The 144179-nt window shown below is 38.0% G+C and overlaps 1 protein-coding gene across 1 annotated transcript; it reads left to right on the top strand.

Moving 5' to 3' along the window:
- Nucleotides 1-77071: 77071 nt before the first annotated feature.
- LOC131278118 (potassium channel, subfamily K, member 16-like) lies at nucleotides 77072-135549 on the top strand. The gene is made up of 6 exons (XM_058294935.1): nucleotides 77072-77148; nucleotides 78993-79189; nucleotides 82728-82842; nucleotides 86328-86494; nucleotides 108355-108523; nucleotides 134881-135549. The coding sequence occupies exons 1-6, from the start codon at nucleotides 77088-77090 to the stop codon at nucleotides 135024-135026; spliced, it is 855 nt and encodes a 284-aa protein (XP_058150918.1). The 5' UTR covers nucleotides 77072-77087; the 3' UTR covers nucleotides 135027-135549.
- The last annotated feature ends 8630 nt before the right edge of the window (nucleotides 135550-144179 follow it).

Here is a 144179-nt window from a genome sequence, read left to right as displayed (position 1 = left end):
AAGCTAGAACCATAAATTCCTAGAAGAAAATGTAGGGAAACATTCAAGACCTAGTGGTAGGTGGATTCTTACACCTTACACCAAAAGCACAAGCAATGAAAGAAAAAAATGGTAAATGGGATCTCCTCAAACTTAAACACTTTTGTAATTCAAAGGAATTTATCCAGAACATGAAAAGGCAGCTAACTCAAGGGAGAAAATATTTGGAAACCACATATCTGATAAGGGTTTGATTTCCATCTATATAAAAAGATCATACAACTCAATAATAAAAGACTAAGCAATCCAATTTAACAATGGACAAAAGACTTAAAAAGATATTTCTCCAAAGAGGAAATACAAATGGTGAAAAAGCACATGAAAAAATGTTTGATATCACTAGGTATTAGGGAAATGAAAATCAAAACTATAATGAGATATCATCTCACACCTCAAAGCATGGCCATTATTTAAAAAAAACAACTGAAAACAGTAAGTGTTGGAAAGGATATGGAGAAATAGGAACACTGTTGGTGGGAATGCAGAATGGTGCAGCCTCTGTAGAAGACAGTTTGGTGGTTCCTCAGGAGGCTGAATACAGAACTGCCATATGACCTGACAATCCTTCTACTAGGAATATATCCAGGGCTGAAAACTGTGATGCAAACAGACGTTTGCATACCATTGTTCCTACTGGTATTATTCACCATTGCCAAAAGATGGAAACAACCCAAGTGCCCATCAACTGATGAATGGATAAGTAAAATGTGGTATATACATTTGATGGAATACTATGCTGCTATAGGAATAAGTGAAATTGGGATGCATATGATAATATGGATAAACAATGAAGACATTATTCTGGGTGAAATAAGGCAGCCACAGAAGGACAAATATTGTTTGGTCTCACTAGTATGAACTAAATACGAAGAATAAACACAATGGAGTTAAAATCTAGGGTATAGTTACTAAGAGATAAGATGTACTGGGATAGGATGTGCTGAGAAGGGGTACTGATGCTTAATGTATGTGGAAGTTTAATTAGGTTGACTGTGGAAGTGTGGAAATGGGTAGATTTGATGGTAACATATTATACTGAGTATAACTAACACAACTGGTTTATAAATGGAATTGTGGCTCAAAGGGGTTGTCTAGGGATGTAAGTTTCAGTTGAAAGAAAGAGAATAATCTAGGAACTGAATAACAGTGAATCCAGAGGTAGATGAGAATTTTGGTAAATAGTATAAAATGCAAGAATGTTCTCCTATGAACTAGAATAAGTGTACATCACTATTAAAATGTGGTAAGACAATGGAGATGCATGGGAAAACTACAATTAATGTAATCTATCAACTATAGTTAACAGCAATATTGTAATGTTCTTGCATCAATGTCAAAGAAGTACTGTGTTAATAAAAGAGGTATATGGAAAAAAATACACCAAATATACCCTATAAACAATAATTAGTAGTGCTTTTCTGATGATGTTATCTCTTAACCTGTAACAAATGTTCCACAACAATGTAGAGTGTTGGTGGAGGGGTGTTGTATGGCAATTCTTCACATTTGCATGATTGTTATGTAAGTTCACAACTTCTCTAATTAAAAAAAATTATATATAAATATATAATGAAGGAGAAATCAATATTTTCACTGATAAGCGACAATTGATAAAATTTGTTGCTAGCAGTGGGTGAAGACCCACAAAATAACTGAAGGAATATTGAATTCCCATCCTGTGAAGTCCTGCTTCATTCTTTGTTAGAGCAACAAGAATCCCTAGAGTACATGGACGATGCCTAGTGAGGGAGGATAGACCAGTATGCCGGGCCCTTGATATTGATGCTTGTACTTATGAACCTTGTTCTTGGGAAATTGAAACCTAGCTTAGTATTACATATTGCCTAAGCATTATCTCCCAAAATCCTTCTTATTGCTCAAATGCGGCCTCTCTCTTTGCCAACCTCATCATATAAACTCACTACCTTCACCTTAGCATGGCACATAACGCCCAGTGATGAGCTTCCCTGGAGGCAAGGGATTATTACCAAGTGACAACTAGTGATGCATTTGGAAAAAGACCTTGACCGAAAGGGGGAAATATTAAATACAACCTAATTAGAAAACTCAGGTGGATATCCTTTGTCCCAGCAATTCTATCAAGTCATATGTGAATAGAAATGCAAGAATATGTGAATCAGGAGATATGTAAAGAAATCTCAAGGCAACTTTATTTCTAATAGCCTCAAACTGAAAACAACAAAATCCCTATAAACAATAGAATGGGTAAATAAATTGTGGTATAGTCATAGAACTGAATACCACACAGCAATGAAAATCGAAAGAAAGAAAACTATAGGGAAATAAAACAACCTGTAAACATTTCACAAAAATAATATCACACCCAAGAATAAATACATTATGATTACATTTATATAAAGTTCCCCAAACAAGTAAAAAAAAACACAAACAAACACAAAACCCCACAACTGTAGTGTATTTACTTATAGAGTAAAGGCATAAAGAAAAATACGGGAGGAGTAAGGTGGTTGTATTTGGGAAGGGGAATGTGGGGGCAATTTGGTATTGTTTATTCCAAAAATAGATAAAATAGATATTGGATTGTGTTTGTAAACTGGTTTGTTCCTCTGGGCATATTAGATTGTATTAGATTTGGAGGTTTCACTTTTACTTTATTAAACCAAGATTAGGACTTTTATTTGACCACATCATTAGGGTGTGGTGGGTTGATTCCCCACCCCCTTGGTGAAGATAAAACATACTCTCACACGGAAGTAAATACATGGAGAAGGAGAACACAGAAGCAGATATGCAGGCATAGAGAATGCTTGATAGACATGGCCCTGGGAAGAGAGATGAGCCTGATAGTCTATAGCTGACCTAGGGAACAGAACAGAACAGCTGAGCCCAGAAAGAAAAGACCCCTGGGGAGAGTGATGAGCCTTAAGCCAGCCTACAGCTGAGATCAGAAGAACCTGGGGCCATGGGCTTTAAGAGGAAGGAGGAAAACTGAACCCTCACAGACATCGCCCACCATCTTGCACCAACATGTGGCAACAGACTTTGGGTGAGAAAGTATCTCTTATGGTACCTTGAGTTGCACTCTTTAGGAACTGGTAACTGTAAGCTTCGACTCCAAATAAATAGCTTTTATAAAAGTCAACAGATTTCTGTTACTTTGCATCAGCACCTCCATGGCTAACTAATACACTGGGTAATAGTTATTATTATTTATTAGGTAATAGTTACATACGTATGTAAATTAGGTTGTTTTATTAAGCTATGTGCATTTTAGTACATGTATTTAAAATGTTTCACAGTAAATAATAATAATAATAATAATAATAATAATAATAATAATGGCAAGGGGGATCCTAGTTGGTTGGTTAGCCTATACGATTGATAGATGAGCCAGACCCTTTGCCTGATGATACTATCTGGATGTCAGATAGAGTGAGGAGACGGTATTGAGGAGTCTTATAAAGCCAAAGAGAGGGTAAATTTCAGGTTTTCAACCTGCTCTCCCTGAGCAGTTCTATGGAGAAATTACCTTGCCCAAGAAAGGAATGGATGGGATTTTCAGACACTATCCTTGTTTCAAAAGCAGCTCCACTTATGTATTTTATACATCCATATTTAGTATATAAATTCCTTTGAAGAAAGTTCTACTGTCAAAACCCACTGCTAGTGTCTATGAAAATTTTAAATATCCTTACGTTTGCATTGAGCAATTCTATTTTGTAGAATCTGTTATATAGGAATATTGTGAAATGTACAGAGATATAATATGAGGGTATTCACATGACATTTTTGGTAACAGTAAAGAAAAAGAGAAACACGAGAGTGTTGATTAAATTAGCCATACTATGCAAGACTTATGTCATTATAATAGAGTGCAACGTAACTAGATTAATGGTTTCCAATCCTCTAGTAACTAGGGCATTCTCCCTATAACAAAGCTTTTATAATACCTCCTTTCCTGTTCTAAAATGAAAATCATAGCCAACATAAAGTTTCAATTAAAATATGAAGCAGAAATAAAAGAAGATATTAATATCTATTTCAATATGTAAGTACTTGTGCACAATGAAAATAACAGAAATTATGATACGTAATCAAGTAAATGCAACAGCTACAAATGCAGACCATTACAGTGGCAGTGGTATAATTCTAAACCAAAGAAAATATGAATTTCTGTTATGTTGCATGGTAATTGCATTTCTGGAAAATTCAGGAAATGTATGTATATTAAAACAATGCAAAAATACTTTGCTTATCTGTATAGCAGCATTAGGTACTGCTTCAAATAATTATTAATGGGATTTCCACCTACATAAATGTCTGGTGAGGTATTAGAAAGTCATGCAGGGAGCTGGACAATTTCTCATTGTACGGGACTGGTATTAATATTACCCACCAAATGCCAGTAGCATCCTCCGAAGGTTTCTAAACCAAAATCATCTCCACACATTTTCATACGGGCAGTACAGCCTCCACTGAGAACTACTGATTCCTATGTTACCAAAAGGAAAATTTCCAAGATACAATGTTTGAAAAATAAATGAAAAGGAAGGAAAAAAAAAATTAGAAAGACTGTGAGTGTTTGATATATATGTAAAAAAAAAAAGTCCAAAACTATTCTGTACATATAGATGTAAGTGTATATGTAAATACATAAAAAATCAGGAAGAATATACAACAAATCATGTGGTTACTAAGGCGGAAAATTTTTGAGCACAGGAAGGCCAATGAAGGAGAAAACCTTTTTATTCTCTTCGCTTTGGAATTTAATTTAAGAATTTAAAATCATCTATTTGGGTATTAGTTCAGTCACTTTATTTAAGAAGTCTTACTCCTTTGCCATAGACAAAGAACAAGAGGGTTGTAGTTGGGTATATCATAGAGATAGTCTTTCTTCTTAGCCAACCCCTGTTCAAAGAACAACTGGGATTAAACTCAGGTGCAGATCTACAATTTTGTATTTTTATACCTAGTATGTGTTCAGGGGAAAAAGATTTCCACCTCACCAAGGAGAACAGGCTATCCCAATTGTGGAGATGAAAACAGAGCTCTGACTTTTAAAGGGCCATCCATGATTAAAACCAGGGTCAGCTGGCATTGCCAATTTAAGAGCCTCACATCCCAGTCTTCCCACTACATAATTAGAGTTGCCATTACCATTATTGGGCATTCCAACAAAGGACTTATGAAAATGATTATTTTTCTTAAGAAATTTCAAGTAAGAAAAAAATCCTTCCTATCACTAAACTAGTACAGGTTCAGAATAGGTTTTTTCAAACTTGGGACAATCATATGGCATCATTTTTGAATAAATCAGATTTTAAATTGGAAAAGGGACAAATGTACAGTGCTGAGGCCATTACTCTCTGAGTTTTGGTAGTAATAGATTTCTTTTCCACTGTTCATTTGCTGCTTATCTTTATATTGCAGCATATTCGTCCTCCTATCAAGTGACTTCAAAACAGATGCAAACAAGGATAATTTCAGAATCAAAGCTCAGGTATGAGGTCATACTGAAAGCAAATGTGCATTCTGGGGATGTTGATTTATTTTCAGTTTTCCATGTTTGGTACATAAATGAAGTCAGGTTATTTTAAAAGTATTTCCACAGAGTCTTTTAAAAATATTTAAGCTACTGAGTTCAAAATGCATATACCATTCTAATTCTGATAAAAGAAATAATATCCATGTGAACTTGAAAAGATCTAGACTTTTATTTTGATGTTGATTATTTACTAAGAAGTCAAATGGTGATCTATTTAATCAGAGGGCATTTGCTTCAAATTGCTTCCATCCATTGTCCTTACCATGAAAGACTGATTGTGCTTTGAACTAGGCTCTTACATTTGTTGTTGTTATTATGGCGGAGATAAAGAAAGTTCTTATAAAAGAACCTTCACATCAAAGAATCAGCTTCCTTAAAATATTTTTCTTTTATACATTTTGGCTGTATGCCTTCATCTGTTCATAAATTGATATACAGACTTTTTATGTACATATTTGCCACTAATGAATATTACTTTCCTTTAAAGTTGAAAATACCAGTAAATTAGAAAATAAACTTGAGGTTAGGAATTGCATAGAAAAAGCTTGTGGTTTATGGCTATTTTTTTCTTGTGCCTTTGGATTACATCTATCATAACTTTCTGTTTAATCTGAGATTGAGTTCTCAATAATTTGTTAACAAATAAAAATACAGTCAACAGTGGCCAAACCAAGATATGAGAAAAGACCAGAAATCCAGAGTTGACTGCAACACCTGAATTAACTCTTTTTTGGTTTGGTGAAATCCTAGGTAGCAGTTGAGATATAAAAGAATTGTCCTCAAATTAAACACAAGGATGCAAAATACAGGAATGTTGTTTTTTTTCCCTTCTTAACAACTCAGGAGAAAGGCAATTTTGAGAGTTGAGACTGAGGCAAGCAATGGGATAGGAGATAGCTCTTAGGAGAAAGCTCTTTACAATGGGGTTGTGGAAACCTAATTAAAGTTCAATGTGACATGAAGAGCAGGTGAACTTTACATACGGTGAAAACTAATAAGTTCTCCATTCTTCTCTTGTAATTACTCCAACTATCTCTACATCTTTAATATGTCTGATACATATCATAGCACTATATTAGTGATATTTTGGGGAATGAAGTCGAAGTCTTTCTTCAAATTTGGAATGGATGCCTGGAGAACACTGTGGCAGTCAGCAGAAATGGTGGTAAGATCACAAAAGGAAATAGGATATTCAGTAGGAGTTGAAATTCAAAACAAGAGGAAACATGGGAATATAGACACTTTTGTGTGGGCATAGATCCTCAGAAATGTTTGGAAAGACACATGAGGTGGAAGTGGAGTTGAGCTGCTCATTTTATCATTCAACAGAAACTGAGAAACTGCTATGGGGAGCATGGTTGACTGATAGCTCTTCAACTGGGATATCCACAGTGGTGCTCACACCAAGGCCATGTCTCCACAGGACTGCTCCCAGCCAATGACTGAGCATGCTGTGGGTACTCACGTCATTCCTGCTTAATGTGGGACTCTTCTAAGGCAATTGTTTGGGGCAAAGGGGTCCCCATCAGCCTGGTCAAGACTTTCTCAGAACGGCACTGAGGTTTGAAGCTCTTTCTACCAATTTTGTCTTTCCTTCTCCTTTCATAGGTGTCACATGTATTGCAGTCTGAAGGCTCGCTTCACATTTGTCCATTGAAGGCATTTCCTCCAATAAATCTCTTTTCTCAGAGAACCCCAAGAGTGGGGTCTGAGAAAGCAACAGTAAGAAGGAGTTTAAAATCGGACTACTCACTGTCTATCTTGCAAGAAATATCCCTTCATGAGTAGAGAATGGGGCATGGATAGTCCCCAGCACAAGGTAAGAGACCAATTGCTGAAGATCTCCCCAATGGTGACTATGGAAAATGTCCTAGTAAAGAGAAATTCCATCTGCAGTGCAGTGATTCTGGCATGTGAAAGACATTGAGGAGCAATGCCTACAGGAACACTGGAGTTACCTTATTAATAAACTGTTCTGACACCCAATAACAGGATAATGAGAAAGTGAGGGCAGGTAACAAACAGTTAGAGGTTATGTGTAATAGCCAGAGGGCTTCGATGATAGCTTAAGAAGAGGTCTTTATTTCCTGTAATGCAAAAATAAAACCAGCGAGCATCAGACTGAAGATGTAATAAAAGTAGCAGAACTGCAAAGAGTTTTAAATGCTCAGCCAAGACAGGTATTGTCAGGGCCCTGGTTGGGAAAACTAGGGATCCTGAAACATCCCAGAGGGTGGAAACCTCTGGGTGGATGCCCCTGAGAAAGTTGGCTCTGCAGAACCTCCTGAACCTTTAGGGCTTGAGAGATGACTCACCCTTCCCTAGTAGGGAGATATTATCCCCCCTCCATCTTGTCAGAAGTTGCTGTGGAGACCTTTCCCCTGCAAGGCAACACATATTTCCCCCCCCAGGAGTTGCTCCCACTTCCTCTTTTAGATGCAAAACTGATAGCTAGAGTCAAATCCCAGCATGATCTGACTGCAGATGTGCTGGGCCTGACAAGGGAGTGAAGAAATTATACACTGAAGGAGCTGTAAAAATTAGCTTGCATGTACCATCAGGAACAAGGGAACTAATGCTGGAATTAGATTTTGAGGGTGCTTGATCAAGAGGTTCCGGAACAAAAAAATGTTCAAGCAAGAATTTATTGACTTTGGAGATCTCTCTCAGGACACATAACTTAATATCATGACAAGGACTCCAGAAGATCAGGCAAATTCATTAGGGTGGCCCTTAACAGGCTAGAGAAAGTGACGGCTGATGCCAACTGAAGTGGAAAGACCTGCATTACCCTGACAAGCAGTAGAGGACGGAAAAATAGAATAAAAGATCTGATAGAAATGGACATACTGGAATGGCTAGATTATTTGAGGCCAGGAGATTATATACCATAGGAAGATCCAGAAGTCATACCACTCACCAAAGCAATTGGGTGCTAGTGAGAGAAGCACTAGTATCACTAAGAAGTCCAGGGGTGACTCTCTCCTTTGCAAGCCCGGAATCACAGAACTGTTAATATCCATGGGAATGAAGCATCCTTAGGGACCAGATGACCATGTTTAACTGGTAGAAACCAGGAAACCATTTACCCATACAACTGGCAAGTTCTGAGGAGTAGCTAAGGAGGCCTGACGTGCAGGTAGCTGTGAAGATGGGTTAATAGAACATGGTGTCCTTGGAGAAAAATAGACAAGCAGCCAGTGAGGATGCTTCTCAACATCTACAATGAGAAGAAGGTGAGAATGAATGAGCAAGAAGCTGAGGACAGTTGCTCCAATATAAAATCATGATAACTTGTTCAGTTCCTGGACCTGAACTAATTTTCAGGTCTGGAATCTATTGAAGAGGGGGCCAGATCCCTAGGAGGAAAAACTCTTCAATACCATGGTAAGTATACACTATAATGATCTTCCCCATCTTTCTTCAAATGGACCTATAGCCATTGACATGAGTGAATTTATACTGGGGAAAGGGAAATGCCCAGACATTTAGAGGATTATTTGATACAGAATTAGTGTTGACACTGATTCCTTGAGACCTAAAGCATCATCATGATCTCATGATCTCTTATTACCTTACAGGGAGTCAGGAAATAGAGTATTGGATAAAGGCCAGCTTTCAAGAGGTCCATTGATCTATGGCCCCAGCTGGTGCCATTCTTCTAGTCTCCAAATGTTATATTGAGATTGATACACTGGGTAGTTGTAGTTAACTCCACAGTGAAATCCCTGGCCTGTGGCAAAGACCAAGTAAAAGTCTCTGAAACTGTTCCTTGACTTGGTCAACATAGTAAATCAAAACCAACCTTGTATCCTGAGGAAGATGGCAGAGATTAATGCTACTATTAAAAAGCTAAAGGATGCAGGGTAGTAATCTCTATTATATCTCCATATAAACATAAGTCTGGCTGTTGCAGAAACCAGATGGATCCTGGAGAATGATCATAGCTACTGTGCTGGATATGGTATTGTTTCTAGAGCAGGTTAATAAGGCCCACATACACAGTATGTGGTCATTGATTTGATGAATGCATTCTTTTCTATACTGATAAGAAAAGAGGATCAGAAATTAAACCAGATGACTTTCAATCACATTGGACAGAAAACAATATTCATTACAGTTTTACTCCATAGCTACAACATCTCTTTTCCTCTGTCACAATATAGTCCAAAATGACTGCAAAGTTTTTGAGAGCACAAAGGTGGAGGCAAACAGAATTATCTCCTGGAGAGTGGATGTAGCTCCAGTGGTTGAGTGCCTGCTTCCACAAATGAGTTCCTAGGTTCAATCCCTAGCCCTGGTACCTCACAAACAAACAAACAAACAAAAACAAACAAACAAAAAAAAACCCTGTACAAAATACAAGACAAATTGCTTCATCTTTCATCCTCAACTACAAAAACAAAAAAGGAAGCACACCATCTGTTAAGTCACTTTCTCTTTTGGAGGCAACACATGCCATGCCTAGGAATATTGTTCTGGGCCAGAAGACTCTTCTGGCCAGGTGACATGGAAGGCTGCCAGCTTTGAAAGGAAAGGGCTCTGCAGCCCATACAAGTGCAATACGCATAACCCTGTGTCTTGAGCTACAACTCAGCATTCCTTGTGGTGTTTGAGATACCACATCTTTGGATCTATCTCATACTGAGGCCATGCAACCTTTGGGCTGTTCCTAGCCAATAATTAAATATGTGTGGGTACCAGTGCTGGGTTCCTCTAACAGGCAACCTTTTCTCAGAGACTTCTCATTGGCCTGGTTGAGACTTTCTTGGAATTACACTGTAGTACCCTATCCTTCCTTCGTTTTCTCCTTTCATCCATGTCAGACCTATATTGTGGTGATCTGATGACTTTCCCCATCTACTTCTGCTACCTTCTACCTTCATCCTTCACAGGTATTTCCCCAATAAATCTCTTGTACACCTAATCTTATCTTGATCTGTTTTTCTGAAAATGTGAATTGTCATAGCACACAAGTCAGTTACAAGTTATGGGGAGCAAGTCATTTTATCTGGGCGTTTAAAAACACTAGAAGGTTGGCCGTTTTAAGGATTCTCATATTATATTTACTATGATATCTTTCAGTCTCTATACCTTTTGTCACATAGTTGTAGGACTAGATTAAGAAGTTGGAGAGGTCAAAGTACCTACCCTGCTTCCATAGGTATTAGCTTTAAAACTCGCTGAATGAATAAAAAAATTATGAGGATGTCACCCACCAGTTATTATTAATATATTCTTTTCCTGAATTCCAAAGTTCTCTCATAGAGAGCACCTTATACATTGTAAATGTTTTTATATCACTCAGGGATGTCTAGGTGCTTTGTATCTAAGATCTAGGCTCTTTTGTTTATTATTCCATATAGTCTGCCTTGGTGATCTCATTCATTCCCATGGTTGGAACTACCAATCAATGAATATTGCATCCTGATCTCCAGCCCTGGACTACTCTCTCCTGAACTATATAAATATAGGTAAATGTGATCTGCATTAAATTAATTTGTTTGTTTTCTTATGGACCTCTTTTATGTGGATGTCCCATAGGCACCTAAAATTTATCATGTCCCAGAATTAAATCATTATCTTCCCAAGTTTGCATCTTCTTATTCCTTCTTATCTCAGTTAAGGGACTCGGTTGACCAGGCCAGGAGTCTAAGTGTTCCACTGGACTCTTCCCTCTTCCTTCATTTTAAATAGTTCTCAAATCTGTCTATGTCTCATCATACCCACTGTCACTGAGTAAGTTACCTAATCTCGTCTAGAGTTATTACATCAGTCAAGGGTTCTCCAGGGAAACAGCACTGACAGGAGATATGTATTATGAGATTTTTAATAGGAATTGGCTCATGAGACTGTAGGGGATGTGCAAGTCCAAATTCCATAAGGCATTGGGGCTGACCACAAGCTGGGAACTCTGATGAAGGTCTTCAATGAATTTCCTAGGAGAAACTGGCTGACTGAAGGAGAGGTGGAATTTCTTCATTCTGATTGCTAAAATCATTAGTTCTCCCTTTAAGGTTTTCAGCTGATTGGATGAGACTTCTCCCATTGTTGAAGGTAATCTCATCATTTGATTGTAGATGTAATCCGCCATGGATGCAATCAACTTACTGATTATTTAAATCCATGATATATCCTCCTAGTAACAATTAGGTATGTGCTTGTTTGACCAAACAACTGGACACCATAACCTAGACAATTTCACACATAAACTTAACCATTATAGTCTCTTTATTTAAACAGCTTTATTAGGATATAATTTACATTCCATAAATTCACTTATTTTAGTGTAAAGTTCAATGATTTTTAGTAAATTTATGAAGTAGTACATCCATCACCACAATTCAATTTTACAACATTTTTGTCACCCCAAAAAGATACCGTGAGCCTGTTTACTGTTAATTCTCACTTGCATTCTCAGCCCTTGTCAAACACTGATCCAATTTCATTCTCTGTACGTCTAGCCTTTTTTGGTATTTTGTATAAATAGAATCAGTCTTTTTTTGTCTGGCTTCTTTTACTTAGTATTAAGTTTATAAAGTTCATCTATTTTGAGTGAAAAAGGTATATTCCATTTATTTATGTATTACTGTAAGGAATTTCACTGAAAGGATAAACCATATGCTGTTTTTGCACAAAATGTTGGTGTGTTTGATGGACATTTCACTTTCTCTACATCTGGGTCAACTTATTAATGTTCTTTTTTAATTATGCTGTTACATGGATGTGTAGTGGTATCACACAGATTTTAACTTGCGTTTCCCTAATGACTAATGATGTTAACCATCTTATAATGAGCTTATTATTCGTTTCATATATCTTTGTTAGTGAAATGTCTCTTCAAATCTTTTGACCATTTTTAAAAAATTTGGTTGCCTTCTTATTACTAAGTTCTAAGAGAGCTATATATTCTGATTAGAAGTACTTTGTCAGGTATATTATTTGAATATTTTCTACAATTCTTTTTTTTTAAAATTTATTTCTCTCCCCTTCCCCTCCCCGCCCCCACTCCCCCAGTTGTCTGTCTGCTCTCTGTGTCTATTCGCTGTGTGCTCTTCTGTGACCGCTTCCATCCTTATCAACGGCACCGGGAATCTGTGTTTCTTTTTGTTACATCATCTTGTGTCAGCTCTCTGTGTGTGCAACACCATTCTTGGGCAGGCTGCACTTCCTTTCGTGCTGGGCGGCTCTCCTTACAGGGTGCGCTCCTTGTGCGTGGGGCTCCCCTACTCAGGGGACACCCCTGCATGACAGGGCACTCCTTGCATGCATCAGCACTGCACATGGGCCAGCTACGCATGGGTCAAGGAGGCCTGGGGTTTGAACTGCAGACTTCCCATGTGGTGTGGTAGGCGGACACCCTATCCATTGGGCCAAATCCGCTTCCCAATTTTCTACAATTCTTTGTCTTGTCTTGCCTTTTCTTTTTCTTAATGGTATCACTGAAGTGTAAAATTTTTTATGTTTTTGAAAACTAGTTTATTAAATTTTTTATGGATTTTTTGGGTACCTGGGCTGGAGAATAAGCCTGAGACCTCCCATTTGAGAAGCTGACACTCAACCGCTTGAGCGACATCTGCTCCCCTAGATTATGTTTTGAATTCTTCACCTAACCTAAAATCACTAGGAGTTTGTCCTATATTTTGTTTCCTAGGTGTTTTATAGTTTTAGCTCTTATATTTAGATCTACAATCCACATCAAGCTTATATTTGTATATGGTGTGAGGCAAGAGTATAAATTCTTTTTTTCCCTTTATCGATATGTCTATCCAATTTTGTAGCACCATTTCTTGTAAGGAATCTAATTTCACCTTTACGTTTCCTTGGCACCTTTGTCTAAATTCAGTGATGATGAATGCAAGACTTTATTTCAGACTGCTTAATTCTGATCCATCAATCTATATGCCTTTCTTTGTGTGGATACCACACTGTCTTGATTACTGTAGCTTTAGAGTAAGTTTTGAAATTTGGTAGTAAAAGTGTTTCAACTTTGTTTTTCTTTCTCTAAGTTGTTTTAGCTAATATAAGTCCTTTGTACTTCCATGTAATTTTATTGTTCATTAATTTCTCCAAAACAAACAAACAAAAAACCAAACAAATCTACTGGGAATCAAAATAAAACTTTAGAGATTGATGCAATTTTTTAAAAAAATCAGGTACTACCCCAGCTTTTAAAGTTTTATGTCAAGCATTTTAGTATATACAATGTAATTGGATATTATAGATTTTTTTATTGAAGTATATCAGTCATACATCAACACACATAAACAATGTGTATAATAAAGATTGCGAACTTACAAAATAAACATACATGACATCACACAGGGGTCTCATACATCACTCCTCCACCAACTCTTTGTATTGGTGTGAAACATTTGTTACAAAACAAGCAAGAGCATTGTCAAATATTACTACCAACTATATTCCTTATCTTACATTTGGTGTATTTTTCCCCCAACCCCTACTATTTTTTTAAATGTATTTTTGTTACAGATATTGTGAACTTACAAAACAACCATACAGATGTGTAGATTTCCCATACAACTCCACACCCTGGTGGAACACTTGTTACAAATTATGAGATACTATCATAAGACTATTACCACCAATCATGGTCCATAGCATACATTTGGCATACTTTTTCCATACACCTCCATTATCAACACTGTACAGCTTGGCATTGATGCAAGAATATTATAGTATTGCTCTTAAACATAGTCTATAGGTCAAACCAATTGTAGTTTTCCCATGTTTCTCCATATTCCCATCACCCTGCAATAGTGATGTACATCTGCTCAAGCTCACAGAAGGACTCTCTTGCATTTGTACCCTTAACCACAATTCCCAATTGCCTCTGGCTTCACTGCATTATTCAATCCCTAGATTAATATTTAGCTTTGTTTCAATTGACATTTACTTCCCCAGACTACCTTTTTCAGTCACAATCCCAATTATAAACCAGTTGTTACTCACTATAATGTGTTACTATCAACTCTATCCATCTCCACACTTTTACAGTCAAGTTAATTAAATGTCAACATACATTAAGCATCCATAGTTTTTCTCAACCCTCCTCCTATCTCCTTATAATCTATACTCTAGGTTTTAATTACATGTGTTTATTATTTGTATTTAGTTCATATTAATGAATATGCAATATTTGTCCTTTTACTTCACTTAGTATAATGTCCTCAAGACTCATCCATGTTATCATGCATACCCAATTTCATTTCTTCTTATTGCAGCATAGTATTCCAACATACATATATACCACGAATTGTTTATCCATTCATTGGTGGATGGACACTTGGGTTGTTTCCATCTTTTGGCAATTGTGAACAATGCCGCTATGAACATTGGTGTGCAGATGTCTGTTAGTGTCAATTTTTAGTTCTTCTGGATATATTCCTAGTAGAGGAATTGCTGGATCACATGGCAGTTCTATATTTAGCCACAGCGCCTGCACCATTTTACACTCCCACCAACAGTGAAGGAGTGTTCCTATTTCTCCACATCCTCTCCAGCACTTATTGTCTGTTTTTTAAATAATGGCCATTCTACGTGGTATTAGATGATACCTCATTGTTGTTTTAATTTGCATTTCCCTAATAGGTAGTGATATGGAACATTTTTTCATGTGCTTTTTGACCATTTATATTTCCTCTTTGAAGAAATGTTTATTTAAATCTTTTGCCCATTTTTAAATTGTATTGCTTACTTTTTTATTGTTGAGTTGTATGATTTCTTTATATAGAATGGAAATCAAACTCTTATCAGATAAGTGGTTTCCAAATATTTTCTCCCATTAACTGGGCTGCCTTTTCACCTTCTTGATGAAGTCCTTTGAATTACAGAAATGTTTAAGTTTGAGGAGGTCCCATTTATCCATGTTTTCTTTTGTTGCTCATGCTTTTGGTATAAGGTTTAAGAATCCACCACCTATCACCAGGTCTTGAAGATGTTTCCCTACATTTTCTTCTAGGAGCTTTATTGTATTTCCTTTTATATTTAGGTCTTTCATTCATTTTGAGTTAATTTTTGTATAAGGTGTGAGGTAGGGGTCTTCTTTCTTTCTTTAGGCTATGGATATCCAGTTCTCCCAACACCATTTGTTGAATAAACTGTTCTGCTGCAACTGGGAGGGCTTGACAGGATTGTCAAAAATCACTTGGTCATAGATGTGAGGGTCTGTTTCTGAACCATCAGTTTGGTTCCATTGGTCTATGTGTCAATCTTTCTGCCATTACCATGCTGTTTTTACCACTGTAGCTAGGTAATATGATTTAAAGTCTGGAAGTGAGAGTCCTCCAACTTCAGTTTTCCTTTTTAAGATGTTTCTGGCTATTTAGGGCCTCTTACCCTTCCAGATAAATTTGATCATTGTGTTTTTCATTTGCTTAAAAAACGCTGGTGGAATTTTTATTGGGATTGCATTGAATCTATATATCAATTTGGGTAGATTTGACACCTTAATGATAGTCTTCAATCCATGAGCATGAAATGTTCTTCCAGTTATTTAGGTCTTTTTAAAAATTTCTTTTAGCAATGCATTATAGTTTTCTGAACACAAGTGCTTTGCATCCTTGGTTAAGTTTATTCCTAAATATTTGATTCTTTTAGTTGCTATTGTAAATGGAATTTCCCCCCTGACTTCCTCCTCAGATTGTGCATTATTAGTGTATAGAAACACCACTGATTTTTGCATGTTGATCTTGTATCCTGACACTCTACTGAAATCGTTTATTAGCTCTTGCAGCTTTGTTGTAGATTTTTTGGAATTTTCTAGATATACAATCATATCATCTGCAAATAGTGAAAGTTTTAATTCTTCCTTTCCAATTTGGATGCCTTGTATTTTCTTTTTCTTGCCTGATTGCTCTAGCTAGAACTTCTAGCACTATATTAAACAACAGTGGTGACAGTGGGCATCCTTGTCTTGTCCCGGATCTCAATGGGAAAGCTTTTTGTGTTTCACCATTGGGTACAATGTTAGCTGTGGGTTTTTCATATGGCCTTTATCATGTTGAGAAAATTTCCTTCAATTCCTATTTTTTGTAGTATTTTATCAAGAAAGGATGCTGTATTTTATCAAATGCCTTTTCTGCAACAATTGATAAGATCATATAATTTTTCTTCTTTGATTTATTAATGTGGTGTATTATGCTGATTTTTCTTGTGTTGAACCAGCCTTGCATGCTTAGTATAAAACCCACTTGATCATGATGGATAATTCTTTTAATGTGTTGTTAGATTCGATTAGCAAGTATTTTATTGGGGATTTTTGCATCTGTATTCATTAGAGAAATGGGTCTGTAATTTTCTTTTTTTGTAATATCTTTATCTGGCTTTGGTATTAGGTATTTGGTATTAGAGTGATACGGGCTTCATAGAATGTGTTTGGTACCATTCCTTCTTGTTGAATTTTTTGGAAGAGTTTGAGTAAGACTGGTATTAAATTTTCTTTGAATGCTTGGTAGAACTCACCTGTGATACCAGCTGGTCCTGGACGTTCTTTTGGGGAGCTGTTTGGTGACTGTTTCAATCTCTTTATTTGTGATTGGTTTGTTGAGGTCTTCTATTTCTTCTAGTGTCAGTGTAGGTTGTTTGTACATTCCTAGGAATTTTTCCATTTCATCTACATTGTCTAGCTTTTTAGCATAAAGTTGTTCATAGTATCCTCTTAAGATCTCCCTTATCTCTGTGGGGTCAGTAGTAAGGTTCCCTTTTTCATTTTTCATTTCATTTATTTGAGTCTTCCCTCTTTTTTTCCTAGCCAGTCTAGCTAAGGGTTTGTCAATTTTGTTAATCTTCTCAAAGAACCAACTTTTGATTTTGTTAATTTTCTCTATTTTTTTGTTCTTAATTTCATTTATTTCTGCTCTGATCTTTGTTATTTTACTCCTTCTACTTGCTTTAGGGTTAGCTTGCTGTTCTTTTTCTCGTTCCTCCAGCTGTGTTGTTAGGTCATTGATATTAGCTCTTTCTTCTTTTTAATGTAAGCATTGAGGTCTATAAATTTTCCTCTCAACACTGCATAGCATCCCATAGGTTCTGAGATGTTGTATTCTCATTGTCATTCATCTCAAGATATTTATTGATTTCTCTTGAAATTTCTTCTTGACCCACTGATTATTTAAGAGTATGTTGTTTAATCTCCATATGTATGTGAATTTTCCCTTTATTTGCCAATGTTGATTTCCAGCTATACTCCATTAAGATCAGAAAAAGTGCTTCATATAATTTCAATTTTGTTGAATTTATTGAGATCTGCTTTGTGTCCCAACATATGGACTAACCTGGAGAAAGATCCCATGAGCACTTGAAAAGAATATATATCCTGCTGTTTTGGGGTGCAATGTTCTGTATATGTCTATTAGGTTTAGTCCATTTATCATATTATTCAAGCTTTCTGTTTCTTTATTGATCTTCTGCCCAGATGTTTTATCCAATGTTGAGAGCGGTATATTGAAGTCTCCAACTATTATTGCAGAGATGTCTATTTCTTCCTTCAGTTATGCCAGTGTTTGCCTCATGTATCTTGGGGCATCCTGGTTAGGTGCATATATATTTATGATTATTATTTCTTCCTGGGGAATCATCCCTTTTATTAACATGTAATATCCTTCCTTTTTCTAATAACAGTTTTGCTTTTAAAGTCTGTTTCATCTGATATAAGTATAGCTGCCCAGCTTTTTTTTTTTTTTTTTTTTTGTTACTGAATGCATGGAATATCTTTTTCCAACCTTTCACTTTCAATTTACTGGTATCCTTGGGTCTAAGGTGAGTCTCTTTCAGACAACATATAGATGGCTTATATTTTCTTATCCATTCTGCCAGTCTGTGTCTTTTGATTGGGGAGTTTAATCCATTAACATTCGATGTTATTATTATAAAGGCAATTCTTATTTCATCCATTTTGATCTTTGTGTTTTGTCAGTTTTGTATTTGACACTTTTAGTTACTGTTACTGACACAGTTGTCATTTCTAGACTCTCTTCCAGGCCTCTCTTTCCTGTCTTTTCTTTTCAGGCTGTAACACTCCCTTTAGTATTTCTTGCAAAGTTGGTCTTTTTGTTATAAACTCTCTCAGTTTCTGTTTATCTGTAAATATTTTAATCTCATCCTCATTTTTAGAAGATAATCTTGCTGGGTATAAAATCCTTGGCTGGTAGTTTTTCTCCTGCAGTACCTTAAATATACCATACCACTACTTTCTTGCCTCCATGGTTTCTGATGAGAAATTGTCACTTAATCTTATTGGGTATCCCTTATATGTTATGCATTGCTTTTCTCTTGCTGCTCTCAGAATTCTCTCTTTGTCTCTGCGGTTGACATTCTGATTAGTATGTGTCTTGGAGTGTCTATTCAGATTTATTTGGATGGGAGTATTTTGTGCTTCTTCAACATGGACATCTATGTCCTTTGCTTGGGTTGGGAAATTTTCCACCATTATTTCTTCAAATATTCTTTCTGTCCCTTTTCCCTTCTCTTCTCCTTCTGGGACACCCATGACATATATGTTTTCATGTCTCTTGCTGTCATTTAGTTCCCTGAGACCCTTTTCATTTTTTTCCTTTCTTTTCTTAATCTGTTCTTTTGTTTGTTCATTTTTGGAGGCCATGTCTTTGAGCTCGCTGATCCCTTCTTCTGCTTCCTCAAATCTGCTGTTATATGCCTCCAGTGTATTTTTAATTTCATTTATTGCACCTTTCATTCCCATAAGATCTGCTATTTTTCTATGTATGCTTCCAAATTCTTTTTTGTGCTCATCCAGTGTCTTCTTAATATCCTTACTCTCTTTAGCCATATCATTGAATTTATTCAGGAGATTTGTCTTGAACATCTAAGATTAGCTGTCTCAACTTCCTTATGTCATCTGCAGGCTTATCTTGTTCCTTTAATTGGGTGATCTCTTCCTATTTCTTGGTATGAATTGTAATTTTTTGTTGGTGTTTCCACATCTGGCTTGCTAGATGTATTTATTCTGGGTGCAGTTTCTCCCTTTAGTTTAGGGATTTCTTATCTTTTCTCCCTTACTGGTTGTGTAGTAGGAACCAAGGATGTAGTTGTTGCTGTAAGCTATGGAGGCTGAAGCTGACCATGTTGCCTCAGGAAGTAATGAAGTTTCTCCCACCTTTCTCCTCTGTCAGGCATAGGGACAGAGCTGTAGTCATGTATAATAATCCCACTTGGGCACAAGACTATCTGTAGTCACCCAGAGACACTGATGAAGCTTCACACTCCTTCCTTCTGTACCTTAGGCAGGGATGGAGCTATAGTTTTGGTCAGCAATCTATGCTGTATGGATCCAAAATGACTACAGTTGCTCAGGTAAACTGATGTATCACCAGACCCTCTCCCTGCCAGGAGTGGGAATGGACCCTCTGAAGTGCCCAACAATCTAATCTCTGTGGGCCAAATATGCCTGCAGTTGCCCTGAGAGGCTTAGGGAGTACTCTCCCTTCTGCCCTTTAGGGGGTGGGAACAGAACCACAAATGCTCAAAAGTTCAGTTCTGTAGGCTGAAAGTACCCACCGTTGCCTGGAGAGGCTGAGGAAGCACCAGTTCCCTCCTATCCTATTGGGTGGTAGGGGTGGTTGTATTAGTGCTAAACCATACAGTCCCTTTAGGCCAAAAATACCTGCTGTTACCTGGAGATGCTGAGGAAATATCAGCCCACTTCTATCTACTTAAGGCATGGGGTTGGATCCACAGGCACCTGACAGTTCAGTCTCTGTTGGCTGAAAGTACCCACCATTGTCCAGAGAGGCTGTGGAGACACCAAACCCCTCCTATCCTATCAGGGGTGAGGGTGGATTCATAGGCATCCAATAGTCCAGTCCATGCAGGCTGAAGCTCTGCTGTTGCCCCAAAAAAGCTGTGGGAAGACCAGCCCCCTTCTTTCCTATTGGGGGGTGAGGGTGCATCCACAAGTACTCACCAGACCAGACTGTGTGGGCCAAAAGCACCTGCAGTTACCCAAAGAGGCTGGGCAAACACAATCAGTCTGTTGTCCTATTGGGGAAGGAGGTAAAGCCACAGGTGCCCAACAATCAGACTTGTGCAGCCCAAAACTGTTGCCCTGAGAGGGTTAGGCAACACCAGCCCCCTCTTATTCTGTGAGGGGACAGACATGGAGATGGGCTCAAAGGCACTCAACAAATCTGTGTGGACTGAAAACTCCTGCCATTGCCCAGAGAAGCTGAGGATACCCAGCTCCTCTCCTATTCTCTTGGGCAGGGGGACGCAGCCCCAGGTATCTGACTTTTCAGCCTCTGCCAGCGGGGAGCACTTGCAGTTGCCTGGACAGTTGGGTGCAGGTCCCACGAGCTATCTCTCTGCTGGAGGTGGTGCTGGAGCCTAGGCTAGGGCTGCAGTCTGATGTTGGTGGAAAGAAGCCCATCCCTAACTTCACTGGATTTCAGTCAGTGAGGCTCCCCCTCATGCCAGGGGCAAAGTCAAGATGGCAGCTACTGGACTCTTTCCTACCTGAACAGGATCAGACCCTAGCTGGCTCTAGGGTTATACTTTAGCCAGCTGAGTCCACTAATCAGCAACTGAAGTCATCTGTCTCTTCCTCCACTGTTTATGGGAAATGGAGCCTCCAACTCCAGCCATGGAATAGCTCCTGAGGTGGCTTGCACCCATAGAGTAGGATGGGCATCAGCCTCTGTGGCATGGCTTGCAGCTTCCCAGAGAGGTGGTGCCAGTCCCCTCAGCTTCCTCCCTGCCAGAGGTGGGACTGAGATTTAGGCTAGACCTGCAATCCAGCCTGGGTGGAAAGAAGCCAGTCCTTACAAGCACTATGATTTTCAGTCAGTGCAACTTCCCCTCGTGCCTGAGGTGGAATTGGAATGGCAGCCACCAACTTCCCTCTGACCTGGACAGGCTCAAAGTTTAGTTGTTCCTAGGATTCTACTTCAGCCCACTGAATCAACTAATCAGTAGCTGAAGTCAGTGCCACAACATATTTTCCTCCTATTTTTATTGGGGGAAAAGGAACTTTCAACTCCAACCATGGAATAACTCGAGGCAGCTTGCATGCCATGGGCACAGACCTTTGTGGTGTGGAGGGCTCTACTCACAATTCCTCTGTGCAGATGGGTAGTTTCCTCCTTCCACACTGTCAAGGATGTTGCAGAATACTCCTCTGGTCTCCTGGGTTCTCCAAAAGGTGCTTTAGGTAGCTCTGGGTTACCACCAACTGCCCTGTTTCACAAGCTGACTCCAGGAGCTCCTTACTCTGACACCATCTTGGTTCTAACCCTCTTCTCTGTTAATTTTTGTTGTGTTTTTCAATTATTTTTGTATTATTGTTATTGTGGTTGAAATGTATCTTAACTTACTATATGCATTTTAGATTAATGCTAACTTTATTCCAATAAAATATAGAAACTTTGCTCCAATATCACCCCATTCCCTGCTCCCTCCTTTGTGCTATTATTGTCATAGATATTACAATTATTATAAACTTAGCAATACAGCATTAAAATTGTTACTTTATACAATATTATGTATTTTAAAGAAATTAAAAGATGAAATTACAAAAATAAATGCATAGAATCTTTTATATTAATCCACGTTTTGCCATTTTTGATATTATTAATGTCTTTATTTACATTTGAGTCACCATCTGCAGTCATTTTCTTTTAGTGTGAATGATTTTCTGTATCACTTCTTGTAATTCCTTACAAAAATTGGTTTCTAGCAACTGTCTCAGTCTTTGTTTTCTTTGTTTTTCTTCTATAATTTTTTCCTCTTTTCTTCAAATTGGATGTCAATTGATCCACCTTTAAGTTCACTGATTCTGTCTTCTGTCATCTCAAATCTCCTGGTAAGCCCCTCTAGGAATTTTCCATTGCAGTTATTCTACTTTTCAACTTTGGAATTTCCCTTTTTTAAATAAATAATTCCTGTTTCCTTATTGAGAATCTCCATTTGTGGCTTGATTTTTATCATATTTTAATCATGGCTTCCTTTCATTCTTTGAACATATTTATAATAGGTACTTTAAAGTCTTTTCTGCTAAATCCAAAACCTGAGGTCACTCAAATTTTATGCTGACTGCTCTTTTTCCCTGAATAAAAGTCACACTTCTCTGTTACTTTGTATGTCTAATAGTTTTTGTTGAAATATGGACATTTTAGATTATATATTGAAGTATCTCTGAGTTCTTATTTGTATTCACAATGAAGCTTGTTGTTACAATTTTGCTTGTTTCTTTGTTTAGTCCCTTTTTTGGGCTAAATTTGTGAAATCTGTCATCCCTTTTGTTTATTACTGCTGAAGTATCAGAGTATTTTTTAAAAATATTCTTGTTTTTATTTTTAAGCTTGCTTCCTAGGGCTCACCCCTCTGCTGCATTGCTTTCATCAGACATTCATTGGACAGAGGTTATGTTCAACTACTTCAATCAAGTAAGGCTGATAAATTTGTGCAGAATTAAGGTAGAGTATTCAAAATTCATTTTCAAGAAATTTCATTTTCATTTTCAAGTCTTCCAAACTTTTACTTTCTACTGTGCCCTTTTGTGTCTCCCATGTGCATGTGCACAGCCAGGACTGTGTAACTGGCTTAGATTTTCTCCAATCTCTGCTGTATGCATGCACATCCATAGCAGGGATATGTCTTCCCGAACCACAAATAGAACCTTGCACTAGTAAAGCTCTGGTCCTCCATACTCAACTGCCCATGTGATTGTCACTTCCACTTGCAACAATGTTGGGCATGGGTTTTGCCCGCTACTCCAAATTGAGCTAACCACTTTTCTAAATACAGAGAGGCTGCTGGGGTTTATGGGATGCCCTGCCCTGGAAAATATTATTGTCAAATGAGCTGGGGGAAGCATGGGAGCAGTCTTGGGGCAGAATGCTACCGATTCTAGCTGTTCTTAAAGTTCAGCAAATATCCAAGAGTAAATGTGTCTCAAATTGTTATATACCTTTCTTCATTTCCAGAAGGCTGAAATGTTTGTTTTCATTGATTTTGATCAGATGCATAGTTGTTTTTTAGGAACAAGATTTGCCAGTCTCCTCACTTGGCCCCAGCCAGAAGCCCTATATCTACAAAATATTTTCTGTGCTGCTATTGCACTACAACAGCAAGATTAATTGTGATAGAAACTTTATAGCCCTTTATTATTATTTCTGATTTCAGCCTTTCCCCCTTCATAGAGAAGTCTAGGTGATCATTCTAAAACCCTAATATGACTACATCTCTCCCATAATTTAAACCCTTTGATGAGTTTCCATTTACCTTGGAATGAACTCCTTATAAGACCCAGTATAATCTGGGTCCTGCTTTTTTTTACAGTTTCCTTTTTACTATTTTCACCCTAGATGTCTTTGCTTAGACAAGAATGAATATCATTCATGCCATCCTTTCTTTTTTCCCAGGAACTTGGCATGTATTCTGTTTCCCTGCAACACATCATACCTCTACCTCAGACTCCTTCCCTCCTCTGGGTTTTATTTTCCTGGCTGACTCCTACTCTTTCTTCAGATTTCCATTTAGACATTATTTCCTTCCAGGGTCACTCTTATTATACCCCTCTTCTAGGTGTGTTCTGTGGTATTATTCTAGACTTGATAACACTGTTGCTGTCATTGCTGGTTAATTGCCTCCTCTACTAGACTTATGAATCCCATGAAGGCAGAGACTCCATCTTTATGTTCAATGTTAAATTAGTTCTCAGCACTGACACCTGTGCCAGTTAGACTTGGCAGGAAGACTAGTCAAATGAATAATAAATGATTGAATGACTGATTAAATCCAGGGTTGACAAACTTTCTGTAAAGTGTCAGACATTTTAGACTTTGCAGGCCATAAAGTCTCTGTCATAACTATTCAACTCTGCTGTTATAATGCAAAGCAGCCATTGAAAATATGTAAACAAATCAGCAAAGCTTCATTCCAGTAAAACTTTATTTATAAAGAAGGTGGCCACCTATGGATTTAGATTACAAATCCCTGGATTGAATGAATGAAGGAATGAATGACAGGTGTTTAAGAAATGTTTCAGTGAGTTGAACTGAACTTTAATTTGTAGTTCTTTTATGAATAAGGTAAACCCACTTTCTCTGCCTTTATCTAACCAAGAAAGAAAAAAATGATTGCTTTCCAATTAACAATCTATAATCAGAAATAAAAGTTAGGTCATTTTATATTTTCATACTCACAAAAATTATGTCAGCAAGAGATGGTGGGTTCCTCTTGCCTTTCTTCATTTGTCTTTCTCACTGTAATTTTTATTTTCATTCTTTCCTATAATCCAAGGCACAAAGTTAATCAAAGAAACCAAGATAATCAGTTAATATGGTTAAAGAACAATTTACCCAATGTAAATTAGTTGGTAGCTGCTCTTTAAAAATCATTGTGAAGCCTCTCCAGTCACTTTTACTAGAACTGTAGTTGGTACTGGGGTTTAATGTATACCCAGGGGACCTGAATCTCTGGACTGACCATGTGATAGCCAGGCCCTGAGCCTCAACAGACTTGCAACTCCTACACTCTGGTTTATTGGACTTACCTGACTCAGCTAACATGGGGGTGAAGAAGGTCAACCACCACACCAGGGAGCCAAGAGTGCCTACAACTGAAAGCAGGAGAATTGCATCCAGCATCCATATGGAATCTAAGCCCCCTTTTGATATAGATGTGGAGTGGACACAACCATTCCAAGGCCCACAGGATGGAGGACTAGAGTATGGATTAGAGTGGACTTACTGATATTCTATTCATGAAATATTGTGACTAGTAATCAAAGAAAATGTGGTATTGGTGTGGAGAAAGTGGCCATGGTGGCTGCTAGGAGTAGGGAGTAGGAGGAAGAGATGTGATGTGGGGACATTTTTGGGAGTTGGAGTTGTCCTGGGTGGTGCTGCAGGGACAGTTACCAAACATTATATGTCCTCCCATGTCCTTCTGGGTGGACTGTGGGAGAGTGTGGGCTATGGTGTGGACCATTGACCATGAGGTATAGTGGTGCTCAGAGATGTATTCATCAAATGCAATGAATGTCTCATGATGATGGAGAAGATTGTTGTTATGGGCGGAGGAGTGGGGTGAGGGGGGTGGGGGATATATGGGGACCTCATATTTTTTTAATGTAACATTAAAAAATCAAATAAAGACAAAAAATTTTTTTAAAAATCATTGTGTTCTGTTCGATGAATTTACACATAAAATTATGAAGAACACCTACTTTAGTTAAGAATTTTTTGTAATTATTAGCAATTATAAATATGAATAAAATTCACTATATCCCTTATAAAACTGGATTAGTATTTCCAATATTTACATTAATATTTTAATTTTAATGTAGTATACACTTTAGTATTTTTGAAGAAGTATTGGGCATGTGCCCTAAAGGTACATACAAAAGGAAGCAGACTATTGGAACTCATCAATAATCTCCGAATAGATACTTAACAAATGGGCTTTAAAAACTTGCATTTTCTGCATTCACTTCCAAGATGTGTTTTGTACCTTAAGAAATAAGGTATCTTATTCAAGATTCTTACTGGAAATGTTTTTTAATGAATGAAAAGTTGTTCCTAACTACTTCTTAGAATTTTTCAAAGTATTTAGATGCAGTGTTTTACTACTAAAGAAGCATAGAGAGAGTTAAATATAACAGGGATTTCATTATTGGTGTAAAGAAAAACTATGTATCTGAAGTCGCCTTCTATTCTTAGGGAATTTTGATGGAAAACTCAAGAAGAGCAAGATAATCTTACCTCTAGCAACTTGGGCAATAAGCCAATATTCTGACCAGGTTTGTGTTACATCATGTACTTCAAGATCAACCAGTTCACAATAGGTGGCTGAATTGGAAATTTGTTTTATTTTAATGGTTCATTTAATTGTACTCATTAGAGCTTAGCAATCTAAGATCTCAGCAATTAGTCCTGGGAAATTACATAAAAACAAACTATTTATCTCAGCATGAGATTCAACAAATATACTAAGTAACTAAGAGTTTCTAATTAAAAAGGGGATTACATGTCTATACCTGAACACAAAGGTATCTGTGCACCAAATTGAACTGTATCTCTGTAAACTATCTACATATACAGCATTTTAAATAGATTGCTTCTTTCAAGTGAAATTGAATGCACATAAATTGAGGTAATGCTCCTTATCTTATAATGGCATTTTCCAACCTGTATTTTAATAAACGTCACCCCAAAAAAGAGTTCTATATATTGGGAAATTCTGAGTTAAATAAAGTATTAGCTTTCTTTCCTACAGGATTTCTCATATCTTTGAATATCTTAAATAGATACTGGACTATCTATATCTAAAATATAGTGTATATTTTACAAACTTATTTGATCGTAGGGCCCCTTTTTCCTCTAAATGCCCATTACCATGTTGAGAAACTATCCTTTAAAAACTTAAGGTTGGAAGATGCTTTTATAACATGGTTTTCTAAATAAACTGGTTGTGACTTCCATTTTATTGTTCCTTTTTTGTAGTACCTTTTTAAAAATATTTTGAACTTATAGAAAAGTTGCACAAATATTACAAAGAATTCTCATTGACCCTCCTTCACTCAGATTTAAACATTTTACCACATTTGCTTTTTCATCCCCCATCCTCCTTTATCTATCTATATGTGTTACTTTCCAAAGGCTGCTATTGCGAAGTTCCACAAAGTGGATGGTCTAAAACAACAAAAATGCATTATTTCACAATTCCAGAGGCAAAAGTCTGAAATCAGGATGTCAGCAGGGCCATACTCTACCTGAAACCTGTAGAGGAGAATCCTTCCTTGCCCCATTCCTTGCTTTTGGTCTTTGCCAGCAATCCTTGGCTTGTAGATCTATCGCTCCAATCTCTGCCTCCATCATCACATGGCCTTCTCCCTTTGGATTGGTTGCTAACTCATGCCTAGGAAAGACATAGCAGCCTGGGAAAGAGAAGAGAGAGTGAGGGCAGAGGTCTTAGGATGGGAAGTAACACTTCCATCAAGAGCTAGGCAAGGAGGTACTTCCCCTGGAGTAGGAATAAATGTGAATCAAGCCAGAAAGAACTAGGCTTAGAACCATGGAAAGGAAGGGACTCAAACAACAAGTTTCTGTGAGGAATGGATCATTATTTGTAACTGCTTTGAGATGATGAATTGTTTTCTCAATGAGGTCTCTGTTTTTTGGGTTTTTTTTTTTTTTTGAGTAATCCCTCTTTGTAATATAACTTTTATTAATCTATCTTTTGTTTACATTCCTTTCCTTATCTCCACTGCTATCCAATATCTATATGCAGTTCCAAAATCAGTATTTTTCTTATTATGACTTATGTTTGAGAAATACTGTCATATTGGAGAATATTTTGGAGATAAAGCAACATGAGTGAGATGGTCAGTCCATTTGTTTTAGACTTGTTATCTTATATATCTTTTATGGATACAGTTCCTTCCTTTGCCCTGGGATCATGTCCTTCGGTTTTTGGTGCTCAAGAGCTGTTATTCCAGGTTACAGATATTCTATGCTGTGATCTTCCAGTTCACACCTTCCTTCTTTTTCTTGCCTTATCTCATAACTTCTAGTCTCCATAGACTAAAGGTTAGATTTTAGACATATAAAAATGGGATAAAGTACAGTTTCTTTTTCAGCTGCAACTACCACCTCTTCTATTCTCACTCTAAACAAAGGATCAAAATATACTTTTTAGGTATATCCCTAACTTATAGAGAAATCTATTTTTTAGCTCAAGGTATGAGGAGGTATGGGCCAACTCTCAGCCTTCTTTCTAGTCTTAGGCCACTTTCACAGTATTTCATAGATAATGCTTCTTAGTTTTGTTGTGGGGGTTATGGCTACCACCTTATTACATTGTCAATCAAGTTTTGTCTCTATTGTTTTCATTCTTAGACAACAGTCCCCTACAGCAAAAATTCAAGATATAACTTGAAGGGAGTACACTGGATCACTAGTCTATGCCAATCCTGGGGATGGCACAGAAGTAAGAAAGAAAATTACGTGTCTTAGAAAATATTGGAAAAACTGAGAAATCCCTGGAGAGACAGAAGTTGGCCAGGTTCTTGGATCAAGATAAAATGAGAGCCTAGAAAGGAAGGGTGCAAGGAGTCACAGATGGTAAAATAGCTTTAGGGTGGGGGTGGAGAGGCATGGAAGGCTAAATACACCTTGCCTTCCCTGTCACAACTTAAGGCAGAAAAAGAGAAGCCCAAATCTATGGGAGTAACACAAGAGCAGATAAGATCTTTTATTTATTTTTTTCTCTATTTTTAAAAAATGTTACATTCAAAAATCATAACAGGTCCCCATATACCCCCACCCCCTTCATTCCACTCCTCCCACATCAACAACCTCGTTCACCATCGTGGGATATTCATTGCATTTGGTGAATACATTTTGGAGCACTGCTGCACCACATGGATAATACTTTACATTGTAGTTTATACTCTCTGTGAGTCCACCCAGTGGGCCATGGCAGGACATACAATGTCCAGCATCTGTCCCTGCAGTACCACCCGGGACAACTCCAAGTCCTGAAAATGCCCCCATATCGTATCTCTTCTTCCCGCTCCCTACCCTCAGCAGCTACCGTGGCCACTTTCTCCACATCAATGCGACAAGTTCTTCCATTACTAATCACAGTAGTTCCATAGTAGAATATCAGTAAGTCCACTCTAGTCCATACTCTATTCCTCCATCCTGTGGACCCTGGGGTGGTTATGTCCACTCCACCTCTATATCAAGAGGGGGCTTAGATTCCACATGGATGATGGATGCAATTCTCCTGCTTGCAGTTGTAGGCAGTACAAGAGCAGTCTTAAAGTCAAGTGGGGTGGGAGGGAAACAGGTACAGGTAATTGAGCCTTGGCCCTATCCCTACTGTTCCTTCTCCTGACTCCACATCCCAAGGTTGTGGAAGTGAGCTCATCTGGGGGAGAGAGCTCTTAGAAAAGAAGACTTCTGGAGTACATGGTGCCTCTCTAATGGGAAAGGCACAAGGAGGGGTTAGTGGCAAACAGGGAGGCCTGCTTGTAAGGTCTTTCATCTTTCTTTTTTTATACATTCCCTTTAAAATTGGGGATAAGACTAGACTTTTTCTATCATTGATTCTGTTCAACATAGTATTATACTGGTCAGTAGAATGTGACAATAAAATAAATAAGAGGTTAAAGATTAGAAAGGAGGAGATGTCATCAGGATGGCAGCATAAGACATCCCCAGGAATGTTTCCCCTTAGAGACAGCTAAATAAAAGTGCAGATTCAACACACTTGGAACTCTGGAGGATGATAGAGACTAGAGAAAAACTCTACAAATGCTAAATTGAAGGGAAAAAAGACTCTAAAAAAAAAAAAAAGAGGTAGAAGAGCAGCACAGACCTGTTAGTCCAGGCCCCTCCTAATGCTAGGTCCCACATAGCTTAAGAAATACGCAGCAACAATGTTCTGTCTCAGCAAGCCGTGCCATGGTCAATGACCACAGAGCCACCCACAGCAGCAACTTAAGAGTTCCATGCACATTTAGGCATGGGGACCCAAGGCCACATAGACCCAAAGCAGGGCCCTAGTGGTCAGTGTGCACACACAAAGCAGTCTTCAGGAGATCAGAATGACCCTTGGTGGAACTATTGACAAGCTACTAGCATGGTCCCTAAATACCGGTGCATCTAAAAAAAAAAAAAAAAAAAAAAGAGTGGTTTTGAACACTGACAATATCTGACTCTGTGGGTCAGGAACCCTTCGTGCAAAAATTATCAGAGGCAGAAAAGCCACTCAAAAAGAGGAAACTGGACTTTCGTAAGGCAGGGCAGTCCTGGGACTGAAAGCAGGAGTGAAAAGGCAGCCCAGAGCAGAGAAAAGGAGTGGGTCAAATCACAAATTCTAGGGAGGAAATTTGTATAAAAACAAAGTTTAGCCCAGGATTCCCAAAGGAAGAACAGAAAAAAAAAATTTCCTCTCTTGGAGGGGAAACAAATCATATATATTAGGATCATCTTAAAAGTTACTGTGCATGCTCAGAGCTGAGGCAGATCCAAAAAGATGGGTTAACTACAGGCTGTTCTATTGGTTTAGTATAAACTGGGCCAAGCATTGAAGAATAGCCTTAACACACAGCCAATCTACAATAAAAACTTAAGCAAGAGGGAGAAACTGATTTCCAGATTTAGCATATGAAAACAATCAAATGCCCAGACATCACCAAAAGATCACAAGCCATACAAAGAAACAGGAAGAGATAACTCAGTCACGGGAGCAAATGAAAACTTCAGAGGAAACAGACAAGGAAACAACTAATCAAAGACAATCAGTCAAACCTACTAAACCAATTAAAGGAATGAAAGGGAAATATGGATAGAAATGAATTAAATTTGGATATAGAATTAAATGATATAAAAAAAGATGATGTGTGAACAAACTGAAAAATTAGAAAGTTAAAAAGGAACATAACAGAACTTATTGGGATGAAAAACATGATACTGGAGATTAAAAATATACTAGAGACATTCAACAGCAAATTTCAGGAGACAAAAGAAAAAATAAGGGAACTAGAAGAAGAGATAGAGAAAAAAAAGGGGAAAAAATTGAGCAGAGATTAGGACCTATGGGCAACATGAAATATACTGGACTTGTGGGAAAATGGCATGGGGAAATAGGTCGGCAAAGGTCAACTCTCTCACAAAAAAAGAACAGAGAAGGACAAAAACCTATCCGAGGTTGCTGCTTTGAAGATATATAGAAGGGGAAATGGCTTCACATCATTCAGGCAGGAACTAGACAGATAAAGAAGCCAAAGGAGAATGGTGAGTTACTTGCCCCATGACTGGAAATGGCCCATATACCCCACCCACAAGGCACATAGCCTCAGTAAAGCCCCTAACTCACTGCAACCAGCTGAGTGGGAGGGAGTATTCCCCAGGAGGAAGATGGGTCTGGCAGAGGGTGGAGAGTGTTTCTTTTCAGTGAGTTTGGCCAGCTGAGCTCCCTTTGAATCTCAGAGGGCAACCTGAGACTGGCACTGAGGTGGTGGCAGGGAGAGGGGAGGAGGGATCTGATCAGGCAGGCTGGCACACCCAGAGGACCTGGAAGAGAGAGGAACTAAGGTAGAGATGGGGCAGAGACAGGCACCTAAATAGCCCGACTTGGTAAACTGTTAGAAGCCTAATTTGCCTGAAGAAATGGAGGCATGAAGACCCAGATAAGCTTTCAGGAGGCTGCTTAAGCTGTGGAGGCAGGGTAGCTCAGTGAACAAATTCCTGCCTTGCATATATGAAGCCCCTGTTTTGATTCCCAGGTCTTCTTAGGGAAGTGATCCAAAGAGTGACCCACTAAGTTGCCAGGTACCCAGCTGGTACCTTATGGTAGGGAACACTGAGATAGATTTTTTAAATTTGTTTTAGGTTTTCTTAGAGCTGTTATTTTCAATTTTTAAAATTTTTTATTGTTTCCTTTTTCTTCTTGATTCTGTTTGCTAAGACTTGGTACATCACCTATGGAGGTCATGCTGAAGGGTGATTAGTGGATGAGCACCAGCAGCCTGAGATGCTCCCTAGGGGCTTAAGAGGGAAGACTGTTTCTCTGGGTTTTTTTATTTTGTTGTTTTGTTTTTTTGTTTGTTGTCTTTTCCTTTTCTTTGCTTCCTTTCTTTTTCTTTTACTCATTTTTTCCTACTTATTTTATTTCTTTTCTTTTCTTCATTTTTCCAGCCTGTTTTCATTGTTTTTCTTTCATTCCACCTCTTTTTAAATTTCTCTCTGTCTTTTTTTTCCCCCCTCTTTTCCTCTCTTCTCACCATTCTGGCCTTTTAATTCATTCTATATTTTTTCTCTATTCTGTTCCTTGTTTCATTTTTTCTCTTCTACCTTTTTTATTCTTATTCCTTTGTACTTTAAAAATTTTTTTACTTGTATTACTTATTTTCCTAGATCTTGTATGGATCCTCTTCTACCTTTAAAAAAATATTATTACTATTAGTCTTTTACTCTTTGCTTTCCTCTGATCCTAATTTTTTTTTAAGGGAACACAGACAACTGCAAGGATATAGAAAAATAGGAACCAAGAGTCAAAAAGGAATGTTACCACACTCACACAAAACTACAAAATAAAACCCTAGATTAGAAAAACTAACAACCAAAACAAGCCCATCAAGATTAACAGATGTCAAGACACCAACAAAAACTTACAAGACATACTAAGAAACAGGAAGACATGGCCCAGTCTAATGAGTAAATTAAAAAACAGGAGAAAATGCAAAACATGGAACAACCAATCAGGGATGTCCAAACAAATATCATGAATCAACTTAATGAAGTGAAAGAAGAGATAAAATGTTTTCATGTATAAACATACATAAAAAGTTAATGGATATGATGGTGATGAATGGCACAATGCGAAAAATAAAAAATACACTCAAAGCCCATAACAGCAGATTTGGACAGGCAGAGGAAAGAATTAGTCCTGTCGAAGACAGTATATCTAAAATCTAACAGATAGATAAAAAGGTAGGAAAAAATCCAGCAGGGTCTTAGGGACTTGAATAACAAAAGGAACTGCACAAATCTACAAATTACAAGCATCCCAGAGAGAGAAGAGAAAGGAAAGGAGCAGAAGGAGTGTTGGAGGAAATAATGGTTAAAAATTTCCCAACTCTTTAAGGGACATAGACATACATGTTCAGGAAGTGCAGCATACCCCAAACAGTATAAATCCTAACAGGCCTACCCCAGGACACATACTTGTCGAATTGTCTAAAGCTCAAGACAAAGAGAGAATACTGAAAACAACAAGAGAAAAGAGATCCATCACACACAAGGAAGGTTCAATAAGATTAAGTGCTGATTTCTCATCTGAAACCATGGAGGCAAGAAGGCATGGTATGACATAGATGAGGTGCTAAAAAAAAAACAACTTCCAGCCAAGAATTGTGTATTCAGCAAAGCTGGCATTCAAAAATAAGGAGAGATCAAAATATTCACAGAAAAACAGAAATTAAGAGTTTGTCAACAAGAAACCTGCCCTTCAAGAAATACTAAAAGAGGGAAGCTGCTGTGGCTCAAGCAAATGAGCTCCCATTTACCATATGGAGGACCTGGGTTCTATCCCTGGGACTTCCTGCTAAAAAAAAAAAGAAAAGAAAAGAAAAAAGTCATCCCAGATCTGTGCATTGAGGTGCAGGCCCCTACATGGTGTGGAGATAGGCACAGGCCTCTGCATGGTGTGGAGATAGGTGCAAGCCCTTGTGCAGTGAAGCAATGCACTGAAAAAGATGATGATGCAACCAGATAGGGAAAAAAGGAAATACTAAAGTGAGCTCTGCAAGTTGAAAGGAAAAAAAAAAAAAGCAGGAGAGAGGATTGGAGAAGCATGTAGGAAAGATTATTGGTAAGAATAACAAAAAAGATAAAAGAGAAATAAAAACTATTATGACATACATAAACCTAAAAAAATGGCTAAGGTAAGTAATTCCTTGACAGTAAATAGCATTGAATGTTAATGGATTAAACTCTCCAATCAAGAGACACCAATGGGCAAAATGGATAAGGAAATATGACCCATCTTTATGCTGTCTACAAGAAACTCACCTTAGACCCAGGGATGCAAGGAGGTTGAAAGTGCATAGTTGCAAACAATAACCAAAAATGGGTGGAAGTAGCTATACGAATATCAGAAAAAATAGACTTTAAATACAAAACTATTGTAAAAGACTAAGAAAGACACTATATATTAATAAAAGGGGTAATCCATCAAGAAGAAAGGACAGTCATAAACATTTATGCACCTAACAAGGGCATCTCAAAATACATGAGGCAAACACTGGAAAAACTAAGTGGAGAAATATAATAGATGCTGCTACTGTTATAGTGGGGGGCTTTAATACATCATTATCACTATTAGACAGAACATCTCAACAGAGGATCAATAAAGAAACAGAGACCTTGAATAATATATTAGAGAATCTAGACTTACTAGACATATGGAAAATATTACACCCAAACACAGCAGAATATATCTTCTTCTTGAGTGCACATGGATCATTCTCCAGGATAGATACATGCTAGGTCACAGAAAATTCTCAACAAATTCAGAATGATTGAATTTACAAATTTCTCTGATCATAATGGAAAGATGCTGGAAATCAGTAAGGGTCAGAGAATCAGATTAGGCATGAGATATGGAAGTTAAATAACACGCTCTTAGACAATCAATGAGTCAAGGAGGAAATTGCAAGATAAATCAGTAACTACCTTGAAATGAATGAAAATGACAACACAACATATCAAAATCTATGGGATGCAGCAAAAGCAGTGGTAAAAAGGAAATTTATTGCCATAAATGCCTATATTAAAAAGGAAGAAAAAGCTAAAATCAAAGACCTAACTGGAGGAATTCAAAAAAGAACAACAAACTAATCCCCAAACAAGTAGAAAGAAGGATATAATGAAGATTAGAGCAGAGATAAATGAAATTGAAAATAAGAAAATACTAGAAAAAATTAACAAAACCAAAAGCTAGTTCTTTGAGTAGATTAATCAAATTGACAAACCCTTAGCTAGACTAACAAAGAAAAAAAGAAAGAAGATGCAAATGCATAAAATAAGAAACAAGAAAGGGAGTATCTCCACTGACCCCACAGAAATAGTCTTAGAATATTTGGAAAAATTTTAAGCCAACAAAATACATAACATAGACAAAATGGACAAATTCCAAGAAACACACAAGCAGCCTACATTGATGAAAGAAGAAATTGATGAACTTAACAGAACAATTACTAGTAACAAGATTGAATTAGTCATCAAAAACCTCCTAACTGAAAAGAATCCAGGACCGGAGGGCTTAACAGGTGAATTCTACCAAACATTCTGTAAAGAGCTAACACCAATCTTTCTTAAACTCTTCCAAAATAGAATTGGAGGGAACATTGCCTAACTCATTCAAAGATGCCAACATCACCTAATACCAAAGTCACACAAGATACCACAAGAGTGAAAAACTATAGATCAATCTCCCTAATGAAACTAGATGCTAAAATCCTCAACAAAATACTTGCTAATTGTAGTTACCAACACATAAAATGAATTATACACCATGACCAAGTGACTTTCATCCCTGGTATGCAAAGATGGTTTGTTGCTGCATCCCTTCCCCCAGCCTTTGTTATCTCCTTCCTCCAGCCGTTGCTGTCCTTCCCGCCAGTCCCGCCCACGTTGCCAATATATAATCTGCCTCCTTCCCTAGCTACTGCCTACCTCATAGCCGCCTGCACAACTCCGCCTATCCACTACCGCCCCGTAGTTAACCCGCCCCAGCTCCTGCCCCTCCCTCTACCCAACCCTATATAACCAAGTGTATTTCCGCAATAAAGCAGACTTGTTCCTGCGCTCAGGCTGTCTCCGTGGTTTCTACCGCGCGTCCCCCACACCTGGAGAACCTAGGCTAAAACCTTGGCCTAGGGGCTCCCCGCCGAGCCGTGGAAGGCTTCCCGGACTCCGTGAGCCGCTGACCCACGACAGCGCGCCCACACTTGGGGGCTCGTCCGGGATCCTTTCCTTCCACTGCCCTACGGCCCCTGTTGTCTGCTGTTGCTGTTGTCTACTGGCGACCATTTCAGCTCTCCAGGTAGGGACCACATCGCCGTCTTTTCTTCTCCCACTATGGGCACCTCTCTCTCCTCACACCATACACCTCAGGTTCGGCTTTTAGCCGCCCTGCTTGATACCAATGGAGTCCGCGTTTCCCTGAAACAACTCCAAAAATATTGGGACCTGCTCCTCCCTTTTAATCCGTGGCTCGCCACCTGCCAGCTCTGGAGCCCAGACACATACTCTCGACTCATAGATTGGGTCACCTCCGCCATGGAGCATGAAAAGCGGTCTTTTCCGCCCGGCCTGTTACCCACTCTAGTGGCCATTCGAGCCTGCCTTCTCGGTGCACCATCCGAAGTCATACGAGATAAATCGATTAAGCAACCCAATGACTATGAGCCCGATGATCCTAGAAACATGAATTCTCTGTCCGACCAGCTCGCCGCTGCTCTCGAGCGCGAGCCTCCCCGCCCGTGCTCCCCACAGCCCCCAGAAACCGTTTCTGTGGCTCCTCAAAATGGCGGACCTCCTCCTCCTTCTTCCACCTCGGCCCAAAATGGCGCACTTCCGGCTTCTTCCTCACCCAGATCAGAGCCCGCCGGCGAGAACAAAGGCGCTTCCTCTCGCCTTTACCCGCCCCTTCCTGTCTCGTCATCCTCCGGCTCGGCCCCCGGAAATGATGTGGCCTCGCCGCCATCTTGGCCGGCCCCCGGAAATGATGTGTCCTCGCCGCCATCTTGGCCGGCCCCCGGAAATAACGTGTCCTTGCCGCCATCTTGGCCGGCCTCCGGAAATGACGTAACTTCGCCGCCATCTTGGCCGGCCTCCGGAAGTGACGTAACTTCGCCGCCATCTTGGCCGGTTTCCGGAAATGACGTGGCTTCTCCGCCATCTTGTCCGACGCCCAAAAAGGTCCCGCCGCCAGCTTGCTGTCGCTTTGACGCTGCTAAGATGCCGTTCTCTCACCTGTTTCCCGCTACCGTTCATTCCTCGCCACCGCCATATAGCGGCGGCTCCGGAGAGGCACACCCTTCCTCCCCCCAGTTATACCCGCTCAACCCGCTGCCCACACAGCAACGCCCTCAGCCTTGGCTTCCCTTTACAGCCGAAGAAGTTAAAACTCTTCGTAAAGCGGTTAAAGAAGACGGCATAGGTAGCCCATATGTCCAACAATTAATAGAAGAGTTAGGGGTCCAACTTGTTCTTCCTTATGACTGGATTTCTCTAGCCCGTTCCATCCTTCCGCCAGGCCAATTCCTTGAATGGCGTGCTTATTATCAAGTAGCTGTTGACAAGCAAATGGTAGAAAATGTCCAAGCAGGTATCCAAGATCCAGCTGATGCCTACACGGGAATTAACAACTATGCTGACCCTCGTTCTTATGTCAACATAGATCCAGGGTTTTGGCACCGAGTAAAACCTCTTGTTCAGCGATCGTTCTCTTTAATTTCTCCTAAGCAGTCCACCAAATTTGCGCAAATGCTTCAAGACTCTCAAGAGACCTTTCCAGCATTTGTCGCACGCGTTCTAGGAGCATGCCAATGGAAAATTACTAACGAAGATGCCCAGTTTGTGTTAGCAAAAGAACTCATTCTCAACGGATGCCTTGCACCCTTCCGAGCCGTTATTCTTCCTATCCGTGATAAGCCAATACATGAATGGGTATTGGCTTGTCGAGATATTGACCCACAGACTAAAGCACTTACTGCGGCCTTTACCTCCGCCATGTCCGTGTCATCTGCCTCAGCTTCTGCCTGTTATCGGTGCGGTCAACCTGGACATTTCATCCACGAGTGCCCTCAGCAAACGACTCCCCGCCCTGCCGGGGCACTGCGCAGACCAAGAGGCCCCCCCACGCCGTGCCCGCGCTGTGGAAAAGGATATCATTGGGCCCGCGACTGCCGCTCGTCACAACAGCCTTTAAACTCCCAGCGGGGCAGGCCTCAGCCCCTCTCCCAAGAGGCCCTCCTGAGAGCTCCAAAACCTTGATGTGGACAATGCCTATCACACGCCACCAGAGACCCTCCCTCGAGCTCAAAATCAATGGGCAATGGCTTGAAGGGCTCTTAGACTCTGGTGCCGAAATCTCTTGTATTCCCTTTGAAATCGCCGCTTTCAACCATTGGCCCCTCGAGACCGGCCCTCAAGTCATTGGCGCCACAGGAGCTGCTACTTCCTGGAAGACCTCACAACCTTTGCATTGGAGCGATCGAGAAGGTCACGAAGGCCAAATTCGTCCACTCGTCCTTTCCTCAGTCCAAACCATCCTATGGGGAAGAGATGTCCTCAGCCAGCTAAAAGTTCGAATCACCACAGAAGCCTTCTCAGCTGCGCTGCCCCCCCCCCTTCTAGGGGCCACTGCTCCCGTCTCAAGACCTGACCCTATCCCTCTGGAATGGGACACAGAGGAGCCCATCTGGGTCGAGCAGTGGCCCTTGCCCGCGCACAAGCTACAAGCTCTCTCCGCCCTCGTCGACGAACAACTACAAGCGGGGCACATTGAGCCGTCCACCAGTCCCTACAACTCACCGATCTTTGTCATTAACAAGAAAAACACCGGTAACTTCCGCCTTCTCCACGATCTTCGAGAAATCAACAAGCACATCAAGCCAATGGGATCACCTCAGCCAGGCTGCCCCCATCCTACTGCAGTCCCCCAGCATTTTCATGCAGCGACCATCGACATCAAAGACTGTTTTTTCTCTATTCCTCTTCACCCACGAGACTGCCCACGATTCGCATTTACAGTCCCACGCACCAACAATCAAGGCGCCGCGCTTAGATTCCAATGGCGGGTGCTACCTCAGGGCATGCGGAACAGTCCGACAATATGCCAACTTTATGTCAATAACGCTATTGAGCCGCTACGTTCTAAATTCCAGCCTGAGCAAACTTACATCCTTCATTATATGGACGATCTTCTCTTGGCAGCGAGCTCGAGCGCCCTTCTCAATGACTTGCTCTCAGCAGTAATAACAAACCTCTCCAGTCTCGGACTCACCGTGCAGCCAGATAAAATAAACCTCCAACCTCCTTTTCAATTTTTAGGCTTCCATTTTCATCACTTCATTCAACCCTCCAGCCCACGCCTTCATACCTCTCCCACCATGACGCTCACTGAACTTCAACAGCTCTGTGGGCAAATCAATTGGCTCCGATCAGCGCTCCCCATTACGACAGCACAGATGCAGCCCCTCTTTGAGCTCTTACAAACCAAGAATAGCCCGCCAGCCGCAGTCAACCAAAAAATTACTCTCACTCACGCTGCTCTAGAAGCTGTCCAACAAGTCAGTAATGCTCTACAACAGTGTCGCTTAGAGTGATTCTCTCCCGATCTCCCAGTCCTTGCCCTAGTTCTGCCGACACCGATCACCCCTACGGGCCTCCTGTGGCAAGATGGTCCTCTCCTTTTTCTGCACACGTCAAAAAGCAAGCTCCCAAAAATTTGCCCTTTTATAAGGGCTTGGATTGCGCTAGCCACCGACTTGGTACTCCTTTCCATACAAACATATGGCATCCCGCCACACACCATTATTTGGCCTTTAGATACTAAAGAAGTTACATCCCTCATCATGAACAATGCCCAAATGCAGAGCCTGGTAGAGCTCTTTTGCGGCTCCTTTGACAACCACTATCCTCATCACCGATTGCTGCAAGGAATGTCTCAATTAGCGTTCTCCAATCCGTTTCATCCGTTGCCTGCGCGAAACCCAATTCCCTCAGCCATCACTGCCTTCACAGACGCCTCAAAAGCGGCATTTGCAGCCATCATATACACTCCTGGAAACCCTAAACCCCGGCAGCTGTCGTTCACTAATGACTTCTCTGTTCAAGTAGGCGAGCTCCTGGCAGTTGCAGCAGTCCTCAATCTTCACCCAAGCCAGCCTCTCAATATTTTTACTGACAGCCTATACACACTGCAAGTTTGCCGCAGCCTGCCGCTTGCCACCTTTTTACCAAGCGATTCAAACATTGATCGAGCGCTCACCTTCGTGCAACGCCTGCTCGAAGAGAGACAACAGCCATGGTTCATCGCTCACTTAAGAAGCCACTCCAACCTCCCAGGGCCTTTAGCCCACGGCAACGACCTTGCCGAGGCAACTGTGTCAAGCCATAAAGTTTTTCCGTTAGCCTCCAAAGATTACGACGCAGACGAAAATCAACTAGGAGACTCCATCAACAAAGCAAAATTACTGCACTCTCGGTTTCATTACTCTGCACGAACTATTCACAGACTTTACCCAGATCTACCCATTGAAACCTGTAAACATCTAGTGCACATGTGTCGCATTTGCGCGCCTCTTCTCCCCCTAGGGCCCCTGCAACCTCAAGGCGTCAACCCTCGCGGCCTCCGACCTAACTCGCGATGGCAATTAGACGTCACTCACGTCAGCGCCTTCGGCCGCCTCAAATATCTTCACGTAGCCATTGACACCTTCTCACACCTGTGTTATGCAGTGCCCCTCACAGGAGAAAGCGCCAAACATTGCATCAAAGCTCTTCGCCAAGCCATTCTGTTCATGGGAGTCCCGTGGGACCTCAAAACAGATAACGGGCCAGCATACCGCAGTGCTTCCTTCGCCAACTTTGTGCAGATGTATCACATCACACATCACTTCGGCATTCCGTATAACCCACAAGGACAAGGAATTGTCGAACGCACTCATCAACAGCTCAAGCTACTCATTCAAAAAGAGAAAGCCTCTTCCCCCCACAAAGCTCCAACAGATGTTGTAACAGCTTGTCTCATCCATCACAATCTTTTAACCTTTGATAATCAAGGACTCTCTCCCACACATAAGCATTGGGGGCCTCTGTGGCCGCCTTCTCAAGTTCCTGTAGTTTACTGGAAAGACCCAGCCACTAGCCGTTGGCAAGATCCAGCTCCCCTGCTAGCACAAGGAAGAGGCTTCGCCTGTATCTTCCCAGAGACAGAACGACAGCCCATCTGGGTCCCAGGGCGAAACATCCGGCCTGCAACGCAGCCATTTGACCCAGAAGACCTCCCGCGCCCTTTGTCACCCAGACAACAATGCTACCAACAAATCTAAAAATCCCAAGTGTTTTTTATCTTGCTAAATATTTCTGCTAATCGTCCCTCCTCCATGAGGGCTCCTTTTCTTCTTTTTGTCATTACAGATCTCTCAAAAACACCTGGCCCTGCATACTCCACAAGAAAAGCTTTCGCTGCCTCCCCAACCCGCTGTCGACAAGTGCCTGACCGTCACTCAAACGTGCCTTATCGCCCATCAAGAAAGAACTCCCAGTGCAAATGCTCCTTAAGCTCCCCTCCCACCCACTTTTACTTTGCTTTTTTCTTGTCATTTTCACTTTCTTAACAATTTTTTCAGCTGTCTGTCTCGCAGCCACAGCCCCGACAGATTGGAACCTTCGCCAACGCCTTCTCCTCGCTGTCGCCTGGCTGCTTTTAATTGCCATCCTCATCTCCTTTGTAGTTCTTCTCCCATGACCACTATGCGCCCCCAGGTACAATCATCTGAGCCTGCCATTCCAACACCGTCGTCCATGGGGACCACACCAGCTCTCTCTCGCCGCGAACGACGTCGACAACGCTTCTTTGCCCGCCGCCTAAGCCGTCTCTCCCTTGAAGATGATGACCCCATCGAACGTCAAGTTCTTCAACTCCTCAGACAAGCCCGCTCTATCCAGACCCCCGCCTCCTGCCCCTCCACCCTCCCCCGTCTCATTCATCTCCTTATCCTCATGCTGTCTCTAGCCTCCTCTACTACCGCCAACCTGAATCACCAGCCCTTCAATTGGACCCTCAGCCTCTGGCAGTTTGAAAAACTTCTCGCCTTCAACGTGACTGCTGGAGCCCCCTCCTTCACGCTGCACGTTTGCCGGCTAGCTGGATACGATCACACAGATACTAAAATCTCAGGCTCTGTTATAAATACATTTAACATGGGATACATCAGTAATAAGTTGCCACCCCGACCCAAGTGCTCAGGCACCCCTAGCAGTGGCCTTACTGGCCCCTACGGAAAAACTCTTTCCGGTTACTATATATGCCCCCCTTCAGTGAGAGGCTGTCATGATCCAACACATTACTACTGCCCATCCTGGGGCTGTGAAACCATAGCCTATGGCCTGTCTACAACCCCAAAAGACAAAGACCCATATCTCACCCTCAAGTATGGAAATCGATGGGACCGCGTCACACTTTCTGTCAAAGATCCTAATTCAGATCAGTGGTTCACAGGCCGCACTTGGGGGATCCGTCTGTATATGACCGAGTATGACCCTGGTGCCTTTTTTATTATAATGAAAAGACCTGTCTCCGCCCCACTCTCTGCTATTGGTCCCAACCACATCCTTAACCCTCCTCCCCCACCCACTGTTCACCTTCTTCCGTCCTCATCTACTCCCCTCAAAATCTCTTCCACCTCGACCGCCTTCGTTCCTTCTACTAGGCCCACTTCCCCCCCTGCTTTAAATATTCAACCACATCCTCTCATCGCCTCTAGTCCCTACTTCAAGCTCCTAAACGCCTCCTATTTCTCTCTCAACGCCTCCCACCCCAACCTCACTCGCTCTTGCTGGTTGTGTCTTTCCCCCAGCCTCCCCCTCTATGATCCACTTGCTATTCCTTCACCACTCTTTACTTCCTCCACCGACGATTCCCCCTCTTCCTGCAATTGGAATCAATCTACTCATGTCCCACTCACTTTTACGCACATCTCTTCCAAAGGTTTATGCATTCACCCCCGTTCTTCTCGCACTCCCAGCCTTACAGCCTGTGCCAACTATACCTCCCCACACATCTCTGCCAAATATTTAATTCCCCTAAACACCACCCTATGGCTCTGCTCTTCCACTGGACTTACTCCATGCTTATCTGTTGCCACACTTAACAAGACCAAAGAAACGTGTGCTCTCATCCTCCTCACGCCTCGAGTCATCTATCGCACTCCTCTACATTTCTTTGAGGCCTTTGACCATACACAAGAAGCTATTTACCTCCACAAACGCGAACCTATTACTGCTGTACTCACTGTCACTTCCCTCCTAGCTGCAGCTGGAGCTGCCACTGGTGTTGCAGCTCTAGCCACACAAGCATCCGCCCTCCAAAACCTCAGACAAGCAGTAGACTCTGATATTATCTACCTCCGAGACGCAGTCAAATATCTTAAAGACTCTCTCAACTCTCTCTCTGAAGTCGTTCTGCAAAACCGCCGAGGCCTTGACCTCCTTCTCCTTAAAGAAGGTGGCTTATGTGCAGCTCTGGGAGAAGAATGCTGCGTCTATGCCAACTATACCGGTTTAGTAGACTCCAGCTTAAAAGAACTTGAAAAAGGTCTCAACCAACGCCGACTTGAACGAGCCCAAACTGCTGGTTCCTGGGGCTTCCTGCAGCCCCTCCTCCCCTATCTCCTCCCGTTACTAACCCCAGTTCTGCTCATTGTCCTGGGCCTCACCGTCGGTCCCTGGGCCATTTGACGAATCATCCGCCTTGCCAAAGATCATGCTGACAGTGTATTCTCCTCATTTGTCCAAATCCATTACCAACGTCTCGTTGCTTCTGATTCCATTCCTCAATCTCGACCACGTCCTCGCCCCCCTTCCCACCGTACTTCCTGCCTGTAGCTGCTTACTGTAGAACTCCCTGACCGTAGCCGCCGGCACGGGTTTGTTTCCCTCGGCGTAAAGGGCTTGGGTGCACCCCCCGCCCCCCTTTATTGCTATACGTCAGAGAGTTTTTGCAGTCAAGTTAGCCACAGTGCTATCCACCCCCCCAAAAAAAAAAAAAAAAGTCAAGTTAAGTATTTCATCTAGCACTAGCGCGTACCGACCCTAAGGGCTATACATGCATCCTGATCAAATGCTATGTCATTTGCCCTTAGCCAGTCAATTCTGCCCCCTCACCCCTCGTCCTCCCCGGAAATACTCCGTTTTCATCTACTCTCCCTTAAAAAACAGAAGGAGCAATTGTTGCTGCATCCCTTCCCCCAGCCTTTGTTATCTCCTTCCTCCAGCCGTTGCTGTCCTTCCCGCCAGTCCCGCCCACGTTGCCAATATATAATCTGCCTCCTTCCCTAGCTACTGCCTACCTCATAGCCGCCTGCACAACTCCGCCTATCCACTACGCCCCGTAGTTAACCCGCCCCAGCTCCTGCCCCTCCCTCTACCCAACCCTATATAACCAAGTGTATTTCCGCAATAAAGCAGACTTGTTCCTGCGCTCAGGCTGTCTCCGTGGTTTCTACCGCGCGTCCCCCACACCTGGAGAACCTAGGCTAAAACCTTGGCCTAGGGGCTCCCCGCTGAGCCGTGGAAGGCTTCCCGGACTCCGTGAGCCGCTGACCCATGACAGCGCGCCCACAATGGTTCAGCATAAGAAAATCAGTATAGGATACCACATTAACAGATTGAAAGAAAAAAAATCAAATTATCATCCTTATTGATACAGAAAAAGCATTAGACAAAAATACAGCACACTTTCCTCATAAAAAAACACTTCAAAATATAGGAATAGAAGGAAACTTCCTCAACAAGATAAAGGGTATATGTGAAAGAAACCACAGCTAACCTCATATTTAATGGTGAAACCCTGAAAGCTTGCCCTCTAAGTTCTGGAACAAGACAAGGATGCCCACTGTCACTGCTCTTATTTAACATTGTATTAGAAGTCCTTGCTTGAAAACTTAGGTAAGAAAAAGATAAAAATGGCATAAAAATTAGAAAGGAAGAGTAAAAATTTCATTATTTTCAGATGACATGATCCTATACATAGAAAACCCTGAGAAATCAACAAAGCTTCTAGAGCTTATAAATGAGTTCAGTAAAGTGACAGGATATAAGATCAATGTGTAAAAATCAGTAGCATTCCTGTACACCATTAAAGAACAATCTGAGGAGGAAGTCAAGAAAAAAAAATTCCATTTACAATAGCAACTAGAATCAAATACTTAGAAATAATCTTAACTAGAGATGTAAAGGACTTGTATACAGAAAACTATGCAACATTGTTAAAAGATATCAAAGAAGATCTAAATAAATGGAAGAATATTCCCATGGATAGGAAGATTAAACATCATTAAGATGTCTACCTACACAAACTGATTTACAGATTTAATGCAATCTCAATAAAAATTGCCACAGCATTTTTTACTGACTTGGAAAAGCTAACTATGAAATTTATTTGGAAGGGCAAGGGGCCCTGAATAGCCAAAGTCATACTGAAAAAAAAAAAAAAGAAATTGAAGGAATCACACTACCTGACTTTAAAACATACTGTAAAGCTACAGTGGTAAAAACTGTGTGGTATTGGCACAATACTGACCAATTGAACAGAACTGAGAGCTCTGAGATAACCTTGTATATACGGTCAACCAATATTCAACAAGGCCATCAAACCCATTCAACTGGAAGAGAATGCTTCTTCAGCAAATGGTCCTTGGAGAACTGGATATCCATATCCAAAAGTATGGGAGAGGATCACCATCTCATGCCCTGTACAGAAATTAACTAAGATGGATCACAGACCTAAATATAAAGCTAAGATCATAAATCTCCTAGAAGATAATGTAGGGAAGCATCTACAAGATCTTGGAATAGGAATGGGTTCATAAACTTTGTACCCAAAGCATGAGGAATAAAAGAAAAAATAGATAACTGGGACATCCTCAAATTTAAAAACTTTTACACCTCAAAGGAGTTTGTCAAGAAAGTGCAAAAGGGAAGCACACTTGGCCCAATGGATAGGGCATCCACCTACCACATGGGAGGTCTGTGGTTCAAACTCTGGGCCTCCTTGACCCGTGTGGCTGGCCCATGCGCAGCAATCATGCACGCAAGGAGTGTCATGCCACGCAGCGGTGTCCCCTGCTTAGGGGAGCCCCACGCGCAAGGAGTGCACCCCATGAGGAGAGCCACCCTGCGTGAAAGAAAGTACAGCCTGCCCAGGAGTGGTGCCGCACACATGGAGAGCTGATGCAACAAGATGACGCAACAAAACACGACAGATTCTGGGTGCTGCTGACAAGAATACAAACGAACACAGAAGAACACACACCAAATGGACACAGAGAGCAGACCACTGGGGAGGGGGTGGGGAGAAGGGGAGAGAAATAAATAAATAAATAAATCTTAAAAAAAAAAAGAGAGAGAAAGTGCAAAGGCAGCCTATTCAAGGAGAAAATATTTGGTAATCATCTACCCAATAGGGGCCTAATAATCAGCATATAAAAAGAAATTCTACTCCTTGAAAATAAAGACAAACAACCCATTTAAGAAATGGGCAAGTGATTTAAATAGACACTCCTCCAAAAAAGAAATACAAATGGCTAAATAGCACATGAAAAGATGCTCAACATCACTCGCTATTAGGGAAATGCAAATCAAAACTACAATGAGATATCATCTTATACTCATTAGAATGGCAGCTATTAAAAAAACTAGAGGACTACAAATGTTGGAGAGGATGTGGAGTAAAGAGAATGCTTAGCCATTGCTGGTGGGAATGTAGAATGGTGCAGCCATTGTGGAGGAAAGCCTGGTGGCTCCTCAGGAAGCTAACTATAGAACTGCTATATGATCCAGCAACCCCACTGCTGGATATATATCCAGAAAAATTGAAAGCAGGGACACCAATGAATAGATGCACACCAATGTTCATAGTGTCATTATTCACCATTGCCAAAAGTTGGAAGCAATCCAAATGTCCATTAACAGATGAATGGATAAGCAAATTGTGGTATATATGTACAATGGAATATTACTCAGCTAAGGAAGGAATGCAGAATTAACACATGAGATAACATGGATGAATCGTGAAGACCTTATGTTGAGTGAAATAAGCCAGGCACTGAAGGACAAATATTACTAACCTCACTGATAGGAATTAAGCAAATTGAGCAGACTCACAGAGCTAGAGTCTGGAAGATAGGTTTACAGAAGATAGAAAGTGAGTGGAATGTTGTGAGCCAATGCCCACATGTGCAAAATCTATGATAATGTGGAAGGGTGTAGTTGTGCAGTGGATGGGCATGACAGTGGTGCAGTGATGCTATTGGGTTCAGTGGTGCTGGTCTGAGGGGGGTAGGGAGGGGGGTTGGGTTGAGTTGAACTACCCATGGAACTGGGGGTAAGGTCAGGGGAAGAAGCAGATGAACTCCAGGGATTTGCAGGTCTGAAGTTAAAACTACAGTGTTGGGAATGCTTTCTTGGCAAATATGGCAGGGGAAGATTACTGGTGTAGGGTGTTGAATATAGGGGGCCATATAAGGACAGGGTTCACCTCGAGCAGGCTTCCATGAAATATATAAGTGTTCATCTTGTCATAGTGTATTTTATCAGTGGGTGATGACCCATACAATAAACAAGAAAATATTAAACTCCTATTCTGGGGAGGTGTGCTATGTTCTCAAATAGAGCAGCAAGAGTCTCTCAAGAACATAGGTAGTGCCTAATAAAGGAAAATAGACCAATATGTGGAGCACTCAATATTATTATAAGTAACTCTTAATCTTATTTTTCAAAAAGTGAAACTTAGTGGTTACAATAGGTCCTGAGGGGAAAGGAAGGGAAGAATAGAATAGATGAAATATAGGGCATTTTTAGGGCATTAGAATTGTTCAGCATGATCTTGCAATAATGGATACTGGCCATTTTAAATTGGTCAAAATTTATAAAAGTGTATGGTCCAAAATGTAAATCATAATGTAAACTATTGACCATGGTTAGTAGCAATACTTCAATGTTTATACATCAATTGTAACAAATGTATCATCCTCATGTAAAATGTTATTAATAGGGAGAGGCAAAAAGGGGGAGGGCATTGAGTATATCGGAATCATCTGTATTCTTGACATGACTTTTCTGTAACCTAAAGCTTCTTTGAAGATAAAATGAGAAAAACCAAGAACATATAGAACAAAATGTGACTATACATACAAGATAACAGATCTTACAGTGATGAAAGACATAATGTCTAAAATTTTTAAAATTATTTTAAGAATTACTAAAAATTTTTTTACTTTATGTTATTTTTGAAACTATCATTGCTATTTCATTTTCTTATTATATTTATTTGGTTATTTTCTTGGTTTCATCTTTGGAGATGTTTTGGATCATAGAATGGTCACAGATGTGGCAGAGGAGGATCATTGGTGCAGGATGTCAGTGATGGGAGAGGATGCATGGGAAGGTTTCATCTGGGGCATATCTCTAAGGCATATGAATGTGTTCAGGTATTCATGGGCCATTGTCACAGTGGGTGGAGAGCCATAAAATAATTGAAAGTATATAGAATTCCCATCCTGAGGAGCACTGCCACATTCTCTAATGGGACAGCAAGAATCCCCTGAGTATGGGGACAGTGCCTGGAGAAGGAGAATGGACCATTGTGCTGGGCCCTTGATATTTATTATTGTACTTATGAACCTTTCCTTTTGAAATTGAACCTTAGTCTAGTATTATATGTTGCTTAAGAGTTGCCTCTTGAGGGCCTCCTTGTTACCCAAATGTGACCCTTTTTTAAAGCAAACTCAGCATATAAATGCACTACCTTCCCCGCCAGCATGGGAAATGACTCCCAGGAATGACCCTCCCTGGCACTTAGGGAGTATTATAAGAGCCAACTAGCCATGCACCTGGAAAAAGACCTTGACCATAAAGGGGAAATGGTAAATACATATGAGTTTTTATGGCTAAGAGATAGCAAAGTGAGTCGGGAGGTCATTTCAGAGGTTATGCTTATGCACATCTCAGTAGGATCTCATTGACTGCCATAGCAAATATTGCTTCAAATAGCAGGGCTCCTGAGGATTCTAGGGACATCCAGACACCGTAGGCAGGGAAGACACCTCAGGAGTTTGGCACCCTGCCATTGGGTGTTATCTTGGAATTTATGCTCCCCAGCGTGACAGATTTGGGCTCATTTCAGTTTCCTTACACATGAATCTTCTGCCCCTTCTATTTGAAGCTATAGTTAGGTACTGTACTTGATAGGTGTATGTCCAAGAGACTTAAAGTTTAGGCCTATCCATGTGCCAGTTGGACCCTGAATCTCAGCAGAGTTGCAACATCTATGTTCCAGTTCTTTGGACTCATTCAGGACAACAAACAAGGTGATGATGGATGATGCCCATCCCAAGGAACAGAAAGAGTCTGCAAAGGCAAACAAGACAGCTCCATCCATCTGCCCCATGGGATCTAAGCCCCCACTCAATTAGAAGCAGAGCCATCCTCAAGATTGAGGAATGAACAATGGACTAAAATAGATGGGTTATTATTCTCCTATAGACTTATTGTTATTCTAGCAATGGAAGAAATTTTATCATTGATATGGAGGCAGTGGTCACCGGAGGTTCTGAGGGGTGGGAGAGGGAAAAATAGGTATAAATATGGAGGCATTTTCAGGAATTGTCCTGCATGACATTGCAATGGTGGATACAGGCCATTATATATTTTGTCATAAACTACAAAATTGTGTGGGACAGAATGTAAGCTACAATGTAAAATATAATCTGTGGTTATTGGAAATGCTTCAATATTTGTTCATCCATTGTAACAAGTGTACCACACTAATGAAGGATGTTGTTTATGTGGGAAAGTGTAGGAGGGAAGGGAGTGGGGCATATGGGAATACCCTATATTTTTTATGTATCATTTCTGTAATTTAAAGTTTCTTTAAAATAAATAGATGATAGATAGATAGATAGATAGATAGATAGATAGATAGATAGATAGATAGATAGATATGTACCAATATATGCCTTATGGGAGTCCCAGAAGGTGAGGAGAAGGAAAAAGGGGCAGAAGAAACATTTGAGGAAATAATGGCCAAATATTTCCTAAATCTTAAGGAAGACCTAAGTATACTTGCCAAGAAGTGCAGTGAGCTCCAAACAAGATAAACCCTATTAGAATTACTTGAAGATAAATACTAATCAAAATATTGAATGCAAAAGATAGAGAATTCTGAAAACAGCAAGAGAAAAGCAATTCATCACATACAAGTGCCCCTCAATAAGAACCACTGCCAATTTCTCATCAAAAACCATGGAGGCAAGAAGACAGTAGAATGATATATTTAAGGTACTGAAAGAGAAAAACACCTAGCCCCAAATACTTTATCTGAGAAAATGTCCTTCAAAAATGAGGGGGAGTCCTGGCCAGTGGTGCTCTGTCGTGGTCCCTAGGGGAGCAGCGACAGTCTCCCAGGTACAGTGGTGGGGACCGGGAGGGAGTGAGGGTTCAACAGTGAGCCCCAGATGCTAATGACTATGCTTGTGAGCTGATAAACCCAAAATAAGAACAAGGCCTAGAGCAACTTTGTGCCTGGGAATTTCCTTCTGTTAGCCTTCATGTTACTCAAATGTGGCCAGTCTCGAAGCCAAACTCAGCATGTAAATGCAATGCCTTCCCCCAGCGCGGGACATGACACCCGGGGATGAGCCTCCCTGGCAATGAGGGACCACTATCAACTACCAACTGATGATGCAACTGGAAAATGACCTTATACGGAAGGTTCAATGCGGATCAGCAGAATATCCATGTCTACATAAAATACCATGACTTTAAAATGCTGTTTGACCTAAAGTAAGGGGGAAATGGAAAGGAGAAATGAGTTTATATGGCTACGAGTTTCTAAAAAAGAGTCTGGAGGCTGGCAGAAGGTTTGCCCTCATGCACAACTGAGCAGAGTCAGAGAGACAGATAAAGCAGATACAACCCCCAGATATTGGTTCCTTTGAGGGCTAAAGAGACCCATGGGACCATGGGAGTTATGGTCATGGCCGATGGGGTTAACTACCAGGGCAGATGGCCCCTCTTTGGAAATGGTGTTTATGTATGATGAATCTGGACTCAGATGGGATCTCCCTTCATAAGACTTTCATGCTAATGTGCTGGAGGTGTAGTTAATGTTGGGGTTTAAGATATATTTAGGGGATATGAATCTCTGGACTGACAATGTGATAGCCAGATCCTGAGCCTCAACAGACTCCAGCACCTACAATCTGATTTATTGGACTTACCACACTCAGCTAAGATGGAGTTGAAGAAGGACAACCACCACACCATGGAGCCTAGAGTGATTACAACTGAAAATGGGAGGATTGCATCCAGCATCCAGGTGGAATCTGACCCTCCTCTTGACATAGAGGTGCAATGGACACAACCAATCCAATGTCCACATAGAAGAGGTGGCATTGGATTGGGAAAAGTGGACATAATGGACAAAGGGTATGGGGAAAGGCAGGAAGAGATGAGAGGTGGAGGCGTCTTCGGGACATGGAGCTGCCCTGGATGGTGCTTCAGAGGTAATCACCGGACATTGTAAATCCTCACAGGGCCCACTTGATGGAATAGAGGAGAGTATGGGCCATGATGTGAACCAATGTATATGAGGTGCAGAGGTGCCCAAAGATGTACTTACCAAATCCAATGGATGTGTCATGATGATGGGAATGAGTGTTGTTGGGGGGGGGGGAGAGGGGGGGTGGGGGGGTGGGGTTGAATGGGACCTCACATATATATTTTTAATGTAATATTATTACAAAGTCAATAAAAAATAAAAAAATTAAAAAAATAAAAAATAAAAAATAAAAAAAATAAAAAAAAAAAATGAGGGGGAGTTTGAAACATTCATGGAGATACAAAAACTCTGAGAGTTAATCACCAAAACTCTGCTGCACAAGAAATAGTAAAGGGAACTGTTCAGGTTGAAAGTAAAGGACAGGAAATAGTAATTTGGAGCACTATGAAGAAGTGAAGGTCTCCAGTAAAGGTAATTACATGCATAAATGCAAAACCCAATAGTATGTATCCTCATTATGTAACTCTACTCTTCATTTACTGTAAGATTTAGAATACAATTGAATAATAAACAATATTATTTGCATGTTGTGAACATGCAAAATATAAAGAGGTATTGTGTGATGAAAACAACATAAAGAGGAGAAACTGAGGGATATAGGAGCAAAGACTGTATGATACTGAAGTTAAGTCAGTATCTTCAAACTATTAAGTTATAAAAGAGTTGTTTATTATATTCCCCAGGGTAACCATAAAGAAAGTATTTAAAATATATATTTAGAAACATAAATGAGAAAAGGATTAATCACATCACAAAAGATCAACTATACACAAAAGAAGGCTGCAGTAAAGGAAAAGAGGGATAAAAAATATACGCAATAAGAAACAATGGACAAAATGCCTGAAGTAAGTCCTGACTTATCAGTAATCATACTGAACATAAATGGCTTAAACTCCCTAATCAAAAGACACAGGTTGACAGAATGGATTAAAAAACAAACTCCAACTATGTATTGTTTACAAGAAGCTCACCTTAGACTCAAAGACACAAATAGGTTGAAAGTGAAAGGATGGAAAAAAGATCCCATATAAGTATTAAGCAAAAGAGAGCTAGAGTAGCTATCCTAATATTGGGCAAAATAGATTTTGTCAAAAACTGTTATGAGAAACAAAAAGGATACTATATATTAATTATATGGTCAATCCACCAAGAAGAAATAACATTCATAATAATTTGTGCATTTAACCACATTGCTCCAAAATACTTGAGACAAAAATTGACAAAACTGAAGGGAGATATAGACAGCTTTGCAAAAATAATTGGAGACTTCAATATACCACTATTATCAATGGGTAGAACATCTAGATAGAAGATTAATAAGGAAATGAAGAACTTATACAATAGTGTAAACAAACTAGACCTAAAAAACATATACAAAACACTGTACCTCAAAACAGCAAAATATACATTCTCCTCAAGAGTACATGGCTCATTCTCCAGGATAGACCACATATTAGGTCACAAAAATTCTCAATAAATTTTAAAGAGATTGAAATTGTACAAAGCATCTTCTCTGACCACAATGGAATGAAGCTAGAAATCAATAACATAGGGGGAACTGGAAAATCTACAAATATATGGAAGTTAAACAATACACTTTTAAACAATCAATGGGTCAAAAAAAATCACAAAGGAAATCAGGAAGTATCTCGAGATGAATGAAAAAGAAACACAACATATCAAAAATTATGGGACAAAGCAAAAGCAGTAGCCAGAGTATAATTTATTGCAGTAAATGCTTATATTAAAAAAAGAAGTGAGGGTTCAAATCCTAGATCTGAACTTATATCTGGAGGAACTAGAAAAAGAACAAACTAAACCCAAAGTGAACAGAATGAAGGAATAACAAATGTTAGAACATAGGTAAATGAAACAGAGAATATAAAAAACAGAGAGAATTGACAAAACCAAAAGTTTGTTCTTTGAACATATGAATAAAATCAACAAACCCTTAGCTAGACTGAAAAAAAAAGTCATGGCAACAAATAACAAAAATCAGTAATGAAGGGAGCTCATTACTACTGACCCCACAGAAATAAAAAGGATTATAAAAGGATACTATGAACAATTGTTTGCTAACAAATTTGATAACCTAGATGAAATGGACCAGTTCCTAAAGCACACAAACTACCTGTACTGATTCAAAAAGAAATAGAAGATCTTAACAGATGAATAGTAAGTAAAAAAGATTGAATCAGTAATCCAAAACCTCTCAATAAAGAAAATCCCAGATCCAGATGAATTCTACCAAACATTCCCAGAAAAAGTATCACCAATACTGCTCAAACTGTACCAAAAAACTGAAGAGGCGGGAACACTTTCTGTGGTAGTTTGAAGCTGTATGTACACCAGGAAAAAACATGTTTTTAAATTTAGTCCATTCCTGTGGATATGAACCCATTGTAGGTAGGACATTTTGATGAGGTTATTTCAGTTAGTGTGTGTGTGCCCTAGCCTAATCAGAATGGATCTCAATCCCATTACTGGAGGCCTTTATAAGCAGAACGAATTCAGACATGAGAGAAAGCCACAGAAAGCAAGAAGCTGAAACAAAACCCAGAAGAGAAGGAAAAGACCAAGAGATGCTGCCAGGTGCCTTTCAGTATGACAGAAAAACTAAGGATCAGTGGCAGCCAGTCCCACAATGCCATAGCCTTTGGAGAGAAAGTATCACCTTGATAATGCCTTGATTTGGACATTTTATCATCCTCAAAACTGTGAGCAAATAAATTCCTATTGTTTAAGTTGAATCATTTCATGATATTTGCTTAAGCAGCCTAGGAAACTATTCACTTCCCAAATTATTCTATGAGGACATCATCATCCTAATACGAAAGTCAGATAAAGATATCACAAGAAAATTGCAGACAAATATCCCCCCTGAATACAGATGTAAAAATTCCCAACAAAATACCAGCTAATCAAGTTCAACAGCACATTAAAAGAATTATGCACCATGATCAGCTGGAATTTATCCCAGGAATGCAAGGGTGGTTCAACATGAGAAAATCAATGTAATACACTACATTGATAGAACCAAGGGAAAAAACCTAGATGATCATCTCAATTGATGCAGAAAAGTAGTTTGACAAAATCCAGCACACCTTCTTGTAAAAACACTCAGAAAACTAGGAATAGACAAACACTCAATACCATAAAGGATATATATGGAAAAACTACAGCTAACATCATTCTCAATGGTAAAAGCTTTCCCTTTAAGATTAGGAACAAGACAAGGACGTCCATTGTCACCACTGTTATTTAACATTGTACTGGAAGTTCTTGCCAGAGCAATTAGGCAAATAAAAAAAAAGAGATAAAAGCCTTCTAAATAGGAAAGAAACAAGTAAAACTCCCTATATGCATATGACATGATCCTACATAGAAAGAATCCTGAAAAATCCACAAGAAATATCATATTGCTGATTAACAATTCAGCAAGGTGGTGGGGTGTAGTAATCTTATTAATCTCTAGGGAAACAAAATCAACAAGAGATATCTGTCAATAGTATGTGATTTTATAAGAGTTTCTCACAGAGCCGTGGGGATGCACAAGTCCAGGTTCCTCAGGAAGGCTGCAACCAGGGGCTGCAGTGAAAAGTCCAATGAAAGTTCTTGAGTTCTGGGAGCTGTTGGCCATCCAAAGATGAACTGGGAAATTCTCTCTCAATGCTGGAATCACTTCCTCTTTTAAGGCATCTGATTAACTGGGTCAAGTGTCACTCATTGTTGATGGCAATCTCTCTGATTGATGTAATTATAACCAACTATCTATGATTGACCACTGCAGTAAAGTCAATGGTGACTAAAGTTCATAAATGCCCTTGTATTACAGTTAGCCCAGTGCTTGCTTGACCTAACAACTGGGATGATACCTAGCCAAGTTGACACAATAGCCTAAGCATCACATGGGGTACAAGATTGATATACAAAATTAGCAGTGTTTCTATACATTAATGTTGAAGAATCTAAAAAGGAAATCAAGAAAAAAATTCCATTTACAATAGCATCTAAAAAAATCAAATATCTAGGAGTAAATTTAACCAAGTATGTAAAGGACTTTTAACTGGAAAACTACAAAACATTGCTGAAAGAAGTTAAAGATGGCCTCACAAATGGAAGCACATTCCATGTTCATAAATCAGAAGACTAAATATGTTATGGTATCAATTCTATTCAAAGCAATATAGCAGTTGAATACAATTCCAATTGAAATTCCAACAGACTTCTCTGAAGAAATGGAAAAGCTAATCATCAAATTCATATGGAAGGATAAGCAGTCCTAAACAGCCAAAACCATCTTGAAAAAGTAGAACAAATCTGTAGGACTTGCTGATTTTAAAACTTACTTCAAAGCCATAGTAATCAAAACTGTGTTATTGGCATAAGACACATATATAGACCAAAGGAAAAGAATTGAGAGTTCAGAAATAAACCATCACATGTTTGGCCAATTGATTTTGACAAGGGTACAAAAACAGTTAGTGGGGAATGAATAGTCTTTTCAACACATGCTGCTGGGAGAACTGGACGTCCACAGGCAAAAGAATGAAGGTGGGTCCCTACTTCACACCATGTAAAAAAATCAACTCAAAATGGATCAAACGTCTAAATATAATAACTAAAACTACAAAACTCCTAGAAAAAACATCTTCGGGACCTTTTTTTAGGCAGTGGTTTCTTAGACTTTACACCAAAAGCATGAACAACAAAAGGAAAAATAGATAAATGAGATTTCATCAAAATTAAAAAATTTGTACATCAGAGGACTTTGCCTACACAATGGGAGAAAATATTTGGTAACTTTTTATCTGAAAAGCGTTTAATATCCAGAATATATAAAGAGCTCCTAGAGCTCAACGACAAAAAGACATAGAACCCAATTAGAAATGAGAAAAAGATTGAATAGACATTTCTCCAAAGAAGATATACAAATGGTCAATAAGTGCAAATAAATACATGAAAAGATGCTAAACATTAGCAGCCATTAGAGAAATGCAAATGAAAACCACAGTGATATACCATTTCACTCCCAAGAGAATGGCTATTATAAAAAAGACAAACAAACAGAAAATAGCACAGTTTGGAGAGGATGTGGAGGAATAGGAACACTTGTGCAATATTGGTGGGAATATTAAATGGTGCAGCTGCTATGGAAAAAGTTTGATAATTCCTCAGAAAGTTAAGTATAGACCCAGCAACCCCACTTCTCAGCATATATCCCCCCAAAATTGAAAGTAGGGATTTGAAAAGATTATTTGCACACTGATGTTCATAGAGGCATTATTCACAATTCCCAAAAGGTGGAAACAACCATGTGTCCATCAATGGATGAATGGATAAATAAAATGGAATATTATGAGGCTATAAAATGGAAAGTTCTGATGCCAGCTACAACATGGATGAAATTTTAAGACATGTTGAGTGAAATAAGCCAGACACAAAAGGGCGAATACTGTGTTATCTCACTCATACGAACTAAGGAAAATATACAAATTCATAGGATTAGAAACTAGCATACAGGTTACCAGGAACTGGTTGAAGGAGGGGAATGGGGAGTTAATATGTAATTGGGTAAGCGGATGTGGCTCAAGTGGTAGGGTTTGATCCCTGGGGCCTCCTGGTGAAAAAGAAAAAGAGAAAGCGTGCCTGTGCTGCAAGCTAGTGCCTGCACGGAGAGCCAAGTGCCCAAGCAGTGAACCAGTGCCAGCACAACAAAAGAGAGACAAAGGGGATAGTCAAGGTGAGACACAGCAGAAACCAGAAACTGAGGTGGCGCAAGTGACAGGAAACTTCTCCACATGAGAAGTCCCCAGGATCAAATCCTGGTGAATCCTAGAGGAGAAAAATGAAAAGATAAAAAGAGAAACAGATACAGAAGATCACACAGCCAATGAACACAGACAGCAAAAAACAGCAGGGTGGAGGAAGGGGAAAATATGTAATTGGTGCTTGGGATAATGGAAAAGTTTTATCAGTGGAGGATGGTGCTGGAAACATAACTTTATGAATTTAATTGACAGCACTGAATTGTATATTTGAAAATAATAAAAAGGGGAATTTTAGGTTATATATAAGTTACCACACATACATACAAAACCCACCTTAGAACTGTACAACAGGGAGAGAACCTAATGTAAACTATGGACTATGTTTAACAGTATAAATATAATAATTTTGTTTCATCAACTGTAATGAAAGTACCATACTAATGCAAAATATTAATAATAGGGAAAATTATGTGTGAGAGGGAGGGGTATGGGGAAACTGTACTTTCTGCATTTTTCTGTAAACTGATAATTGTGTTAATTAAAAAAAGCTAAAAAAGATTAGAAAGGAAGAAAATCATTATTTGAAAATAAGATCATCTGCTTTAAAAAAAAAGCTTAATCAACTGAGACACTATTAGAACTAATAAGAAAATTGTGCAAGCTTCTTTACTACAAATGAACTTTTAAAAAGGACCATACTCTTCCTTTATACCAGTAATAACCAACTATAAAATGTAATAGAAATCCAGGCATCACCCACAGAGCATGAAAATCTCTGTAAAGTATGTATTTATAGATAATAATTTTCTTTTTCCCTTTTGCCTTTTCCTTTTTATTTCATAGTGGTTTTATAATGTGGTTATAATGGTTAACATTAAAATGTAGTTCATAATTTCCTGGTTATCAAGGCAGGATTGTTTCTGGATTAGAGGAAGAATGGACATCACCCATAAATGAAAGTAATCTAACAATACTTCACAAAACTTGAATGGAGAAATTTTTAAAACATTATTATAGGACATAAAAGGAAGCCCAAATAAATATGGAGCTATACGTATTCATTGATGGACAATTTGATATTGTAATGGTGTCAATTATCCCAAAATCATTCTATAAGTTCAGTATGATTTTAATAAAAAATCCAATACTATTTTACTATCAGATCTACTCCAAAATGTATATGAAGCAATAAAATTCCACTGATAGAAGTTTGCAGTTTCCTGTCTTATAATGGGAAACATCCTCACTCTCCTCAAACCCAGCCTATACAAATAGCCAATCCTTGACTCCCATTTCATTCCTTGCATGTTTACAAACACTTATGGTACCAATTACTATATAGGTCTGCCTTTTTAGTTGCCAACAACAGAATCCCCTTTAACTACGTGGAACAGAAAGGGTTTTATTAAAGGATATATATATATGTACATATATATTTTGCAGAATCATTGCGAGGGCTCATAAAACAGTCTCTAGGCTGAGCATTCATGGTATCTGCCATAGCAGCCCTTTCAGCTTGAAATTCACCACAACTCTGTAGGGGTCCCCGAAGTAATGTGTGGGGCTCAAAGCCATGTTGCTAGGGAGGATCAATGTGCACAGAGAGGTGAGGGTGTACCTACACGTAAACAGAAAGGAGCAGATGTCCTGATAAGAAGAAACTCTAAGAAAACCCTCCTCAAAGAACTTCATGCCTGATAGCCCCTGCTCTGAGAACAGGGACCTAGTTAACTGCTTTAAATAAAGCTTGTGGTGCCAGCTCAGGGCCTTGGCTTTGTCATCAGCTAGCCCTGGCCCACCTGGTCCCCTCTAATCTTGTCTTTGTCTCTATGTGACTTTCTTTAGCTCCCATCGCCTCCCCTCAAGTTCTCAGTTCACCCGCGCAGGTCGCAGCACACTCTCTTCCCCATTTTCAAACTTTGAAGCAACAATATGCTCCTGCCTAACATAATTTAACTATCCTCACAGAAACGAAATCTACTCAACCTCCTATCAAAAGGATTTACCAAAGCCTCATAATTAACAGGCATGACTATCCAAGAGAACATAGATGGCCTGGAAATTTCACTCCTGGATCCCTACAATAAGGAAAATCTCTTATGGATTCATGAAAAGATTTGTGTAAGGATATTCATCACAGTGTTGCTTGTTGTCGTTGGAGTTGGAGACCATCCAAGTCTCCAGACTAGAACAATGATGAAAAGTGGTGGCTGTACAACATGGTCAACTTTGCAGCAGTTAGAAACAACAGATTTTGATGCACAGAGAGCAACATGAGTAGAATTTAAAAGCATAACGCTGCCTCAAAAGTAAGAAACAGAACAATATCTATACCATAATGCCAGCTATGTAAGTTAGCACACACAAACCAGATATTTATTTAATAGGAATCTACTCACACCCAAGGGCATACATATATCAAGCACATCAGAGAAGCTGATAATGAGATGTAGAGAATGGAAGTAGGAGTGAGGAATGAGGGAGAGGGGAAAAAAAAAAAAGAAAAATGATGGGTCTTGCATGGGTGCATAGTAATGGTGTGTTCCACCTAGACAAACAGGGTTGGTTCCACTCCATACCTGAAGAATTAAAAAAAATTTTTTTTTTTTTTTGAGGAGAGGGATGTTCTTTGATTATGGCATCCCATTTTCCCCAATTAATCATACTAATTACAAATTCAAAAATTGCCCCAAGGTACAGAAGCATTTCGTTTTCAAATGTAGTGCTGACTTGTGCGTGTCTCTTAGGATAACTCCAGCAGACAATTCAGTATTATTCATCTCCAAGCTACTTATTTTCTTTTTTTCTTTTTTTTTTAAAGATTTATTTATTTATTTATTTAATTTCCCCCCCTCCCCTGGTTGTCTGTTCTTGGTGTCTATTTGCTGCGTCTTGTTTCTTTGTCCGCTTCTGTTGTCATCAGCGGCACGGGAAGTGTGGGCGGCGCCATTCCTGGGCAGGCTGCACTTTCTTTTCACGCTGGGCGGCTCTCCTCACGGGCGCACTCCTTGCGCGTGGGGCTCCCGCACGCGGGGGACACCCTTGTGTGGCACGGCACTCCTTGCATGCATCAGCACTGCGCATGGCCAGCTCCACACGGGTCAAGGAGGCCCGGGGCTTGAACCACGGACCTCCCATATGGTAGACGGATGCCCTAACCACTGGGCCAAAGTCCGTTTCCCACAAGCTACTTATTTTCTTGATCCCCTCTAACCTTAGCAAAAGGTGGGAGATTAAAACAAACTTTCAGAATTTTAAAAATGGTTCTAATTGCTCTGCATTTAGGCAAAGTTACTAGTTTCTTAATAGCCATTCAGAGCTCTTTTTGGACTAAAAAAGTATTTTCATGGAAATGTTCTTTTTGACAGAAGGAAGATGTTGGAGAATTCATATGCTGTTTTAGCTTGTTCTGTGATTGCAATCACACAAATCACTACATTCCAGAGAGTTTCCATGAACAGCAGGTTTTTCAATTTCAATCTTTAAAGCTAAAACATATCTTTTCATTTTTTTTTTATAGATATACTCCAGAGTATCACGAATTGATGGAATGTATGCCACAATTACAGTAGCATTTCTGAGTCTTTCTTGGTGATCAGAGGTAAGGAAAGGAGAGGGGAAGTGGGCTCTTTTGTTCTCAGTAACATTAAAATAGCCATTCATATTAAAATAAAATGCTGGTTTGGCTTCCCTTTGTTCAGCTGTTATAACCTCCTGCAATCTCATGCATATCAAGATATTGACTATCTCCTAGAAGCTTGTGCAGGGCTGTGGAATTGGTGCAAATAACTAGAATGAAATCAGAAGATGAATGGACTGTAGATTTGTTATACATTTTTCCATCTGACCTTCCTTAACTTTCTTCAGGATTTTTACTGATGCACATATAACACTGTGAGAAAGCAGATTGTCTGAGCAGCATATATCTCTTGAGCCATTCAATTTTTACTTTATATTTTCAGTGATGCTGATGACTGCATTCAATTTGGGTGGTCTGATTTCAGTAGAGAATATCATATGAAGGATGGCCAGAATTGGCACCTCAACCGAAAGCATCCGCATTCAGTAACACAGATTTAATTGTTCTGGAAACTCTGGTCTGGAAAACTAAGTTATCCAGCCTACCTCGAGACTTATCGCTGCTGTAGCATCTGCTGGGGTCTGTGCATGACCTCCATTTGCTACTGAGAAAAGAATGTCTCTTAAGAGCAGAGCAGTGTTTAGTAATTGAAAATAGATTTCTGTCTTTTTAAAAATAAAGATTGCAAGATATGAGCCTTTGGGCTATTAAAAATATTCATCCATGTAATGAAAAAGGTAATCTAAAATGACTTCCTTTCCAGGATCATTTCTTCAGGCATGAATACTAGGAGATAAAAGAAAAGGAGCAATAAATCGAAATTCAGAGTTGAAGTTGCACCCTAACCTATGAAACCTTTTTGAACAATTCCGCATTGAAAACTCCATTTCTTCTCATTACTTTTCCTTCTCTATATCTCTACATTGCCATGAGCAACTGAAATCTCGGCAGGCCTGGACAGTATTTGCTGAAAACATGTGGGCGCCTAAATTCCACTGTTATTAACTAAATATGAAGCTAAAAATAAACGAGAGATGCTAGAGATATAAGTCCACAGTGACATGGTAAATGGCTACAGACTTTTTGACTATGGTCTGCTTGTTGCAGGCAGATATCAAAGTTGTTCGGGTGATAATCTTCTGCTCTTTTTCTTCCAGACAGCAAATAACCTATACCCTTTAAATCCCTAAACATTTTTGTGTCCACATTTCCCAAATACTTAAGGCTGCTATTCTGATATAGTGGAAACCAGTCCAATCTGTCATCTTATCTCTCTTTAATAATGAAACCCAGATTGCTACAATCAGCTAAAACCACGATTCAGAGGCTGCCATTCCAGACTGTGTGATGTTGCTATTGGGAGAAGTACAACTTCCATAGCTAAGGCCTCAAAGTTACAGCCCATGTGTTAATGACCTTGGATATCTGAGATGCTTATAAATATAGAAGAACATAAGTGATTGTGATGCTCATCCAGGATGCCTGTATGTACTACTGAATAAAGTGCCCCCATCTTGGATGGAGCTGAGAGACCCAGGAAGAAGCACCCTCCTGGCACTATTAGTACTTGGACTTGCTAAAAGGGCATGAACTTGGTGGTTCTGGCTCCTTGATCCTGAGGTGATCTGGAATTGACATAGTATAGGGCCTGGGACATCAGTTTTGGCTGAACCTTTGAGAGATTTGTACCTGCGCTTATGTTAAACATCAAAGGGATTCAGTCTTCCCTGTATTGAAAGCCATCTTGACTTACATTGAACCTAAACCACTGAGTTATGTCAGTGGTAAAGACCACAGAAAGATTACCACCTATAAATGATTGCTTGTTCAGGGCTGCGAAGTGAGTCCATCATTTTCCATCTCACAAAACGCGAATGCTTCAATGCTGCTGTCTCCTTTCCTGTTCTATTTGTCCTTGTGTATTTAAACACGTTTTTAAATGTTTTTAATGGGATCATATTAAATGGGGTTTGAGGAAGGTTGGAAGCTAAATGTTTAACTTGGAGCAAAGTGCAAAAAAAATTTCAGCTGATTTGGTGCAGCTACTGATAAAGGCATTTTTGTTCTATCTCAGGGTCTTGGAGCAGATGTGAGCAGAAAGCTGCCTTGGCACGAATGAGGCTCATCCTTAACACTTGGCTATCATGGTTTCTTTAAAGGGGAAAAAATCGATTACTTCAGTTTACCACCTAGGTATCTTTTACTTCCAACTTCACACTGATCCATTGTCTCAGAAGCTTATGGCAGGGAGCTGAAGGATCGAATGCACTAAATTCAATGCAAATGTCCATGGAGCACAAGTAAAACAAAAAAGACTTAATTCTTTCACACCACTTAACACTGCTGAAACAAAAGCTTATGATTTGTTACTTTAAATATTCAGCCTCATTTGAACCATCCTTTGAAAAGTCCCAACAACTTAAAATTTTCTACATATTTTCATGAAGAATTTAACCGATACAGGGCAGAATATTTACATAGTATAGCACCATTTTTCCCTAGAAAGGGTTGGGGGTGGAATATGCATATATAGCCATAGATAATTTATGGAAACTTATTTACTAAAATATTTCATAGAGGTTATCTTGGTTTAGTGGGATTTGGGGATGATTGTACTCTTGGATTAATTGTTACTTTTCTTTCATTAAAAATTTATTACTTGTATACTAAGAAAGTTTAGAAAAAAATTTAAAGGATCAAATGAAAAAAGCCAGCCATTGTAGTTTAAGGCTCAGTCTATTAAATTCTAATGCAAGAACATGAATGTCTCTCTCTCTCACACACACACATACGTATAGCATCTGAAGCCAAGAGAAACACAAGATTTGATTTAGTCCTGCTGGAGAATGTTAAGATTAAGACAATGTCTAGTGCATGATCCTTTGTCCTCTGTGCCTCCAAAGGCTTATAGTTTATGGTTCTAAGGAAATGAATGCAATCACTCTGCCTGTAAACTCGGTGAAGGCTAGAACCATGTCTGTTGCCTTCACTACTATAACTCCAGGGCTTAGAAGAGTGCTAGTTTATTCATTGGCAATGTGAAGCTAATAATACTTACTTCTCTGTGATTATGAGGACTGAATAAGATAACACAGCACTTGGTTATCCTGATCATCTATTGCTGCATAACAAGCCACCCCAACACATAGTGGCCTAACATAACCACTTTGCTTACAAATTTACTGCTTTGGCAGAGAATGGTGGGAACAGCTCATTTTTGGTCTACTCAGCTTCATATGGGGCTGCTTGAAGACTGGGGGCTGGAATAAGCTGAAGCCTCTTTCACAGGTCTGGTGATTGATGCTACTGTCACTTGAAACTTTATCTGTAACTGTTGGATGGAACATCTACACCTGGCCACGCCATGTGACCTGAGCTTCCTTATAACAGCATCCCTGGGTTGCAAGGGTGAACATCCCAAGGGATCTTAAGAGCCAGGTGGAACTTTTATGACCCAGCCTTGGAGGTATGCAATTACTGCTTCCACCACAGTCTATTTTTTTAAGGCACATTGGCCCAATTTCAAGGGGAAGGGAAATGGACTCCCCCCTCTTGATGGGGAGTGACGTATCGGACAGGAAATTTTGTTGTGGCCTTTATTGGTACATAATTGGATACTGAAAATTTGACATAATCTTTTATTATAAGACAAGATGTTAGCTATGTGTTATGAATTGTTCTATTTACATGTAAAAGTAGGCTACCTCTCTTCAAATATGCCACAATTTAATGACAGCATGGCCTTCTGTAGTGAGAAATAAACTCTTTCTGGTGTGAGAAGGTCCCTGGATTCCTAGAGTGTAATCTGAATTTCTAATAGAAATTTGAAATTTAGATCATAATCACAGCCTTTATTCTGGAAAATTTATTTGAAATGGGAATTTAATTAAGCAACAATATTGATGTATTTTTTTTTAAGGGCAGGTGAAAATAAGATTCCCTGAATAGATGGATACATTTTCCTTAGGTGTGATTCAGGATCTTTCTCTTCAAGCAGAGAGGGAGAACACACAGTACGGTGAATATATATGGAGTTAAAGTGCGGACAGAAGTCTTCCTGGAAACCTAATTTTTTATCCTATTTTGTGTTCACATTGGGCTTCTCGACTTCTGAGCAAAATTAGTAAAAATTCCCTCTAGTTCTTGAGGTAAAGAAGAGATCTTATCCTCCACTGTTTAGACAGCTGGAACTTTCTCTCCTTATCTTCTTAAAAAGAAGGGGTGCTGACTTTAAGCTCCTGAGAATATTGCATTTCCTCTTGCTCCATGACTGAGAAAGTTATAGGGGAGCCTTTTTGTTAGTGTCCTTCAGAAAACTAGAATAACTGCAAGGCAAGTTCTGCTGGATCTGGAGACAATACAATGAGGTAACCTGGGATTTTTAAAAAAAATAGTGTTTCTGGGGCTGGAGAAAACACTTCAGCTTTCTGTTTAAGTGATAGGTTAGGGTGTGTTTCAGGGTGTCTTAGTTTTCCATGGCTGCTATAACAAAACACCACAAACTGTTTGACTTAAACAACAGGAATTTATTGTCTCACAGTTGGCTAGAAGTCTAAAATCAAAGTATCAGCGGGCCATGCTTTCTCCAAAGTCTGCGGTGTTCTGGCACTGGCTTGCTGGCAGGCAGTCTCTGCCTCCACCACATGGCTATCTCCTTCAGTTTCCTCCCATGGCTTCTACTTCTACCATGTCCAATTTCCCATCCTCATTCAGTTTGCTCTTAACGTCTTCACGAATCCTATTTACAAAGGAGCTCATCATACCCTCAGGATCACATTTTTGTGAGTGACCTGATTCAATCTACCACACAGAGCTTGCATTCCCTTACTCAGTCATTCATTTAACAAATATTTATTCAAAGCCAATATACACCAGGTACTGTGCTAGATGCTCTAAAAATGAAGGTGAGCAAAAGGAACAGGGTTCATGCCCTCATAGAGCTTACAACCTGATGGAGATAAAATTATATGAGAATTCTGTTAGTTCTAGGATTTAGAGATGCCACACAGTGGCACCAATCAGGACAGAAGCTGGGCAAGATTAGGGTCAATTTTTTAGTCAGAATATGCTTTCATAGGTGGTTGACCTATAGTCTAAAAGGAGACTAGGAAACAGGTGCCACGTCATGTCCATGTCATCAGTGTCCAGTGACAGGATTAGGTATTTGGACCAGCAATTGGAGCCCTGTCTTGGGACCTGGAGTGGGTAGGTGGCTCCACAACATGGCACAGCATTTGCTTCCAGAGGAGGGGACATGTTATTTGCTCTGGTATCAGAAAGCCTTGTTAGGAGGAGAAATGTTCTCAGGTATAAACTGCTTTCCAGAGCGAGATAGGGTCTACAGCTACTTGCACCTGGTGACTGAGATTGGGCCTACGACAGAGAAAATATTCCTTTTACCAAACAGAAAGAGAATCAGACAGACTAAAATCATACCCCTGTGTTGGGGTCTTCTCTGTCCCCTGTGACTCCTTGTCCACAGTGTGGTGAGGCATCCAAATCTACCAAAATTTGCCATATGATACTAGAGTTCCTTACATCTCATTTTGGCTTCCGTCTTCTCTGTAATGAAGAATGGGGCTTCAAAGTGAGTCAGATGGAAAAATATGGCTCTTCAATGAGTCTCTACTGGATAGATGAAGTGAGTATGTAAAACACATTCCAAATTTTATTTTTTTTATAGCATCGCTAAACAAATAGACCATGAGTATGCCATAGGCACCAAATTTGTAAAATTTCATCAAGGTACTTGACAAAATTTGACATGGTATTCTTGTGGATAAGCTTGAGAAATTAAATAACTAGTTGGTAAAGTTGTGTCTAAAGAATGCCATAAGTTAATCAATGCTAAGTTTGACAGTATTTCTTGAACTTGAGTAATACATGGATCCCCTTTAAAGGAAAAAATTTTCTGGGCCTCCCCTATATTGAATTAAATTATTTTTATTATAATATTGTTAAAATATATAAATCCAAAACTATAAATAAGCTCCATACACTTTTAGGTCTTATTTGATAATAAAAATTTAAAAATAAAAACAAATGCATGAAATAAATAAAAACATTATAAAACACAGCATTTAAGTTAACAGATTAATTTAACATTACAAATAATATTGTTTGCTGACACTGGGCCACTGATCCTAAATTTAATACTAAAATGATAAGGATTCATGTGTCAGGTTCTACAACGTCCCACATTTGGCCTCCCTGTTTCTAGTGCAGAAAATGTTTGTCACATAAATAATACTTTAAAAAAGGGAATTGATTAATCAGGCTTTACAATTTATCAAAATTCTGCCAGCAAGTAATGCTTACATTACTAGTTCTCTAAAGGTTAAAACTTTTAGGGAATTGAAAGCTGCATTAAATGGGGATTTAACTCCTTTCTAGACGTGGAACAGACTTTCTTTGTATTTATTATAACATTTCCTGCCAAATTAGTATTCTGAAAGAAAAGCTAAGGATCTCTTCAAAACTGGACATTCAATCAGCAACAAACATTTATTGAGCACTTTCCTCCAACTATGATGTGCTTTGTAAACACAGTTCTTTCATTAATTTCTCTATTTGAACTGCCAGAAATCTTTCTTTGTGTGGAATACCATGAAATTATTTGGCTTTCCTGTGGTGAACATTATGGCAGGCTAAGTACAGATAGAGACACTAAATTAAGTGGTTATGCTCAGTTTTGATACAATCACCAGATAATGAAGAATATGTTCACATTATTTTTTTTTAATATTATCAGTCAGCATAATCCCACATCTAAAACTCTGGTTTTGATTCATGGTTCAGCATGAATACTTAGCTCAGTTCCTGGAATGGCTCAACAAATATTAATTATTATGATAATGGTTGTTGTTATGTATATTTATTTAGAGCATACAGTTGGCAACATAGCCAAAAGAAAAGAGACTGGTGCTGGAGAAAGGACTTGGATTTTCCTTTACAATCTGGTGCTGATCCGCCAATTCATCCTGGGTATCTCTGTGCTTGAGTTTCCCTATCACTGAATGAGGGTAAAATCTAGAATTAAGGGAGTTTAAAATTCTTTCGATTGATGTCTATTATGTAAAGGCCCCAAGGTAAGTTCTATGGCATTATACGATTTTGCTCAGAAAACCAAGTATTGCTGCTTCCATCTTAGATATTACTTTAATAGACACAATCCAATCTGGAGGAAAATTAATTTCTTAATAATAAAAATCTCAATAATAGAACATCAAATCATTGCTCCTGGACAACATTTTATTATTATTATCCTACCACATTATAGTGATTATTCTCAAATGAGATTTTCTGCAGCTGAGAAAAGATTTAAAGTAGGGATTCTTTACCTGGGGTTCATTGATAAGTCTCATGAAATGTTAGCTTCTGAAATGTATACAATTGTGTGTGTGCGTTAATGTGCACATACATTTGCACACATATCTGAAGGGAAAGGTTAGATTTCATCAGATTCACAAGGGTGTATAAGAACAAAAAATTATATGAACTACTGTTTTGGAATGGGATTCTTAAGTCTTAATATATCACTTGAAAATTTCACTTTGACTTGAAACTCAGCTGCTCTTATAGAAATCATTTTTATGAGAATATCCTTTATGGTGCTACGGTATTAATCCTCTTCATAATTGTTGTGCAAAGTATTAATCAACTTAATAAAGGCAGTTATCCTTCTTTCTTGCAATCAGAGATAAATTGGGACTAGGATTAAACAGTTGTATATCTAATAATCATTGAATTGATGTCATTGAACTATGTTACTTGATTTGGAGTTAATAGTATTAGCTAGTTCAAAGTAGGTGATACGCTATAAACATGAGCTTCATCTTCGCAGATGAAATACACTGCAGTTAGAGGGTATATTTTTAGTTGAGTTTGAGTCAGGTATTCATCTGGGGACTAACAGAGTCTGACTGGTTGTATTTTTCAGTTACATTATTGAAGTGTGATTTACAAGCAGTGAGATCCACAGGTCCTACGTGTACAGTTGAGTTTTGACAAAGGTTTATGCCTGTATAATCTACGTTCCTGTCAAAATACAGAATATTATTATCACTCCAGAAAACCCTGTCATTCCCTTTCTCAGGCATTCCCTAACCCACCTCAGCTCCGCAGAAAATGGTCTGGTTTCTATCATGATACCGTCACTTATTTTAGGATTTCATCCTAGTTTCTTCTTTAGAATAATCAATTTTCAGATTGGCATAGGCCCATTTTTTAAAACTGTGTTTCCTAGAGTCTTAAAGATTCTTGGAGATGACTTCGGGGCCACTGGAGGTAATAGGAAGGAAGGCAGAAAGAGAATCTTTCAGAGGCGATCTTGACAAGCCCCCTCCACCCAGAACTCCCAAACTTTTATTTCATCTAGAGAAGCCCCTTTGAACTCTTATAGTTGGGATTCCATGCGAGGTTTGGTTTTAAAAGGAGACCTATTTCTTTTTTAAAAAAATTATCTTGCATAAGCTATTGTGCCAAAAATAACTGCAGTGTTGAAATCAAACCATTATAGAATCTGACTCTTAAAATGACATACAAGACTTCCTAAGACCTAAGGGAGTGAGCAAAAGTTGGCAATGTGTGTAATGAAAGCTAACAAAACAAAGTGGTCCTCCTTGGACTTTAGCAGCAACAGGATTCAGGAAAGCAATTCATCAGTGGGGGTAACCTTTCCTTAGTGTGCTTTTGAAGCCATATAGAGGAGTTCATGAATTCCCAGATGACGCTCTTACATTTTCTGTTTATCTCTAGTAAAGCAGCTCTTTTGATTGTCCCTGGTCAAGCTTGTGCTTTAAAATAAAGTGGACTTAGGGAATAACCAGAGTGACTTATGACCATAGCTAACTAGACTTGGAATTGTCCTAATCCCCACCCCCAATCCAAAATCATTACTTTAGGAATTACAACCTAAAGTCTTTGCACTTGGAGGTTTGCTTTAATGGGAGAAAACATTGATTGCATACTCTACAAATGTTCTCATATTTAAGATAGGTAAATAGCTAAAATATCTTTCGAATAAAATTTATTTTCATGAATTGCCAGCTACTAGTTGCTTAGATTTTTTTGTAAAGGACCCATTAGAGAAGTACCTTTGGCAGTTTCAATGTAATTTTTCCTTCATTTTATAAATTAAAAAAGAGTATAACAACACCTTATATTTGTATCTTGATTTAAAGTTTGTAAGAATGTCAAATCTGTTCGCCATAGCAATGCTGCAAAGTATATATTATTATCTCCACTTTAAAGATGAGTAAACTGAGGGACCTAGAGGTTAAGTTACCGGTACCATAGGGAGAGAAAAGTCATCCTGGAGTTTGGCACTCATTCTAATAGCTAAATCACTATGCAGTAGTGGACAGCACCTAACATTGTATACCTGCACCTTAAACTGAGTGGGGTATTCAGCTAAGAGACGAGTAGGTGACTGTTCTTCACCCTAAATCAGTGTCTCTCAGTTGTTAATTTAAGGTTGATTTTGTCATCAATGAAATTTGGCATCTTCACTTGTATATATTTTAAAATTTTATTTAAGCATTCTATTTCCTTTTAAAGAGGAGAGGAAATCACTTCAAAAAACTTGAGAAGATGCCAGAAAAGCTAAATGATTATTTTTCCATAAAGTGCATCAGGCATTTTACTTTGCAAAATACACCGAATTTAAAATCTTCCTTGGATAGAAGATAAAATCTTTGTGAGGTTCTCTGAATATTTGATTGGATGGTGAGGAAAGACAAAAGGCTCCTGGGAAAAGGTCCTCTAGAAAGACAAGGCCTAGAAATGCCTATAAAACACTCAATGAACAAGCCAAGTTATGCTAAGAGATGTACTCCTCCTGATCTTCTGGCTGATGAAGGGGAATGTCATCAGCAAGAATTGATCACTTATGGAAACAAGTGATCACAACTGAATGCACTATTACAAAGTATCCTCCCAGCAAAGAGGAGAGAGAACATTGAGTCGCACACAGTGTACCAAAGCCGGAACACAGACAGAATCTAGCAGCAGTAAATTTGGGGTCCTGAGGTCAAAAGGGAGCCGGGAATCTGGATGAGTCCTTTAGGGCCCGAATTCCTACAGCTATCATAGATGAGAGGAAGAAGAAAGCTAAACGCCAGAGAAAGCCGATGACAGTGGGAGAGATTGGGCAGCTGGACAAAAAATTCTACGGGGTGCTAGGGTCCTGGAAAGCCACAGGAGGGCAGCCAAAGCAAGCTTCAGAGATGTAAGTTACCAAGTTGCCCTTTAAAGAAGTTACGTTTTAGAATATGTCTGTCACTGAATCCAGACTTAAAACCGCTAGGAATCAGAGGAATTTTTCTAAATTAACCTTACACCGTTTAATCCAAAGTAATTTATATTCACTTTAAAGAGACAGAGAATTGGAAGTGGACCAGGTGAAGAGATTTTCTGTATAAGGGAAAGACAGATGTGTTCTTCCTTCCAGGAAAGAGCATATAGAAACTAAGAATTCAGAGCAGCAGCTGCAGCCTTTCTTTGAAGTGGTGGCAAGCAGGCAATTAAAGATATACCAATGACATTGATCAGAACATAGGGTGAACGAAAACAGTCAATGAGACCATATAATTGCTTATTGAAAGTGTATGTGGGAAGTTACAGTGATAGTCCATTCTAGAAAGAACCTCCTCCCTCTCTTCTTGTGCCCCATAGATTTTCATGACTATAAAGCAGAGAGCATAGAGTTTTATTTAAATTTAATCACGTTTCTCTGTCATTTAGAGGAAAGTCAGAGTTTTTACTAAAAAGAAAACACAATGCCAGTTGCTCATCTGAGTGCTTTCCAGAATAGATCTGTTGGTATGTTAGGAGTAAATTTTGGCCTGTGGATCAACTGGATTACTTCAGTTTAAAGGCAGGAAGTTCAACTTGGGAGGAAATGGTTGAATCTATTCTTTAGTATTGGGAGGGTGACTGGAAGACTAACTAAAATGAAAGTACTTACTGTGCTCAGGGAATGTGTAGTTCTCAGCATGGCCTCTTGAGGCTGGCATTTCCATGTGATAGCCAGGCCCTGAGCCTCAACAGACTTGCAACTCCTACACTCTGGTTTATTGGGCTTACCCCACTCAGCTAACATGGAGGTGAAGAAAGTCAACCACCACACCAGGGAGTGAAGAGTGCCTATAACTGAAAGCAGGAGAATTGCATCCAGCATCCATGTGGAATCTAAGGCGAATGGACACAACCATTCCAGGGTCCATAGGATGGAGGAATAGAGTATGGACTAGAGTGGACTTACTGATATTCTATTCATGAACTATTGTGATTAGTAATAGAAAAAAATGTGGCATTGATGTGGAGGAAGTGGCCATGGTAGCTGCTGAGGGTAGGGAATGGGAAAAAAAGATGTGATGTGGGGGCATTTTCAGGACTTGGAGTTGTCCTGGGTGGTACTGCAGGGATAGTTACTGGACATTGCATGTTCTTGCATGGCCCACTGGGTGGATTGGGGGAGAGTGTAAACTGTTATGTGGACCATTGACCATGTGGTGCAGCAGTGCTCAGAGATGTATTCACCAAGTGCAATGAATGTCCCATGATGATGGAGGAGGTTGTTGTTATGGGAGGAGTGGGGTAAGGGGGTGGGGGGTATATGGGGACCTCATATTTTTGGAATGTAACATTTAAAAAAAGACAAAAAAATAAAATAAAACATCACAAATTATTTACTAAAAAGAAGTCTGATAAAGATGAAATGAGGAATCAAAATAAAAAAGGCATCCCTCAGGAATTCCCTTTCTAAAATATAATTCTAAAAAAGTAATGAGAGACAAAGAAAGTGATTTAGGTTCAAGGATATTTTTAAGACATGGATGTTTTAGTTCTATTTGAGAAAATGAAAAAAATAACCAAAAATTCAATAATAATAAAGGAAATACCTAAATTTTATTAAATATTAACCTTCTGCCAGGGCTTCCTTTATATCATTTGTTTCTTACAACAAGCTTCTGAAGTAGGTGTTATTACACCTATTTTTACAAATGAAGAAATCATTACTGCAAGAGGTCAAGTAACTTTCCCAAGGTCACACTTCTAACAAAATATGGATCTAGGATTTTCACTCCAGAACCCATAGTTTTAACCTCTATCTTAAACAGCTTCTTTCTATGGAATGCAGGGTTCTTAACAAGGGGTCTGTGAGCTTGAATTGAAATTCAAAAATATGTTATTCTTGTGGGGATGTGTTGGTGTGGATGTGATATATTTATTAAATAATACACAGTATAGTGTGGACTTAGTAAGGGTCCATGGTTTTCACTTGACTGGCAAGGGGTCTGAGGAACATAAAAGGTTAAGAACCCCTCCTGTAATGGAATGATTAAATAAATTTTGGTACATTCACATGACAGGATTTTAATTAGCCTTTAAACAACATGCTTCTGAAGAATAGTATGTATTGCAAGAAGAAAAATAATATAATGACAAGTGAATAAACCAGCATACAAAATTGTGCATGCAGTATGATCTCAATTGTATAAGGTTCAAAGGAAATATGCTAAAATTTTAAATGAATGCTCTCTTGTTACTAATGGAATTTTTCTTCTTTCATCTTCTAGTATTTCCCAGTTCCTTATATAAACATACTTTGCTTTGATAATTACCAAGAAAGTTAGCAGTTTGTATGGTGAGAAGGAATGTTGCATATGTATTCTGTAAGAGAAATTTTTGGTGTGGTGAATTTGATGATTGCTTAGGAATTTGTAGGCAAAATTGCATGAGGAGCCCAAATATTTGGTAGGAAATGAGGCAACAAGAGTGCAATCCCATCTACCAGAAATTCATAGCTATTGAAATTTGTTAGGGAGAATTATGGTAGCTTTGGCTGAGTAGCAATGAAATGCAATTGAGGTCTGTAAAATAAAATCACTAGGAAAGTAGAAAAGAAATGGAGTCAGGGGTTTGACTCCTGTGGCAGTGGACCTTCACTTGGGGACAACATATTCCAGTTTGGATGCTTTGGTTATGAGTGGCCCAATACCCAACTAAAATCAGCTTAAATAGTAAGGATATTTACTGCCTCCCATCATAGGAAGTTCAAAGGCAAAGTGTCTCAGGTTAGCTTCAGCAACCTACCATGCAGTGAAGAACCTAGGTATTTCCCGTCTTTCCTCTTACCATCTTCAGCATATTGACAATATCTCCCTTCAGTCTAATGATGGCTGCAGCAGTTCCAGGCATCATAGATAGACATGAAACATTCAAAATATATGAAAAGTTGCATTCCCCTATACATCTCTTCTACTACAGAAGAAAAGTTTTTCCTGAAGCTTCTGGTATACCTTTCATTAGTCCCTATTGGTCAGGGTTACATACCAGCAAGAGAGTAGGGTGAAGGGAATAGCTGCTGGGTGGGCCACAGACATTGTCTGTGCAAGTTGTTCTGGTGATATTGTGGTAGTAGAACCTGGCTTGGTCCCTTGGTTGAAGCAGCTGGGTGTGTGTATTCGAAGAGCTATAACAATGTGACATTGGGGTCCCAGTCAATTAAACAGGGAGCACCCTGGATGAGCATAGCAATGAGTCGGGGTGAGGATCAGGGACCCACCTCTCAAATAAGATAAAGCATTCCCGAGACTTCTGGGTATTACAGGAGGGATGGCTTAGGTGGGGTTCAAGTGTTTTAATGGGAACATTTAAAGGAAATGTGACCACACAACATGCTTTAAAATGGGGTAAGGTTATTACATTAGAAAAAGAGTAGAGTGTGAAGCTACCAGATAACATATTAACAAGATAATGTGGTAAGATAAAATATTAAATAAAAATAAGGTAATATGAAATAAAGTTAAGAATAAACATAATTTCCAAGGATAAATAAGGCAATAAAAGCTATAAGATAGAGAAAGAAAATAAACAGGCTGAAACAATACCAGGGGGTTCAAATGTAAGAAATAAAATTTAATTGGCTAAAAGAAAATATCGAAATGAGAAAAGCAATAAAAAATTCAACTAAATGCATGTGCTTAAAAACAGGGCAGGGGTGGGGGAGGGAAGAAGAAACAGCCTCAGAAAGCTTGGAATTTATGTCTTTAATTTACAATCCTTTGGACTCTGGTAGTTACAGGCCAGCAAACATCTTCTTGAGTTTCTTATGTAAGTCTGAAATTTAAGAAAGGGTGTCCCTATAGCCTCATGCTAAAGGTGAATATATCCAGACCTTTTAAAAATCCTGTTGGTAAAAATTGCCAACAAATTTTGGCCCAGCTCCAGCTATTCTTGCCTCTTGGTCCCTGTGGAAATGCAGTCTCTGCTTTATTCCTGCTCAGGCAGATCAGCATCAACATTTTGTTCACGCTATTTTAATAAAGGCATCATTTTCAATATAAAATGCATAATTGACTGAATAATGTGCGAATCACATCCACGTCTGGGGAATCCTAACTGCTTAGTCCATAAAGGGCAGCTACCCAATTTGCAAGCACAGCATCTAAAAATAAATCACTAAGTATTCATGTCAAATTCCCAGAAGATTATTGCTTTCTGCTGTTTGTGTTTCTTCTAGGATCTAACAGCACCCTGTCAAGTCTTTCGACTTAGAAACTCTGCTTTGTTTTTAACTTTTCTTTGTTCAGTCTTCCCTTACAGGCCAATTGCAAAAGCTGCCATTTCTACCCAATAAAAGCAGATGATCCAGTAGTGTGTGCTCTCAACCCTTTGTCTGGGTCCTGAACTAGGTAACGATGATTTATACTTATTCTCAATTATGGATATTTTCTTAACTCTAAATCTTGAAACACAGTGAAACTTATATCCATTTAAATAAATATCAAGTGAAAATGAGATTGTTGTTACACAAATTCTATTGATGGGAGCGGAGCATGTGAAAGAAATGGATGAGGTCAAGAGAAATATAAACCTCATAATGGAACCTAACTAAAATGGTGTGTGTGTCTGTGTATCCTCTGAAATGAACTTCACTAAGAATAATGAGGGAAAGAGAATACCGGGACAGAGTGGCCCCCTTCTATAAAGTATGACACAGTCATAGAGGTTGGAACAAGTTCAGAGTTACTCACTTTCAAAAAAGCCTAGAATCTGGGACAGATCCAATGTTTTCCTGAGTGTTTCAGGGTCATATTCTTGGGTCATACACCAAAATAGTCTTATTCCTATTTCATGTAGCAAGGATAAATTAGGAGGGGAAGAATCCCCCTTGATTCCCTGGGATTCAAGAGAAGAGGAAATGATCCATTCATGTTTCTCACAAACTAGTTCCAAGGAACTTCTTCTGGTCAAGACAGACTCCAAGCTGACTCATTTCTTCATTTTTCATTTTCTCAACAAACATTTTTTTAATAAACACAATGGGCAAGTCGTTATAAAATGAGCCATGAAGTTCTTCCTGTCCAAAGACAATTGTTATTCCCAATCAGAAACTGCTGCTTATTGAGCATTTACCTTGTGTCAGGCACTCTATACTCTGTACAGGAACTCAAATCCACAATGATCATGAGATGAAGCCATGATGAAATGACATTACACATGAGGAAAGTGAGATTCAGAGAAATTACCTTTCCAAGGTCACAAACTAGTGACTGAGCTAGGACTCAAACCCAGTGCTGGAAAACTCTGCAATTCATGGTTTTTACAATAGTTTATATTGGCCCTCAGTATTGTAAGCTAGAGGGGAAAAAGTGCAAAAATTTGTTGATAACACATATTATGTATAAATTATTAGGTTGATTCCAGGAAGAATTATTGAGAGAATAAAGAATGGTTAGGTATTCAAAGGAGATATAAAAATTTGAGTAAGGTGCAGGCTACACCTTCTCTGGAGCAATCTCTAATATAGTACAAATAAATGCTATAATTGAGGCAGTAAAAGGGAACACTTATTTCTGATTAGAAAGAATCAGAGAAGGTATCACAGCTGATTTGACATATATCCAAGTCTGGAAGGCTGAAGAGCATCTCAGTTAAGTGGAGAAGGCTTAGTCTGAAAGGTCAAGAGCTGATGGTAAGAATGCAAAGACCTGAAGATGGGAGCCACATCATGACCAGGAAGGGGGTCAATGGGGAACCGATGGTAGGAAAGTTTGAGCTGACTGAGCTCACAGCACAAATGAAGCAGGTTCAAGGATTTTATATGCAGAATGATTGTAAATCACAGGACTGCCTATGCTGGGTGAGAGCCAAGTAGATGGATTTGGTAATAATGGTGAAGGTGACTGTAGAACTAGCCATCCCCAAAGTTCCAGATGGAACTATGGATTGGCAGTAAGATCATTTAGACAGGCTCAAAATGTCTCTTCACTACCTGCTGTCCTCTAATATTGACTTAGCGCAAAGCTTCGAAGCCAGTGGTAGGATTAGTTTGAATTTCTTTATTTTAGTGGGAACTTGGTCTTTGGGTGGGGTGAGTTGCAACCTTGGCTTGGTGGCATGACTACAGTAGAATAAATCCCTAAAGATGGAGTGTTAATGAGTAGTTTAAAATCTTCCCCTGTGGTATCCTATTCTGAAGAGACCAGTGAAGGTCCTTTTGCACTATCTGGCTAAATCAGAAAATGTTTTAGTAATGGTTCCTAAAACTACTTGATTGCTGCCTATTCACAGTGTTTTATTGAAGTCAGAAAGACTAAGTCTCTATGGAGGTTAAAATCAAGTATCGTTTTTAAAGATAGTATTCACTGTTAAACAAGGAAAGAGAAGACAATAAAAGCGTACTATTATCCCAGTAAAACAAAAAGTAAAGGCTGCCAGGCACAACTGTACTATTTTATTGTTAACTGAATTACTTACCTGTAGAATGATTGAATTTATTTTTTCACACAGAAAATGTATATTCATAACAGCAGCTATAATATTAAATTTTATAATATCTTATTATGGCTTATTTTGGTTATTTAAAGTGTTACCTCTCATTGGCATATTGGTTTTAAAATGAACTTATTCTTACAACTATTCTTTTGTGCTTTTGAATATAACTTTCAAAACATTTAACCATGTGCTTTCCTTTTTAAAAATCCCACTGGGAAGGAAAATTCCCTGAAGTGCTCAGTCAGTAGCACTTAGGTTTCCTTGTTTTCTAAGATAGAAGAGGTTGTGAGGAGACAGAGTTAAACTGAAGCCAAAGCCCCTTTAAAGCTAAGAGTACCCATCCCAAAGCATTGGCCCAGAATCACGCGAGACAGCCAGGGTTTCATCTGGCCCATCACGGTAAGGGTAGACAACTTGCCAGCAACTCCGTTGTTCTGCCTCAATCTCTGTAAGGAAAAGGCATTCAGGAACTGACAGAGTCAATGCTCCTATTACTACGGCTACTCCTACTCTACTACAAGCTACTATACCAAGCACTACCACTTCTTTGACTATTAGCTAATATTTGTTGGGTATTTCCTATATTTGCAGGACCTCATTCTAAGCATTTGAATGTATTAACTCATTTAATCTTTATAACAACCCTGTAAGCCACCTATTATCTTCATTTTTTAGATGAGAAAATGGAAACACAGCAAAGATAAGTAAACGGCCAAAGTTCACACCACCAATAATTGATAGAATTGTCTAACTTAATCAAGTTTATAAGAAAATTAAAGCAATAACATTGTACTGTTTTTAAAATATGCATCATGCATACTCAAAAATGTAACTCTATAATACAGTTGGCTGTAAGGAGGAGGCTGAGGGAATAACTAAGCCATTTGGCCTACTTTGATCCTCCAATATTTTCCTATCTCCAAAAACAGCACAAATTACCATTTTGTAAAAATCAGAAAATTCATAATCAGGGTAAAAGTGGACTCATTTTTCTGTTTCCATAATTATTTAGGAATTGATCTCTTCTGTTTAAAATTAGGTTCGCAAACAAGAGGGAGTTCATGGTCCATGTCTAGGAATTTGTTTCGCTTTATTGGGTTTCATTCTGAGGGGAATTATATGGGGTGGGGGTGGGGGATATACAGGAACCTCATATTTTTTAGTGTAACAGTTTTTCTGTGAGGTATATATCTTCAAAAAAATACAATTTATAAAAATGATGTGGTGGGGAGTGGGTTATATGGGAACCTCATGTTTTTTGTTTTTTTATGTTTTGTAATGTAACATTCCTTGTGATCTATTAATTTTTAAAAAATGTTTTAAGTTTTACATTGAAATGAAATCCATTCTTCTAACCCTCATTCAACTGTCCTTCGTTTGCATGAAGAGGAGCTTAACACCAACTCCCAGAAGGGCATATTGTTGCTTGCTTACTGCTTGTATCTTTTGCTTGGGGGAATGATATTTCAAACCTTGGAGAAAGACTTTGAGGTAGAACGGCGAGAGTTGGCAGTTCGTATGAAAACTGATTTTCTGAACAACCGTTCAAATAAGACTCAAGAAGATGTAGAACTCTTTGTGCAGGTAAGAGATGAAGATATGATTATTTAGTCATAAGATTTCTACCCATGCAGAGAAGCCATGTAGTGTGAATAGTCTATGAAATAAGTCCTTTCATTGAAACTAAGGTAATGGTTTATATTTTATCCTTTACTGAAAGAGGGCATTTCATTTTAGCTGTGGACTGGACATTTGGGGATAGAATAAGAATAAGGAAATTATGCAGACTGGGAGCAAAAAGGAAGGCAGCAGATGATAAGAAAGTAGAAGTAAAAATCAGAGAAGGGACAAATTATAACCCAACCACTAGAAGAGACAAGAACCCAAACTATTCTGATTGAGGTTTTCTAGATAATTTCTTTTACCATAATTCAATACGAAGTTCAGAAAGGGTTCTGAAAGGAGCTAAGAAAATTGTTGGTAACATGGTTTATTTCCCTTCCTCTGTTTTCAGAGATTGTCATGGTCTAAGTTCTGGACACATTTTTCTTAAATTTTATGTATTTTTGGTGGTGTAGAAATTTAATTTTAATGTAGTCACTCTTTTCCTTTAGGTTTTGTGCAATTTATGACAATGCTTCCCAGTTCTGATGCTATAAACACATTTTCTTAAACTTTCTTTTAAAATTTAAAAATTTTTAAATTTTACATTTAAGTCTAATCCACTTGAATGATGGTACGTGGTGGTGGTGATGGTGGGGTGTGTGTGTGTGTGTGTGTGTGAAGCAGGATCAAATTTTATATATTTTTCCATATAGGGAGCTAATTGTTCCAGAACAATTTATTGATTTACTGATGTCCTTTAATCAAAAGGAAGGTCTTTTAAGTGAATCTTATCAGAAGGTCCTCTCTACAATAAGTTTACACGTACAGGACTCAAACCATTACATTCTACCCTCTGGACCCCCAAATACAAGTTCTTTCCACATGCAAAATGAATTCATTCCATCACAATATTTCAAAAAGGCTTAAATCATTTCAATAACAATATCAAGTACAAAATCTCATCAGAATTGGTTATAGGCATGTAGTCTATCCTGGAGCAAAATTCCCCTCTGGCTGTGGACCTGTGAAACTTACAAAACAAGTTATCTGCTTCCAATATACTAAGGAGGGACACTTATAGAATAAACATTCCCATCACCATGAGGAAAAATTGGAAGGAAAATAGGTGTCACAGGCCCAAAATATTTCCAAAAACCTGCAGTACATAGTCCATTAGATTTCAAAGTCTCAGAGTCATCTATGGGATGACATCTTATCCTCAGGGCCTGTTGGAGTAGCAGTCCCACTTTACATTGGGTTTTCCCAGCAGCTGTGGTCTCGACTGCTCCCTCATCAAACATCAGAGTCACAGCCAAACTCCAAGCCCCGCCTTCTGCCAAAACCCTGGGATGATGGCCAGAGTTTCCCCAACTCTGAATGACAGGCTGAACCCCCTCAGAACAGTGGGATGGCAGCCAAACTCTCCCCAACCACCCTCTCTGCAAGCCTGGAATGGTAACATTCTCTTGGATCAACAGGGTGGAAGGTCAGTCCTCTTCAAGTGCCAGGGCAAACTCACCCTTTCTACCCACAGGGGTGGTGTCCTGTTCTTGGCCTGAGAAGACGATTTTAGCCTAGACCTCAGCTTCTACAGTACGGCCTTTGACGTAATTTTTCCTCTTCTGTTCCTTTTAGTTCAGGCTGATAGTAGTTCTGTTCATGCAGATCTTGAAAAAAAAAAAGCATGTTGGTTTTGCATGCAGTAAATGGTTCAAAGTTATCAGGAAGTAAGATTTTCCACAGATCCTTCCTGGATAACGGCATTTCCAATCCTGACTTAACACTGAAATGGCTGGCTGATTCCATGTTCAGTTAAGTTTTCACATGGGGCACTATTCTCTGGAAACTCTACTTGTTTTCCATAAGCTCAGAATTTCCCAAACCAATAATTTATTTCTTTGTATTCAGGAGTTCAGTTCTCAGTTTACCCCTTTCCTCTTGCATTTTGCTATAAGCTGCAAGGAAAAGCCACATTTCCTCAGCTAAATATCCAAGCTTATAACTTTCAAATTTGGACTTCCATCTAACATCAGAGTTAATTCTGTCAAGTTTTCTGCCACTTTAAAACATGGACCACCTGCATTCCACCTTGCAATGACACATTCATCATTTTTGTCTAAGGCTTCATCAGAAGTATCTTTAGCACCCATATTGCTACCAACAGTCTCTTCAAAGCAATCTAGGCCTTTTCTATAAAGCATCTCATAATTCTTCCAGAGTCTTATCCTTTTAACACTTTTGGTATTTGCATAGCAGCATGCATCCCACTCTTCCAGTACCAATTTTTGTTTTAGTTTGTTAAAGTTCACCAAAACAATACTCCTTTTGATTAAAGGACATCAGTAAATCAATAAAAGGAGTGCCGTGCCACACAGGGGCATCCCCTGTGTAGGGGAGACCCATACGCAAGGAGTGCGCCCCCTAAGGAGAGCCGCCCAGCGCGAAAGAAAGTGCAGCCTGCCCAGGAATGGCTCCGCACGCACGGAGAGCTGACGCAGCAAGATGACGCAACAAAAAGAAACACAGATTCCTGGTGCCACTGATAAGGATAGAAGCAGTTACAGAAGAACACATAGCAAATAGGGAGGGGAGGGGTGGAGGAGAGAGAAATAAATAAAAAGTACATCTTTTTTAAAAAAAGAAGACTGTTGTGCTCTTTTATTTGTTATTCTTTACTTAATGTGTATTTTTTTCCCTCTGGTTACATTTTAGATTTGTCTCTTTATCACTGATTTTTAGCAATGCCATTATGGACACATCTTGTGTGTGTGTGTGTGAATGTAAATGTCTGTGTGTGTTTATCCTGCTTGTGGTTCATTAGTTTCTTGTAACTGTAGGCCTTGGATGAGCTCTAGAAAATTTTCAGCTTACAAGTCCCCAGTATATTAGTTATCTTTTGCTTTATAACAGTATTACCAAAAAACTTAGCATCTTAAAACAACACACTCAAAAAAAAGAAAAAAAGAATTTTAAAAAGAACAACTAAAAACAATACACCTTTATTATGTCACAGTTGCTATAGATAGGAGTCTGAACACAGATTCCTGGGTCCTCTGCAAAGCTTCAATCAAGGTCCTAACAGGGCTGCAGTCTCATCTGAAGCTCAACTGGCGAAGAATTTGCTTCAAACTCATGTAGCTATTGGTAGCATTCAGTTTCTTTCAGGGTCTCAGACCAAGGTTGAATTTTATTTAAATTTTAATTAGTGTGCTAAATCTATACATATCACCTTCACACAGTTCCTCAAAATATATTTTATAGTCAAAAATCCAAAGTTATAAACCCAAACAACTTATAAACGTTCTGCTACCACTGAAACAAATAACGTTTTCCTTTATAATTTATCATCAATTAGCCTTTCAATTTCCCATGAGTCTATGGAATTTTTCAACTTGAACCAGTTAAAAAATTGAGTTTTAATCCAATTGAATGGAATTTTCTTTAGTGTTCTATGTGAAGAAACATACATTATGCAATCAGAAAACTTTATCTGTTGTTGTTTTATTTTAATTTGTAGGAGATGACTTCTCTTATATTATCAGGAATACCTCCCATAGGAAATAATACTAGTGCTATCTTTTGGAATCTTAGAAATTCTTTTCTTACTTCCTCAATCATCTTATCCACAATAGGTAGGTATCATGGTTTTGTCCTCACTTAGGATGCTATACATTTTATAAATGTTTTACATGAGGTACTGTATATACTGTGCATAACCTTTATAGCAACTGTAAATGCTTCATTTTCTTTTTAACTGTTCTTTATAATGCAATATTCCAATGTCATTCTTACATCTCATCCCACCTAAACACCAAGCATTTTTATTTACATATATTCCACATATCTTGTCTAATTGGAGGAAGATATTTGGTCTTTGGCATGCCCACCCAGTTTCCCACCATACTGGTAAAAATCAGAAAAAGGTAAAGGCAGCCAGGTTTTTTCAGAGCTCAAAAGAGAATTATGAAGTGAATCACAGGGTCTTTTTGGCTCCATCTGCCAGAATTTGTGTAAAAACTTTTACAGTGTTAATATTATAATGTAAAAATAAAAAGAATCACTGCTAATATTTACATGTCTCAAATTCCAAACAATGTGGCTCTAGTTCAAGATAGCAAATAAGAGCCCTAACGTGATATAATGGCTAAATGATGGGTGGCAGACTAAGGGGCCTGAATTCTGCTCCACCACTTATAAGCTGTATGATCATGGCCAAGTTTCTTTAGATTTCTGTCTGCAACTTCCCCATCTATAAAATAGGGCTAGTAGTAATAATACCTACACCATAGTTTATGAGGAGAATTATATGCAAATATATATGTCAGGACACATTGTCTTGGAATTATCTTTATCTGTGAGCTACTATTAAAAAATAGGAGAGAGAGCTAATATCTGTTTTTTACAAACTTATTTCTTTAAAAAGAGCTGTGACTTGTAACTCTATAATTTGTACAAATTGAGCTAAAAAGTGATGACAGAGGACATGTTCTTAAAAATAATTTTCTCCTTGTACCAGGCATCTGCCTAGTGGGAATTTTTAAAAATACAGAATACTAGATGATCCATTCATAAAATTATTTAACACAAAATGTGTTTTTAAATTTTTGCCTCAAATATAGTTGTAAATTTGCACATGCCTGAGCCAGGTATAGTGTTCTGTATGTTGAAAATGAAGACTTCGTTTCATCATTTAGAGAACAATCTATTTTTCTTTAAATATTCTCAATTGGACTTGCCTTGAAACATTTCAACTACAAATTTTAACTGACTCATTTATGGTGAACAGTTCCTGATACACTCTGTTTCACTGATTCTAAAATACAGTCTTTTAAACTTTTTGATATCTCTGAAATTAGGAGGTCTTACAATAAGAAATGGCTTCACATTGTCAAACTGTAATTGGAAGCATTTTCCTATTTGTAGTGACACCCAAAATAATGGTTTGTCTTATAATCAATGGTATCTTAGATCTAGTGAAATAAAGTAGTTAATTTAAGAGGCAGCACTCTTCCTCAACTAGATTTACTAAGATAAAAGATGGAAACTGGCCAAATTCTTGGTTTCTTTGTGGAAAAAAAATTTTTTTTTTCTTTTTTTCCCACCCTTGGCTTGAGACTATGATTTCTGAGCAAGGAAGTATGAGGAGAAGAGCTGCCTCACCCCACCCATTTCAACGTGAAGAAAAACGTTCCCCAAATAAGTCCAATTGGGCTTAACTGTCTCTTCCCACCCCACAAAACCTGCATTACCCACTCTTGGGAAAAAAGAGCTCATGAGTGAGATGACGAAAGAAACTTAGAATAAGCAATTCCCAGAAGGGGTTGGTTGTAGTTACAGAACAGGAGGTAAATGTTATTATCCAGGACAGTGTACAAAAGAATCCAGGATATGTAGTATTAAGGAGGAGAAGGGGAAGAGTAAGAAAATAAGAGGGGAGATAAATACCCACATCTTACAAAATCAAGAATCAAGAAAATATAGGGAAAATTTAAACAGATTTAAGCATATTATATATAAAAGTATAAAGACAATTATGAAAAAATGAAAAGTAGTAATATAAATATCAAACATGGAGAGGAGGAGGAAGAAGGTGGTATAAATTAGCTGAATTCCTATCTTTCATATAAAAATATCAAAATTTGATAAATCAACAAATGGATATATAATCATATTATCTGGTGTTAAGTGAACTATCCACTGAAAGAGCCTAAAGCAAATAGTCAGAAGAGATTACTTCTAGAAAACAATACAAGGTAGGGAGAAGGTGGATAGATGATTGTTTCCATACTTTTTTAATTGACTTGCTGACATGCATAGAGAAATATAGATTACATAGATTAGATAGATTAAAATGCAAATAAAGAAACAAAATGATTAATAAGTAATTGGATACAAAGTTCCACAGGTAAAATAACAAACAAAATCAAATATACAAAGTAGAAACAAATACCCAGAATTCACTGCAAAGCTACTCATCCAAAATCTCAGTTTTTAGAGACAGTTAAAATTCTTGAGACTTATTTAAGGACATGGATGATAAAGGCCAGAAATAAAGAAATTATGTCTGTGTATTTGAGGAGGATAAGAAGAGAGGTATGAATCTTAGGTCAGTTCACCTAGAAGCAGAGCCTAGACAAGAATTCTTGCTCAGGAGATTTATTGGGTGAGTGCCCTCAGGAGAAGTGGAATGAAGGAAACAAGACAAGGTAAGAAAAAAATATAAGCAAGAATATGGCCTCAGCTAGAGACCTGCTTCAGTCTAATCCAACATGGTAGCTCTAAAGAAGGAATGGCTCCACGAAATTTGTCCCACCCAGTGGATAGGGCCTGACCTATTATGCCTCTGCATCAGTTGGCCTTTTGGTCATGGCCTCCTCCCAGGTTGGAGCATGGGTGGCTTCTAGATGAGGGAGCAGCATTGTGCCAAGAGCAATTCTCCAGAGAAGGAATCACCTGCCTTAGCAACCAATACTTAAAGCACCTGGGAGGAATAAGGCAGTGAAAAAGGTTAAGGGAATCTGGGTGCAGGCCCAAGAGCATAACCTGCAGCATGCACTCTTAAAATTAGTTCATTCATAAAGTTCTTCTTTTTTATAAATATGAGTAGAATGTGCTAAATGTAGAAAATTTGTAAAATAGAAAAACAGAAATCAAACAAAGAACCATAATATCATTGCTCAATAACTTAACATTTTGATGTAGAACACTCTTCATTTATAAAAATGGCATTATACAGTTTTGGACTGCTTTGTCACAGATCAATATGTCATTGTATATTTCAATATAAATACTTCACTACACTTCTTAAAAATATCACAGTTCTTCATTGCCTGACTATATCACAATGTATATAGTTAGTTCCATTTATCTTGAATATTTATGCTGATTCCAATTTTTCAAAATTTGATATAAAGATTTTGTGAAAACCTTTTTCACTTTTGCTCACATTTCTTGATTGTTCTCTAACGATAAAATGTGGGTGAGTCATTGTTTTATAGCTTGTTGTTTGTTTTTTAAAAAATATGTGCTCTGTGTGCTGGAACCCTATACCTAATGTGCAAATTATACCAAGTTGCCATATTGAAGGGCATTTCCTTTATCTTTTTTCTCTCATCAGGTTATGGGTTAATTTCTCCCCGAACTGCTGATGGACAGATGTTCTGTGTTGTCTTTGCTGCAATTGGAATACCCCTAAGTATCATATTCTTTAAAGTTGTGGGTAAATCTATTTCGTTGCCATATGAAAAATTTGGAGACTACCTTGAACATAAGGGAATAAAAGAGGTAATTCTTCCTTCTTCTTTTCCTCTCCCCCTTCTCTCCTTCTCTCACCACTTGTTCTTTTACCTCTTCCTTTCCCCATCTCTCTTTCTCTCTTTCTCCCCCCGTCTACATACACACATGTACACATGCACATACGGTAGAGAAGTTTTGTTTTTTAAAAAAATATTACATAGAATCACAACCTTAGATTGACTAGGCACAAAGCAGTTTATAAATGCTTATTGAAATCATTTTGAATGAAATTTGTAAGAGTAACAAAGCAAATCATTCTGTGTTATAAAATGAAGGTGAACAACTCCAATGTTCAAGAGATCACCTACTACCTCTCAGATATATTACCTCTAATCATTTAACTTATCCTAAGAATGAGCAGTGGTGATTTGTGACCTAGAAGTGTTTTCAGAATTCATTTAGTCAACTTCTGTATTTTATGGAAAATGAAAAAAAATGAAAAAAAATTTACAAAGGTTGGGTAACTTACCTAAAATCACCCATAAATATAGTGGCAGTTCTGGCAATGATACCTGGACCAAGGCTAAATTCACATATCAAGTTGAATCATACTTAGCCAACTGAGAAATTAGCACAGGTTTTACCCATTTTTCTTTAAAAATTAGAAATGCTGTTTTTATTAAAATGATTGAGAATTTATTGCCAAATCAAGTTGTAGACCTTCTTGAAGAAGCTTTTTTTAATTTTCTACAAAGGAATGCGAGGCATGAATCCCTTCAAAGTGCCCATGGAGAGATAGTTGGGCAATATGGGAACCCCATCAAGAGTAAATATAATCTAAGACTTTACTATGGTGCCTGAGCACTTCGGAATATGTTATAGCAACTTTCTGTGTTAAGTTTCTTTGTGTTCTTCTTGGAGGTCTACAATTATCACAGAATCTATTCTGCTTTTCTAATTAAGTTTAGACTAGTGGGCCTTTACCATGGTTGTGCATTAGAATCACCTGAGGAAGCTTTTAAAAATCCTCATACCTAGGCTCCACTCCAAACAATTAGATCAGAATCTATGAAGGTGGGACCTTCTTTTTTAAAGCTTCCCCAAGTGATTCCAACATGCAACCAAAGTTGAGAACCATGGAACAGCAATTCTCAAATGGGGTGATTTTGCTTTCCAGAAAACATTCATCAAAGTCTGGAGATACTCACATTGGGTAGGTTGAAACCAGTGATACTCCTAAAAAGCCCCCTACAAGAAAGAACTATAGGGCCCAAAATGTCAATAGTGCCAAAGTTGAGAAACCCTGATCTAGACCAATGGTTCTTGAAGTAAGTTCCTGAGAATAGCAGTGTCACCAGAGAATTTTAAAAATGCAAATTCTAAGTCCCCATCCCAGATTATTGAATCAGGCACACTTGCAACAGGGTCCATCAGTGTGTTTTAACAGGCCCTCTAAAGCCTGAGAAATACTGACCTACAGTATAATTCATACTTAAACAAAATTAAAATTTTTTAAACTCTGCTCTTCAAAAGACAGTTAAAAGAAGAAAAAACTAACACAGACTGTATGAAAGCATTTATAAGTTACATATCATATAAGAGGACTCATATTCAGAATATTTAAGACTCTTAAAACCCAATAATATAAAGTGATTATGGGAGGATGGCAAGATAGAAAATTTTAGGAAGCACCCCTCTACCAGAACAACTATTAAACAGGCAGAAACTGTCTGAAATCAACTATTTCAAATCCCCAATATCCAGGTGAACACCATACAACATCCAGGGAAGAACAGAAGGAAGAGGATGGTAAATTACAGTAAATTGCTTTTTCATGTGATGGTCACCAGTACCCATTCCTCACTCTTGTGGCAGACAGCAGTGGGGTCCAGGCCCTGATGGGCATTGGCCAATTCACTTCCCCAAGATCAGAAGTGGACACTGACTACTGGTCACAGCTTTTGATTAGCTACTTCAGATTGCTGGGGGCTGGTTCTGAAGGCAGCCATTATTTCAACCCATCCTGGACAAAGGAAGAGTCTGAAATAGCTGTCAAGGACAGCTGAAGGTCTACATATGCTGGGCAGGTTAAGAAAGCACAGCTCTGGGAAATGGACTTGGCCCAGTGGTTAGGGCATCCGTCTACCACATGGGAGGTCCAAGGTTCAAACCCTGGGCCTCCTTGACCCGTGTGGAGCTGGCCCATGCGCAGTGCTGATGCGCGCAAGGAGTGCCCTGCCACGCAGAGGTGTCCCCCCTGTAGGGGAGCCCCATGTGCAAGGAGTGTGCCCCGTAAAGAGAACTGCCCAGCGCAAAAGGAAGTGCAGCCTGCCCAGGAATGGTGCTGCACGCACGGAGAGCTGACACAACAAGACGACACAACAAAAAGAAACACAGATTCCCATGCCACTGACAACAACAGAAGCGGACAAAGACGACGACGCAGCAAATAGACACAGAGAACAGACAACTGGGGCAGGGTGATGGGGGGGAAGGGGAGAGAAATAAATAAAAAAAATAAATAAATCTTCCAAAAAAAAAAAGAAATCACAGCTCTGGGGAGTCATGGAAGAAGCTCCTAGTGACTTTCTTGCCCACTCCCTTATCCCCACTCCAGAGAAATGTGGAACAGGCTGACATCTGCTTTGTAGGCCTCTGGTGTTTTTGCTGGGAAAGATGGACTTGGGAAACTCCTTTTCACTGTATCCCTTTCCCAGAATTTGCCCTCCTGGTAAAAGCACTTTGAGACAACTAAAGCAGTGTAAGAAACAATTGAGGTAGATGGCCTGGGACAAAGGCTTATGTGCTTTAAGTCCAGCAAGAACACCTGGAATGAGGAGGAAGTCTGTCTCCTGGGAAGTAGAGGAGGCATTCAAACTACTATAAACAAGACCACTAGCAAGCAGAAGCAGAAGACAAGAGGCAGGCCCAGAAAAGACAGGGAGGACCTTGCACTTTGCATTCACCTGGGCAGACCTTCCAGATAGTGCTGACACACAAGAAAATCCTGTCATGTCACCAGCTGGTTATAAACTCAAGAAACAGAGACATCTCAGTGAGTCCCAGAGATAACACTTTAAAATATTAAAATGTACAGTGTGCAACAAAAGATTGCAAAAAAAACATACAAAAAGAACCCAGAAACAAAAATAGGAAATAATGACAATGAGCATCAAAGGAAGAGGATAAAAATCCACAAAACATCAACCAAAAAAAATCAGACTGTGGACATATCAGCCAAAGACTTTATGAAAATGAACTTTAGTATGCTCAAGGAGATTAAGGAAAATACAGAGAAAGAACTAAAGAATATAAGGAAAACAATGAGTGGACAAAATGAGAATTTCAACAGAGATAGAAATTTTAAAAAGGAACTAAACAGAACTACTGTTTATCAGAGTTGAAGAACACAAGAACAGAAAGGCAAAATTTCCAGAAATGTTTCAACAGCAGATTGGAGGTAGCAGAAGAAAAAAGTGAAGCAGTGAAATCATAGATAAAACAATTGAAATGAAAGGCTGAGGAGCAGAAAGAAAAAAGATTGTATAAAAAGTGAAAATAGCCTAAGAAAATTCTGGGGCACCATAAAGCCTATTAATTGTAGTGGTTTGGAGCTGTATGTACCCCAGAAAAACCTGTTCTTAAACTTAATCCATTCCTGTGTTGTGAACCCATTGTAACTAGGACCTTTTGATGAGGTTACTTCAGTTAAAGTGTAGTCCACCTCAATCAGAATGGATCTTAATCTTATTATTGGAGCTCTTTATAAGCAGAATGCAATTCAGACATAAAGAGAAAGCCAGAAGCTGACAGTGGAACCCAGAAGAGAAAGGAGAGGCCAGGATAGGCCATCATGTGATGGAGAAGTCTAGGGCCTAGGATCACCAGCAGCCAGCCCCAAAATGCCAGCCTTTGGGAAGAAAGAATTATCTTGATGATCCCTTGATCTGGACTTTTTATAGCCTCAAAATCATGTGCAAATAAATTCCCATTGTTTACAACATCCTTTAGTATTTGCTTGAGCATCCTAGGCAACTAAGGCAGACTTTGGTACCAGGAGGTTAGGGTGCTGCTATTGCAAATACCAAAAATATTGAAATTGTTTTGGAATTGAGTAATGGACAGAGGCTGGAAGAATTGTGAAGGCAAAAAAAAAAAGGAGAGAAAGCCATGGAGAACGTTTGTATTGTCTTGGAGAATATGTAATTTGTCATGTTGGTAGAAATATGGAATTTAAAGGCAGTTCCTGTGATACCTTAAAAAAATGATAAATGTGATATTGGAAACTAGAGGAAAGGTGATCCTTGTTTTAAAGGGGCAGAGAAATTGAGTTCTGATGTCAGATGGAAGGCAGAACTTGAAAGTGATGAACATAGATATTTAGCTGAGGAAATTTCCAATCTAGTGTGGAAGATGCAACCTAGTTTCTCCTTGCAGCTTATATTGAAATGCCTGAGGAAAGGAATAAGCTCAATAATTGAACTCCTGTGCACAAAGAAACTAGAAATTTATGGTTTGGAAAATTCTGAGACTATTCAGGTGATGTGCTCTGAGACTAGGACCAGAAACAGGGACAAACCTGAGCTTCCAGAAAGTGAGTCCCTAGAGAATAGTGTTTCATGTGAGGTTTTAACTGAATATGGAACCAGTCAGCCATTTCAGGGAAAGTCAGGATGGGAGATGCAGTTATCCAGGAAGGATCTATGGAAATTCCTTTCGTCTGATGGTTTGGATGCCTGTTAACTATATGCAAAGCTGACAAGTTTTTTGTGAAATATGTATGAACAGAGAACCATTGCCAGCCTTGACTTAAAGAAAAGGTAAGGGACAAATTGAAGGCAGAATTACATCAAGGGCAGAGCCATAGAAGCCAAGGTTTGGATCAAAGAGATCTCCTCAAGCCAAGAGAATGGGCTCACCCATGTAAATAGAAAGGACAGGTTTGCCACTGAACTTGGAAGCAGCAGGTCATCTGCCCCAGTGCTTGGACAGGATGGGCCTTCTAACCCATTGTTCAAGGAGTGCTGTCACCCCAATGCTTAGAGAGGGTAGAGCCTATGTCCAGGCACTTGTATACAGCATAGCCACCATCTCAATGCTTGAAGAGGATGGGCCTATGTCCTGACATTCATGGGGAGCCTGGTCACCATTCTTATACTTGGAGAGGGTGGGGTCTATGACCCAGGGTTTATGGAAAGCCTGGCCACTATTGTGATGTTCAGAGGATGGATACTTCACTCCAGATTTTGGAGAGAGCATAGCTGCTGCCCCAATAGGTCTGGAGACAAAACATTGATCAATTGATGATGCTTAGCCTTTTAAATCTGTTGTAATTTTCCCTGCTGGGTTTTGGAATTGTATTTGTACCATGACCACTGTTTCCCTTCCAATTTTCCCTGATTGGAATGAATTTTAAAATATTGAAATGATGCCAGGTTCCTATTCTGACCACAGTAGAATGAAACTAGAAGAAAAAAAGATGGGGAATACAAATGACTAAAATCAGAAATGTAAAGGGAAACATTACTACTGACTCTGACTGGAATAGAAAGGTCAATACTTTGAAAAATGTATGACAACAAATTATTAGATAATGTAGATGATATTGACAAATTCCTAGAATCTCACATGCTACCTACACTGACTCAAGAAGAAATGGAAGATCTTAACAAACTAATGGCTAGTAAAGAGATAGAATCAATATTCAAAAAGTTACCGACAAGGAAAGGCCAGGACCAGATGTCTTCACAGGGGAATTTTACCAAACATCCCAAGAATTAACACCAATTCTGCTCAAATTCTTCCAAAACATTGAAGCTGAGGGAATATCCCATAATTCATCCTACAAGACCAACATTACCCTTATGCCAATGCCAGATAAAGATACAACAAGAAAAGAAAATTACAGATCAATATCCCTTGTGATTGTAGATGCAAAAACCTTCAACAAAATACTTGCAGGCAAAATCCAACAGCACATTAAAAGAACTGTGCACCACAATCAAGTAGGATTTATCCCAGTTATGCAAGAGTGGTTCAACATGAGAAAATCAATGTATTAATAATACACTACATAAACAGAATGAAGGAAAAAAACACATTAATGATAGTGACCTCATCAACATAGTGATATAAGACATGCCTTAGAAAAACCTCCCATTAGAATAAGCTAATAAAAGGACAAATTCCACTTGCTTAGAACTTTGGAGTTCAAGAGACTGGAGAAGGATGCCACAAATTCTGAATAAAAAAAAAGTAAAACAGTCTCCAAACTAGGTAGGATATTTCTGTTCCAGACATGCTTATTCCTCTCATCCAGTCCTGCATAACTTGGGAGTTGCCCAGAGACTGCATGACCCTGGATCTTGCCAGCCACAGACGCAGACCATAGAGCCATTCATAGCAGCAAGTTAGAATCCCACATATCCAGGCATAGGGATCCAAGTCCACAGAACTCCATGGTGGAAGACAAGCTGCTTAGTTGTGCTGTGTGTATATACAAAAGGACTCCTGGAGGGGGAGAGCAACAGACTGTGGAGAACTGTTGGCAAGTGGTGTGTGCACTCAATCCAGTATCTGTTGGATGGACCACCAAAATGAAAATGGACTTTTTTGGATTGAACCACCTTTCTTGATTTATCACTCATGGCTCACCGAGCAGTTTATCCTAACAGGGAAGAAAACAGAAACAGAAAATTCTCATGGAAAAAAAGAGGAGGAGGAACTGAACTGCCATAAGACAGGACAGGTCCCAGACCTGAAAAGTGTAGGAAATAGGGGGCCCTGAATGAGGGTGATAATTTAAACAAACCAGAAGAGCTGGAGAGAAATCCTGCACAGAAACAAACAGAATAGATAAAGATTCCCAGAGGAGGAAGAGAGGAAAGGAAGCTTTCTCCTGGTGAAACAACAGTACAAAAAAGGCAATACTAAAAATTGTACTGCATATCCAGGACAGGAATCACATGAAGAAGAGTTGAAAAAAATCTGAACAGTTAAACAGGAGCTACTGTAAAGGTCCAGAATAAGTTTGACCAAGTGTCAAAGAAAAGTCACAACAAAAAAAAACAATCAACAATAAAACCGTACAAAAGAGGGAAAAACTGACCTGCATAGTAATGTCATCAAGATAATCAGTTGCCCAGACATGAGTAAAAATTTGCAAGTCATATTTAGAAACAGGAAGATATGGCTCAGTCAAGGGAACAAATTAAAATTTCAGAAGAGATAGAAATTTTGGAACAACAAATAAAAGAAGTTTAAACAATCTTCCTAAATCATTTCAAGCACATGAAGAAAAACATGGCTATAAAGCTAAAGGATATTAAGAAGATGATGTGTGAGCATAAAGAAGAATTTGAAAGTATAAAAACAAAAATAAAAGAAATTAAAGACACAATAACAGAGATTAAAAATACATTAAAGGCATACAACAGCATTTGAACAGGCAGAAAATAGAAGCATCAAGTTAAAAGACAGAACAATCTAAATCATACAATCAGAAGAACAGATAAAGAAAAGAATACAAAAATTGAGCAGGGACGGGTCACAGGGATTTAAGTGAAAGAATGAAGCTCACAAACATATACATTATGGGTATACAAGGAGGGAAGAAAAGAGAAAAGGAGCAAAAACAATATTTGAGGAAACAATGGCCAAAAATTTCCCAGTTCTTACCAAAGACTTAAATACACATGTCCAAGAACTATAGTGCACTCCCAACAGAATAAATCCTAATAGACCTAAAGAGGGACACATATTAATCAGAATATCAAATGCTAAAAATAAAAAGTCTGAAAGCAGCAAGAGAAAAGTGATTTAATAAATATAAGGGATCCACAATAAGACTAAGTGCCAATTTCTCATCAGAAACCATGAAAATGAGAAGGCAGTGGTATGATACATTTAAGATACTGAAAGAGAAATACTGTCAACCAAAAATTCTTCATCAGGCAAAATTTTCCTTTAAAAAATGAGGGAGGCTTTAAAATATTTGCAGATAATCAGAAACAGAGAGTTTGTCAAGAGATCTGCCCTACAATAATTACTGAAGGGAGATCTACAGATAGAAAGGAAGACAGAAAGAGTGACTTGTAACAGTGTGAAGAAATGAATGTTATCAGAAAGGGTAACTAAAGTAGTAAATGAAAATCCCAATAGGCCTATATACTCAATATAAAACTCTACTCCTTTAAGTCCGTAATAATCAGAATACAAATGAACAAAAAAAAAGCATATTTCCTGATAATAGATATGCAAAATATAAAGTGTTAAAGTGGGACAAAAACAACAATATGAGGGGAAACAGCATGATATGGGAGCAGAGAATATTTATGCTATTGAATTTGTTAGTGTCTTTTAAAATTAGTAGGTTATAGATGTAGGTTGTATAATATAAACCCAGGGTAACCACAAAGAAAACATTTAAAGTATATACTGAAAAAGAATTAAGAAAGGGATAAGTCATCTACATGGTAAAAGACCAACTATACAGTAAAGGAGGTTGCAGAAGGAAAAGAGAGGAAAAAAAGATATGACATATAAAAGCCAAAGAACAAAATGACTGATGTAAAGACTGCCTTTATAGTAATACCACTGAATGTTAATTGGTCGAACTCCAAAATCAAAAAACAGATAGGAAGAATGGATAAAAAAGCACAGCCCAATTACATATTGTTTACAAAAGATTCACCTTAGGCCCCCAAACACAAATAGGTGAAAATGAAAGGAAGGAAAAATGTATTGCATGCAAATAGTAATCAAAGAAGAGCTGGGGGCAAGCAAATTGTAATTTTTTATGTGATTAAAACTTTATCTGCAGGCATTTGATAGCATCTGCAGGTTGAACAAAAAAATTGAAATAACACCTTTTGTCAGTGCATTGGACTAGAATAAGGATGAAGTGGGTGATAGTTATGACTTTGTCTCCTGATTTAGGTAGAGAATGTTTATGTTTTTCAGTCACATACAACAGATTAAAATATGTGGATGGATTAAAAAAATACTAGACAAAATAGACTTTAACTCAAAAGCTTTTGTAAGAAACAGAGAAGGATAGTATATATTAATAAAAGAATCAATCCACCAAGAGGAAATAACAATCAAAATTTGTATGCATCTAACCATGGTGCCCCAAAATATACATGAGGCAAACACTGTCAAAACTGAAGGGAGAAATAAACAATCTTATGCTAATAGTTGGAGACTTCAAAACACAACTCTCATCAATAGATAGAACATCTAGGTAGAAGGGCAATAAGCAAACAGAGAACTTGAATAATATGATAAATGAACTAGACCTAACAGACATGTACAGAACAACATACCCCCAAAGAGCAGGATATACATGCTTCTCAAATGCACATAGAACATTTTTTAAGATAGACCACATGTTGGGTCACAAAACAACGTTTAATAAATTTCAAAAGGTTGAAATTTTACACATCATCCTTCCTGACCATAATGGAATGAAGCAGGAAATCAATACCAGGCAGAGAACTGGAAAATCCACAAATATATGGAAATTAAATAACACTCTCACACAATCAGTGAGTCAAGGAAAAATTGCAAAGTATATCAGGAAATATCTTGAGATAAATGAAAAAAAGAAAACAACATTCCAAACTTAGAGAGTGCAGTGAAGGCAGTGTTGAGAGGGAAATTTATAGCTCTAAATGCTTACATAAAAAAAGAAGAGCTAAAGTCAAAGACCTATCTATATTCAATGAGGAACTAGAGAAAGAACAGCAAAACCCAAAGCAAGCAGAAAGAAAGAAATAACAAAGAATAGAGCAGAAATAAATGAAATTGAGTATTAAAAAATAGCATTAACAAAACCAATAGTTGGTTCTTTGAGATCAATAAGTTAGACAAATCCTTAGCTGGACTGACTAAAGAAAAAAAGAGAGAAGACAAAAATAAATAAAATCAGAAATTAAAGGGGCATTACTACTGACCCCACAGAAATAAAAAGGATCATAGGAATACAATGGACAATGGCGAGCCAACATGCTAGACAACCTGGATGACAAGGACAAAATTTAGAAACTCACAAATGACGTACACTGATCTAAAAGAAATAAAAGATCTTAACAGACCATTTAAAAGTAAAGAGATTGACTCAGACATCAAAAACTTCCAAAGAAAAACACAGGACCAGATAGCTTCACAGGTGAATTTCTACCAATCATTCCAAGAATTGATACCAATCCTGCTCAAACTCTTCCAAAATATTGAAGAGGAGAGACCCTACTTAACTCATTCTCTGAGGCCAACATCACCTTTATACCAAAACTAGATAAAGATTCTACAAGTAAAGAAAATTACAGACTAATTTCTCTTAGGAATATAGATGCAAAAATTCTCAACAAAATACTATTAAATCTAATCCAACATCACATATATTAGTCAGCCAAAGGGATGCTGATACAAAATACCAGAAATTGGTTGGTTTTTATTAAGGGTAGGAGCTCACAGATACCAGGAAGTGAAGCATAAGTTGCTTCCCTCACAAAAGTCTATTTTCACATGTTGGAGCAAGATGGCCGCCAATGTCTGCAAGGGTTCAGGCTTCCTGGGTTCCTCCCTTCCAGGGTCTTGCTTCTCTCTGGGTTCAGAGTTCCTCTCTTACCAGGGATTGATTCTTCCTGGGTTCAGAGTTACTCTCTTCCTGAGGCTTGCTTCTCTTTTTTCTCTGTGAGCTTACTTCCCAGGGATCCACCATAAGGCTTCAGCATCAAACTCCAACATCAAAAACCCTCAACTCTACCCTTTGCCATGCCTTTTATCTGTGAGTTCCCACCCCTTGGTGACCCTAATAACGTGGACCAATCAAAGCCCTAATCATAACTTAATCACACCCAGGTACAGACCCAAATACAAACATAACCTAATGTCTATTTTTGAAATTCATAACTTTATCAAACTGCTATGCTCCACCCTCTGAATTCAAAAAGACATTACAATATTTAGAAAAACCTTAAATCAGTAACAATGCAAGCACTAAATCATATCACAATCAATTTAAAGAAATACAGTTTGTCTTGGGGCAAAGTCCTGTCTGCTATAGATCTCTGAAACTTACAAAACAATTTATCTGTTTCCAATACACAAATGGACAGACAAAGGATAAAGGTTTTCATTACAATAAGGAGAAATTGGGAGGGAAACATGAGTTCAGTAAACCTGCAGGGGATCCTCCATTTGATTTCAGCCTGAGAGTCATTCTTAAGGTTATGATTTCTTTTCCTTGGTGCCTTATGGGAACACACCCTTTCCAGATGCTTATCCAATGGCCGTTTTCTTGGTTCCACCCACATCAAGCATCTGGGTGTCAAACCAAGCTCCAGAGCTCACCATCCAAGAGTGTTGGGGTGATTGCCACACCTTACCCAAACTTTGTGTTAGAGTCCTAACCCCCCTAGTACAGTGATGTGAAAACAACATTCCCCCTAAACTTTGGTGTACAGGCTCAACCACTCAGAGCAACAAGTGGACCACCTTGCCTTCCCTAACCTCTAGCATACAGGCTCATCCTACTCAGAGCAATGAGTTGACCACCTGGCCTCCCCTAACTTTTGACCTGCAGATTCAGTCCTCTCAGACCTGTGGGGTGCTAAGCTTAACTGCCTTGGGGAATGTGCTCCACCCTCTCTGTATCCTGGGGCAGCAAAACTCTCCCAGAACATCAGGTGGGAACATCCACCCTCTTCAACTGGTGGGGCAAACTCTCCCTCTCTGTATATATGGATGGGGTTCCTCTCTTGGTTCAAGGTGATGTCCTAACTCCAGATCTCAGCTTCCATGGTTTTCCTCTTGAAGTTGTTTCTCCCTCAATCTCTCCTTTCCATGTCCCTTTTATTCCAGGCTGACAGTGGTTCACACAGTTCTCTCAAAAACCTTGTTGGCTTAGCATGCAGAAGCAGGGGTCCCAGCCATCAGGCAATAAGACATTACATGAGTCTTTCTGAGATAACTGCATCTTCAATCCTGATTTACAAGTTCCAAGTTTAGTTAAGTCCTCCAATTGGGCACTTTCCTCAGGGAGCTTGATTTCCAGAGGCTTGGAATTTCCAGAATTAGTTTCTGTTTTTTTGTGCCTGACAGTTCAGTCCTCAGTATATCTCTTTCATCTAGCACTTTGCTTTAAGCTGCAAACAGAAGCCACACCACATTCTCTAGGTTTACTTTGGAAATTTCTTCAGCTAAATGCCCAGGCTCACCATTTTCAAATTTTGCCTTCCATAAAACACCAGGAATTAGTCTTGTTAAGTTCTCTGCAAATTTAAAATACGGATTGCCTTTCCTCCAGTTCCCAAAAATAGTTTCGTCATTTACTTCTAAGGCATCATAAAATGTCTCTTTAGCATCCATATTGCTATCAACAGTCTCTACAAAGCAACCTAGGCCTTTTCCATGAAGCAATTCACAATTCCTCCAAAAAAATATCCCTTACCCATTTATAAGACCATTCCAGTGTTTTGGTAGTTGCAAAAACACTACCCCGCTCCTGGCACCAAATTCTGTATTAGTCAACCAAAGGGGAGATGATGCAAAATTCCAGAAATTGGTTTGTTTTTATAAAGGTTATTTATTTAGGTTGAAAGCTTACATATACCAGGCCATGAAGCATAAATTGCTTCCCTCACCAAAGTCTATTTTCACATGTTGGAGCAAGATTGCTGCCAACGTCTGTGAGAGTTCAGGCTTCCTGGGTTCCTCCCTTCCAGAGTCTTGCTTCTCTCTGGGTTCAGGGTTCCTCTCTTCCTGGAGCTTGCTTCTCTCTTCTCTGTAAGCTTACTTCCCAGCGATCCACCTTAAGACTTCAGCATCAAACTCCAATATCAAAACTCCAACATCAAAAACCCTAAACTCTGTCTTTTGCCATGCTTTTTATCTGTGAGTCCCCACTCCTAAGTGGCCCTAATAACATGGCCCAATCAAAGCCTTAATCATAACTTAATCATGCCCAGGTATAGACCACATTACAAACATAATCCAATATCTATTTTTGGAATTCATAACCATATCAAACTGTTAATCACATAAAAGAATTATACACCATGATCAAGTGGATTTTATCCCAGGTATACAAAGTTGGTTCAATATAAGAAAATCCATTACTATAATACACCACAATAACAAAACAAATAGAAAAAAAAAAACACATGATCATATCAATTGATGAAGAAAATGCATTTGGCTTAATTCATTATCTCTTGATAAAAACACTTTGCAAAATAGAAATATAAGGAAATTTCCTCAATATGATAAAGGACATATCTGAAAAAAACCCACAGCTAACATCATATTTAATGGTAAAATATGGAATATGGAACAAGACAAGGATGCCCACTGTCACCCTTATTATTCAACATTGTGCTGGAAGTACTAGCCAGAGCAGTTAGGCAAGAAAAAGAAATAAAACTATCCAAATCGGAAAGGAAGAAGTAAAACTTTAACTATTTGCAGATTAAACAATCCTAAATGTAGAAAGTCTCCAAAAATCTACCATAAAACTACTATAGGTAATAAAAGAATTCAGCAAAGTGGTGATATACAAGATAAATGCAAAAATCAGTGGTGTTTCTATTCACTTATAATGAGCAATTTGAGATGGAAGTCAAGAAAAAATTCCATTTGCAATAGCAAATAAAAGAATCAAATATCTAAGAATAAATCTAACCAAAGATGTAATGCACTTATACATGGAAAGCTACAGAACTTTGCTAAAAGAAATGAAAAGTGACCTAAATAAGTGGAAGAATGTTGCATGTTCATGGGTTGGAAGACTAATATCATTAAGATGTCAATTCTACCCAAAATGTTTTACAGATTCAACACAGTTCCAATCAAAATCCCAAAAGCTTACTTTGCAGAGATGGAAAAGCCAGTTATCAAATTTATTTGGAAGGATAATGGGCCCCAAATTACTGTGATCTAAAACTTCTATGAAGACAAATTAAAAATTAGAAAAAAAAGGATGTAGACACTGAGGAAGAAATGAAAGACTCTGCCTTGCCACTGTACATACAGGGCAGCACCTATTGCAGTGATGAAAGGCAAAACATGAAAAACAAAGCTATATAATATTTTCATTTTTTAATGCCCCAATTTGTTTCTTCTTTATTTTAGTTTTTCTAAATTAGTATGTATTCTGTTTCTAATCTTTAAACCCATCACTATATTTCGTTTTCCTATTAATAGAATTTGACAATATATTAGGCTTCATTTTTGAAGAAGTTTTGGACCACATAGAGGTTCAACTATGGTAGGGGAGGAACACTGGTGTGGGGTGTTATTGATGGGGGGCACATGATTGAGAGGGATTTCTCCAGGGCATGTAATAGGGTACATAAAAATGTTTGGATATATGTTGGGTATTTTCATAGTAGCTACATTACAAACAACAGCTGAGGGAGTGCTGAGTTTCTAGCAAGGGGAGCTCTATCACATTCCCCAGTAGAACAGCAACAATCCCCCAAGTGCAACAGCAAAGACTTACACAGAAGGATGGTCCAACAATGAGCCCTTGATACTGATGACTATGTTTATGAGCCTGTGTGCCTGAAAAATGAACTAGGCCTAGAGCTGCAGAGTGCCTAAGAGTTTCCTCCTGACAGCCTCCATGTTGCTCAAATGTGACCACTCTCTAAGCCAAATGCAGCATATAAATGCATTTTCTTCCCCCCAGCATGGGACATGACTCCCAGGGATGAGCCTCCCTGGCACCAACAGATTGCTACCAAGCACCCGCCAGTGATGTAAGTAGAAAAAGACCTTGAATAAACGTGCCAACTCAGACCAGCAGAATATCTCAGCCTACACATAGGATCATGTGTTAAAAACTGCTTTTGGACCTTGAATAAAATGGGGAAATGGCAAAGACAAGTGAGTTTATATGGCTAAGCGTCTTCAAAAAAGCCAAAACACTCTTGAAAAGGAGCAATGAAATTGGAGGACCCACACTTCCTGGCTTTAAAGCATATTACAAAGTACAGTGGTCTAAACAGCATGGTGTTGGCACAAGGATAAATATATTGACCAATGGAGTTGAACTGAGAGTGCAAAAATAGACCCTCACATCTGTGGCCAATTAATTTTTGCCAAGGATACCAAGTCCACTCAATTGGGAAAAAAATACCCTTAAATAGTGCTGGGATAACTAGATATTCATATACAAAAGAATGAAAGAGGACCCCATCACACACCATATACAAAAATTAACTCAAAATGGATCAAAGACCTGAATATAAGAACCAGGACTATAAAACTCTTAGAGGAAAATGTAGGGAAGCAACTTCAAGATCTTATGGTAGGTAATGGTTTCTTAGACTTTACAACAAAAAAAACAAGCAACCAATGAAAAAAATATATAAATGGGAAGTCCTCAATGTTAAAAACTTTTGTACATCAAAGGACTATGTCATGAAAGTGAAAAGACAACCTAAACATGGGAGAAAATATTTGGAAACCACATATCTGATATGGATTTAATATCTAAGATATATAAAGAAATCCTACAACTCAACAATAAAAAGGCAAACAGCCCAATTAAAAATGGGCCAAAAGACTAGAATAGACGTTTCTCCAAAGAGGAAATATAAATGGCTAAAACATGTGAAAATATATTCAACATCAGTAGCTATTAGGGAAATGCAAATCTAAACCACAATGAGATACTATTTCACACCTCCTAGAATGGCCTCTGTTAAAAAAAATGAAAACTGTTAGTGTTGGAGAGGATATGGAGAAATAGTAACACTCATTCTTTGCTGGTGAGAATGTAAAATGGTGCAGCCATTGCGGAAGGCATTTTGGCAATTCCTCAGGAAGCTAAGTATAGAATTACTATATGATCCAGCAATCTCTCTGCTAGGCATAAACCCACAAGAATTGAAATTATGAACTTGAACAGATATTTACACACCAATGTTCATAGAAGCATCATTTATAATTGCCAAAATATGGAGGCAATTCATGTCTATCAACTGATGAATGGATAGACAAAATGTGGTTTATACTTGATGGAATATTATTTAGCTGTAAAAATGAATGAAGTTCTGTTGTATGTGACAACATGGCTGAATCTTGTGGACTACGCTGAGTGAAATAAGCCAGGCACAAAAGGACAAATATTGCATGATCTCACTGATTTAATACAATTAGAACAAGCAAGGCATAGAGTCATTATCTACAATATAGTTTACCAGGAGATAGATTGGGGTTGAAGAATGGGGAGTTGATGCTTAACTTGTACAGATTTTCTGTTTAAGCTGATGGTAAAGTTTTGGAAGTGGATGGGGGTGATGGTAGCACATTATTTTGGGCGTGTACAGCAGCACTGAACTACAGGTGAATGTGGTCAAAAGAGAAAACTTACGGATGTATATATTACTAGAATAAAAATTAAAAGATAATACATAAGACTGTACAACACAGTGAAGCCTGCTGGAGATGATAGACGATAGTAAATAGTACAAGTATAAGAATGTTCCTTTGTGAATTATAACAAGTATATGATACTAACACAAGGTGGTAATAATAGGGTAATATATGGGAAATCATACACCTAATGTAATTAATGGACAGTCTATAGAATTATTTTAATTATCTTTCATCAATTGTAACAAAGGCAACTACTGTTTAAAATATAGTAGAATTGTATAATAAAAAGTTCTGTTATCAAAAGTAAAAAATGTTCCACATCAATGCAAGGTGTTGGTGAAGGGGTAGTATATGGGAATCCTGTATTTTATCTGTGATTGCTTTTAAAACTCACCACTTCTCTAAGAAAAAGACAGTATTTCAAAAGCAAAAGAACAAAAAGACTGCTAGTACAGTCAGCTATAATTTGCCGGATTCTGTGAAGGTGACAACAGTTTTGCCCATAATTTATTTTGCACCATCAGAGCAAATACCAACACTGTAAAGAGGCAAATAATGTCTTAGTATTATTATAAACATAGCTTTGATCTACAGATTCCCAGAGAGGTCTTGAGGATTCCAATGGGTTGCAGAACCCGCTTTGAGAACCACTGTCACAAAGAAATATGAGGATGTGATTTCTATGAGTCAGTATAGTGGTTACTTTTGGAGCAATAGAGGGATGAGGAACATGAAGGACAGTCTGACTTATATTATAAAACCTTATAACAACTCATTAAGCTAAGAAAAAGTTCATTGTATATCTTTCCAGAATGTTCTCTATGCATATACAAACATGTGTACACAGAATTTTTAAAAATAAACATTAACTAATAATATCTCTTTAACTTCAAATTTACCATGATTACCTTCCTATGATAGCATTTTATATAGCACTACCTAATTAATTTAATGGATTAATTATATTTCATTATATTGATTTCCTAATTTACTTATCATGTCTAAGTTATTATTTGTAACGCATCCCCAATCGTAATACATCAAATCATATTATTTTAATAATTTAAACAAACCATTTACACATTTTTTTTCCTATGGGTGGTTAGCCTGTCTGTGTGTCTCCTTCAGGCTGAGAGATCCCCAGAGATTCCATCTGAGTGAGCATTCAGCACAGCCTGTTCCTCAGTCACCTTCTATGCAAGCACTCTGCTAGGGATGCAGATTAGAGGTTGATTTTCCTAGTCCAAGGAATTGGCCCTATTTTAGGAAGACATTACTTTTTCTGAACCCTTTGGCCAGCTCCTTCCTAGATACCCAGAACCCCAGCACATGAGGACTGATCTTTTTTTGCCCCATTCCTTTGCTGCTGCCACAGCTTCAGCTGCTGGCAGTTTTGGTCAAAGCTCCAGGTGCAGGGGAAAGGAAAAAGCAGTGGTATTTGCTCTAACAGCTTTGAATAGAGTCTTTCAGAAGAACCTCTGTGTGGCTAGCTGTCTAGCAGCCAGCAGAAAATGCTGCCAGGTATATCAATTCATTTCTACTCATTCACAAACATTTAAAGATAACTTTAATTAGTTAAAGTGGATTTATCCTGTTATTCAAACATTTTAAAAAGAAAAAAGCTACATGTATTACATAAACTTCTAGTCATTTTATCCTTTAAAGATGTCCAGCAAATCTTTGTTATTATTTGTGAATGTGAATTTCTTTTTGTCTTCAGCATTCAACAATTAGTGGAATCTTTTTATTGTTAGTTATATATTATGGTTTATGAGTTTTATGTCCCCAGCTAGAGGGCAGGGATTTTGTCTTATAATTTTGTTTACTGTCTCATTCCCAATTGTAATAACTCCCTGCCTGCAGAAACTTTTATTCATTGTGAGAGTTAATATGTAAAAAATGATTTGTTGTAATTCAAATTCATAAATGGGGAGATGGGCACAATGAGATAAAGAAACTAACTATAAATTTTGAAACTCTTGGGGTTGAATGATTAGTTCTCAGCAAATACAGGCATTTGTCTTTCTTTTAGAGAAGAGTCTCAATAGTTTCTTTAAAAGTCATAAATATTTGTTTAGTTATTTATAATTTGTAATGCAGATTTGCAACATTGTCATTTGGTCCTCATGGCAACCCTGTAAAGAAGGTCAGGAAGCTATTACTATCCGCACTTCATAGAATGGAATGGTGATGGAGTAGGGATCTTTATTATCAAAGTCTGGGTCTATCCCCACATGCCTCTCTGCGTTCTACTTGTTATGGATTTAATTATTTCCCCCCAAAAAGATATGTTCAAGTCCTAACTTTCTGTGCCTGTTAATGTGATCATATTTGGAAACAGGGTTTTTAAAGATGTGATTAGATAAGATGAGGCCAAAATGAATCAGGTGGGCCCTAATCCAATATGAATGGTGTCCTTATATGAGAAGGGAAATTTGAGCACAGACAGATGACACTAGAAAGAAGACAACCATGCAAAGACAGTGGCAGTAATTGGAATGATGCATCAAAAGCCAAGGAATGTCAATGATTGTCAGCAAACATCAGAAGCTAGAAGAGGCAAGGAAGGATTCTCTTCCAGGCTTCAGAGGGAGCATGGCCCTACTGACACCTCGATTTTGGACTTCTAGCTTCCAGAACTGTGAAAGGATAAATTTCTGTTGTTTTAAACAACCCAGCCTGTAATACTCTGTTATAGCAGTTCCTGGAAACTAATACACCAACCTTTATTCTGAACAGATACTATTTATGCCTTTCAGACACGAAAGTATCTCTCATGAATGTAGAATTAAAAAGTACTATGCACTGCGTTGAGCTTAGGGCAAATACATAATAAACATTTGAATAAAATAAGCATGCCTGCAGAATCTTGCCCATTGCCCATACCATGATAACTCAGAAAAATCTATGAAGCTGGGGAAAGGCCATGAAAAAGTGCCCTTTATAATTTTGAGGTATGGAATCCCATGGTGACCAAGGAAGGACCATAAAAGATCTTTAGTAAAGCTTGAATGGCTTCTTTGTTATCCTTTCCCCTGTACCCACTTTTATGTACAGCAATGATGAGAGGAAAGGGGCAGTTTAGGAAAGTTCCTGTTAGGGAAGGGCAAGCCCAGAAGAGAAAATAGTGTTTGCCTTAATACTGAGTAGACGGCTAGGACTTCTCAGGTCAGTCCTAGATCAATACAAAATCCTTCTGGCTTTGTGGGAGAAAATAGTCTGAAGAGAGAGAAACTCTCAAGACATAGAAACAGTGACTAAACACCTACTCTTAGTCCAGAAACGCTCCTAAACTTGACACGATGGTCAAGGAAATATGGATGAGAACAGTACTGAGATTTCTCTAGAAGCCAGCTTTTCCAGTGTTTGCTGTTTCTTCCATTAACTAAATGGACATAAAGGCATAGAGTGTGGTCAATCAGGAAGGTTGCTGTGCCTCTTCAGGAAAATCTGCCCATACCTTCAAGAGATCTCTTCACTACCTTTCTCTTTTCCTACAAACACACTAGAAACTAAGATAGAAAACTCCCTACTCCAAAGACTCTTTGATGTGGTCCTCAGGAACCTCAAAATAGATCAAGATGATCAATAATCTAATTACAAGACCATATCACAACTGGACTAAATTCAATTCATTCTATTTTCCTTCTGAAATAAGGTTCAGCAATCTCGTCCATCCAAGCTCCCTAGACAGACTTAAAAAATCTATACTAAAAAAAAAAGAAATCTATACTAGGTATCAGCAGAATTAAAATAAGACATTCCCAGAAATTTAAAATGCTAAATCTTCCTGCATGTGACTGTTAACAAAATGAGAACATTTTCATTATGCGTGTAGAGAAATGAAAGTTTCAGCACAATTACTCCTTCATTCCAAAGAAAAATATAATCCACAAAAAATTCACCAGTGACTTGCTTCTGCCCTTTTCTTTTAATTTTCTCTCTACTGGCTAGGAGGGATTTGGGGTGCCCAATTAGGGCCCCTTCAGTTTTGGTTGATCCCAAAACCAGATGTCTCAGGTGTTCCCATTTTCCTGGTGTTCAGGAAAATCTGTATGATAAGTGAGAATATTGTACTGCCACAAAATAAAATACAACACACCTTAGGCTCTAATGTGACCATTAAAACAATTTACTAGCAAAACATAAATGTCCCTATGCAATAGTATTTTAAAATTGACTCTGATATTATGTTACATAGGATGCACAGTGTCTGGTACATATAAAGTAAATGATGGGAAGTGCACTTGGCCCAGTGGTTAGGGTGTCCATCTACCACATGGGAGGTTCGCGGTTCAAACCCTGGGCGTCCTTGGCCTGTGTAGAGCCAGCCCACGCGCAGTACTGATGCACACAAGGAGTGCCGTGCCATGCAGGAGTCCCGTGCCATGCAGGGGTGCCCCCCTGTGTAGGGGAGCCCCACACACAAGGAGTGCACCACCTAAGGAGAGCTGCCCAGTGAGAAAGAAAGTTCAGCCTGCCCAGGAATGGCACCGCACACATGGAGAGCTGAAACAACAAGATGATGCAACAAAAAGAAACACAGATTCCTGTGCTGCTGACAACAGAAGCAGACAAAGAAGAACACACAGCAAATAGACACAGAGAACAGACAACTGGGGTGGGGGGAAGAGAAATAAAAAATCTTTAAAAAATGGCAGTTAATCCTAAAAAATAAATAAAATAAATGATATAATTTTCTTATTTAAAAATAATTACATTTTCTAAATGTTTATTTACATATCAGTAATAAGTCTTCCTCATTTGACTATAAGTTTGGTCAAGGCATAAGCTATGTCTTCTTTTCCCTTGTTTGCCTAGCATCTCATATAATACTGGCCAGAAGTAAGTGTAAAAAGTGCTGGATGAATGAGTAATAAATGATAAATGATGATTTTATAATAAATCAGCAGAGACTTTAAATCATCTGATAAGAATAAATCAATAAATAAGAAATCAAATTATAATATGAATGTCTTGGTTTTGTTTGGAAATGTAAGTGTAGTTTCTTTTGTGTGGCTCTCTAAGCAGTAAATGGAATATTTATTGATGCCAATTAGAGCCCTAAGCATCCAGTTAACAGTTGTCTAACTTACATTATCATGAAAGCAGGAAGGCTTTGGGCTGTATCCATTCTGAGTTTCCTGGCTAGAGCTGGAGGTGTGTGGGAAGAGTCCAGAGAAAGGATAGACTGATATCTTGGCATGGGAAAACTTTAAAAAAGAAGAATGTTTCACGTGTTGAGTACAAGAGAACTAATTTTAAATTATGGTCTAGAAACAGAAAGTAGAATAAAGAAGAAGAAAAGGAATGACAAAAGAAGGGATGACAGGACGTAGAATGATAGAGCCTGGGCATTCTCCTGGGGATGAGATAATTCCAAAGGAAGGATCCTTTTATAGGGCTCTAAGCCACTGAGTGTACAGGAGCCTAAAAGTAAAATAAAACTAGTGGATCAAGTACAAATGTACTGGTTTGTGATATAACTGTTAACTTTGTATCCCTTTTCTAATATATTTTAGAAAAACGCTAACCGATGGAAAGCATTACTTTTCATTGTGACTGGATCACTTTTATTTCTGGTATTACCACCATTTGTTTTCATGTCATTAGAGAATTGGACTTATGTTGAAGGAATTTATTACACATTCACCACCATAAGTACTATTGGTTTTGGAGACTATACAATAGGTAAGTCTTATTAATGTTGAAATAAGATAAGCAATTCTAGCAACAGATTGAAACAGGAGATGACATAAAGAATCAAACAGAAATGCTAGGTTTATTTGAGATAAGATGACGGTCAAAGCCCTTTTAAATAAGTTGTCATCATATAAATAATTCCTCCCCATCCACCTCTTTCTCTCTCTCCTCATGCTACAGTGATCGCTGATTATAAGGCAAAAGATACAAATAACTCCTTTTAAACTAAAATGTTTCTACTTGATCATACATGATAAATAAAAGGCATGTGTAATAAAAACATTAGTCTCAAATGATGAATCTTATATCATGAACTTTGCATGACTTTTCCAAAAGGTATTTCAAATTCTTCCCTAAAATAAATATGAAAACAAGCAGAGGGATAGAACCAGGACCATACAAACATTTAGTGTTCCCATAAATATCTGTGAATCAAGATTGAAATATTCCATAAATCATTTTGAATAGAGAGTTCTAAATTGGCAGTTATTTTCTTTCAGTTCTTTAAAGTTGCCATTCCATTGTGTCTGGCTTCCACCATTTCTGATAAAAAGTTTACTGTCAGTCTTAATGTTGCTCCTTTATTGTAAGGAGATTTTCTCCTCTCTATCTGCTTTCAGACTTTTCACTTTTTCTTTGGTTTTCAGCAATTTAACTATTATACACTTCAGTGGTGGTTTCCTTTGTCTTACAAGATCTACAAGGATTCTTGAATTGAGGAGCTAAATTTTTTCATCTGTTTTGAAAAATTCTCAGGAACTATCTCTTCTTTATTTCTTCTTTCTCTTTCTCTTCTACTACTGGGATTCCAATTACATGTATATTAGACATCCTCGCTGGGTTTTACATTTTGTAATGTGTTTTTCTATATTTTTCATTTTTTCTCTGACTTCAATTAGGGTATTTTCTGTTAATCTGTCTTCCAATTTACTAATTATATCTTCTGCTCTCCATTTAATGAGTTATTAATTTCAGTGTTACATTTTTAGTTTGAGAATATTTCATCCTTTTTTTTTGTATCTTCCAATTCTCTGGTTAAATTCTTTATCTTTTCATATATTTTCCCATGTTATATTATATTAAAAAACATAATCATAGTTTTTTTGAAATCCTTAACTATTACTATCAACATCTGGGACACTTGTGGGTCTATTTTTTTTCAACTTTCGTCCATGTAGTTTTGCATTTTGGCATGCTTAATAACTTTTTGTTGGTTACTGGAAGTTGTGTATTAAAAAATTACAAATGTTCCAGGAATTGTTATTTTCTTCCAAAGATGTTTACTCTTTCCTCTGCTGGGCAAAGAAGTTATGTGGGTATGGGGAGGGTGATTGAACACCTTCGTTTAATCAGGGAATATGACTTGAGGATAGATTGCAGACTTGGTAAGGGTTGGTCTCCTTCAGGTTTCTTCCTGTTACTAGCTCTTCAAGGCCTTCAACTGAAAGCCTGGTGTGTTCACCAAGACTACTCCAGATTGGTCTTGAAGTCAATTCTTTGCTTCCTGCACTTGAATAGACAGAAAACTCTGCCATTCTTTCCAAGGTTTTTGGTTTACCTCTTTAGTTATCAACGTCATGTGACTTTAGAATTTGGCAATGTACTTAAGGGAAAACCAGCTGTAAGTTTAAAAACCTCATATCTTCAATTTTGTTACTCCCACCATGTAGAATAACCTACCTACACACATAGGAGCTATGCTGATTTCTCTAAACGGTGTCCTATTTAGGCAAAGCACAGATCCTCAACTTCTTGCCTATGCTCAAAATCAGCAAAAGATCTAAGGGAAATAGCAGCTGGAGATTTTCTACTTGTTTTCCTACCTGTGATCTTAGCCCTTCTAGTCTTCATAACTTTAGCAGCTCTATGCCTTCGAACACATGATTTCTTTTGCTTTGTTTTTATCTGACTTTGTAGTTTTCCTTAGCTTGAGCACTGGTTCACCACAAGCTACCCCATCTTACCCAGAAATTAAAGTGTCTCTATTACATTTATTTTATATAAATTTTATTGAAGTATATCATTCATACACAAACATACATAAACAACAAGAGTATAGTAAAAGCTGTGAACTTAAAAAATAAGCATGCATAACATTATACAGGGTTCCCATACATCACCCCTCCACCATCACCTTGCATTTTTGTAAAATATTTGTTACAAACTATGCAAGAACAGTTTCAAAATATTAGTACTAACTATATATAGTACATATCTTATATTCGGTGTATTTTTCCTCCAACCTACCCTATTATTTTTAAAATATATATTTTATTACAGAGGTTGTGAACTTATAAAGCAATCACGCACATATGTAGAATACCCATATAACACCCCTTCACCAGCACACGACATCGTGGTGGAATATTTGTTACATATTATGAGATAATATCATCAGACTATTACAACTGACCATGGTCCATGGCATATATTTGGCACAGTCTTTCCATAATGCTCCGTTTCAACACAGTACATCTTTGGCATTGACGCAAGATTATTACAGTATTGCTGTTAACCATGGTTCAATGGATAAATAAAATGTGGTATATATACAATAGTATACTGTGCTGCAGTAAGAAGAAATGAAATTGGGACACATATGATAACATGGATAAATCTTGAAGACATTATGCTAAGTGAAGTAACCCAGACACCAAAGGACAAATATTGCATGGTCTCATTAATATGAACTAAATACAAAGAATAAATGCATGGAGCTAAAACCTAGATTATAGATTATTAGGAGATAAAAGGAAGGGTGAGAAGAACTGCTGATATTACATTTATTTTTAACCTATACAGGACCAAAAATTTAAACACGATGAATATTTACTATATATATTGATAATTTTAAAAAAACTTCTTTTGAGAATAAATGCTTAAAAATTTGAGAACTATTTTTAAATCATACTCAGAAGAGTCTCTGTTAAGTATTTATAGATTTTTAGAGTAGAGATAATTGGTACTTTTGACATTTTCATAGAAATGTGCTCTTAATTTTATGATACCACTTTTCATCTTATACTACAAAGATTTGCACTCAAACTTTTTATGTTTTCTTATCAGTTTTAAGATATTAAAAATGAAAAATTTTTAGTCTCCAATACTCATTGTAGAAATTTTAGAAAGCATAACTAAATGTAAACAATCAAGAAAAATATAATTGCAGCACTGTTAACATGTTACCTGAAATGTATGCATTTTAAAAAATCTTCACCTACTCGATGTAGTATATATAATTTTGTTTCCTTTTATGTTACTTTATTTCATCAGGCTTCCCCTAAGTCATTTAAAACTTTTCATAAATTGAAATGCTTGCTACATAAAATAATACTCTATGTTTTATTTATAGCTGATTTATAGTATTTGTCAGTTAATTCAATATTCACTATAATTTCTATATCTCCTTCCATTAATAGATTTTTCTCCTGGAAAAAGGTCAGATTTTCCTGATTCTTTGCATGCCTTGTACGATTAGCTCTGATTCATACATCATCTAAGGATCTAGGTTAATATTAAAAATGCTTCATATTGGGAATTGATCTATGGCCCCCTCATCATACCACAGGAGATTCCCAAAACCAATGCCCTATTTTTTAAGAATAGAAGAAAACTTTTAAGGAAAAATGGTGTAAGTACTCTGGTACTCATAATTTGGTTGAGTAGTTTCCCAAAGTTTTTTCAGTTTCCTGATGATTTCAACATAATTTTAAAACACGTAATCAAACACTTCTGGTTGTTTCAGCAACAAAAAAAGTTGATACAAATATCCATGGTTTCAATACTATAAGCAGAAGTAGCTTCAAACATGCTTTTTAAATTAAGCTATAGTTTACCTATGGCAAAATACAGACCATAAATATTCATTTCAATGAGATTTTAGAAAGTATGTCTCTGTGTAATCACTCATGAAGTAAAATGTAGAATATTTCCATATTCTGGTCACTCCACAGAGGCAAGATGGATCTTGCAACAAAATTGGTTTTGATACTGAGATGACACAACACACACACACATACCCACACAGCCTAACAGGATATGAAGAGCTTTATTACTCAAGTAATGAGGTTTGAGAAAGCAAGAGATAGTCACTGGTTTGGGGCTTTTATTGTATCTGGTGGGGACAAGATGAGAATTCCTATGCATGGACGAGGGGTTGTGTGGTTGAACTATCACTGATGGGGGAAATATGTGGATTTTCTTATAGGCTTGCCCACATGTGAGGCAAGAGAGAAAGAAGTCAAGATGGGGCTTGAAAACTGTCAGCAAACATCGAAAGTTGAATCAGACCAATGACCTCAAAAAGTACTCTTGTGATTTTATAATCAGTTCCTCAGATCCAAAAAGGCACTCCCTTTCTAATTCCTATCAAGTTATTTTGCTTATTTTGGATTTCAAATTAATAGAATTATAGAGCTTGTATTCTTTTGTGCTTGACTATTTTTGCTTAATGTATTTTTAAGATTCATCCATGGCATTATATTTATACTTATTTTTGGATCTATGTAGGTTTTCTTCACATTACTATGTATTTGAGCATACTACAAACTTTCATCTCTTCTATTTTATCTGTTTTCTTATTGATGGATATTTAACTTTTCTCTAGTTTTTGGCTACTATAAATGAATGTTCTCTGAACATCATCATATTCATTTATGTGGATCTGTTTTAATTTCTCTTGGATAATTAAGTAGGAATGGAATTATTGGGTCATAGACTGATGTATACTAACATTATAAATAACACTTTAGAGGTTTGTGGGAAGATAGCAATGGACTAACAGGCAGAGCTGAATACTTTCATGAAAACAATGAAGAAAGAGCCAAAATCTGTCCAAGGGACCAACTTTGTGGGTCAGCAGACCAGGACAGTGCTACACACTGGTGGGTGAGGGACAGAGAGGCAAAGAAGGTGAAATGACAAACATGAGTTACCAAGCTCTCATGGCAGCCAGGAAGAGCTCCCTCCCCCACCCCCAAGATACTAAACTAGGGTAAAACCCCTGGCTCACTGCAGCCAATTGAGAGGAGAACCGACATCTTCCTTCTGCCCAGCTGTTTCAAGGGAAAAAAGAGCAGAGGTCTGGGTGCTTTTCTTCAGTGAATTCAGCCAGCAGAGCCTACTTTGAATCTCTGCTCTGGAGATTCAACACAAGAACACAGCAAAGCCCAGACTAAAATACCTCAGTGAAAAGGGGCACTAACTAACACTATCTGCTGACTGGTCTAGAAATTGCATGGACGCAACTTGAGCTCTGTGTATCCAACCCCCCGGAGAAACTCTGTATTCCACTAGTGAGTCCCTGACCTGATTTTGAAAACTTAAACTGGATAATTTTAAAGACTGAAAATAAGTTGAACAAATATCAAAGAAAAGTTGTGGAAAAAATAAAACAAAAAAGAAATTGGCCATCAGAGTAAATTCACCAATATATACAGATGCCTAGATATCAGCAAAAAATTACAAGGTATACTAGGAAATAGTAAGAGATGGCCCAGCCAAGAGAAGAAACCAAATATCCTGAAGAGATAAAGGATTTAAGACAATAATCAGTCATAATCACACAACTCTCATAAATCACTTCAAAGAACTTATGGAAAATATGACTAAAGACATAAAAGAATATTAAGAGGGAAACGGACTTGGCCCAGTGGTTAGGGCGTCCGTCTACCACATGGGAGGTCCGCGGTTCAAACCCGGGGCCTCCTTGACCCGTGTGGAGCTGGCCATGCGCGGCGCTGATGTGCGCGGGGAGTGCCATGCCACGCAGGGGTGTCCCCCGCGTGGGGGAGCCCCACGCGCAAGGAGTGCGCCCGTGCGGAGGGCCGCCCAGCGTGAAAAGAAGGAGCAGCCTGCCCAGGAATGGCGCCGCCCACACTTCCCGTGCCGCTGACAGACAACAGAAGCGGACAAAGAAACAAGACGCAGCAGATGGACACCGAGAACAGACAACCAGGGGAGGGGGGGAAATTAAATGGATGAATAAATCTTTAAAAAAAAAAAAAAAAAGAATATTAAGAAGAAGCTTGATGAACATAAAGAACAATTTGAAAACCTGCAAAGAAAAGTAACAGACCTTATGGGAATGAAAGTCACAGTGGATGAGATTAAAAATACTTTAGAGGGCCAACAGTCCTGCACAGGCCAGGGCTCCTGCACAAGCCATCACACTGTGCAGGTTAACACTCTGCATGGGCCAGCTCTCTTCTTGGTCCAGCTCACCTTCACCAGGAGACCCTGGAGATTGAACCCTGGACCTCCTATATGGTAGATGGGAGCCCAATCACTTGACCCACATCTGCTTCCCTGAGTGTAGTGGAGTTGGACTCAGATGTGATTTCTCTACACATGCCTCTTTTATCACTTTTATTGAACCTGTGCTTGGTGCTGGGGTTGGTGTATGTCCAGGAGACTTGAATCTCTGGGCTGTCCATGTGTCAGCTGGGCTCTGAGCCTCAGCAGAGTTACAAAATCTACTCTCCAGTGTGTTGGACTTACCCAGATCAGCTAACAAGGAGATGAGGATGGTCAACCACCACACAAAGGAACCAAAAGAGTCTAACTGCAAGCAGGAGAATCCCAAGTGGGACTGAAGCCCCCTCTCAATTTAGTGGTGGCATGAGCATCACCATCCCAGGGTCCTCAGGATGAAGGAATAAAATATGGATCAGAATGGACTTACTGGTATTCTACTATAGAATTATTGTGACTTTAGAAATGGAAGAAATTATATCATTGATGCGGAGACAGTGGCCACGGGACTTGCTGAAGGCAGGGAGAGAAAAAGAGGTGTGATACAGGGGCGTTTTCAAGACTTGGAGTTGTCCTTAATGATATTGCAGGAACAGATGCAGGACATTATGTATCCTGCCATAATCCACTGAATGGACTGGGAAAGATTGTAAACTATAATGTAAACCATAATCCATGCTTTGTAGCAGTGTTCCAAAATGTATTCATCAAATGCAATGAATGTACCACACTAATGAAAGAAGTTGCTGATATGGGAGGAGTGGGGGATGTGGGGAGTGGGGTATATAGGAAACTCTTTTTTTTTTAATATAACATTGTGTGTGATCTATGTATTTTTGAAAAAAAAAGAAAAATAAAAAATTTTTAAAATACATTAGAGGCACGTAAGAGCAGATTTAAATTGCTTGAAGACAGAAGTAGTGATTTCAAGGGGAGAACATCTGACGTGAAAGGACAAGAGAACAGAAAGAGAAGAGAATGGAAAAAATGAAACAGATTCTCAGGGTCTCAAATAACAATGTGAAATGCACAAACATTCACATTATTGGTGTCCCCGAAAGGGAAGAGAATGGAAAAGGGGCAGAAAGAATATTCGAGGAAATAATTGAAAATTTCCCTACCCTTACTATATAAATACCAATATTCAAGAATGACAGCACACTCAAAACAGAGTAAATCTGAATGGACCTAACCCAAGACACCTACTATTCAGAATAACAAATATCAGAGATAGAGGATTCTGAAAGCAGCAAGAGAAAAGCAAAGCCTCACATATAAGGGAAACTCAAAAAGATTAAGTGCTGCCCTCTCATCAGAAACCATGGAGGGGATAAGAAATTGGTGTGATGTATTTAAAGTACTGAAAGAAAAACTGCCAGCCAAGAATTCTGTACCTGGCAAAGCTATCCTTTAAAAATGAGGTTGATTTCAAAATCTTCACAGACAAAATAAAACCTGATAGAATGTTACCAAAAGACCAGACTTGCAAGAGATACTAAAGGGGGTGCTGTAGCCTGAAAGAAAAATACCAGGGTGAGAAATTGGAGAAGAGTTTAGAAATGAAGATTATTAGGAAGGGTAAACTAAAGGATAAGAAGACAGACAATAGAATGGCATGAAACAGAACTGAAGGACAAATTCAGTAGCAAGACAATCAAATACAGTAATAATGCAGAATGTTAAGAGTGAATTCCCCAATCAAATGACATAGACTGATAGAATGATTAAAAAATATGAGCCATCTATATGTTGTCTACAAGAGACCCATCTCAGACGAAAGTGAAAAGTTGGAAAAAGGTATTCCATGCAAATTGTAACCAAAAAAGAGGAGGAATAAACCAGATAAACATAAAATAACAATATTAAAGTATATGAACAATAATTACTCAGTGCACCTAGCAAATTGTTCCTGTGATCGGTATTCTGTAAGTTTCTTCATATAAAATAAACTCTTGTTTTTAATTGAGGAGGACTAGAGATTTCTTTTTGAATATTTCATTTTTCTTTAACCCTGTTTTTTCATATTTGTTAATTAAAATAATACATCTGAATCAATAATGATTTAGCATGACTACTGTTAAACAAGAGTTTGAATTTTTCTGCCTCATAAAATTATGAGTTTTCATATTGTTATCTGCTGTAATTCATTACGAAAAGGTGTGAAGAATTCCTAAATAGGAATTTGATTATCCAGAAAGAATTATGGCCTGAATGGGAATTAAGTAACTAAACCAATAATTTATTTCATTTTTAGAGATTATATGCCCAATAGTTAGAGCTGTAATGTAAAAATAGGAATTGTTATAATTGAATTTTATATTAGAATTATTATTTACATTTATAAATGTTTGTTGCTGTACTATTTCTTTTAGCTTTCTAATTAAATCTAACCTGACCTTGCACTCGCTTTTAAAATTTATAATTTCTTTCAATCTTTTTCTATTTACTTTGCAGTTTTTCAATAAAGATCTTTTTAATAGCTAAAAAAAGCCATTGATTATACACTTTGGATAGATCATATGGTATGTGAATAGGTCTCAATAAAACTGCTTAATAAACAAAAAGTAATTGTGCAAGAATAGCTAGAAATAGCAGCTATGTACAGGCGGGAAACTGAGAAGGGAAGATTTTCCTTGTTTGTTTGTCTGGTTTTTTTTATTGAAATAATGAAAATCCTTTCATAATGATTGACATGATGCATGCACAACTATGTGATTAGACTAAATACCAGTGATTGTACACTTCAGAAATTGTATGCTTTTTAAATATGCATCAATAAAATTTATTTGTTTTTTAAGAAAATAGGATGGGTTGGGAGAAAAATACACCAAATGTATAATATGGACTATAGTTTGTAATAATATTTTGAAAATGCTCTTGCATAGTTTGTTTTTTTGTTTATTTTTATTTTTATTTTTTTAATTCATTTTTCATTAAAAAAATATGAGGTCACATTTCACCCCCGCCGCCCCCACCCCACCACTCCCCCCACAGCAACACTCTCCCCCATCATCATGACACATCCATGCTCTTGCATAGTTTGTAACAAATGTATCAAAACAATGCAAAGTGTTGGTGGAAAGGTGAGGTATGGGACCCCTATATAATGTACACATGTTTATTTTGTGTGTTCACAACTTATACTATACACTTATTGTTTATGTATGTTCATGTATGAATGATATATTTCAATAAAAGTATATTAAAAAAACTAAAATAAAACTTTAAAAGTTCTCCAAAGGAGTTACAGCACTTTAAAATTCCATCAAGTATGTAGGCCAGTTTCAATTACTCCCCAAACTTACGAATACTTCTAGTTGTCTACTCCCCAAATTTACCAATCTTTCATATAACTTGTCTTTTTAAATTTTACCATTCTAGTTAGTGTGAAATCATATCTCATGTGGGTTTAATTTGCATTCCCTGGTGACTAACACATTTTATGTGTTTAATGGTTATTACGATATATTCTTTTGTGAAAAGTTTGGTAAATATTCTGCTCAAATTTTGGTATTTCTCCTTTTTTATTTACAGCTGTAAATTCTATGAACTTTGAAAAATGCATGGAGTCATATAATCACTACTACAATCAAGATATAAAAAACTTCCACCACAAATCTCTCCCTAATTTCTTTTATGACCTTTTGTAATCAAAACTTCCCCACACTTCCAATAACCCTGACAACTACCAGCTAGTCTCAGAATGTCATATAAATATCATCATATAGTAGTAGCTTTTTAAAGTCTTGTGTCTTTCACTTAGTATAATGCATTTAAGTTTCATCCATATTGTTCCATGGGGTTCATTCTCTATTTCCTCTTTCACGAACTGCCTGAAACAACTTCTTTTGCCCGTGGGTTATTAAGCGGTCTGTTGATAAATTTCCAAATTGTGGAGAATTTTCCAGGTATCTTTATGCTATTAATTTCTAGTTTTATTCCATTGTTCTCAGAAAACATACTTTATGTGATTTTGAGTCTCTTCAATTTATTAATGATTGTGTTATGGCCCAGAGTATGTTTTATCTTGGTGAATGTTCTATGTGAATTTGAAAGAATGTTTATTCTGCTGTCTCATTCAGACCAAATTGGGTGGTGGTGGTGTTTATGTCTTTCATATCCTTCCTAATTTTCTATCTACTTGTTCTAACAATTACTGAAAGAGTTATATTGAAATATCCAAGTTTAATTGTGGAATCCTGTTTCTCCTTTCATACTGTCACTTTTGCTACATGTATTTTGGAGCTTATTTGTTAGGGACATTAATATTTAACATGTTCTGTGAATTGATGATTTGAACATTGCATAAGGATTCAACATTTTCCCTATTACTGTAAACTTTTAATCGGTTTCTAGAGCTGTGTGAAATATTGCTGCCAGCTTTTGTTAGTTACTTAAAGCATCTATGGGATGTGGAGTCCTGAAGTGGTTTGTTGTATCATCTTGATTCCTGAAAGTTTATTTTTTTCTGTTTTTTATTCTTTCTGTCAGTTATTTTGAGAGGGGCATTAAAATCCCCAGTGATGATTATGGATTTGTCTATAGCTCCCTGCAAATTGTAAATTTCTTTCACACATTTGGAAGCTCTTATTTTATCAACATACAGTTTGGAATATACCTTTTTCATGTCTTCCTTTCATCATAATGAAATGCCCCTCTCTAATTCTAGAATTCCCTTCATCTTGAAGTTTTACTTTTGCTATATTATTAAAGTCACACTAACTTTTAAAAAAAATTGTTTTACTAGAGAAGTTGTAGGTTTAGAAACCAATGATGTATAACATACAGGATCCCCTTACACACCCCACCATCAATACCTTGTATTGGTATGGAATATTTGTTACAACTGATGACAGCACTTTTTTTGTAACTGTACTAATGTTTGTAACAGTTGTCACCTTTGTTACAATTGATGAAAAATTATTAAAATAGTACTATTACCTATCATTCATAGTTTACATTAGGTATATTTCTTTGGATATACCAACCTATTATTCATGAAAGAACATTCTTGTAATTGTACTGTTAACTGTAGTCCATTGTCTACAATGGGGTTCACTGTTATACATTCCTATGTTTTCTTTTTAATTTTTATTCTAGTAACATATGACCTCTTTTAACCAAATTCCCTATGTAATTCAGTGCTGTTAATTACACTGACAATAATGTGCTACCATCATGACCTTCCATTTCCAAACCTTTACAATCCAACTAAATAGAAATTTTGTAAAAATTAAGCATGAACTCCATTCTCTAACCTTAATCGATTCCCTGATAAACTATGTTCTAGATTCTGACTCTCCGAGTTTGCTTATTCTAATTGTTTCAAATCAGTGAGATAATACATCATTTGTTCCTTTATGTCTTGCTTATTTCACCAATGTAGTGTCCTCAAGGTTCATCTATGTTGTTGCATGTATCAGAATATCATTCATTTTTACAGCTGTATAAAATGCCATCAAGTATATATGTATATATGTATATATATCACATTTTGATTATCCATTCAACAGTTGATGGACACTTGGCTTGCTTCCATCCTGTGGAAATTGTGTATAATACCACTATGAACATTGGTGTATAAATATCTTTTCAAGTTCTTGCTTTCAATTCTTCTGGGTATATACCTAGTAGAGAGATTGACAGATTATACAGTGATTCTATAGTTAACTTCCTAAGGAACTGAAAAACTATTCCACAGCAGCTGCACCATTTCACATTATTACCAGCAATGAATGAGTGTTTATATTTTCCACATTCTCTCTAACACTTTAGTTCTCAGTGTTTCTTTAAAAAGCAGTCATTCTATGGGTGTGTGAAATATTATCTCACTGTGACTTTGATTTGCAGTTCCCTAATAGTGATATCAAATATCTCTCATGTGTATTCTAGCCATTTGTGTATCTTCTTGGAAGAAATGTCTATTCTAGTCATTTGCACATTTTAAAATTTGGTGTATTTACCTTTTTATTGCTGAGTTGTAGGATTTCATTATATGTTCTGGATATAAAAACCTTAGCAGATTGTGGTTTCCAAATATCTTCTCCCATTGAGTAGGTTGTCTTCACTTATGTGACAAATTCTTTTGATGTGCAAAAGATTTTCATTTTAAGGATTTCCAATTTATCTATTTTTTCTTTTGTTGCTTGTGCTCTGGGTATAAAGTCCAAGAAAGCATTGCCCAAAACAAGATCCCAAAGATGCTTCCCTACATTTTCTTCTGGGAGTTTTATAATCCTGGTTCTTATATTTAGGTCTTTGATACATTTTGAGCTAACTTTTGTATTTGGCGTGAGATAGGGGTCCTCTTTTATTCTTTTGCATATGGATATCCAGTTCACTCACCACCATTTGTTGAAGAGACTGTTCTCTAATTGAGGAGACTTGGCAGCCTTGTCAAAAATCAATTGGCCATAGACGTGAGCTCGAAATTAAGATCCAAGCTCTTAGTTCAATTCCATTGGTCAATGCATCTATTTTTCTGACAATGCCTTGCTGTTTTCCCCCCACAACCACCCCGAGATGACTCCCTTGCCTGTCTGCTCTTGTGTCTGCTCAATGTCTCTGCTCGTTGTGTCCACTCATTGTCTGCTCATTGTGTCTGATCATTGTCTACTTGTCTTCTTTAGGAGGCACAAGAAACCAAACCCAGGACCTCCCATGTGGGAGGAAAGCACCCAACTGCTTGAGCCACATCTGCTCCCCCCCCCCAATGTCACACTGTTTTGATCACTATAGCTTTGTAATAGGCTGTAAGGTCAGGAAGTGTGAGTCTTCTGGCTTTGTTCTTCTTTTTCAATAGTGTTTTGGCTATTTGGAGTCCCTTACCCTTCCAAATAAACTTAATAATTGGCTTTTCCATTTCAGCAAAGAAGTCTGTTGGAATTTTTATTGGCATCGTGTTGAACCTGTAAATCATTTGGGGGTAGAATTGACATCTTAATGATATAGGCTTCCAATCCTTGAACACAAAGTCCTTCTATTTATTTAAATCTTCTTTGAATTCTTTTAACAATGTTTTGTAGTTTTCTGTGTATAAATCCTTTACATCCTTAGTTAAATTTATACCTAGTGATTTGATTCTTTTAGTTGTTATTGTGAATGTAATTTTTTCTTGATTTCAATCTCAGTTTGCTCATTACCAGTGTATAAAAACACTATTCATTTTTCTATATTGTATTTCTTTTTCTTGCCTACCTGCTCTGGATAGAACTTCCAGTACAATGTTAAATAAGAAGAGTGACAGTGGGCAAACTTGTCTCATTCCAGATTTTAGAGGGAAAGCTTTCAGTCTTTCACCATTGAGTAGGATGTTAGCTGTGGGTTTTTCATATAGGCCCTTTCTTGTGTTGAGGAAGTTTCCTTAGATTCCTATTTTTTGAAGTGATTTTTTATCAAGAAAAGGTGCTGCATCTTGTCAAATGCCTCTTCTGTGTTAATGGAGATGACCTTGTGTTTTTTTCCCTTCATTTTGTTAATGTGATATATTACAGTTGTGGATTTTCTTCTGTTGAACTACCCTTGCATACTTAGGATAAACCATCCTTGATCATATTATATAATTCTTTAATGTGCTGTTGGATTCATTTGGCAACCATTTTGTTGAGGAATTTTACATCTATATTCATAAGTGAAATTGATCTATAATTTTCTTTTCTTGTAGTATCTTTATCTGCTTTGGTATTAGAATGTTGGTGGCCTTATAAGATGAGTTATGTAGTGTTTCCTCCTCTTCAATTTTCTGGAAGAGTTTGAACAAGATTAGTATTAATTCTTCTTAGAATGATTGGTATAATTCATCTCTGAAGTTTTCTTGTCCTGGGCTTTTCTGTTTGGGGAAGTTTTTGACGACTGATTCAATCTCTTTACTTGTAATTGGTTTGTTCAAGTCTTCTTTTTCTTCTAAAGTCAGTCTAGGTTGTATTCAGAATTTGCCCATTTGATCTAGGTTATCTAATGCATTGGCATATAGTTGTTCATAGTATCCTCTGACAATCCTTTGTATTTCTGTGGGGCCAGTAGTAATGCCCCTTCTCATTGCTTATTCTCTTTTCCCCTGTCCATCTAGACCTTTTTAGTGATCTTTTCAAAGAACCCACTTTTGGCTTTATTAGTCTCTCTATTGTAATTTTATTTTCAATTTCATTTATTTCTTCTCTAATCTTTATTTCTCTCCTTTATTTTTTCTGCTTGCTTGGCATTTTTTTTGTCATTCTTTTTCTAGTTCTTTCATGGATACAGTTAGTGGCAATTGTATGCCACTAATGTAAGCATTTAGGACTATAAATTTCCCTCAGTGCTTCCTTCACTGTATCCCATAAGTTATGATATATTGTCTTCTCATTTTCATCTGTCTCAAGATAATTACTTATTTCCTTTGCAGTTTCTTCCCTGCACTGATTATTTAATAGCATGTTGTTTAACTTCCACATATTTGTGGATTTTCCAGTTCTTCACCTATTATTTATTTCCAGCTTCATTCCAGCATTGTCAGAGAAAATGCTTTGCCTAATAACAATCTTTTAAAATTTATTGAGACTTGTTTTGTGTCACAACCTGGGGACTATCCTGGAGAATGATCCCTATTCACTTGAGAAGAAAGTGTATCCTGTTGTTCTTCGGTGTAATTTTCCATATATGTCTGTTAGGTATAGTTCCTTTACCATACTATTAAATTTTTCTGTTTTATTATTGATCTGCTCTCTAGATGTTCTAACTATTGATGACAGTGGTGTTTTTGGAGTCTCCAACTATTATTGTAGAGGTGTCTATTTTTCCTTTCAGTTTTGTCAGTGTTTTCCTCATGTATTTTGGGACACCATGGTAAAGTGCATGAATATTTATGATTGTTATTTCTGCTTAGCGGATTACCTCTTTTATTAATACACAGTATCCTTTGTCTCTTATAACAGTTTTTGACTTAAAGTCTATTTTATGTGATATTAGTAGAGCCATGCCAGGTCTTTTTTTACTATTTGTATGGAATATCTTTTTCCAACCTTTCATTTTCAATGTAATTTTGTCTTTGGATCTAAGGTCAATGTCTTGTAAACAATGTATAATTGGCTTGTGCTTTTTTATTAATTCTGCCAACCTGTGTCTTTCGATTGGGGAGTTCAATCCATTAATATTATGTGTTCTTTATACTTTATATTTTGCATGCCCATTATCAAGAAATATGCCTTTTCCTTTTTCAATTCTATTCTGACTCTTATAGGAATTAAAAAGTAGAGAGTTTTGTTTTGAGGATATATTATTATTGGGTTTTGCATTTATCTTTTAGTTACCCTTTCTAATAATCTTCATCTCTTCACACTACTCCAAGCCACTCTCTCCTGTCTATTCCTTTCTATCTGTAGAATTCCTTTTAGTAATTCTTGTAGTGTGGTCCCTTGTTGAAAAACTCTCTCAGGTTCTGTTTGTCTGTGAATATTTTAAAGTTTCCCTCGTTTTTGAAAGAAAATTTTGCCTGATGAAGAATTTTTGGCTGGCAGTTTTGTCTTTCAGTACCTTAAAGATATCATGTCACTTCCTTCCCATTTCCATGGTTTCTCACCTCTATGATTTCTGGTGAGACTTTGGCACATATTCTTATTGTGGATCTCTTTTATGTGACAAATCACATTTCTCTTGCTGCTTTTAGAATTGTCTCTTTATCTTTGGCACATGAAATTCTGATTAATGTGTGTCTCAGGGTAGATATATTAGTATTTATTCTGTTTGGAGAATGTTGCATTTCTTGGGTATGTATATTTATTTTTTTCATAAGAGTTGGGAAACTTTAGGCCATTATTTCTTCAAATATTCTCTCTGCCCCCTTTCTCTTCTCTTCTCCTTCTGGTACACCCATAATATATATGCTTGTGTGCTTCTGATCCCACTCAAATTGCTGAGACTCAGCTCAATTTTTCTTTTCTCTATTCTTCTGACATTATGATTTCCATTGTGCTGTTTTTTAGTTCACTGATTCTTTCTTCTACCTATTCAAATCTGCTATTGTATGCCACTAGTGTATTTTTAATCTCTACTATTGTGCCTTTATCCCCATAATTTCTGTAATGTTTCTTTTTATACATTCAAATTCTTTATGCTCACACATGTCTTCTTAATATCTTTTATCCATTTATGCATATTTTCCTTCATCTCCTTGAATTGATATAGGATATTTTTTTAACTACTTTGATCATTTGTCCAAAATTCTGTGTCACCTCTTGCATTTAATTTGTTCACTTGATGGAGCTACAAATTCCTGATTATTTTTAGTTTGCAATTTTTTGCTGATATCTAGGTATCTGATAATCTTGATGATAACTTTGAAGGTGAGTTTCTCCCTCTCGTTTGGGATTTTATGTTGATTGTCTTTGTGCTAGGGCTTCTCTTTGATGCTTGGTCAATTTATTCTAGACCTTTAGAATAGCCTGTGTTTAACTGATCCAGTTTTCTCAGTTCTTCCTCATCTGTTTCTTGCCCTGGATGTGGCAGTTTGGTGGTTCCTCAGGAAGCTAAATATAGAACTGCTGCATGATCTGGCAATCTCACTATTAGGAATGTATTCAGAAGAACTGAAAGCAAGGATGTGAACTCACATTTGCACACTGAGGTTCATAGTAGTCTATTCACAATTGCTAAAAGATAGGAACAAACCAAGTGTCCAACTGATGAATGGCTTAAAAAATGTGCTATATACATATGATGGACTATTACTCATCTGTAAGAAGAAATGAACTTGGAATGTATCTGAAAACAAGAATGGAACTTGTATTAATCAGAGTTCTCTAGGGAAACAGAATCAACAGGAGATATCTGTAAATAGTATGAGATTTTATAAAATTCTTTCATGTTACCATGGAGATGCACAGTCCAGATTCCACAGGCAGGCTACAAATAAGAGGCTCTGATGAAGGTCAGATGAAAGTCCCTGATGAGCTCCCAGGGGACATTGATTGTACAAAGATGAACTGGAAAATTCTCTGAATGCTGAAATCACTTCCCCTTTTAAGGGCATTCAGATCATTGGATAAAATACCACTCATTGCTGATGGCAATCTCCCCAGTTTATTGTAGATATAATCAACCATCTATGCAGTAAACTCACTAATGACTAAAGTACATGAATGTCCTGGTATTACAATGATCACAGTGCTTAACCAAACAACTGGGCACAATTGCCTGGCCTACTTGATACATTAGCCTAACCATCACAGTCCACCCCTTGTCAACTTGGCAACCATACATATCATCTTAAACCATACTTAGTCTCTAAATAAAAACAATAACAACATGCATATATATATTTTCACCTAACAATACTCAAATGTCCTTCATACAGCTGGAAATGCATTAATTCCCTGTAGAATAAGGTATAAGTCCTTGGGTAATATTCACTCTTAAACATGACCATCCTTAAATATTATGACTTGAAATGCATACAATTTTTAAAATTGCACTCTTTGTATAATTGTTTCAATGCCAGGAAATCAAAACTTCCTGTCCTCTATTCCTTCTCCTGGAATCTTGATCTGTTCTGTTTTCTCTCTGCTCCTATGATTAGTTTAAATTCTCTCCCTCACTCAGTACCTCATTTCCCTTACTCTTTTCATTTCTGGGGCCCTCCTGTGTTATAGAAATTCAGTTTAACTTTCTTTTTTTCTTCCGTGAGGATTTTTCTGCCTCTAGTTTCTTCCTTATTAGGGTACCTGCTTTGGGTAGCCAGGTGAGAGCAATCCAGAAAGGTGGGTAATTTCAGAAAAGTTCATCTTGCATTTATTAGTCTGGTTAACAAACTAGATTGAGTGATTACATCCTTTCCATCCACACCTTTAACACTGTCTCTTTCTCTTATTTTTATTATTATTTTTTGCCTCCTGAGGGCCCTTTTTATGCAACATTCCTCAGAGGTTTGTGTTCCACCCTGGGTCTCTGTCTGCTTGGATCCCTGTGCCTGGATATGCTTGGGGATCTAATTTATTTGTGTTAATGTCTCTATAATCTGTGTCCTGGAGGGAGGTGGAAGGGATCTGGGTCACTGCCTCTGAGGAATTACCAGGCTGTGCAGGATTGAGTGAGATAGAAGGGGTGGAAATTTTCCATCTGATTTTTTTCTTTGATTCAGCATTTGTGGAGTTCTTCTACAATCTGTACTGTCTTCCGGAGTTATAAGCAAATAGGATTTGTCCTATTATTTGCTGAATCTCTGGGATGAATATTCAGGATTTGTATTATGTTGTTATGTTGATGACCATCAACACACACTAACTTTTTGGTGTTAGAATTTTCATGGTATATATTTTTCAACCCTATACATTAAAACTCTTTGTGTGTTTATATTTAAAGAACATGTCTTATAAATAGCATGTGATCGTGTGTTGTTTGATTTAATCCAGAATGGGATGTTTAATCCATTTATATTTAATTTAATTATTGACAGGATTGGTTTTAAATCTACCTTCTTGCTATGTGTTTCTTCTTTTCCTTTCTAGCCTTTGTTCCTTTGTTCCTCCCTTTCTGCTCTTTTTAGGCAAAATACACATGTTTTAGTATTCCATTTTATACTTCTATTAATATTTTAATGAAATATTTGTTATTTTTAATTATTATTCTAGACTTTACAATTTTTATCTTTAACTTACCACTAAGTTAAATATCAAATAATGTATTTCTACTAAATGAAAAATTGAAGATATTTACTTCTGTGTAATTATATTTTCCTCCAACCCACTTATGTTACTTTACCATATATTTTATTAATACATATGCTTTAAAGTACACAACTGATTTTTATTTTTATTAGTCAATAGCCTACACATTTTTCAAATTATATGTCCATGTTCATGCACTCACATGTGGTTGTGTAATATTAATAGTTTTTTATTTACCTACAAAATTACCCTTTCTGGTACTCTTTATTCACTACTGAATTTCCATGCTTCCATATGGTATAATTTCCCTTCAGTTTGAAGAAATTCTGTTATCATTTCTTATAATGCCAGCTGCTAGTGAAAAATTCTCTCAGCCTTATTTATCTGAAAATAAGCTCATTTTACCTTCATTTTAGATGACTAGCTTCACTAACTATAGAATTAAGGTTGACACACATTTCATGTAGCACTTTCAAATATTGTTCCATTGCATTTTGGCTTGCATTGTTTTGTTTAGTTTTAATTTATTGAAGTATATCACTCATACATAAACATACATGAACAATAAGTGTATAGTAATAGTTGCAAACTTATGAAATAAACATATATAACATCATACAGGGCTCTCATACCTCACCCTACCACTATTACCTTGCATTGTTGTGAAACATTTTTAACTAATGATTAAAGAGCATCCTCAAAATATTAATACTAACCAAAGTATTTTCCTCTAACCCATACTATTATTATTATTACAATATCATTTACACATGAACATACACAAACAATAAGTGTATAGTAAAAGTTGTGAACTTACAAAGCAAACATGCATAATATCATACAGGTGTCCTATACATCAACCCACCACATACACCTTGAATTGTTGTGAGAACTTTGTTACAAATTATGAAAGAATATTGTCAAAATCTTACTGTTAACTATAGTCCTTACCTTACATTTGGTGTATTTTCTCCCAACACACCCTATTATTTTTTAAAATATATTTTTATGACAGAAGTTGTAAACTTATAAAACAATCATGCATATGTGCAGAATTCCTGTACAATACCCCTCTATCAAAACACCACACTGTAGTGGAACATTTGTTACAGATTATGAAAAATATCATTGAATTAACACCTGGTCCATAGCATACTCAATAATCCCCCTTTATCAACACAGTACATCTTTGGCATAGATGCATGAGTATTACATTATTACTGTTAATCACAGTCCATAGGTCACTCCAGTTGTATTTTCCAAAGTTTCTCCACATTCCAACCCTCCTACATGATTGATATACATCTGTTAAAGCTCACAAAGGACACTCTTACATCTGTACCATCAATTGCAATTTTCATCCACCTCTGGGTTTACTCTGCTATTCAGTATCTTAGATTATTCTCTATCTTTCTCTCAATTGGCATTTACATCCCTAGGCTACCATATTCAGCCTCATTCCCTTTTTTAAACCAGCTGTTACTCACTATAATGTATTACATTAACTCTGTACATTTCCACACTTTTATGGTAAAGTTAATTAAAACTTCTAAATACATAAAACATCAGTAGTCCTTCTCAGTTCTTCTCTTATCTCTTTTAAGAATCCATCACCTGCCACCAGGTCTTACAGATATTTTCCTACATTTTCTTCAAGGAACTTTATGGTTCTTGCTTTTATATTTAAGTTTTTAATCCACTTTGAGTTAATTTTTGTGTGAGGTATGAGATAGGGGTCCTCTTTCTTTCTTTTGGCTATGGATATCCAGTTCTCTCAGCACCATATGTTGAAGGGACTGTTCAGACTGTGCTGGGTGGGTTTGACAGGCTAGTAAAAAAAAAAAAAATCACTTGACCATAGATGTGACGGTCTGTTTCTGAACTATCAATTCAGTTCCATTGATCTATGTGTCTGTCCTTGTGCCAGCACAATGATGTTTTTATCACTGTAGCCAGGTAATATGATTTAAAGTCTGGAAATGAGAGTCCTCCAACTTCACTTTTCCTTTTAAAGATGTTTCTGGCTATTCAGGAACACTTACCCTTCCAAATATATTTGACAATTGTGTTTTCCATTTCTTTAAAAAAATGCTGGTAGAATTTTTATCAGGATTGCATTGAATCTGTATAGTAATTTGAGTAGAATAGACATCTTAATGATACTTAGTCTTCCAATCTGTGAGCATGGAATGTCCTTCCAATTATTTAGGTCTTTTTAAAAATTTCTTTTAATAATGAATTGTAGTTTTCTAAATACAAGTGCTTTCCATCTTTGGTTCAGTTTATTGCAGAATATTTGGGTTTTATCTATAATACTTTATTTTCACTACTCTTTTGATGCTTTTAGTTACTTTTATTGATATAATCTTCATTTCTAGACTCTCTTCCAGGCCTCACTCTCATGTCTTTTCTTTTCAGGCTGTAGCACACTCTTTTGTATTTCCTGCAAAGCTGGTCTCTTGATTACAAACTCTCTCAGATTCTGTTTATCTGTGAATATTCTAAACTCACCCTCATTTATGAACGACAATCTTGCTGGATACAAGATTCTTGGCAGGAAGTTTTTCTCTTGCAGTATCTTAAATATTTCATACCACTGTCTTCTTGCTTCCATGGTTTCTGACTAGAAATTGGCAATCTTATTGGGTATCCTGTACATATGATACATTGCTCTTCTCTTGCTGCTCTCAGAATTTTCTCTTTGTCTTTGGCATTTGACATTCTGATTAGTATGTGTCTTGGAGTTGTTCTATTCAGATTAATTTGGATGGGAATACACTGCTTCTTGGACATGGGTATCTATGTCCTTCAATAGGGTTGGGAAATTTTCCACCATTACTTCTTCAAATATTCCTTCTGTCCCTTTTCCCTTCTTTTCTCCTTCTGGGACACCCAGGGCATGTATGCTTGCATATCTCTTGCTGTCTTTTAGTTCCCTGAGACCCTGTTCATTTTTTTCCATTCTGTTCTTCTGTTCTTTTGCATATTTGCTTTCAGAGGCCATTTCTTCAAGTTCACCAATCCTTTCTTCTGCCTCCTCAAATCTGCTATTATATGATTTCAGTGTATTCTTAATTTCATTTATTGCACCTTTCATTCCCATAAGCTCTGCTAATTTTCTATGTACGCTTTCAAATTCTTCTTTGTGCTCCCTGAGTGTCTTTTTAATATCCTTAATCTCTTTAGCCATCCTATTGAATTTCTTAGGGAGATTTATTTGAACATCTATGATTCATTGTCTCAACTCCTTTATGTCATCTGGAGGCTTTTCTTGTTCTTTAACTGGGCCATATCTTTCTGTTTCTTGGTGTAGATTGTAATTTTTTCTTGGTGTCTTGGCATCTAGCTTACTAGAATATTTATCCTGGGTCCAGTTTCTCTCTTTAACTTAGGGCTTTCTTGCCCTTTCTCCCTTGCTGGTTGTATGCTAGGATGTAGTTGGTGCTGTAAGCTGTGGAGGCTAAAGCTGCCCTCATTGCCCCAGGGATGATGAAGCTTCTCCCAACTTTCTCCTTTGCCAGGGGTCAGGACAGAGCCATTGGTGTGTGTAGTAATCCAAGTTGTACAGACCTAGACTGTAGTTCCCCTGAGAGACTGATGAAGCTTCATACCTCTTCCTCCCCTGCTTGGGACAGGGATGGAGCTGTAGGTGTGGGCAACAATCTATGCCATGTGAGTCCAAAATGACCACAGTTGCCCTGGTAGTCTTCTGTCTATTCAGTCTGTGCCAGCCAAATGTACATGCAGTTAACCTGGAGAGGCTGGTGCAGGGCCCACCAGCTTCCTCCCTGCTAAAGGTGGGGCTGAAACTTTGGCTAGGGCTGCAGGCTAATCTGGGTAAAAGAAGCCAGTCCCTACCATCACTGTGATTTTCAGTCAGCCTGGCTTCCCCTCATGCTAGGGGCAGGCTCAAAATGGCAGCTACCAGCCTTTTTCCAACTTGGACAGGTTCAAACTTTACCTCTTCTTAGGGTTATACTTTAGCCAGCTGAATTTACTCATCAGTAGCTGAAATCAGTGGCCAACCATCTCTTCCTTCCCTGTTTTTGGGAAATGGAGCTTCCACTTACAGCCACAGAATAGTGCCTGAGGCGACTTGTGCCTCCAACATAGGGTGGTCACTGGCCTCCAGGGTGTGGCCGGTATTTTCCTGGAGAGGCTGGCACAGGTCCCCCCAGTTTCCTCCCTGCCAGAGGTGGAGCTGGGGCTTAGGCTAGAGCTACAATCCGATCTGGGTCAAAAGAAGCTGGTCCCTACCAGCACTGTGATTTTCAGTCTGCCCTGCTTCCCCTCGTGCCAGGGGCAGAGTTAAAATGGCTGTCCTGGCCTTTTTCTGACTTGGATAGGTTCAAACTTTAGCTGTTCTTAGGATTATACTTTAGCTTGCTGAATTTACTAATCAGTAGCTGAAGTTGATGTTCATTTGTTTCTTCCTCTCCCTTGTTTTGGGAAGTGGAGCTTCCAATTTCAGCTGTGGAATAGCTCCTGAGGTGGCTTGTGCAGCAAGTGGAGGGATGGAACTGGCCTTCAGGGTGTGGAGTGCTTTACTTAAATGAATCTTTTCTGCAGATGGGCAGTCTCCTCCTTCCATTCTTTCAAGGATATTGCAGGATGTTCTTCTGGTCTCCTGGAGCCCCTAGACAGGTGCTTTAGATAGCTCTGAGTGATTACTAACTGTCCTCTGCATTGGTTTTTAATAACAGCTTTATTGAGATATAATGCATGTATCATAAATTCACCCATTTAAAGTGTACAATTGCATGACTTTTGTGTATTAACAAAGTTATGCAACCATCACCACAATCAATTTTAGAAGATTTTACCACCCCAAATAGAAACTACATATCCATTAGTAGTTACTGCCTATTTCCTTACCACCACTTCCTCAACTTTCCCTACTCTGGCCAATTACTTTTCTACTATTCATCTTTATAGATTTTCCCATTCTGGACATTTCATATAAATGGAATCATACAATATGTGACATACTGTGTGACTTCTTTCCAGATTTATCAATGTTGTAGCATGAATCAGTGTATTAATAATTTAATGGTAAATGTTATTCCATTGTATGGATATACCACAATTTATTTATTGATTTGTTAGTTGAGGGACATGTGGGTTTCCATTTTTCTTTTTTTGCTATTATGAATAATGCTGCTATTAACATTCATGAACATATTTTTGAGTTTGCTCATTCTTTATAATGAGAAGTCATTAATTATTCTTCTGCTCCATTTTCTTTTTCTTTTCCTTCTGTAAAATTACATATATGTTAGAGACATTTGACATTGTCTCTCTGAGCAGGGACATTTAGTTCTCTTTTTTCACTCTTTTTTTTCTCTGTTTACTAAATTTTGGATAATTTTTATTGTCCTGTCTTCAAGTTTATTGGTGCTTTCCTCTGCACTGTATAGGCTGCTGTTAAGGCCCATCTAATGATTTCATCATTTCCAATTCAGTTTTTCATTTTTAGCATTCCAATTTGCTTTCTATTAGTTTCCATCTTTCTGCTAAAGGTCCTCCCAATTGTTCTTGCCTGCTATCCACTGTTTCAACTTTCCATTTACTGTGGTTCCATTCATCATTCCATTTACTGTGGTTGATTTAAGTTGTTGGTTTGATAATTCTGTAATGTGGTGCACCTAAAAGACTATTGACTGTATTTTCTCTTGAGCATAGGTTATGTTTTATTTCTTCTTTCCATAAGTTTTTATTTCACAACAAACATTGTGTGTAAAAGAGCAGTGGGGACTAAAGAGAGTAATACTGGCCTTCAGAAAATAGCATACCCTTCTTCTTCCAGGCCACTAGTATTGAAACTGGAATTGAAGCTATAGAACTTGTAGATGATTCGGGTCTGGGCTTTGTTGCAGTGCTACTTAGATCCAGTTCACCACTGGCTTGGCATATTTGAAGGGCTCACTCAAGACCAGCCTTCCAGGATGGCTTGGTATCTGAATACTATTGAGGCTCCAGAGAACCTGAGAGCTCTCACTGCTCTACAACCTAGCTACAGCTATATGGACCCTACAGTATTCTCTTTGCTCTCCAGTCCTCATCTCCCCCATCCAACCCCAACCCTTAGTCAGCTGCTACCTTCACTCAGTGAAGGTTTGAAGTGCCTCAGGTTGATTTCCTCAGTTCTTCTGCCCCCATCTCTGGACTTTGGTGGATAATTCCTTCTGCGTTTGCAATAAATACAGTGGATATCACTCTACCAGGAATGAAAGCAGTCATTGATACCTTCTTTCCAAGGAAGGGCTTGCCACTTTCTAATATTTAGTTCATTTAGGATTCTGTTATTTCTTCATCTCTCTGATGTTTTATATATATATATAATTTTGTAGCTTACCAAGATTTCCCTCTTAGTATGGATATGACAGTCTCTTGTGTCTTTCTATATATTAATGCAGAAGTTCTTTACATTTGTTTTTTAGTTAGTGAAATATATACTTACATTATGGCAATAAATTGGGTTCTCATTCTTAGGTATATTCTGCTATTATTGATGTGTGTACATGTGTTTTACAATGCAATGTTTGAAAGAGGCTTCATCTGAAGAGAGTTACCCAAATATCATTTTAAACCAAAAGTTTGTGTAGCCTTCTGACTATACTTGTTCAGTTTGTTCTGTGATAATTATGCTTCATAAATCTTGCCTAGGTAACTTACAAAATTGTAGATGAGTATTAAATAATTCAGCAACTAATAATTTAAAATATTTCCTTCTATTTAATTCTCTAGTACACATAGTTAAAGTGCATTCTTGTGATAAATCATGATTGTTCATGCTTTGTATCTGGCCACTTCTCTCTGACTTCAAAGTCCACATTCTTTCAGTAGTAGCTCCTCATTCATGTAGATTGCAAACAAGAAAAATGAATGACAAGAGCTGAAAGGAATGTAAAAGTAAGCAGTTGCTGTGTTATGATGATTGAGTTATGAGAGATTTTCTTTTCCTACTTCAAAGAGTTCTTGCACATTTTTAAATGAAAAAAGCAAATGAAATTATAGAATTTTAAAATTAAAAATACAAATAAACAAGAGTGAATTAGACTGTGTTTTTGTTAACAAAATCAAGTCGCATTTAAATGATTTTATGTTATATATTTATCTTTTCCTTTCCTCATTTTAAAAGTTTCCTAGCATAATAATAATAAATAAAGTACCTCATTGCAAAATATACTTATTGTGTTGTTCAGAAGGACAGTTGTCAATGGGGAAGGAAATTTTTCAACTTCCAAATGTGCTGTAAAGAATTTAATAGAATCTGAATTTTTGTAATTTAATTCTTGGAAATAAATGATAATTTTAGATATGCTCTATGTTAATTTCTGGTGTGTTTTTAGGAACAGATATAAAGTATTTTAGGATATTTATGAACAGCAAGAAAAAGTTATGTGGAAAATTCAACATCTCATTATTTGCATGTTATTTGCTTTCCATCTTTAGTTTCGAATCCAGCGGTGAAGAGGCATCCAATTTACTCCATCTCATTAACAATTTGGAAACTCTGTGGTCTTGTCTGGATTGCCCTTGTATTTAACTTGATAACCAACTTTTTGCAAGAAATGGAAACAAAATTAAGACACCGCTGAAATAGAAGTTGGAGACAAAAACCAAAAGTTAGACCTTGGAAAGCAATACATTTCCTAGATTTCTTCCCTCAGCATTGCAGACTTCCAGAGTCTTTCAAAAGTATCAGAACAGGATGGAAGAAAGGAAAAATAATGAACCATGTCTTTTCTCTAAACTGTTTATGTGGGTTAAATTTCCACATTGAAAGTATTTATCTTAATATTGTATTCTCATTTAACAAAAATCATTTTAAAATATCAGCATCACTCTGTCTTTGGATTCACACTGGCATCTGTACACAGTAAAATTTATTCTAAAAGCTATCTTTCCATTTTCCCCCCACAATGTACTTCAGGAAAGATAGAAATATTCATGTACAACACTGCAAGGCTATTTTCATTGGGATCAGTTTCTTGAATGTGTTATTTCTAATTACCAAATTAATGTATTCTGTTTCTTAAAATTTTATGCATTGGTTAGTACTATCAAGCAAAAAAGCACATTGAAACAAAAAGTAAATTTTGAGGCTTGTTTTTTTCAGAAGGAATGTTCTTTATATTTCAACAATGCCCTTTTTTGGAAAATTAAGAAATGCAACATTGACATAGAAAATATTTATCAATTTGACCATTTTAAAAATTTCAAAGTATCCCCTCACTGTCGAGGTAGAGATATAGAGATGAGAGAGAGAGAGAGAGAAAAGTGTGTGTGTGTGTGTGTGTGTGATGGATAAATATGACAGCCTGAGAGTCTCTTTTCTAGCTTACAAAAAGGCCCTTACCTTCCTCAATGGATGAGCATAGCTGAGTGGCAGGCTGAAAATCTTAGAGACACAAGCTCTAGATGCTTTGAATGCTCAGTCAAGGTAATTATGCTATGCAAAAGTCAGGGCCCTACTGGAAATCTGAATGGATACTTCCGAGGATGTGTTGCCCCTATCCCCCCAACACCTAGATGCCCTGGGTTCAGAGGTAGACTGCCTTTCCCTAGTAAGAGCAAGTACTTCTGCTGTGCTGGAAGATGCCCCAGAAACCTTACCCCAACAAAGCAACAGATGTCCCCCTCATAAGCAATCCCCACCCTCTCTCCTAGCTACTGGGCCAATAATGAGAGTTAAATCCCTGCTTAAACTGGCAGGGCATATGCTGGACCTGATAAAGGAGAAAAGTTACTACACAACAAAGAATTGCAAGGATTTGTTGGTATGTACTTAGGATTGAAGCCAGAATGTAAGACTGGTGCAGCGGTAAACCATTGGCTTGGGAGCAGGTGCACTTGACATAGGGATTTAACACCCTAGCAAGGACCCTAGTAGGTGAAGCAAATGCATTACTGGGGTGGCTCTTGGAAGCCTGGGAAAAGCAATGACTGAACACTGAACAAAGTAGAAATGCCTCAGTTGACCTGGTAGATAGTAGAGGAAGGAAGAGGAAGGAACCGAGAGGCTGAGGGAAGAAGACATGCTGGAATAGATGTGTAAGACCAGCCGGACTATGATGCTCCACTTTTACTACTGGGCACTCCAGGTTCCATCTAAGTTCCTTATGTCCCCATTGTGTTACACTAACTGCATTTTTCTGATAGTCTCAAACTATCACATAAACTAACAGCATAGTCCCCTTTTTGCCTATTATCTCAATGAAATGTGGACCCCAAAATCGCCAGGTAAATGTCTTGGCTTTCAGTTCACTGGAACCACTGTGTCCTCTAGAGGGAGCATCCCTCCCTTGTTTCCCAGCACAGTCAATGTCATAGGATGTGGAGTGAACATTTTGTGGGTGGGCCCTTCAATGTAATTTGTGAAGTGTCACCACTACCCAGTAGAACCCGGTCTTTAGTCTGTGAGAGAAAGAGTGGCATTAGGTTTTGAGTTCAGAAAGCATACCACATTGGCAGGATGAAACTCCAAATTTGCAAAGTGTTTGTTTTATTGCACTCTTCTAACAAACCTATTGCTTCTGGGTGAGGGAATGCATGAAACCACAAGCACATTTCGTAGGTATCAGCCCATTGCCATATTTAACTGGGAAATGAGTTCCTTGATCAGAGGTAATATTGTGTGATACTTAATGGAGTTAAAGTATTCTGTAATGTTGGCATTGGCAGAACAGGGAAAGGGAGGAAATCAAATAATAATTCAGTTTAAGTGTGTATTTCAGTGAAAGTAAGTTGCTTCTCTCTATGATGGAATATAGTTGGCAATGTCCTTCCAGATAAGGTATAATTTACCTAAACTTGATGCCCTGCAGGCTGGCATCCAGAAAAGGAGATGGCCTCCTCCAAATTTCCGTGTATTGCTCTGAATACTTACACAGCATGATTTGCCCAAGGTTTGTGGGGGAGAAAGAAGTTCAAACAACAAATGTGATCTTTTGGAAAAGCAAATTTGCTCCTTTAAAAACTGATCCTGGCACAGCTGAGGAATAACTAGAGGCCCTAACTGCCTTTTCTTGGTCTTTTTTGTCTTTAAGTACCATGCCTGGGTGTCAAATCTGGGACCTCTATGTGAAAAGGCAGGGCTCAACCACTGAACCACAGCAGCTCCCCTGAGTTGGTTTTATGTTTTTTTGTTTTTGTTTTTAGGAGGTACCAGGAACTGAACCTGGACATGCCATATAGGAAGCAGGTGCTCAATAGTTTGAGCCACATCTGTTCCTCTCTAACTGCTTGTTTACGTAATGAAGAGTGACAACCATTATGCTGAATAAAGTTGAATGAAAGGCAGTGGAATGGAGGCCAGCAATTAATATTTGGTCCCCTATTTTAGGATACATTTTTAAAGTGAGAACAATCAAGAAGCTGCAGACTTGCCTATCCCATTCTTGAATTGGATACATAGGAGTAGAGATAACTTCTCCAAGACCCTGAATCAAAAGTAAAACACTCATAGTGAGAATAAGGCTGCTTGCAAATACCCTACTCTGACTGGAATAGGGGAGTTGTCTAGGAGATTAATGAATTTCTAGCTATGGACCAAATTTTCTGGGCATCTGTCAGTGTCTTTGCAAGTCAGAGATGTAAAAAAACAAAAAAACAATCCTACTGCAAATACTAGGGCAGGACACATAAGAAATGTTGAAGGACAGAAAAGCCACAGCAGGCGTAAGGATAGAAAAATTTGGAAATCTTCCAGAACATAAGCAAAGAGAGAAATAGAGCCACCCAGAAGACATTGAACAAGGAGTCCTAAGGAGAAGGGAATTTAATTATCTTTAGAAACTAGAGCCATTCATCCTGTCCCTAAAGACTCCAACTCCCCTGACTCAAAAAGACAAGAATTATTGGAGACTGTGTCTCAACGTTGCTTAGAGGAACTCTCCCAATAGGAACACTCTTTCATTGTTGGTGGGAATGTAAAATGTTGCAGACACTGTGGAAGAAAGTTTAGCAGTTCCTCAGAAAGTTAAGTATAGAATTATCGCATGTCGTGGCAATCCCACTTCTAGGTATACTGGCAAATGATTTGAAAGCAGGGATTTGAACAGATATTAGCACACCAATGTTCATAGTGGCATTGTTCACACTTGCCAAAAGATGGAAGCAATACTAGTGTCCATCAATTGAAAAATGGATAAACAAAATGTGGTATATACATAAAATGGAATATTATTCAACATGAAAAATGAAGTTCTGATACATGGGACAACACGGATGAGCCTTGAAGATATCATGTTGAGTGAAATAAGCCAGGCACAAAGGGCAAATATTACATAATCTAATTGATATGAAACCACTAGAGTAAGCAAACTCCTAGAGTCAGAATCTAGAATATAAGTTACCAGGGAGCAGGGTGGGGGTAAGGAATGGGGAGTTAAAGCTTAATTTGTACAGTTTCTATTTAGATTTATCATAAAGTTTTGGTAATGGATGGTGGTAACATCGTGAACATAATTAACAGTACTGAATTATATATTTGAATGTGGTTAAAAGGGGAACTTTTAGGTTGTATATATACTACTAGAAGAAAAAAGAACTGTACAACACAGTGAACCTTACTGCAAACAATGGACTACAGTTAAAAGTACAATTATAAAAATGTTCTTTCATGAATTATAGCAAATGTACCACACTACCACAAGGTGTTAAATGTAGGTGGTATATGGAACTCTGCATTATATGTAAGATTTTTCTGTAAATCTATGATTTCTCTAATAAATTTCTCCATGGCCTCCTATGCTGCCTGAAGACATATTCCAATCTAGGTGCAAGCAGATTCCTCTGCTGGGATCTGGGTTCCTTTGGAGAACTAGAACTGGGGTCCAATTCATCTCTTCTGGCGCAAAGTAATGACTGGTACTTTAAGAGGGGGAAGGCATCCCAAACATCTCCGGTCTTCAAGATCTCAGAACCCAGGAGGGTGTTATTGGGCTTCTTAACCTGCACTGTGCTTATGCTTTCACTGGGCTTTGGGTAGACACGCAAATATGGTCATTAGCCTTCCTTAAATATAACCCTCACTGATGACTTTTCAAATCCTGGCTCAAATCTGAACAGAATTCCAATGGGAGTCCCTTTGCCCAAGCAAGACATTCAGCCCACCAGGAGGAGGTTGTGAAGGAATCTGGAGGAACACTGCACCCCTCTCCTTTTTTGATATGGGGTAGACTTACAGCTCAAACGCAGGTAAGATATGGGGTGGAGAATAGGCAGCATGTAACCTCTCTCTCTCCTGATCTCAGATATATTTAATGAGGTCTTCTCTTCCCTACCCTACATGACAGGAATAAAATGTAGTACAATAGGCAAATTCGTACAGTAGTTCTGCTAGGACTTCACTCCAGGTGACCTTGAGAGTAGGATAGCAGGGACTAGGATACCTCTCCTTCTGCAGGAGCCTTCTTTCCTCATCCCCACTTCAACCCCCGGTAGGGACTGGAGCCTACCAGAGATCCCAGCATCTCCAGGTGCTAAGCAGCTCTCCTGCCCAGACAACTCCTTTAAAAGTTGCCTCTAAATCCAGAATGCCTAGTTTATTTCTACTAATAAAATTGATCTCCCACCAGACCAATAAGAATTGTGGAAATAAATGAAGACCACCCATTTGAGAACAACAAACAGCTATTTGTTCAGAGCTTCCTTATAGAAAAGGAGTCAGCCACCATCACTTGTGATTGGCAGGACTTCAAGGCAGGCAGGGAATGGAAATACTTTGTAGACTTCAAATTGTTGGTCTGGGGTATCTGAAGGCAGGCTAACTAGAAGTGGAGCATCTCATATGATTGCCTTGGCAAACATATTTGATTTACTTTGGTTGGTCCTGAATTGGGAGCTGGGGAAAAAATAGAAAAGCTGACAGTCATAGACCAGATTCTGACTATTCTGGGTTCATTGACTCAGGTGCTGTGGGTTAGAGTTCTATCACCACATTTGGTCTGGCCATTGCCTGTCTGTATACCCATCCTCTTGGAATGGAGAGCAGTGGTGCATAGGAGTCCACAAACCTATGAATTTTCACAGATCTATGAATGTTTAGTTTTCTTGGCCCTAGCAATCTTTTTTTGGGATGATGCAAGGACTGAAGAAACTGTGCTTTCTCTTGAACTTAATCCTCACACCAAAGCCTGTTCTTTAACCAGTGGTTCCCAACCCTGGGGTGGTTTTGGCATCCAGGGGATTTTTAGCAAAGTCTGGACACATTTTTGGTTGTCACACTGGTGGGGCATCTAGTGGGTAGAGGCCAGGTCTGCTTCGAAATAAACTGTGATTTACAAGACAGTCTCAGGGAAAAAAAACAATTATCCCACCCAAAATGTCAATAACGCTGAATTGAGAAACCCCAGCCCATACTGTATGATATTGTGGAATTCACCTTCACTTTCCTTGTACCACATCTGAATCTAAGCACCCTAGGATTCTCACATCCCCCAGGGTCAAGTAAAATTGCAGGCCCTCTTAGCAGTGCTTTTGACCCAGGGAATATACTTTGCAAACATTTTTAAAGAAAACAGAAAACAACCCCAACAAACATCAAGGAAGATGTGTTGGAATCAAGAGTACTTTAAACATAGGATTTCTGCTCAAGTTTTCATGGCAGCAAAGCCCTCGATCACTCCACAGGGGAGCAAAGCAGAGTGGTAAGCTGCCTGGTATTTTATAGGACTTTTAACTCATAGTTTTTCAACTCCAGAAGGGAATAACACATATAAAAATTTTTTAAATTTCTACATGAAACAAAATAAGAAAAGCCATTGGTAGAGAGTGATTAATCATAATTGATAATCAGGAAAAAACAACACCGTGTATATATTTCTTTCATTCCTGCATTAAATCTTGAAACACTTCTTATAACTGAAGATTTGTTAATGAGACTACTCATTTGCTGATTAAATTAACACCTGGGTACTTACAGTGAGGCAACTTCATAGAATGGAACTTTGTATCCACTTCTTGTGCTATTGGTCCAAAAAGCTGAACAAGAAGGCCAATGATAGCATAGAGAACATAAATATTTTTTTGATTACATCTCTCTGCAACAAACAATGGGATTAGCAAAATGGCAATGCTCCCCAAATTGATTTATAGATTCAATGCAATCCCTATCAAAATTCCAAATGCTTTTTTTTGCAGAAATTGACAAGCTAATCCTAAAATTCTTGTGGAAATGCTAGGGACCAAAACAATCTTGAAAAATGAAGAACAAAGTTTGAGGATTCACACCTCCCAGTTTCAAAACTTATTAAAAAAAGCTACAGTAATCAAGACTATGTAGAACTGGTGTAAGGATAGAAATATAGATCAATGGAAGAGAAATGAGAGCCCAGAAATCCCCAAGTAATTACTCCCTAAGTAATCTAAATATATCAGGCAAGTTTATTGCCATAGATTCAGAGGACTAAAAAGAATTTCTCTGAGGTCTCCTTCACAAGGTACCAATGAATATTTGTTAATGGAAACAGGTTATTTACATTCTCATATTGATAAAGATTCTCTAGTAATCTTTTTTTTAATCCTAATCATTTATTTCATTCTCATTCCCACAGAAATGAATCAGATTTTGTACACATAACAGATAATCATGGAACCAAATTATCACTATATTTTTCTGAAAATTCATCTTCTTGTTGGACACTAAGTTACCTAAGGACTTATCTTAGGACTAATTTCAACATTAGAGAAACATGTTCTATAAGCACACAACTATTTTACAGAAAATATGTATCATGCTCAGTTAGAAGGAACTCTACTTCTTGCTAGTTTCAAAAATAAACTTTTATAAATTTACATAAATCTACGTGATGGCACACTGATGTGAATATCCAAACCTAGTACTTTAATATTTTGTTTTTCTTGTTAAGTGTTTTTAAAATCAGTTTTATTGATGCATATTAACAAAGCATACAATTCCTCCAAAGTGTACAATCAATGGTATTTGTTATAATCACATAGTTGTGCATTCATCACTTCAATCATTATTAGAACATTTTCATTATTTCAATATTAATAATAATAAAACAAGAAAATTCCTCACCTCTCAATCTCTCTATGTCTCCCCACCCCCACCCATACATAGCTGCTATTTCTGGCTATTCTATCCAAAGTATATAATCAATGGCCTTTAGTATAATCACAATGTTGTACATTCATAATCCTAAAAATTCTAGAACTGTTTCATTAGTCCAAAAAGAAAGACTCCAAACCCCTTACCATTCCTTCCTCAGACCTACATAACTAATCTTTCATCTTACGAATTGATTTATATTTACCTTTTACATAAATGGAATCGTACTATTTGTAGTACTCTATCTGGTCTCCTTCACTTATATAATTTTTTTTTGTCTGATATTAACATTGTGTAGTATTAACTTACATTTGTTCAGCTTCCAGGAAAAATGGTCTTATATGTATAGTTCTACCCATATTCATATTTCACATAATATAAATGTTTCATATAATTTATTTAGTTCATATTAGGGCAATAATACAGTATTTTTTCCTTTTGGGTCTGGCTTGCTTCACTCAACATAATGTCCTCCAGGTTCATCCATGTTGTCATGTGTTTTACAACTTCATTTCTTCTTACTGCTGCATGATATTCCGTGGTGTATATACTCCACAATTTGTTTATTCATTCATCAGTTGAAGGACATCTGGGTTGTTTCCAACTTTTGGCTATTGTGAATGATGCTGCTATGAACATTGGTGTTGCAGATATCTATTTGTGTCACTGCTCTCAGTTCTTTTGGTTATATACCTAGCAATGGAATTGCTGGGTCCCTTAGCAGGTCTATATTCAGCTTCATTAGGAACTGCCAAACAGTCCTCCACAGTGGCTGTACCATTTTACATTCCCACCAACAGTGAATAAGAGTTCCTAACTCTCCACATCCTCTCCAACGTTTACGTTTTCTGACTTCTTAATAGTGGCCAGTCTAACAGGTATAAAATTATATCTCATAGTTTTGATTTGCATTTCCCTAATCACTAGTTATACTAAACATTTTTTCATGTGTTTTTTTGCCATTTGTATTTCTTCTTTGGAATTTGCCTTTCCAAGTCTTTTGACCATTTTTTAATTGGATACTTTATCTTTTTGTTGTTGAGTTGTATGATATCCTTTTAAATCATGACTATTAAGCCCTTATCAGATATGTGATTACCAAATATTTTCTCCCATTAAGTTGGCTGTCTTTTCATCCTTTGACAAAGCCCGCTGAGGTACAAAAGTGTTGAATTTTGAGAAGGTCCCTTTTATCTATATTTTTCCTTTTGTTGCCTGTGCTTTAGGTGTAAGGTTTAAGAAATTATGGCCTACCACAAGATCTTGAAGTTGTTTTCCTACATTTTCTTCTAGGAGTTTTATGGTTGCTGTTTTTATATTTAAGTTCTCGATCCATTTTGAGTTAATTTTTATGTAAGGTGTGAAATAGGGGTCCTTTTTCTTTCTTTTGGATATGGCTATCCAAGTTCTCCCAGCACATTTGTTGAATAGACTGTTCTGGCCCAGCTGGATTGGCTTAACAGCCTTGTCAAAATTCGCTTTACTATATAAGTGAGGGTTAATTTCTGAGTTCTTGATTCAGTTCCATTGGTCAATCTGTCTGTCCTTATGCCAGTACCATGCTGGGTTTTTTAAACCACTGAAGCTAGGTAGTATGGTTTAAAGTCAGGAAGTGAGAGTCCTCCAACTGTTCTTTTTAAGACATTTTTTTTTTTTGCTATTCTAGGTCCCTTAG

The sequence above is a fragment of the Dasypus novemcinctus genome, chromosome 3 (genome assembly GCF_030445035.2).
Source record: "Dasypus novemcinctus isolate mDasNov1 chromosome 3, mDasNov1.1.hap2, whole genome shotgun sequence".
NCBI classification, from domain to species: Eukaryota; Metazoa; Chordata; class Mammalia; order Cingulata; family Dasypodidae; genus Dasypus; species Dasypus novemcinctus.
This window is presented reverse-complemented; position numbering and strand designations above follow the sequence as displayed.

What these genes read in the sequence shown, in the direction of transcription:
- LOC131278118 (XM_058294935.1), top strand. Translation starts at nt 77,088, where the DNA reads ATGTCTCTTCACTACCTGCTGTCCTCTAATATTGACTTAGCGCAAAGC. An exon ending in AACATAAGGGAATAAAAGAG is followed by an intron (nt 86,495 to 108,354) that starts GTAATTCTTCCT and finishes AATATATTTTAG; the next exon opens with AAAAACGCTAACCGATGGAA. An exon ending in TTTTGGAGACTATACAATAG is followed by an intron (nt 108,524 to 134,880) that starts GTAAGTCTTATT and finishes TTCCATCTTTAG; the next exon opens with TTTCGAATCCAGCGGTGAAG.